This window comes from Pleurodeles waltl, chromosome 12, assembly GCF_031143425.1.
Source record: "Pleurodeles waltl isolate 20211129_DDA chromosome 12, aPleWal1.hap1.20221129, whole genome shotgun sequence".
Taxonomy (NCBI): domain Eukaryota; kingdom Metazoa; phylum Chordata; class Amphibia; order Caudata; family Salamandridae; genus Pleurodeles; species Pleurodeles waltl.
In genome coordinates, this window is record NC_090451.1 from 66,874,040 (window position 1) to 67,016,937 (window position 142,898).

Consider the following 142,898-nt stretch of genomic DNA (forward strand, 5'->3'; position numbering starts at 1 on the left):
GGAGGGGGTGGAGGGGAGGCCGATTACTGTTCGAAAAGCTGTGTCTTGAGGAGTTTTCTGAAGAGCAGGAGGTTCTGGGTCTTGCGGAGGTTGGTGGGTAGAGAATTCCAGGTTTTGGGGGCGAGGTAGGAGAAGGATCTGCCTCCGGTGGTGGCACGTTGGATGTAGGGGACTGTGGCAAGTGCGAGGTCGGCGGAGCGGAGGTGGCGAGTGGCAGTATGGAAGTTCACTCTTTCGTTAAGGTAGGTTGGTCCAGTGTTGTGGAGGGATTTGTGTGCGTGGATAAGGATTTTGAAGGTGATCCTTTTGTTGATCGGGAGCCAGTGAAGGGATCTGAGGTGTGAGGAGATGTGTTCATGGCGTGCGAGGTCCAGGATGAGGCGGGCAGCTACATTCTGGATCCTCTGGAGTTTTCACTTGAGCTTGACTGTGGTGCCGGCGTAGAGGGCGTTTCCGTAGTCTAGCCTGCTGATGATGAGTGCATGAGTGATGGTCTTTCTGGTCTCTATGGGAATCCATTTGAAGGTTTTTCCCTGCATGCGGAGGGTGTTGAAACAGGAGGAGGGGATGACGTTGATTTGCTGGGTCATGGAGAGGGAAGAATCCAAGATGATGCTGAGGTTGCGTGCGTGGGTTGCGGAGTTGGTGGGGATCCTAGGGTGGTGGGCCACCAGGAGTCGTCCTATATAGTTTTGTTGGGGCCGAAGATCATGATTTCGGTTTTGTTGGAGTTTAGCTTGAGGTGGTTTGCTGTCATCCATTTGGCGGTGTCAAGTAGTCCGCCGTGGAGGTTGGTTTTGGCGGTGGGAGGGTTTCGGGTGAGGGAGATGACGAGCTGGGTGTCGCCTGTGTAGGATATGATGGTGATTCCGTGTGGCCGGAGGATGTTGGCGAGCGGGGCCATGTAAATGTTGAAAAGGGTGGGGCTGAGGGAAGACCCTTGGGGGACTCCGCAGATGATCTTGGTGGCTGGAGAGTGGAAGGGAGGGAGGCGGACTTTCTGGGTTCTTTCGGTGAGGAAGGAGGCAAGCCAGTCTAGGGCCTTGTGTTGAATACCTGCGTTGTGGAGGCGTGTGCGGAGTATTTGGTGGCAGACAGAATCGAAGGCAGCGGAGAGGTCCAGGAGGATGAGTGCGACTGTCTCGCCCTGGTCGACTCTGGTTCTGATGTCGTCAATACATGCGATGAGGGTGGTCTCAGTGCTGTGGATCTTGCGGAATCCAGACTGGGAGGAGTCGAGTGCGTTGCTTTCCTCTAGGAAGTGAGACAGGCGGGTGTTCACTAGTTTCTCAGTGACCTTGGCGGGGAAGGGAAGAAGCGAAATTGGGCGGTAGTTGGTGAGGTGATCAGGGTCTGCTTTGGGCTTTTTCAGTAGTGCGGTGACTTTTGCGTGCTTCCAGGAGTCTGGGAAGGTGGCGTTGTCGAAAGAGCTGTTGATTACGGCGCGAAGCTTGGGAGCAATGGTTGGGCTGGCTTTGTTGAAAATGCGGTGGGGGCAAGGGTCCGAGGGGGAGCCTGAGTGGATGGAATTCATTGTTTTTTCAGTTTCTTTGTTGTTGGTAGGGGGCCCAGGTGTGTAGTAGGTTGGGGGGGTGAGTCGTTGCTGATCGTGTCGGTGGTGGAGATGGCGAGTGCCTGTGGTGTGAAGCTGTTGTGTATGTCTAAGATTTTGAGGTTGAAGTGGTTGGAGAGGGAGTCGCAGAGGTGTAGTGTGTGAGTGGGGTCGATGTTGCTGGCTTTGGGTTTGGAGAGCTCTTTGATGATGGTAAAGAGTTCCTTGCTGTTGTGTGAGTTACTGTCTATGCATTCCTTGTAGTATGCCCTTTTGGTGGTGCATATGAGTTGGTGATGTTTGCGTATGGTGGTTTTGAGGGTGGAGAAGTTGGTGGTTGAGGGTTCCTGTCGCCAAGCTTTCTCTGTTTTGCGGCATTCACGCTAGGAGGCTTGGAGTTCAGTGGTGAACCAGGGGGCGTTCTTGATGTTGCGGGTGGTGATGTTTCTTCTAAGAGGGGCAAGTGAGTCTGCGCAGGTTGTAATCCATTGTGTGAGGTTATGGGCAGCAATGTTGGGGTCGTTGGTGTTGGTGGGGCTTCTGAGCGAGTTGACCGCTCAGGTGTTCTGTGGGGATCTTGTCCCACATGCGGTAGGGTGTGGTGTGTTGGTGGTGGTGTGTGGGGAGGTTGGAGAAGGAGAAATGGACGCAGTGGTGGTCTGTCCAATGAAGTTCTGTGGTGTGAGTGCAGGTTATGTGGTTGCTCGAGGTGAAGATTGCGTCTAGTGTGTGTCCTGCTGAGTGGGTGGGTGATGTGACCAGTTGTTTGAGTCCTAGGTTCGTGAGGTTGTCTATAAGGGATGTGGAGTTGTGGTCGTGGGGGTTCTCCAGGTGAAAGTTAAAGTCACCAAGGAGGATGTAGACTGTGGAAGTGAGGGCGTGAGGGCTGATGGAGTCAGCGATGGCATCAGAGAAGGGGGGGCGAGGACCTGGTGGTCTGTAGATGAGGGTTCCTCTGACGGTGGTGTTGTCGTTTATGTGAATTAGGAAGTGCATGTGCCCTGCGCTGTCTAGGGTGTTGTGTGTTGGTGGTGACCTTAATGGTGTTTTTGTGTATAATGGCGATGCCACCTCCTGGTTTGTTTAGACGGTCTCTGCGATGGATTTTGTAGCCATCTCGGGTGGCTGTGGCTATGTCGGGCTCAGATGAGGGATTCATCCAAGTTTCCCTGAGGAAGGCAATGTCTGGTGAGTGTGATGTGATAAGGTCCCAGAGTTTGGTGGCATGCTTGTGTACGGAGCGGGTGTTTAGGAGTATGCAGTTTAGGTGGTTGATTGGGCTGTTGTTGTGGTGCGTGATGGTGTTGGTGTGGGGGGTGTTAGTGGCGTTGTGGGGTGTGTTGGTGTGTCGGGGTGTTGGTGTTGTTGTGGGTTGTGGTGTTGTTGTGGAGTGTGTTAGGGTTGTGGGGCTTGTTGGTGTTGGAGTAGGGTCTGTTGGGGTGGGTGAGGACTGTGTGGGAATTTTTGGTGTTGATGTGGTGGTATCTGGTGGTGTTGTTGTGGGGAGCATTGGGGTTGGTGTGGAGCATGTGGGTGTTTCTGGTGTTTTTGGGGGAGCAGGAGAACCGGCAAGCATAGCAGTTGAAGGGTTCCTGCGTGTGTTTGGGGTTGGCTTGGGCCCAGGTGGGAGTAGTCCTGGGTTGAGGGAGTGGAGTGTGGTTGTTGAGTAGTGTTGTCGGGGGGGGTCAGGGTTGGGGGGGACCAGGGGGACTGCCGCTGGGCGAGGTCCAGGTGCAGGTGGGCACAGACGGGCTTGCCTCTGGCGTGCCAGCAGCGCGGCCGCCATTAAGAAGGTGGGGTGGGAGGGTGGAGCAGCTGGGGGGAGGGAGGGAGGGCCAATGGCTGTGCGAGGGGGGCGGGCCGCAGGGGATGCAGCGGCAGGGGGAAAGTGACCGGCCGGGGCCGGCAGAGAAACGGCCGGTGAAAACAGGCAACAAAAGATACACAGGGGGGAACGGGGGCAGAAACACACTATGCGAACAGCGCAGAAAATCACAAAGGGTCAGAAAAAAGATGGCTATAAGAAAATAGACGCAAAAAAACGGCAATACAAAAACACGAAAGTATTACTTATGCGACAACCAGGAAATGCCTACCACTAGGCACCAGGGATGAGGCGCAGGCGGGTGCCTGTGGGTGGTGGAGGGCCTCGAACTGCTGTCCAGGCGGCAGTCAGCAGTATGAGGGACACGGGCCAGGCTGGTGGAGGCAAGTGGACTCCTGGTCAGAACCCAGTCAGGAAGTCACACCGTCATTATATGTCTGATGATGGCCTTGCACCCTCTTAGTACCTCCACTAAGCATAGTGTTTAACTTACTATAGGAAGTTGTCTCTGTACATACTATTTAAAAGTGAGAAATAGTGTGCACAGAGTCCAAGGGTTCCCCTTAGAGGTAAGATAGTGGCAAATTAGATAATTCTAATGCTCTGTTTTGTGGTAGTGTGGTCAAGCAGCAGGCTTATCAGAGGGTAGTGTTAAACATTTGTTGTACACACACAGGCAATAAATGAGGAACACACACTCAAATACTCAAAGACTTACTCCAGGCCAATAGGCTTTCATATAAAAAATATATTTTCTTAGTTTATTTTAAGAACCACAGGTTCAAGATTTACAAGTAATACTTCAAATGAAAGGTATTTCACTCAGGTATTCTAGGAACTTTGAATAATCACAATAGCATGTACAGTTTTGACAAAAATGGCAATAAGCTACTTTAAAAGTGGACACTGCAAAAATCAACAGTTCCTGGGGGAGGTAAGTAATTGTTAAGTTCACAGGTAAGTAAAACACTTACAGGGTTCAAAGTTGGGTCCAAGGTAGCCCACCGTTGGGGGTTCAAGGCAACCCCAAAGTTACCACACCAGCAGCTCAGGGCCGGTCAGTTGCAGAGGTCAAAGAGGTGCCCAAAACACATAGGCTTCAATGGAGAACAGGGGTGCCCCGGTTCCAGTCTGCCAGCAGGTAAGTACCCGCGTCCTCAGAGGGCAGATCAGGGGGGGGTTTGTAGGGCACCGGGGTGGACACAAGCCGGCACAGAAAGTAAACCCTCAACGGCACAGGGGCAGCCGGGTGCAGAGTACAAACAGGCGTCCGGTTTTGTATTGAAAGCAATGAGGAGACCTGGGGGTCTCTTCAACGATGCAGGCAGGCACGGGGGGGTCCTCGGGGTAGCCACCACCTGGGCAAGACAGAGGGTCGCCTGGGGGTCGCTCCTGCACTGGACTTTGGTTCCTTCCAGTCCTGAGGGCTGCGGGTGCAGTGTTGGTTCCAGGCATCGGGTCCCTTGTGGCAGGCAGTCGCGGTCAGGGGGAGCCTCTGGATTTCCTCTGCAGGCGTCGCTGTGGGGGCTCAGGGGGGGTCAACTCTGGCTAATCACGGGCTCGCAGTCGCCGGGGAGTCCTCCCTGTAGTGTTGGTTTTCCGCAGGTCAAGCCGGGTGCGTCAGGTGCAGAGTAGAAAGTCTCGCGCTTCCGGAGGGAAACGTGAAGTCCTTGAAGTTGTTTCTTTGTTGCAAGAAAGTTGCAGATGGTTGAACATAGCCGCTGTTCATGGGAGTTTCTTGGTCCTTGGGTGCAGGGCAGTCCTCTGAGGCTTCAGAGGTCGCTGGTCCCTGTTGGATGCGTCGCTGGTGCAGTTTTCTTCGAATTTGGGAGACAGGCCGGTAGGGCTGGGGCCAAAACAGTTGTCGCCTCCGTCTTCACTGCAGGGCTTCAGGTCAGCAGTCCTTCTTCTTCTTTAGGTTGCAGGAATCTAGTTTCCTAGGTTCTGGGGGCCCCTAAATACTGAATTTAGGGGGGTGTTTTGGTCTGGGAGGTCTTGAGGGTGGCTACACCCTCTTTGTGCCTCCTCCCTGTGGGGAGGGGGGCACATCCCTAATCCTATTGGGGGGGATCCTCCATCCACAAGATGGAGGATTTCTAAAAGTAAGAGTCACCTCAGCTCAGGACACCTTAGGGGCTGTCCTGACTGGTGGGTGACTCCTCCTTGTTTTTCTCATTATCTCCTCCAGGCTTGCTGCCAAAAGTGGGGGCAGTGGCTGGAGGGGCGGGCATCTCCACTAGCTGGGATGCCCTGGGGCACTGTAACAAAAGGGGTGAGCCTTTGAGGCTCACCGCCAGGTGTTACAGATCCTGCAGGGGGAGGTGAGAAGAACCTCCACCCAGTACAGGCTTTGTTCCTGGCCACAGAGTGACAAAGGCACTCTCCCCATGTGGCCCAACAACATGTCTGGGTGTATTTTACAATAAATTGCACACTGGCATCAGTGTGCATTTATTGTGCTGAGAAGTTTGATACCAAACTTCCCAGTTTTCATTGTAGCCATTATGGAACTGTGGAGTTCGTGTTTGACAAACTCCCAGACCATATACTCTTGTGGCTACCCTGCACTTACAATGTCTAAGGTTTTGCTTAGACACTGTAGGGGCATAGTGCTCATGCACATATGCCCTCATCTGTGGTATAGTGCACCCTGCCTTAGGGCTGTAAGGCCTGCTAGAGGGGTGACTTACCTATGCCACAGGCAGTGTGAGGTTGGCATGGCACTCTGAGGGGAGTGCCATGTCGACTTAGTCATTTTCTCCCCACCAGCACACACACACTGTGAAGCAGTGTGCATGTGCTGAGTGAGGGGTCCCTAGGGTGGCATAAGACATGCTGCAGCCCTTAGCAACCTTCCCTGGCATCAGGGCCCTTGGTACCAGAGGTACCAGTTACAAGGGACTTACCTGAGTGCCAGGGTTGTGCCAATTGTGGAGACAAAGGTACAGTTCAGGGAAAGAACACTGGTGTTGGGGCCTGGTTAGCAGGGTCCCAGCACACTTTCAAATCATAACTTAGCATCAGCAAAGTCAAAAAGTCAGGGGGTAACCATGCCAAGGAGGCATTTTCTTACACTTACCTTTATCATTTGGGTGATGTGTCTCCAATATTGGAAGAAATGCACGAGCTTACTCCATGACAATGGTTTAAAAAGCTGTAACATAATAATTAGACCACTTCTATGTGTCGTCATCACTTCCCTGGTTTGATCCTCTTCCTTGGCAGAACATTTCAAAACTGTGAAGTCAATGAAAAGGCTTCTTTGCCTAATATTACAGATTCAAACCCCTCTCTAACATCTTTCACTGCTCCCCAAGATTTCCCTGCTTCAAATGTATGACTCTGTACTTGGTTTTACTGAATTCTAATTGGCAGTCCCTGAACACGATTCACATTTTCTTAAGCCATACTCATTTCTTCCATTCCTTTTGTGGCATGAATTGTGTTGCAGATGTAGCTGTCATCTGTAAGTTGGGAAGCAGTTTTGGGGGAATTTTTCTTCCCCCTTGTAGGCGAGTAACTCTTGAGATTGAGAGACACTGTGTTGTGAGGAGTGTGAGGCATCAGACAGGTAGAGAGTGAACAAGGATGAGGGCTGCAAAATTCCATGGGGGCATGACTGAGTTGTGAAGATATGGCAAAGTTTACAAAAACACACTGAACAGTTTGGGATAATATCAGGTTAGGCCAGAAGTAGCATTATAGAAGACAATAGACCCCCCTGCTCCACTCCTTCTCCCGAGGAGCCTCTTTCGGGTGAAATTATACATTTATGCGTATGCTGGCTGGCAGCTGAAGAAGGGAGAGCTCAGGAAGCTGCTTTTTCCCAGGGTGCTTTCATGGCCTAGACTGCTTCATAAGTGGGGTCCTGATCTTGCTCTAGTTTACCTACCAGGCCGCTGATTTCACCCTGACGGCAGCACCACTGAAATTAGCCTGGCAGCAGCTAAGGTCTTGCATCGGCTGGAGCTTGTGTTTGGGATATATTTGGATTGTGTAAGGTGTGTAGGTTGCAGATCCCCGTTTCAGTTGCGTCAGTATTTCTGTGCAAATGGCAAGAAGACCACGTTGCAGATGCTGAGCCCCTTGGTCAACTAGTATTCTACCAGTGTAGTAGAGGAAGAACCTTCATTTACAGGACTGACTATTGACTCTCCACCAGTTGCCCTATCCAAAACTGTGCAAGTGCCAACTTTTGGAATAGCAGAAAATGTGTACGGGGTTGGCAGGAAGGGGCAAGGGTTGCTGTAGCTACGGGCATTCTTTTTGTGTCTTGGTGAACTGAAATGCATGACTAAATGCATCCAGGTATATCACCATCTGTATTACATGTGCCCAAAACGTGAATCCCACCAGAAGAAGAGGAAGTTGTTCTTTTTCCATTTTCACATATGGCGACTCATTGGATTTAAGGACACAACTGTGGCCCCCAAGGGTACGATACCTGAAGTGGTGCACTTCAACCTGCATTGGGACTAGATTCTGACTCCTATGTGGAAGTCAAATTGGAGTCCGAAACTGTAGCTGTCAGGTGGACTTGTTTGTTTGAAACTGGATGAAGTGATATCAGGGAGTCAATTTTTATATCCACTTTTGTGCAGGATAAACATTCTACACTTCATCATAGTCAGCACAGCAATCAAGCAAGGCCTTGTGAGGGAATAATACACTTGATACATGTCATATTAGGTGTTGATATGCACAAGCGCTTGTCTCGTGCCCAAGGGCACTCGTGTTCTCAACATTATTGTGAACGGCGTTTGAATGTGGGAGCGGTTGGAGCGGCTTGCAAACGCGACACCGCTCAAGTAGGTCGATGAAAAGGATCTTCATACGAAACAACAAAGTGTGTTTGCAGTCGTTTTGTACTACATTATTTTGGAGACGAGCGTTTATGAAACGTATCGACCTACTGAGCGGAGTTGAACTCAGTGGTGATCACCTGCCCGACGGTACTAAGAGAGCGGCAAGCCTGACGAGAAATTTGGCAGAATCGGCGACGTGTTGCTGTACATACCTGTTGCTGAGTAGAGTTCAGGTACTGTGAGAGCGTGTTGGAGCAGGCGGCCCGTTTCAAGGGTATTTCCAAGTCAGGAACAGCACGTTGGAGCAGACATCCAGTTTCAAGAGGTTGTGCACAGTGCGCCCTTGCGTTTTGGATTTAAAGGGGCGGCGTCATATTTTTTTGGGTGTGGTTTTACTGCTCCTGGACTTAAAGGGGCGGTGTATATTTAAAGCGACACCGCTTTATGCTCCTGGACTTAAAGGGGAAGTGAATATTTAAAGCGACAACGCTTTAAATCTTGAAGCACTTCTAATGTTATTTTAGAAGTATAAAGGGACAACACTTTATTTCCCTTGTGTTTCCAGCACAGTGACACACACACCTCACTTTCTACGACCAGCAGTGTGTGCACTTTGTTTTATACACGGTGATGTGCACACCTTCACTGTACTACTGTCAAGAAACTTGAGTTTACTATAAAGGTTATGTGGAGTTTCTAGCATGGCGACACGCACACCTCACCTTCTAGGACCAGCAGAGCGTGCACTTCATTTGCATATACGGTGATGTGCACACCTTTATCACTACCATCAAGGAACTTGAGTTTTGACGTTTCTGCAAAGTGTCATTACGTTGAGAAGTTTTTAATTTATACTGTAGTTAGCATTATCGTTCAATTAGGACACGGGTCTCGAGGGTAGGTTAATCAGCCTACTTCCAAGGAATGAGAAAATATTAGTTCCTTTTCCTGACCTTGATCCTTTTAACACTATCCTGAAATTGGGGATGGGTGATCTTTTCGTACGAGTAGAACTAAGTAAGTGACTACTTATTCCTAGATATTGTTGAATATTAACTCTGGCATTTTGGAGTAGATTTCCTTTTGGTCCTGAAGAAGCGTCATAGGATCCGGCTGGACCACTTGGACGCGAAACATGTAGACCTGCTATAGAGTGATACCGTATAGTGTCTATCCTCGTTTTTTTGAGAGTGGGTGACCATTATTCATCACCCTGGACTCTCTGCCTTGTTTTTAATCTTGGTCTTCATCGCATAAAACTGATTAAATTATGAGTGATATTTGTTGATTATGAACCAATTTTAATTTGTTCTATTTCACTCCATTTACATTTGGGTTCTTCAAAGTGGGCACCCAGCCTAAACAAATGTTTTTGGATGTGCGACTATTTGAGCACCCTGGTTAAGAGCTCCCCCATGGGGGGAGCCCATTAGGCATTGCAGTACCAGCCTAACGAGGAGCCGTCCCAATGATGAAGCCAGTCATCCATTGCGATGCATGAGGGTTCTTGCTCCTGGAGATTTCTGTTCACTCTAATAAACTATCTGGATAGGAACAGTGTACTCTTAGATTAATAACGTTTACATTGGGAGGCTGTACACTGGACCTGTAATCTCCCGGTCCCTCTTCTATTTATTCGTTAGCATTATGGAACACGTTTCAATTTCTGCACCACCATGTTTCCTTCCACATCAAGGAGTACCATTGATCCAGTGGGAAGACTGGACAGATATGTTTGATAATTATTTGTTGGCATTAGATAGCAAGGATTTTAGTTCTGCCCGGAAAAAAGCAATTTTATTGAATTGCTTGGGTTTGGAGGCGCAGAGACTATTCAAATTTATGCCTGTGGCTACAGATAATGGAGCTTGTATTACTGGTGAGTACAGACAAGCTAGACTGAGATTAAGCAATAGGTTTGCAAAGGAGACTAATGTAGTGTTGGCAAGGTATAAGTTTTATACCCAACCACAAAGGGTGGGTGAGTTGATTGATGAGTTTGAATCCAGATTGAGAGAGTTATCTGCAAAATGCCATTTTGGTGACATGTGTGAAGAAACTATTAGAGATCAGTTAATGGTCCAGTGTAAAAGTAGGAAAATTCAGGAAAGATTGTGGGCTGCAAAGAATCCTAGTCTGAAAGATGCTATTGGCATGGCCAAAGTGGTAGAAGAATCAGAATTATGCATGAAAGAAATGGGGAGGAATAGCAATGGAGGTAGAGAACAACAAGTAACACAGGAAATTGGTGGTGTGGAAAGCAATGGTGGTAGTGTGTATGTTGTGGAAAAAAGAACACAAGATACAAAAAAGGTACAGAAATCTATTTTTAATAAGAAGAAATGTAACAGGTGTGGTAGTAGTTTACACAGCAGTGAATCTAAAGGATGTTTTGCCATCGGGAAAAGAATGCAGGAGGTGTGGACGCAAAGGTCACTTTGCACGGATGTGCACTGAATGGCCTAAGTAGAAGGGTGTGGCAGCGTATGAAGCCAGATGCGAGCCGTCTGATCACATACTTAGCCTGGGTGAGGATAACAAAATGGTTAGTGACAGAAGAGAAAGTAGGCACAAAGCTTTGTTCACCGTCGAAAATATAAATGTAGAATTGATGTTAGATACTGGATCAAAATATACTATTATTCCGAAAGATGTTTTTATGAGGAATTGGCCGCAACTTGAGTTGACAGCTAAGATATTAGTCCAGGTGGTTACCAAGGGGAGGAAATTGAAATGTTGGAGGTTTCTCGGCTGTGATTCGCTTTAAAACAAGAGAAACATTTGGGAAAGTATATGTGGCTGAGAGCAGACTATCAATATTAGGTTGGATGCACCAATACGACCTGAATATAATTGTGAATCCAAGAGGTTCTGAACAAATAATAATTGTTGAAGATGGTGATGTCAGCGTTATTCTTGAAGAAGTGAAAGAAGTATTTCGAGAAGAGTTGGGGGAGCTAAAGTTTACGTGCATAAAATTTGCATGAAGCCGGGAGCAGTTGCAGTGAAACATAAAGTTAGGAAGGTACCCATTGTAGTCAGGGAAGAGGTTAGCAAATTGTTAAAAGATATGTTGAAGGAGGGGGTGATTGAACCTGTAGAAGCTTCTGATTGGGTTTCTACCGTTGTAATCACAAAAAAAATCTAGTGGCCAGTTAAGATTTTGTGTGGACCTCAGCAGTGTCAATCAGAACATTGTGCCGGATAATTTTCCTTTACCCAATATTAATGAACTCATTATGTTGCTCAACGGGGGAAGTTCTTTACTAAATTGGACCTTAAGAGTGCTTACCATCAAATCCGGTTTGCAGGACATTACTGAATTCATTACCATGGATGGCACCTTCCGTTTCATCAGAATGCCCTTTGGTCTATCATCTGCTGCAAGTGTCTTTCAGCGTATGACGTCACATGTGTTTGAGGGTTTCAACAATGTTATATGTTTTCAAGATGAAATTTTAGTATTTGCATCAATTGTTTTGGAACACAATCAAATTTTGAGAAGGGTGCTCAAAAAACTTCAGGAGGTGGGGCTTACTCTAAGGAAAGAGAAATGCGTCTGTCTTCTTGACTAAGGTGATTGAGTATTTGGGTCACACTATTTCAGGTGAAGGAGTGAAGCCGAAAAGAGATCTGTTAGAAGCTATAAAGCTCTCTCCGTGTCCGAGGAACAAGGATGAATTAATATTTTTTATAGGCCTCAAAAAGTATTATTCAAAAATGTGTTGAAAATGTTGCTGACAAAACAGAAGGGTTGAGAGCATTGTTGCGCAAAGATTGCAATTTCATATGGTCAGACGAACAACAAGAATGTTTTGACAATATAAAATGCGAAGTGTGTGCTGCATGAATTCTGGTACCCTTCAATACATTATTTCCTACTATTCTCACTGTGGATGCAAGTGTGTCCGGTGTAGGTGCGGTATTATCTCAATTGCCCCAAGGTGTGGAGAGGACTGTGGCTTTTGCCTCGCGCTCACTCACTGAAAGTGAAAGAAATTACTCTGTCATAGAGCGAGAAGCCTTAGCAGCTGCCTGGTCAGTGGAATACTTTAGGACATTTTTGTGGGACATCAGTTTCAAGTTGAGAACAGATTACAAGCCTCTAATTAAGGTGTTGTCAGCAGGAGGTGCGGGTAAGGGTTCTGCAAGATTGGCCAGGTTGGCGGCTCGTTTCCAGGAGTATGTATATAATGTTAAGTACATTCAAGGGTGGCGAAATGTTCAGGCTGACACACTTTCACGGCTCGCGGTGGATTGGAAGTTAGTCAATGGTGAGGCAGTTTTGACAAAGGGAGAAGAGGGAGCGGTAGCATGGATGGAGGATATAGTGCAACATGGTTTGGGAGTTTTTTCTAAAACAGAATGGTTACAAGAAATGATGAATGATTTGGTGCTACAGTGTGTGAGTAAGATGATTGTTGATGGGGGTAAGAGAGAAAGTGCTGTTGCAGTATCAGTGAGACCTTATATTAAAGTTTTGGATGAACTGTCGTTGAGCGAAGGTGGGGTAGTGATGAGAGGTAATAAATGTGTGCCCCCGGAGAATGTAAGAAGGAGAATTATACAATTGGCACATAAAGGAAATTAAGGCCTAATGCTGACTCAAAGGAGGGTTAAAGAAAAATTTTGGTGGCCTGATGTTGATATGCAAACCGCCCACTGGGTGCAAGAGTGTGTACATTGTAGGGAGAGCGAAAAAAGATTAAAACTTGGAAAGAAGTCTTTGATGGGTCATATTGAAGATTCTGGTGAAGTGTGGCACACAGTCTGCCTGGATTTTATAGGGCCACTGCCTGATTTAGACCACAATCTGAGATTTGCTTTAGCCTTGGTGGATGTGTTTTCTAAATGGATTGAGGTGGTGTTTATGAGAGAGGTGTCGACAAGGAACACCATTGCCATTCTAGAGGATATTGTTTGGAAGGAAGGTTGTCCCTGTAACATTATTACTGACAATGGTACACCATCGACATCTTTTGAGATTAAGGAGTTTTTGTTGGCTTATGGCATCACGCACAATCGTACTGCACTTTATAATCCCCAAGCCAAAGGCATTGTTGAGCATATGACCTGTATGATCAAAGATACAATTCAATTGGTGGTGCAGAATAATCAAAACATTGATATAGCAGTGCATGAGGCAGTTTGGGCTCATCGCACCACGCAGCTAAGAGACAAGGGAAAGACACCTTTTGAGTTCATGAGGGGACATAAGGCCAGAACAAAGTTGGTCCCTAGTTGGTTGGAGGGTGGTGTAGCAAAGATGGACGGCCATGTAGAAATTTCACAGTCGAGTAGACATTCAGGTATACAAGCTGGAGTTTGGGTGAAAGTAAAAGACGGACGTAGGGGTGCTAGTTGGTTTAAGTTCCGTGGTCCTTTCGAGGTTAAGCAAGTGAGTAATTTTTACATTGTTTTAGCCAATGGAAATAAATGGAATAAACACAGCGTGGCTTTGTATCAGAAGGGAAGGGTAAGTGAGGAGTCAAAAACAAACATTACTGATGCTGCAGAAGGTTGTAGTGGTTTTACGTTTTCTAAGGGAGAAGTTAAGAAACCAATTTGTGATGTCTCGCCAGGTTTTTCTTTGAGTGATGATGAGAGAAATGGAGTGAGTGAGCAAATAGGTGCGAAAGAGGATGGTAATAGGAAGGAAAACAGAGCAGTGAGAGAGAGGAGACCATCTGCATATTTCGATGATTATGTAAGAGAATCAAACGTCAAACGTAAACTCTATATAAAAATATATATACATGCATTACGAAGGTGTGTTTAATTAATATAAGAATTTGTGAACTGTAGGTTCCTTAGTAGAAAGAATCTTATTTAAAAAAAAAAAAAAAAAAAAAAAACTTGAATTTGACAGTGTATATTCCTGTAATTGTTTATTTTTATTGCGTTTTTTCTTTTCCTTGTTTTTGTTTACTTGGAGATCATTCTTTCCTTAGTTGTGTAATACACAAAAAATTGTGACTCTAATGTGCTACGTTTTGTTTATCGTTGGTTATGCAAAATTAACGAAAGAGAGGGATGTGTCATATCAGGTGTTGATATGCACGAGCGCTTGTTTTGCGCCCAAGGGCGCTCGTATTCTCAACATTATTGTGAATGGCGTTTGAATGTGGGAGCGGTTGGAGCGGCTTGCAAACGCGACACCGCTCAAGTAGGTTGATTAAAAGGATCTTCGTACGAAACAACCAAGTGTGTTCGCAGTCGTTTTGTACTACAATACGCAATGAAATAATTTAAGAGATCCTTCTAAATATCTAAGAAGACTACTGAAACCAACCCTCAAGTACAGAGATGAGGAGAGAATCACACAAAGATGCACTGCACTAGCTCGTTCTCAAAAGTAATTGTTGGATTTAGAGGTTTTTTTGTGGTATTTTAAGATAGTGACATTCAGGAAGCACAGATTCTGTCACTGTAGGACCTATTAATGCTTTCTGTAGTGCATGTGATTTTCTGACATGGTTCAGAGAATTTCATTACAGACTGGAGGCTGATCTTGGTTATCAGTATTATTCTGAAGTCTGTCTCACAATCAAGAGGTTGGGTCTAATCACTGAGCTGTGGGGTGTGTGATTTTGGTGTCTGAAGGCTGAAACCAGAGAGTTTATGCTTATTGTTTTTTGGGGGTGAGTGGCATGTACTACTAGCATATCTAACCATGTGAAGTATCTGGGAAAGCATTGTTGATTTTGCATTAGGAACTCCAATGTGTTCTGTTGCTTGTTAGTGCATGTGCTGTTATGGTACGATGTATTGATATCAAGTACAGTGATACCAATCTACATGGCACATATGTGATTTGTTTTATATGATGTGTCTGTCAGATGTTTTTGGTGTACTGTATATTAGTGAACGGTGTTGGTAGGTGCCTTGTGTTAGCTAGCTGGCTATATTGACTATCTGGGCTGCAGTGGGTGCATGAAAGGTGGTCTGTGTGTGTGTTGTTTCTTAGTTGTTAGTTCTAATGGAAAGTACGTGGGCTAAATATATATGCGTGTAATGGGAAAATGTATGCTCTAAACTGAAAGTAACATTTTTTTCAACTGCAAATGACTATTTTAATCAAGTCACATTTTCAACACAATTGTGTAAAATATACAGGGATGACAATGGAAACAGCTTTTCCCTAATACGAATGTTTTTTAATATATCACAATGTATTCTAATAATAATGTATTGAACTTGAGAACATATTTTTCTGTGCATCATGAGAACTGACAGCGTGCAACGCAGAAGCATACAAGTCACTCATTTACAGTGCCGTCGTAAAACAGACCCACTACAACATTCCTGATCACCTGAAATGGCAGTTCTTTCAATAGTGTGCCACATATCACAGCAGGTCTCCGTATGACAGTTTCCCACCTCTTAACCCCAGGACACTAAGTAGCTGTGCACTCTACAAATCCATCCTATTCATTCAGCAAACTGACTAAATCATAAGTTTAAAGGGTTACAACCTGTACAACATAGCAGATCATTCGCTACTTATTGCATCAAATTTGTTGACTTTGGCACTTTGATTAATTCTGATCTGCGGTCTTTTCTCACTATGTTTATTCTTTACAGCGTATGTTGACTGTAAAATGTATTCTCCTACTTTGTTGTAAAAGTTTGGTGCAAAAGTTTGTGTTAAGGGCAATAAATGTAGTGTTGTACGCCAAATGCACTCAAGTCTTTAGAAATGTCTGAATTCAATAAAGAGGGATCAATAAGTCGTAAGACAAGGTTTGACATTTCTCTTTTAGTTGGACGAAGGTAAACAGAGTTTGTTGGTGAAAAGAAGGTACTTGTTCCAGAAATCATAGGTGTTATTTATTTAAATTAATCAGGAGAAACATCCTTGTGTACAGGACCCATACATCAGATAATTTTTCACTGGCCACTTGGGACAGTCCATCTTCATCATTTTACATTCATAAGGGAACTGTGTAAACATAAAGATACCTGGAGCATAACAGTTGGGAAGGCCATTTGCAACAGTATCATAATCCAGAAGATCAGATGAATTCGTTTTGTGGAAAATATATCTGTAACTAGCAACAAAATAGGTGAAAGTGCTGAAACTGCTTTCATTTGAAATGTCAAATATAATGAACCTGTCACCTTAACCCTTCCATTATGCCACTTACAGTACTAAAAATCTCTTTAAAGTATCCATCTTTTTCCCCTTCCCTTTGCTCTTCTGTCCAAAGATCTTGGTATTCCCTTATGAGAACAGACAAAGTTGTACCCAGCTGTTCGTCAGTTTTAAAAGAGTCTTCGCAGGTGGAAAGCAGCAGCTTTATGATTTTTAGAACTTTTTCTCGATGGTCATGGTCCGGCACACCAAGGAGGCCAGGAATGAGAGTACACCAGCCTTGGTCCACTACCGCCCCGATGAGGTCAACCTGGCTGTATTGTTGACTTTTTTCCTTTTCAATTTCACTGCCATTTGCAGCCTCTAAAGCAATCTTCTTTTCCACTATCAGGTCATACAGCAGTGTCACCACGCGAACAGAGAGGTTTTGTGTCTCCTTATCCCTGTAGAGACCTTTGAGCACATCAAGACCTCCCAATCTGAGGAACTGTTGCTGGGCATAGGGAAACTGTCTCAGCAAGCATGACAATGCGAAGAGAGCCTTCTTCTTTACAGGCAGTGGTTGACCAGTTGCCAGAATGACCAGCAACTTCTGTAAGGCACCACCTTCCACAGCTTTGATCTGAACCTTAGGGTTACTAGACAGAGCCGCTCCAAGAACAAATGCTGAGCGCTCTTTTAGCACGGGCTCCGTACTGTTAAGACCATTAATGACCAACTGGAGACCCCCAAGAGGAAGCAAGTCCTGGGCATTGTCCACCTGGTGGACATAGTACTCCAGGTCATACAGGGCTGCAGATTTTTCATCTAAGGTGGACTTGGAACTGTTCAGGACCTGTAGCAGCCTTGTCATTATCTGAAAATCACTCTCGATGTTCATTTGAAGGCGTTCAAACTCTTGCTTGAGCTCTTCTATGGGGCGAAACTTCTGCTTGACCTCCTCCTTACGTGTCTTCTCCTCTGGGCTCTCGGCTGCTGCATCTTCCTTGATTTTAGCCAGCGCCTCCTTGAGCTCCTGTGGGGTGTAGAGTCTGGGGTCCAGATGTAGCTTTGTCTCCTTCTTTGTACCTTTCTTTGCAGCGGCCTCTGTGCCTTGCAGCTTGGCCTCGTTGACTCCTGTCTGCAGGTTGAGCCGCATGTGCAGCCCAGGTGGCACAGCTTGGCCAGGTCTCACCACCTGCCATTCGTGGGTGGGATGAAAGACCTGCTGGTCTTCAGGGTCCAGGTCATCCTCTACTACTGCCTCCTCGGCGGTGTCCTCTTTAGCACTGCTACCTCCTGTCGTGATCAGGGCAAATGCCTTGTCTGAAGTGTCCTGACTAGACGCAGTGCAGAGGAACAGCGTGCACACGAGCAGCAACACAAGCCCCATGTTTGTCACAGACCTGTGATGATCCACTACTAACTTCCGTGTCATGGAAATAAAAAACAGACAACACCTCGGTACCAACAAGGTAAATATATTCGGACGTACGGGGCAAAGTGTGGAAGTCTAAGCCTCTGTGCTGGACTAGAAATAACTCGTTATACATATTATGATATGACTGGACTTAGTAGCATCGAATGACACAAATGATACATCTGTAATATATTTAAAGTAAACCGCTAAAAGCACGAATTATTCTAAAAATACACATATTTGTAAACATTATGGGGCGTTCTCATATAATGAATGCAAATTTAATTTATACATTGTAAATTCGTGCTCTGACGGACTTTAGCGAAAGGTCTGGATTTATTCAACTTCTTTTAAACACGGTGTGCGTGCATATATTTCAAACGCTCTCATTATGAGATGGCGACCATCGAGAACGGGGCGGGGTCTGGCTAAGCAGTGTTCCTAACCTACAAGCTAATGACACGTGGTTACGACGTTGTTACTTCAGCGTTGTCGTGCCAGGGGGACATTTGCTAATCAAATCGGGCGCCATCTTTGAACAGTGCTACCATAGCCCCCAATTAGGTAAATGAATTCAAGTGAAGACATTCGGAGAAAAGTGACTACATCCTTCTGATCACATATTTAAAATATTAGACTAGGTGTTTTCAATCTTTCTATGGTCCCAGAGGTCACGATTCCAGACTACATAAATCAAAGCGTAGAGTTATACTACAATAGTTACCGCTATAAAAGCACCATCCCAAAATGGCTGCACCTCTTGCACCCTCGACACGAAACAGCTGAAGTTATGAACATAGAAAGAGGACGTAGGCTATCAACAATGTACGCGTAAACGCACACAACGGTATTTATTGTAAATGTCGCAGTACAGAGAAGGTTGGCTTCATAGTAACCGTGCACACAAACAACGGTCTGGTTTAATTCCAACAAATGCGTTTTGCTCCATTTTGTCTATGTTACTGTAAACACAATATAGGAAGATACAAGAAAAAGACCGAATAAGGAAGTAGTCGTCTAGCCACTGCTCGCGGAGGCGGTCACTAATTTCATTGACAAGACCTTGCACCAATCGTTGGGCGGCATTTTACTTTTTTTCAACGCCCTACATGTGTCAGTGGGCTGCCCCAAGTGAGTGATAGTAAATATAACCAATTAAAAAAGACCTCTCCGAAGCACTAATGTAGCCAATCCTGAAGCTCTGAGGTGCAGAGTGACGTATGCGGGAGTAGCCAGCTGAGGGCGAGATGGGTCTCTGGTTGTGGCATCTGGCGGAGGCTGATGGAGAGGGCGAGAAGGAGATGATCGGTTTATCTCCGGTGAGTGGAGGTGGGAGAACACTTGGGCTCTTCACGGCGGTGGGGATTGTGTGAAAGTGATCCTTGTTAAGAACCAAGAGAAAAAAAATTGTTGAAATGAGCTATGTAGCGCTTATTACCCCTGAGGAGGCATTAAAGCGCTGCACGCTGGACAGCAAGTTGCTCTGAACCCCAAAGGGCAGTGGCTAGTCCAGCGTTATTAATTATTTTCAATTACTTGGTTTAGTCTTGTGCGCTTAAACTGGCCATTCCGTGCACTGGCTTCAGTTTCTTTGTGTAGGTTACATACTAGGTGCTGGAGTGATGTTCATCCGTGGGAAGCAATGAGACGAAGGTATGGGGCGGGGTGACGAGCTGCATTAAGCGGAAGCTAATGAGAGACACCACGCTTTATCAATATATCAGGATCAGGGTTCTGTGCAGTGAACAGTAATACTATGATGAAGTGGATACTGTTATCCCCGAAGAGAAGCTAACGTTATTACTATATATAGAGAAATGAAAGGCAACAGCATAGTTTAAGAAAGGGGGACCATCGTTGCAACAAATAATAGACCTGCATTTTTGGGAATTAATAAGGGGGCAGAGATAATGGAAGGCCGTAATCAGTGGAGAAGAATGCGGAAAGTGTTACTGTCTCTCGATCCACCCTGTTGAAAATGTGTCCAGTATACTTCTACAGTGCAACTTTCCGCATTCACAATAACTCTTTTGTAGGCGAGAGCTGTTGACATTATCAGTGCTTGTTATTTTTCTTGTTGTGGGTGCCATTTATTTATTTATTTTATATATTTTCCTTTCCTAAAGCACAGTTGCTATTTAGAAAACTGTCCTTGCTCTAAGGGCCATATGTACGAACACTTTTTCCCATAGACACAGAATGGGTAAAAACCTTTGCTACATCTGGCCCTAAGTAACTGCTGAGTGCCATACTGATTCGATTCTATGCTTGCATCATTGAGTACAAAGCTGGGTTTTCAGTAATTTCCTAAAATGTAACAGTTTTGTGATTGAGCGAAGAAAGGAGGGAAGGTTGGTTTAAAGACGAGACATTTGAGCAGAAAAAAGATCTATCTTAGAATGTAAGCGCTTGATTTTAGGTAGGACAAAAAGATTAGTATTGTAAGACCGCAGCCTGCGTGTGGATGCTCCCAGAGGATTTTTTTTTTTTTTTTTTTTTTTTTTTACACAGGTGTGAGGGCCCTACCTGATGGATGGTCTTATGCACCAGACACAGGGATTTGAGCATAGCAAGCCAGTGACATTTGTCCAAGGGTTTATTAGCTGTGGAGTGACTGGGAAGGGTTAATGCCAGCTGTGCTGCTGTAGTCTGAATCCTCTACATCTGTTTGGGCAAGTATTTAGGGAAGAATAGGAATAAGGAGTTATCATAATCTAATCTACTTAGAATTGCCACCTGGCTCTCCAGTGGCCGCAAATGTGCCAGAAGTAAAGGTAGAGGCTTCTAAAGTAGTGGTTTCCAAACTATTTAATGCTGCACCCCCTCAGGTGGAAAAAAATAATCGTTCCCCTCAGAATTTTTTCACATTTATTCAATTAAGTTGGCAATGTTTAAATAGACTTATTTAAACATTTCAGTTACTTTCTGTTACAATTTTAGAAATGCAATACATTCTTTTCTACTTAAAACAAAGCACTGTTATCTGCATAATAAATCATTGGGGCAGAGCCTGGGGCCCACTGGGATCATGTGAGGCCCCCCTAGGGAAGCCCACCCTCAAGTTTGAAGATCCCTGTCCTAAAGTGCTTCTAAGAGGGCAAAACATGTAGTGGAAAATTTATTGAATGGAGATGTTAACGGAAGGTCCATGTCAAATTGAAACCCCAGGATTCTCATGGCTGAAGAGGTGGTAGGAGGAGCTTCCCCTGACCAGAAGCAGAAATCAGAGGGCAGTTGCTGTGGTTTCTTTCCTTTGGAGTAACGACATACCCGAGTCTCATCTCCATTGAACTTATGGGTATTCTGTGTGACACAAGTGGAGATATTCCCGATAAAGCTATGAAATATTTCAAAAGAGGTTAGAGAAGATTGATCCACAGCAAGGATAATTGGGGTGTTATCAGCGTAATTGTAAATAGGACACCATGATGGTGGATCATCCTGGCCAGTAGTCTAAGGTAAATGCTAAACAAGGTGGGACTCAACGAGGAGTCCTGTGGTACTCCTTGACCAATGCCCTGAAATGAGAGCAGAAAGGTGGAAGGTGAATTGACTAGTGTCTATTACTAAGAAATGAGTGTAATCAATTCAAGGCAATCCTCCTAACCCCTATCTCTGCTTATCTGTGAATCAGGATATCATGATTCACTGTGTTGAAGGCAGCAGAAAGTTCTGATAAAACCAGGGCAACAAAGTTGCCTCTATCGGCCACCATTCAGAATTCAGAACAGAGGCCGATAGTAGGTAGCAGATCCTTTATAACCAATGTTTGTTGCCAGATTCTTGGTTGAAGGGGGTCTAGTGGTGATGCAGAGTAGATGGAACCTGCAAGTTTAAAAAACAGTCAGAGTAAATCTTTTCGAACTCAGAAATGAGGAGTTAGCTCCACGTTCTCCGAGGAGGAGACAATTGTGTCTGTTGAATAAAGGAATGAGGTCCCCCCCATCCAGAAGACTGTCTGATACTGACTGCTCCAGATTATTCATGATGTTTCGTGTTTTGAAACTATTGCAGAGCATTTGTGACATGCAGCTCGGATTAGCCAAGTTGTGTGTAATAGGAAAAAACCCTTTCTGCAGGATTTTCTGTGCGTGGAAATCCCCTTCGGTTGTTATGAATTTTTTATTTTATTTTTTAAAATAGAGTTTTAGTGGCACTTTAAGCTCAGTTTTAATGTTCTAGTTATATTTTAATGTCTAATGTTTGTGTTTTTGCACTTAAGTTTAGGATTTGTTAATGAATTGTTATACCAAGTTTTTGATGGGCATGGCCGGGGTCTAACTTATTTTTTTGGAAGGACAGTATCTAGGTCTGACCCTACCCATTGGTTGTATGCTGCTGTTTGGCCCTCAACTGAAAGGCCCAAAAAAGAATGTTTTTTTTGTGTGAGAGAGCCATAGCTGCCTAAATTCATAGGGCTACGTAACATTCTATCCTGTGAAGATCTACACAGCAAAAACATTTTTGTGGGATGAGGAGGGTGTAGATCTCAAAGATACCAAGTTGGAAGGGGCAAAAATTAAATAGTGTGGCCATCAAAACGTAAATATTTCTGGGAAGAAACAAAAAAATATGCTGAGATATTTCCGGCTGGGCATGAACTCCCCTTCCTGATGTCCGAGGAGACGAGTGGTGGCTGGAGGCAAATATTTAGGAAATGTTCGGAAAGCTGAGTCAAGCTGGAGCGTGATTGGGCATGGACTGCAGTATGAGCGTGCCTTCTCAGTGTGTCTGGCACGGTACAAACTCTTGAGTGCTTCTCTCCCGTCAAGTCCAGTCCACCGTTTATATGGCACCTACCACCACTGCTAAAATGCGAAATGCGAATAAGCCTTCATAGTTATGTGAAACTGGGAGACATGTGACAGAGACTTTTTTTTTTTTTCTTCTATTTTTGGTCCTGGGTGTTAACGTTTAGCCTTATATAACGCTAGGTTCTGCAGAGCAGAACATGTGCGGCTTGCACGGGTTTTCACATATTGACAAATGTGGATTAAAACATAGGTAAACCCTAAGAAAACATGCTCAGAGGAGGTACTTCAGAGGAACGCCTTCCAGACTGAGGAGTTGAATCTGACTTCGCTCCCCTGCCTCGCCCTCATCACCCACCCCATATGCTCTCCCCATTCATCAGCTTGCCCTGCTGATACTAAGAGCAGCAGCCAGTAGGGATGCATGAACAACCATTGTCACTGCGTTCTGGTGCTGCGGACAAATCAAACTGTTAAACATGTTCTGCAAATCATTAACCGAGCCAAATGCATAATATATTTGGCTTTGTTAATGTGCTTTTTAAACTAGCTTAAACAAATTAAAAACAAAGAGCCGTGGCACGGCCATTGCTGACCGCGACATAATAGCATTTTAATTTTTATGTGCAAGGTCTCAAAACAGCGAGGGGGGTGTGGAACAATGAATGTGCAGCTGGAGGAGGGCTCTAGGGTGGGTAAAGAGCGTTTGTGGGGGGTTTAAAACAAATGGATGAAGGGAGATGGTCGAATTTGAAAAGATTGTAGGGCAGTGGCTGGCATGACTGGCGGGGGTGGATATTGATACTGCGGAGAACAGGAGGAGGGCAGGGGTGAAGGGGCTGAAAAGTAAACAAGCATGCTTTACATGCGCGCAGCCACGATGTGCAGGCCTAACCTAATAAAAAAAGTTCCAACCGCCAAAACGGATGAAAATGAGTACGTGGGCCACAGGACACTGATAAGAGAACAGACAAGGAACAATAGGAAATAGAACCCTACAACTAATAGAAACGGAGGAAAATAAAGTGGCAAGCACACAAACAAGAAATAGGGGCGGGATGTAAGCCCATTTTAAGATGTATTAAATACAAAAGATTTCACAAACACAGTGAAAGCGCTTTGTAGGCGAATCCTAAAACCAAAGGAGAAAATAGAAGCAGAGTAATAAAATAAAAAAAAATTTTAAGCAAATTTGTGATCATGACGGAAGAAATTATAACAGTCAATGCCAGCTAATGAATGGGAGTCTATTACCTGTAGGGAAAAACTCACAAGTTATGTGGCAGGGCATTACTGCAGCTGGAGAATTTTCAGATTCCAATGTGCTTTCCTGCAAGAAAGGATTTTTTTCCATTACATTTACTCCCAACATTTTAGGATTGAAAGTATTTAAATTCCCATAAGAATTCCTTTTAAAGGTTTGGACGTAAAGTTTTACAAATTACTCTCCAAAAAGTTAACTGAAGATCTAGATGAGAAGCACTTACCTGAGGTAAGAACTCAAAATCTCTATCCAGTTATATGGCAGGGAAGCGGTAAATGAGCCATTCACTGTCATCCAGCCTCTGTCAAAGGTATCTTCTTTTTTAAAACCTAAATGTCCTCTTTCTTTTCTCTGTAAAAAGTTACATCAGCTATTCATTTTCCAAGGAAAGTAAAATAACTGGCAAAGTGGTAACGCACAGATGTTGTATAATGGGATCACATCTCCTTTTTTTAAAAATTGTTTTTTAAGGATAACTCTATGTAAATTTTAAACAAAATAAGGAGGTATATTTTAATAAGCATATTTTTAATAGATCTTCTTAAAACAATATAGTTTCATAGTTGTAGTACTGAAGCTGGTTACCTTGACAGTCACATTTAACTATTTTCCATAATTTGATAGATACTTGATGAGGTGGTGTAGTTGGAAAGAACTAGCTATTGACTCGTATTTCACAGTAGTTTTAGCAAAATAAAGTATTTCGTAATATTTCTGTTCCCTCTGAAACCTTTCTTCAAAATCTGAGAGTTTTTCGGGGTTTATGTTCTTCATATACTATTCACTCTCCCCACAAGCCTGGACTTATTCTAGTATTACGGCAGTTTGCTAGACAAGGATTTATACACGTTCCTGAATCCCTGGGAAAAGTCCAATTTGCATGATTATTCATTTCTGTTTCCATATCCATGGGAGCACATAAAACTGGCTGGATTGTGAATGTGTGCTAAGAAGTTATCCAGAAGTTTAAATGCCCTAGTTATCTCCTTAAGTTAATGATGAGTTTAAATAAGGGTATCACGGACTGACTCTGATTTTTAGTTCATAGCTGGAAAAAGTGCTTTGTGTTGTTTATATATGAGATCTGTTTAGCACAAATGTAGCTTCAAAGCAAGAGATCACTAACTTTTGTCAAACTAATACACATGCCCTGAGAAACCTAATTCACAGCATGTGTGTAGATGTTTCTGTTAAAAGGGCTTTCAGAAAAGCCATGTCAGACACTGCTGTTGACCTAGGGACTATGGGAGGAATAGTGTTCATTCTCTATTCTTCAGTAATTCATTTCATCCTTTGATACTGCAAAGCACCTGCTGAAGTTGATCTGTACACCCTCTCATCTATGAGAGTCACGGTTTGAGGAGCAGAGTGTAAGCTTCTTTTAAGATCATCCTCTGATCTACTATAGCAATGACAGAATTTGACTTTACTTTACATTTGACTTTACTTTACCATTTCAGTGGACTACAGACTGTATGTAAACATACACTTTAGCCATCATTGTTTATCAAAAAAATAATTGCAGAGTCTAGTTTTTTGCAGTAGTTTGTGTAGTTTCCTTTAATTTATGGTGAATCTGAAGGTTCTTATAAGTACAGCGTGTAAATCGATTTGGTCTGACCACTTTTTGCTTCCTTTTAAGATTGTTACCATCAGGACAACAACTCTTCAGACTCCACTTCGGAAATCTTACAGATCTTGGTGCCAAATATTGGAACTTTTTTTTTTTTTTCTGAGGCTCTTCAATTGACTTTTCTAGTATTCTCAGGTCTTGATCTGGATTTAGAGCAGGTGGACAATTGGCTTTCTTAGCCTTAGATCTTATTGCCTGGTGAGATTGATAGATCAAAACCGATCCAGGCCATTGGCTCCTTGGTTTTTGGATGCCTTAAGAGAGGAGAGGACTTATTGTAAACAGCTTGAACGTAGATGGCGGAAGTCCTATGATAAGTCAGCAAAATTGGTGTACAAAAAAGGCCTTATGAGTTTTCATAGCTCCTCTAATCTTGATCAGGATGCAGTGGGGATGGTAGTACTCTTGGATTTGTCGTCCGCATTTGATACAATTTCTCACCCTATCTTACTGAAAAGGTTGAAAAATATTGGAGTCCGGGGACATGCGTGGGCCTGGATTAAATCTTATCTTGAAGACTGGCCTTGAGTAGTATTTCTTGGCCCTTTTACTTCTGCTGCAAAGCCTCTTGATTTTGGGGTACTCCAGGGGCCAGGGGTCTGCCTTGAGTCGTACCCTTTTTCATGATTATTTGGAACCCTTGGCAAACATTGTTTAATTCTGGGGTCTGAAGGTGATTTCGTTTGCTGATGACACCCAGCTCCTCCTGACTTTCAGGGCAAGGTGACAGACGCTTTCAATTCTTTTAAGCTGCATTTGACACTGTCTGCCACCACACCCTACGCTCACGCCTCAGCAGTGCTGGAATCTGCGACAGAGCCCTGGACTGGGTCACCTCCTTTCTCACCGGCAGAACCCAGAGAGTCCGCCACCCACCATTCCGCTCGGAGGCCACTGAAATCATCTGCGGCGTACCCCAGGGTTCGTCCCTCAGCCCGACCCTCTTCAATGTCTACATGGTCCCGCTCGCTAACATGGCCCGATCCCACAATCTCAACATCATCTCGTAAGCCGGCGACACCTAGCTGATCCTCTCCCTCACCAAGGACTCTGCCAAGACCTACCTCCATGAAGGATTGAAGGCCATTGCCGAATGGATGGAGAGCAGCTGCTTCAAACTCAATTCCGACAAGACAGAAGTCCTCATCTTCGGCTCAACCCCCTCTGCATGGGATGACTCCTGGTGGCCTGCCACTCAGAACCACTCCGACTCCCACCGACCACGCATGCAACCTAGGATTCATCTTGGACCCCTCACTATCCATGACCCAGCAAGTCAACGCCATCTACTCCTCCTGCTTTAACACCCTCTGAAAGATCTACAAATGGATACCCACTGAAACCAGAACAGTCACCCAAGCCCTCGTAAGCAGCAAGCTGGACTATGGCAGTCCCCTCTGCGCAGTAACCACGGCCAAACTACAGAAGAGGCTGCAACGCATCCAGAACGCCTCCGCACGCCTCATCCTGGACATCCCCCACCACTGCCACTGCCACATCACAGACCACCTGAAAAACCTGCACTGTCTCCCAGTCAACAAGAGAATCGCCTTCACACTCCTCACCCACGCTCACAAAGCACTGCACTATACCGTACCAGAATACCTCAACAGACGACTCTCCTTCTACAACCCGACACGGCATCGCCGCTCCGCCAAACTCACCCTCGCAACCGTCCCAAGCGTCTGCACACTACAACCGGCGGTAGATCATTCTTGCACCTCGCCGCCAGAACGTGGAATACCTTTCCCACCCACCTGTGCCAGACCAAAGACCTCCTTACCTTCAGGAAACTTCTCAAGACCTGGCTGTTCGAGCAGTAGCAGCACCTTCCCCACTTAAACCCCCACCCCCCTGTTTCCTCAGTGGCTTGAGACCCTCACGAGTGAGTAGTGCGCTTTACAAATTCCTGATTGATTTGATTGAAGATGGACCTGAGGTCATTGTCGATTGGATGAGTGATAGCTGCCTTAAATTGAGTCAGTCAGTACCCTGATTCGCACAACTGGTGGCCTTTGGATCTTGGAGCGCATCCTGTTCCATCCTCCTGTGTGAGAAACCTAGGCTTCAAATTTGATACTGCCCTGTCTTTAGAGCCACAATTTAAAGTGGTTTCTGCTAGCTGCTCTGCAACCATGAAGTCCCTCAGGAGGATGCTGCACCTGGTTCCGGTAGCTGCCTGGAAGACCGTTATCCATTCCTTGGTCACCTCAAAATTAGAGCCAGCCTACCTATTGCATCGCCTGCAGAATTTTCAAAATGCAGCTGCGCGACTTTAAAATTCCAGTGTGCCTGCCAGCATTGTTCCATTTACACCAGCTGCACTGGTTGCCTACTGCTAGCTGCATCATATTCACGTCACTCATTTTCACCTATAGAGACTTTGAGCAGAAATGCCCTTTGTATTTAAGGAGAATGCTTAGGGCCTAATGCCAGGGCAGATTCTTGAGGTCTAACACCTCAAAACTCCTGTACACCCCTGTGGTTCGCAAGGCTAGAAGAGGTGGTAGATACTTTATGTTTTTAATGGCGAAACCTTGGAACTTGCTTAGAACTGCACTTAGTTTTGCCACATCTGAATCTGCTTCCAGGAAAAGTCTGAAGACTTATTGTTTTAATGGCTTGGCCTTCTGTCCATGGGACTGGTTGTGTGCTGTCTGCCGTCCATTCGGAAGCAGCCCCACGCTTTATACATTTTATTGTATTCGTCAGAAACTTCCTTATGTATCAACCAGGTCGTCAATTAAGATTTGACACATATATAGATCTAAGGTTTCAAACCACTGGCTCATCCTGGGTCAGCACGAAATAAGAGAGATTGCACTAATCATGGAAAGAAAACATCTGGAAATACATTGTTCCAACTTTTAGAAGATCACTGGTGACAAGAAAAACGGAATTATCCATTTTAAGAAGTAAAACATAAGCATTTTAGTTCTGAAATCTATAGTGTCATTAAATATTATGTAAATTAGATTTGGGTTGACCTAGTTCCACATACGTGCTTTCTACTATAGACATTTTTGAAATATTTACATGTAAATGTTCAAATTTACATTTGAACTGTAAATAACAAACACAGATAATTCATGAATGTATTTGTAACTAGATTTAATATTAGGAATAGGTGACATATAGTGTACATGATTCACACAGCAATAGTCAATGTCATGTCAATAGCATGTAAGTTAAAACTAGCTAAAAACGTTGTCAAAGTTTATCAGAGCAGCCAGCCTGCTTCTAGCTGATCAACACAGGATCTGTCTTTTGTTTGGAGTTAAAAACTGCAAATGACAAAAGAGCAAGTATTTCCAGTGTGGCTGTCACCTTAATACAGCACTTTGGAAGCAGTTCATAGATGTCATCTGTGCCTTTATTTTTGACACACAGTGCTTTTCGGTCCTATTGGAAGTTTTTGTTCTCATTTTGCTCCCACCGTGTATGTATTTGTACAGCACAAATCCAGACCAAATAGCAGCAGAGCACTATACAGGTTCAAAAACAAGCATACAGTGTAAGGAAATGCCTCCGTGGCATGGTTCCCCCTAACTTTTTGCCTTTGCTGGTGCTAAGTTTTGATTGAAAGTGTGTTGGGGCCCTGCTAACCAGGCCCCAGCACCAGTGTTCTTTCCCTAAACTGTATCTTTGCTTCCACAATTGGCACGGCCCTGGCACTCAGATAAGTCCTGTGAAACTGGTACCCCTGGTATCAAGGGTCCTGATGCTAGGGAAAGTCTCTAAGGGCTGCAGCGTGTATTATGCCACCCTGGGGACCCCTCACTCAGCACGTGCACACTGCTTCACAGTGTGTGTGTGCTGGTGGGGAGAAAATGACTAAGTCGACATTGCACTCCCCTCAGAGTTCCATGCCAACCTCACACTGCCTATGGCATAGGTAAGTCACCCCACTAGCAGGCCTCACATCCCTAAGGCAGGGTGCACTATACCACAGGTGAGGGCATATGTGCATGAGCACTATCCCTTACAGTGTCTAAGCAAAACCTTGGACATTGTAAGTGCACGGTAGCCATAAGAGTATATGGTCTGGGAGTTTGTCAAACACAAACTCCACTTTTTCATAATGGCTACACTGAAATCTGGGACGTTTGGTATCAAACTTCTCAGCACAATAAATCCACACTGATGTCAGTGTGCAATTTATTGTAACATGCACCCAGAGGGCCTCTTAGAGATGCCCCCTAAATACCAATCCGACTTCTAGTGTAGGCTGACCAGGTCCTGCCAGCCTGTCACAAACTAGACAAGTTGCTGGCCACATGGGGAGAGTGCCCTTGTCACTCTGTGGCCAGGGACAAAGCCTGTACTGGGTAGAGGTGCTTCACTTCTCCCCCTGCAGGAACGGTAACACCTGGCAGTGAGCCTCAAAGGGTCGCCCCTTTTGTTACAGTGCCCCAGGGCATCCCAGCTTGTGGAGATGCCCGCCCCTCCGGCCACTGCCCCCACTTTTGGCAGCAAGGCTGGAGGAGATAATTAGAAAATCAAGGAGGAGTCACCCACCAGTCAGGACAGCCCCTAAGGTGTCCTGAGCCGAGGTGACCCCTGCCTTTAGAAATTCTCCATCTTGAGTTTGGAGGATTTCCCCAATAGTATTAGGGATGTGCTCCCCTCTCCTCAGGGAGGAGGCACAAAGAAGGTGTAGCCACCCTCCAGGACAGTAGCCATTGGCTACTGCCCTCCCAGACCTAAACACACCCCTACATTTAGTATTTAGGGGCACCCCAGAACCAAGGAAATCAGATACCTGAAGAAACTAGGACTGCTGACCTACAAGTCCTGCAGAGAAGACGGAAGACAACAAATGCTTTGGCCCCAGCCCTACTGGCCTGTCTCCTGACTCGAAACCTGCAACCAGCGACGCATCCGACAGGGACCAGCGTCCTCTGAAGCCTGAGAGGACTGCCCTGGACTAAAAGACCAAGAAACTCCAGTGAGCAGCGGCTCTGCTCAATAACTGCAACTTCTTTGCAACAAAGAAGCAACTTTTAAAGGACTCCCTCTTCCCGCCGGAAGCTTGAGACTCCGCACGCGACACCCCCGGCTCGAGATCCAGAGAACAAACACCACAGGGAGGATTCCCCGGCGACTGCGACACCATAAGTAGCCTGAGACGACCCCCCTGTGCCCCCACAGCGACGCCTGCAGAGAGAATCCAGAGGCTTTCCCTGACCGCGACTGCCTGTTACAAGAGACCCGACACCTGGAACCAGCACTGCACCTGCAACCCCCAGGACCTGAAGGAACGGAACCTCAGTGCAGGAGTGACCCCCAGGCGACCCTCTGCCTAGCCCAGGTGGTGGCTGTTCCGAGAAGCACCCCCTGTGCCTGCCTGCTCCGCTAGAGTGACCCCCGGGTCCCTCCATTGTTTCCTATCTGAAACCCAACGCCAGCTTTGCACACTGCACCGGCCACCCCTGTGCTGCTGAGGGTGTGTTTTGTGTTTCTACTTGTGTCACCCCCTCCCCACTCCCCACCTCCCAGTGTTCTACAAAAAACCCCTGATCTGCCCCCTAGGACGCAGGTACTTACCTGCTGGCAGCCTGGAACCAGAGCACCCCTGTTCTTCAAAGGTGCCTATGTGTTTTGGGCACCTCTTTGACCTCTGCACCTGACCGGCCCTGAGCTGCTGGGGTGGTAATTTTGGGGTTGCCTTGAACCTCCAACGGGGGGCTGCCAATGCCCAGGAACTGAGACTTGTAAGTGTCTTACTTACCTCACAATCTAACCTTTACTTACCTCCCCCAGGAACTGTTGATTTTTGCACTGTCCACTTTTAAAATAGCTTATTGCCATTTTATCAAAGACTGTATGTGATATTGCTTAAATTCAAAGTTACTAACTTACCTGTGTGGAGTACCTTGCATTTTATGTATTTACTTCAAATAGTGAACCTGTGCTTCTTAAAATAAACTAAGAAAATATATTTTTCTGTATAAAAACCCATTGGCCTGGAGGAAGTCTTTGAGTGTGTGTTTCTCATTTATTGCCTGTGTGTGTACAACAAATGCTAAACACAAACCTCTGATAAGCCTACTGCCCGACCACACTACCACAAAATAGAGCATTAGAATTATCTAATTTTGCCCCTATCTTACCACTAAGGAGAACCCTTGAACTCTGTGCACACTATTTCTTAGTTTGAAATAGTATATACAGAGCCAACTTCCTACATACAGTCAGTAAGTGATAGGAGAGGAGGCTGTTTATAGGGCGGTTACTATACTGCGGAGAGGACAAGGGCAGCTGTCTGTTTGGGCCTGTTCAGGACAGGTAGGGACTAGGGCCAGAAATGCTGCCCAATTCCCATTCCACCAGGAATGGTTTCTGCCCCAACACATCCCTCAACATGCAAACACATTATCTGCAAAGATATCCAACTCATGCATCACAAACTGACCATAGACATATTGCATTGCCCCACCACCCAACACAATACCCTACATACAACACATATACACATACACCCCATAACTACTACAGTCAAACACCTTCATACTCACAGCAAACACTACTCTGTCCCCTCCCACTAACACTACCTGCCACCGCCCACACAATACAAAACTACAACATACAATTCTCTCAGTTTCAGTCTCCCAGATACACACTCTCTACACATACTAACCAAAAACACTATCCGCTGTTTGCTTCACACAGGCCGCCTGAACTCATAACTATGCCAAAACCCTGCCTTCAAACACTTCATCTACACACACTCTTCCCCTCTGCTCACCAATTACACACAACCATACAATCCCCACATTTCACTCCACCACACAGATTACCTCTTCCAGTCATCTCAACTAATACTTATCTCCCTGACACACATCCATCACCTCATATACACCTCACACATTCATCTCCAAAACACATCAACACCCCATCTAACACTCAAATTCCACTTAACAGCACTAACTCACATACAAGTCCCTCACCAAAAACAACTACACCAATAGCCCCTCTCATTATTCCACAAAAACAATACCAACCACAAACATCAGCACATCAAAGCAACACAAACTTACATTACACTCATCATCATACCCACTCTCACCCCCAAGACTACACAAAGGATACAAATTCCACCCTATCTCCACCCCTACCCCCCCACTCTTCACAAACACCTACCACAAGCACCCCATCCCAGCAACCTTCTTTCAGTTGCCTCTCCTCCATTGCACAATTTAGAGCCTTACATCATGATCCACATGCTCCTCCTCCACCCCTAACCCATACTCCATCCACACTAAACAAACGCAAACAAAATAAAAAACATGCCACTCATAGAAACCTCGCATCCCCTTGTTTGTTTCATAATAAAACTACCCTACAAAAAACACTACACTCCTCATGGCTCTCTCAGCCACCAAGTTCACCACCCACACACACAGACCCAACAAAATGCCTCCTTAACCTGCTGGAAGAGGAACACTATGTTGAAAAGCAAGACTATTGTGAGCCTCAAACAGTTAACACAACTAGCAACACTCCTGTTTCAAGCTCACATTATACTACTTACCCTTCTACTAAACAAAACAACACTACCACTAACACACCCTATCTAAACTGCCAGCTCATAAATGCTCGATCACTCTAAAAAAACAAGCACCACATCTACGACCTTCTCACAGACACACAACCTGACTTACTATTCATTACGGAAACCTGGTTGGGAGATGACATGGCACCAGTATTGCACGAAGCCCTTCCTCCAGGCTATCAAACCATCACACAAAACCGTATAGGCAAGAGAGGAGGTGGACTAGCTATTATATTCAAACAGGCAATAAACCTCAGTAAAACAGACAACATCTCCATACAAGGTTGTGAAGCCCTCCTTACCAGATGCCACCCTACTCCAACTTCCACCTGTAACTTTCTCCTCCTTTACAGACCTCCACCTAACAACTCCACTTTCCCAGATGCCTTTCTTGACATAGTCTCAAACCTTATTACACTATACTCCAATCTATGCATTCTTGGGGACCTAAACATTTGGTTTGACAAACCCAATATGCCCCAGCCAAAAGCTATCACCACTGGCCTACTCGCATTGAATCTACATCAGATTGTACACAATCCCACACACATCGCTGGTCACATCCTAGATGTAATTTTTGCTAAGCCTGAACTTGTTACTATTCATAGCATCACACCAACCATCTGGTCAGACCACCATCTGATAACTTTCCGACAGACAACTCCACAAATCAACACACCCCACAACCACTTACATACATACACCTATCGACCATGGAGAAAACTCAATTTGGATCACTTAGAAACACAACTAACAGCAAACACAGATCTAGATACAATCAATTCTGTACCTAAACTTTGAGTGGCTACAGGAAGCTTTTGATGTCCTAATACCACTCAGAAAAACTAAACATGACAAAAGAAAACCAACACCTTGGAGAAACACAGAACTTAAAACGATAAAGAAACAAATCAGAAAGTTGCAGTGGACCTGGCTCAAAACAAACAGTCAAGACAAACTGCAGCTACACAAACTTAACAGGATATACAAATCATCAATCAAAAAAGCTAAAAAAAAATACTACTGAGACAGAATTCTAAATACTCAATCTACAACCAAGGAATTTTACAAAATTCTCAATGAATTTCGAAAACCCACATGCATGGAAGGAAGTCATCCCACCACTCAAGATTTCACAAACAAATTGGCAACTCACTACACAACCAAGGCAGACACATTGGACTCCTATTTAAAACAGAAGAAAACCATCAGCACCAACCCCTTTACTAAAATACCTTTTAAGAATAAACCATCCCAACCTCTACAGTCCTTCAAACAAATATCCCAGGATGAATTTATGGATTTGGTCAAAGCAAGCAGACCTTCTGGTTGCCCTTCTGACCCTTGCCCACCACAGATCTTCAAGAACATCCTGCTATCTACTTCCGCTGCCACACTTGTAAGAAGAATCATCAACAACTCTTTAACTTCAGGAACTTTTCCTACAGACCTGAAAAAGGCATATATACGACCATTATTAAAGAAAACAAATCTAGACCCGCAAGACCCCAACAACTACAGACCTATCACAAATGGACCTTTCCTGGGCAAATTGATAGAAAGAGCAGCATTCGCCCAGATGTCACAATTCATTGAAGACAATTCTATACTTTCAGACTTCCAAACTGGATTCCGCCCAGGAAGAAGCACTGAATCGGCACTCATGGCAATCTGGGACGATCTTAAAAACACAGTTGACCGAAATGGAGTTGCTGCACTACTTCTCTTGGACCTCTCAGCTGCCTTTGATACGGTTGACCATGATACCCTAACTCAAAGACTCCACGAAGCCGGCATACAAGGGATTGCACTCGACTGGGTTACTTCCTATCTCCAAAAAAGAGCAAATATCATCCACTCACCCCCCTTCTCATCCGAACCCTACCTCACAAAAACAGGGGTCCCCCAAGGGTCAATCATCTCACCTTTGCTTTTTAACATCTACATGATATCTTTACCAGAACTGATCAATGATTTCCATCTCACATGCTACAACTATGCAGATGACACACAAATACTACTTCAATTAGAAGACCCCAAAAACATTGAAAACTCTCAAATCTTCAGTTGCCTCAGAGCCGTTGATCAGTGGATGACCTGGAGCCATCTCAAACTAAATACCTCCAAAACTGAAATACTCCTATGTGGTGACTGGAAACTTTATGACCCTCTGTGCGTCTGGCCTGACGATCTCGGACCATCTCCTCAATTATCCAAGGAAGTGAAAAACCTAGGAATCACCATGGATTCCAAACTAACTATGAATGCCCAAGTAGACAAATTAGCACACACAAGCTTCATCACCTTAAAGACTTTATGACGCATTTTCCCTCACCTCGGATTTCCACATAAGGTGCAAGCTACTATCTCACTTGTATTATCCAAACTGGATTATGCCAATAGCCTCTACCATGGATCATCATCATCTATCTGTTATGAAAAAACTACAACGTATCCAGAATTCCGCAGCCAGGCTACTACATATAAAGCCGCAAGCCCACATCTCCCCTGCCTTGAGAGCACTACACTGGTTACCCGTTGCCAGAAGATGCACTTTCAAGCTGCTTTGTATCACCCACAAAGCTATACATGGAACAGGAAAATTACCAAATACATCCAACAAAGAACCCTCCGCTCAAGACTGGCACCCCGCCTTAGAACACCACCATACAAGAAAAAGACTGTAGGTGGTACATCCTTCTCCGTCCAAGCAGCCAAACTATGGAATTCATTACCCCCAACTATAAGAGCCACAGATAACTTTCTTGTTTTCAGGAAACTACTCAAGAGTTGGCTCTTTCCTTCATAACCACCTTTTTCAAACAACTATAAACTGCATATGCCTATGTGGATAATTATTTTTTTTCAGATTATATGTATATTTCTATTTATTTATAGTTTCTTTGGAAACTAAAGCAAGGCTGTGCGCTCAGAGATCCCATAGCAGAAAAAGATCTAGAATCCATCCTGGAGGTGAACTGATGATGTACTGGAGCGTAATCTGTATCTGACTGAGACGCGCGGGTTCTATCTTCCTCTGCTGGAGACACAGAGTAGAAGGTTCTCCCTTTATAAAGCACCTGTAAGCTCCGTCCGCTGAGCCACGCCCCGTCCACCCTCGAAGTAGGTAAAGGAATTCCCGCCTTTTACCAGGATGATGGACAGCTTTCCAAAACGACCCCAATGCGTTTTACCGCCGATTCCGGTGGTGCGTTGTTGATGCTCAGAAGCACGAGGACATCTCCACAAAGACGCACTAGTAACAATCATATTGCCAAAGGAACACAAGGTTACTGGAGACGTTTACCCCGTGGCCCATCACGTACCCTTAGTGTACAATATAAACGGGGCGTATAAAACATGCTAGGTTACGCTTACTGACATACTCGTAGAAAATACTCCGGTTGGGTAGGCCACGATGCTCATTTTACAGAAACTAAACCTCAAAGGAAGCACTTACAAATATAATCGTAGCAGGTGCCGCAGTTGAAGCTCAGCCTCTGGAAAGGACAAGCCACCCTAACTCCTGGGCTTGGCAAAGATAAAGCAAGGCTGTGCGCTCAGAGATCCCATAGCAGAAAAAGATCTAGAATCCATCTTGGAGGTGAACTGATGATGTACTGGAGTGTAATCTGTATCTGACGGTGACGCGCGGGTTCTATCTTCCTCTGCTGGAGACACAGAGTAGAAGGTTTCTCCCTTTATAAAGCACCTGTAAGCTCCGCCCGCTGAGCCACGCCCCGTCCACCCTCGAAGTAGGTAAAGGAATTCCCGCCTCTTACCAGGATGATGGACAGCTTTCCAAAACGACCCCACTGCGTTTACCGCCGATTCCGGTGGTGCGTTGTTGATGCTCAGAAGCACGAGGACATCTCCACAAAGACGCACTAGTAACAATCACATTGCCAAAGGCACACAAGGTTGCTGGAGACGTTTACCCCGTGGCCCATCACGTACCCTTAGTGTACAATATAAACGGGGCGTATAAAACATGCTAGGTCACGCTTACTGACATACTCGTAGAAAATACTCCGGTTGGGTAGGCCACGATGCTCATTTTACAGAAACTAAACCTCAAAGGAAGCACTTACAAAATATAATCGTAGCAGGTGCTGCAGTTAAAGCTCCGCTTCTGGAAAGGACAAGCCACCCTAACTCTTGGGCTTGGCAAAGATAAAGCAAGGCTGTGCGCTCAGAGATCCCATAGCAGGAAAAGATCTAGAATCCATCCTGGAGGTGAACTGATGATGTACTGGAGCGTAATCTGTATCTGACTGAGACGCGCGGTTTCTATCTTCCTCTGCTGGAGACACAGAGTAGAAGGTTCTCCCTTTATAAAGCACCTGTAAGCTCCGCCCGCTGAGCCACGCCCCGTCCACCCTCGAAGTAGGTAAAGGAATTCCCGCCTCTTACCAGGATGATGGACAGCTTTCCAAAACGACCCCACTGCGTTTACCGCCGATTCCGGTGGTGCGTTGTTGATGCTCAGAAGCACGAGGACATCTCCACAAAGACGCACTAGTAACAATCACATTGCCAAAGGCACACAAGGTTGCTGGAGACGTTTACCCCGTGGCCCATCACGTACCCTTAGTGTACAATATAAACGGGGCGTATAAAACATGCTAGGTCACGCTTACTGACATACTCGTAGAAAATACTCCGGTTGGGTAGGCCACGATGCTCATTTTACTGAAACTAAACCTCAAAGGAAGCACTTACAAAATATAATCGTAGCAGGTGCTGCAGTTAAAGCTCAGCTTCTGGAAAGGACAAGCCACCCTAACTCTTGGGCTTGGCAAAGATAAAGCAAGGCTGTGCGCTCAGAGATCCCATAGCAGGAAAAGATCTAGAATCCATCCTGGAGGTGAACTGATGATGTACTGGAGCGTAATCTGTATCTGACTGAGACGCGCGGTTTCTATCTTCCTCTGCTGGAGACACAGAGTAGAAGGTTCTCCCTTTATAAAGCACCTGTAAGCTCCGCCTGCTGAGCCACGCCCCGTCCACCTCGAAGTAGGTAAAGGAATTCCCGCTTTTTACCAGGATGATGGACAGCTTTCCAAAACGACCCCACTGCGTTTACCGCCGATTCCGGTGGTGCGTTGTTGATGCTCAGAAGCACGAGGACATCTCCACAAAGACGCACTAGTAACAATCACATTGCCAAAGGCACACAAGGTTGCTGGAGACGTTTACCCCGTGGCCCATCACGTACCCTTAGTGTACAATATAAACGGGGCGTATAAAACATGCTAGGTCACGCTTACTGACATACTCGTAGAAAATACTCCGGTTGGGTAGGCCACGATGCTCATTTTACTGAAACTAAACCTCAAAGGAAGCACTTACAAAATATAATCGTAGCAGGTGCTGCAGTTAAAGCTCAGCTTCTGGAAAGGACAAGCCACCCTAACTCTTGGGCTTGGCAAAGATAAAGCAAGGCTGTGCGCTCAGAGATCCCATAGCAGGAAAAGATCTAGAATCCATCCTGGAGGTGAACTGATGATGTACTGGAGCGTAATCTGTATCTGACTGAGACGCGCGGTTTCTATCTTCCTCTGCTGGAGACACAGAGTAGAAGGTTCTCCCTTTATAAAGCACCTGTAAGCTCCGCCTGCTGAGCCACGCCCCGTCCACCTCGAAGTAGGTAAAGGAATTCCCGCTTTTTACCAGGATGATGGACAGCTTTCCAAAACGACCCCAATGCGTTTTACCGCCGATTCCGGTGGTGCGTTGTTGATGCTCAGAAGCACAATGACATCTCCACAAAGACGCACTAGTAACAATCACATTGCCAAAGGCACACAAGGTTGCTGGAGACGTTTACCCCGTGGCCCATCACGTACCCTTAGTGTACAATATAAACGGGGTGTATAAAACATGCTAGGTTACGCTTACTGACATACTCGTAGAAAATACTCCGGTTGGGTAGGCCACGGTGCTCATTTTACAGAAACTAAACCTCAAAGGAAGCACTTACAAAATATAATCGTAGCAGGTGCCGCAGTTAAAGCTCAGCTTCTGGAAAGGACAAGCCACCCTAACTCTTGGGCTTGGCAAAGATAAAGTAAGGCTGTGCGCTCAGAGATCCCATAGCAGAAAAAGATCTAGAATCCATCCTGGAGGTGAACTGATGATGTACTGGAGCGTAATCTGTATCTGACTGAGACCCGCGGGTTCTATCTTCCTCTGCTGGAGACACAGAGTAGAAGGTTCTCCCTTTATAAAGCACCTGTAAGCTCCGCCTGCTGAGCCACGCCCCCGTCCACCTCGAAGTAGGTTAAGGAATTCCCGCTTTTACCAGGATGATGGACAGCTTTCCAAAACGACCCCAATGCGTTTTACCGCCGATTCCGGTGGTGCGTTGTTGATGCTCAGAAGCACAATGACATCTCCACAAAGACGCACTAGTAACAATCACATTGCCAAAGGCACACAAGGTTGCTGGAGACGTTTACCCCGTGGCCCATCACGTACCCTTAGTGTACAATATATACGGGGCGTATAAAACATGCTAGGTAACGCTTACTGACATACTCGTAGAAAATACTCCGGTTGGGTAGGCTACGATGCTCATTTTACAGAAACTAAACCAATAACAATAAAATACACACACACTTTTAAACCTGTCTGACTAAGTATTTTTTACCCATGATTCTAATTATGTATTCTATGTGCATATGTGTGTGTATTCATGTGTGTGTGTGTGTGTGTGTGTGTGTGTGTGTACAAATATATATATATATATGTGTATGTATGTGTATATGTTGTTTCTGTGCCTGGCATGTTTGTGGATCATTGCATGGCTCCTGGTTTTTTTGGGTTGTTATACTAGATATCTACGAATTTCTGCTCTCTTTTTATCACACTTATCTTCTCATCACTCTTATGTCATGTCTCTATCAAACTATCCTCCTTTCTCACTCGGACTCATCCCAAATCCCTTCGACCACTTTCATCTCCTAAATATCTCTGCCTAAGCTCTTCCCTCCACCTCCACATCTAACTCACCAAACCTCACTCTACCTCTGTGACCTCCCACACAACCCTACTAAATTCTCCTGCATTCATCTCACCCTGCTACTATGCTCTCCCTAACCCTTCCACATCCTCTTTCCCCTCCGCTCCCCTTTTATCCATCTCAAGCCTTTGGATTGAGTAAATGAAGGATAAACTCCCAATTAACACTTCTGGATTTCTTTCCTCCTCCACCCCTCCATTACTCCAGTCAATCTAACTAACAAACTCTCATATCCGCAACTCAAATTAATTCATAATAATACTAAAACTGTACTCCTTATTAAATTATACTAATCCATCACTAATTCTTGTTGGGTACCGAAGTAGCGTGCTACTCATCGAAAATCGCTTTGACGCCTCGTCAGGGGTAGTAAGCGCTATATAAATACGATTACAATACAATACAATACAATGTAGTGTTCTTTAAAGAGGTGTGTGTTCATTGCTTCCTAAATTGAGCAGGGTTGTGCTAATCCTTATGGCTATTGGGATGTTATTCCAAATCATGGGTGTGTAAAATGAAAAGGCCTCCTGCTTTTGTTTTTCCTTTATTACACTAAGGGCCAGATGTAGCAAGCAGTTTTGCCCATTCTGTGTCTATGGGGAAAATGTGTTCGTACATATGGCCCTTAGTCTCCAGTCTGATAATGGCCTGGATGCGGGTGTGCTGAGGGCCACCAAAGATGGTGAGCTTGTTTGCACAGTAGACGGAGGGGTTTCATGATGGCTTTGTCTGTTGTTTGCATTGAGGTAGGATGTTTGTGGGCGAATGATTCTAGAGTATAGCAATGTAATGTTCTCATACTGGGTGACACATTTGGTTTGTTCTGGATAGAAGGAGGTTTGTGTCATTTTGGATGGTGATAGGGATGTTGTCTCCTGGAAGTGTGTAGAAGGCCTGTCCTCTGTGTTTTCCTGAAGGTTTTGGTTTTTAGTTTTGTGAGGTTTTGGCTGCTGGTGTGATGGGGTCTGCCTGTGGTGGTTTGCTTAAATGCCAGGTATGCAGGGATGGTGTTTCTGGTTGTGTTGTTGGTGATGCATGCAGTATTAAAGAAGATGTGGGCCTGGATCAGAAGCCAGTGTAGTTTCTTGAGCTGGGTTTGATGTGATTGAAGCATTTCAGTTCTTTGATGAAATGTGCTTCTCATTGCTTATCAGAGTGGCTAGTGTGCTGTTTGGGATGCTCTGAGGGAAGTGCCACCTCCTTTCAGATGGGAGAAGATCCTGGCTCTCACCACTGCTCTGAAGTCATTTTGATGTGCTGTGAAAAGTAAAGGGTAGTGGGAGGGATTGAGCGATGGACAGCTGCTCTGTGTGAGGAGGATAAAAGGTCAGTAATCTTTGGGGATGTGAAGAGAGAGACTTATCTTTGTTTTGGTAGATTCAGGAGCCCCATTTCAAAACGAATGTTGACAGTCGATAGGTTTAACTTGCATTTTGTGTTCTGAGTAAAACGCCTTCCACAGCGAAGAAAAATAAAACATAATTTATTTTTGTATACATTGCATCTACGAGATAAAGAACTGAAGGCGTGGATTCAGTGTACTCCTTGGGTGTAAAATAGTCCCTCATGTCCGACAGTGAATGAGGAGGCAAATTTATATACCAATCGTTCGAGGTGAAAAAGAAATACTTCTCTGTGTGAAGGCAAAGCCTATCCTGTGCATATTGCAAAGCAGTGTTTCCAAAACTGTGGGTAGTGATCCACTGGTGGGCCTCCAGCTAATTTTTGATTGAGTCGTGAAAGTCCATGCAATAAATAAAGATGCCTTTAAATTCTGTATTTATCTTGTCACATTTGTTGCACTTTAAAGACAAAGGTCAAATGGCCTAGTATATATTTTTTTTAACATGGGGGATTGGTGTTTATAAAATCTCCTCACTGCAGTCAGAGAAAGAACAGTAAAGTGAAATATATGACAATCTTGCTGAGGTACAGGGAAAGCTGTAGGAGGTCACTTTATGTAACACACAATATATCAATATCTGTAAGTGAACAGTTTGCATTTAGGAAAGCAGAAATGAAGCACATTTTTTGTAATGCGGAAGTGTGATTGGAAACAAAGATCTAAATAGGGTCTGAACAAATCAAGACACTTTTCTTGGTGACGCACAAATGATAAATATTCACTGAAACCCAATTTCAATACATTCTCGTTTGAATGCAATATGGTTTTTATCAGTAAAATTGAATGTTTGTGCAACTAAAGTGGCCATTTCCATTCAAAATATGCTGTCTGTAAATGACATTATGGTACCACATGATGCTTTAAGAACATTAAACATATTGCCAGCCTCATGTCCATTAAAGCTAGATGGGTCACAGACATTTGCCCTTCTGAAAAGTGGTTCTACAATGTTTGGGAAGTACTATTGTAAGGTATTGTTAACACTATTCCTTGCAGAAAGCTGCTGTTGTCAGGCTTACCTCAGACAGGTAAAGGTGTGCGAATAGGACTTAAAAACGAATGACAATCATTTGGGAGGAGAAATGCTAGCTAATTTGTGACCGGAAGAATAAGGGTGTGTGTAGGGAGCTGGGTTCTGGTTGCAGTACCCTCCCTCCTACTTTTTGCCTGTTTTTTAAATGCAACTTTGACTGAAGTGCACTGGGTTCCTGCTAATCAGTTTCTCCAATGCCAGTGTTCCTTCCCTAAAACAAGACACCTGGTCACTTCATCACAAAGTAACCAGGCACTTAAGCCCCCTGTAAGTCCCTAGTAAATAGTACCCCTGGTACCTGAGCATGGATACTGAAGAGGGCTCCTCAGAGCTGCAGCACAACTTGTGTCACTTTGAGGGACCAGCACCAACCTTATGCAGACTGCCATTACATGCTGCATGACAAGGTGCTGCCCAAATTGAAAACGCGACATGGCACACAGCCTGTGTGCCATGCCCCCTAACACTGCATGCAATATATGTAAGTCACCCCTCCAGCAGGCCTTATAGCCCTTAGACAGGGTGCATTATATCACATGTCAGGGCCTATCTGCTCGAGCAGATATGCCCCTGCTATATCTTTGTCGACTCTCAGACATAATAATTGACCAGGGAAGCTATTTTAAATACCTGTGCTGAACACTTGTCAATACGGGTTCCCTAGCCACATGATGGCTTCGCTGAAAATATTGGTAAGCCCACACTGATGCCAGTGTTGGATTCGCCAATACCTGCACCCAGAGGGCACCTTAGAAGTGTTCCCTGAAAACCTACCAGCTACTGGTGTGTTCACTGACTCGTTCTGACCAGTTTAGCTACCCTAGCCACATTTCTGACACCTAACAAGAGAGCCAGCGCTCATGAGGGCCAGAGACAAACGCCTGCACTGGGGAGCGGTGTTAACACTTCACCCAGGCAGGATGGACATTCTAGGGCGGGAAGCTTCAAAGGCCTAGCTGCCTTAGTAATGCGACCCAGGTCTCTCCAGATGGCAGAGATGACCAACTCCCCCACTCCTCTTGCCTGACCCAAGTTTTGGCAGCAGAACAGGCGGGAAAAATTAGGCAGGTTAGGAGGTGTGCCCACTTCATGTCAACCCCACCCCTAGGGTGGACAAGCTGAAGTGAGCACCACTTTTCAAATTCCACAATCTTAGCCCCCTCCCTTACCCCCCCCCCCCCCCAAAGTTGCTTGCAGCCTCTGTGCGCAAGCCCCCTCTCTCGCAAGCTTGTAGTGAGAGAAAACCTGACACCTCCAGCAACCACTGCACCCATCGCCCATGAACCAATCTGAGGTGGGTCACTGGTGCCAGTGACGTCTCCCTGCTCCACTGAGAGAGAGCCCACCCTTGGCCCCCTCCTGCTGGACTCCCCAATGACACCTGCAGCCTCAGTACACAGGACCCCCTGACCGCGAGTTCTCCCGGACAGAGAAACTTTATGTCTAAGGACACCCCTACATCTGTCGCCTCTGGGAAAGGACCAAAGGTGCACCTACGTCCTGAGCATCCCAATTCCACAACCTACCTATTTGTTGTCCCCGACTGGCTTCCTATCCAAAGCCTACAGCCTGTCTTCACAAGGACCAATTCCCATTATAACATTTTTACAAAAAATAGGCACTTGACGCCTTGCTGCACCCCGGCACCCGGCCTCCCCACTGATGCCTGGAGTGACCTGCTGGTGTAGTTCTGATCCGTGCCCAGTACATACCGTAACGACTTACAAGGCCAGTATCAGAGAGTTGTTAAGCCTGCGTTTGCTGAACATTGTTTTCCTCCATAGGTTAAAGTGTCATGTTTTTTTATTTTTTTTCAAACCAAAAATCATTCATGCTTGAAACTTACCTTGTGATGAATTTCTTGGGTTTAAAGTATATATAAACAAAAGTAGTATTTTTCTAAATTGGTCTCAGGTTTATTCTTTGGGTGTGTGACTCATTTATTGCCTCTGTGAGTACATCAAATGCTTAGCACTACCCTCATGATAAGGTTACTTGCTCGCCCACATTACCACAAAATAGAGCATTTGTCCTATCTACTTTTGCCTCTGCAAACCAATTGGGGATCAACTTAACACTCTGCAAGGTGTACTTCCTTTTAGTGCACCATAGAGCCAGCTTCCTACAGGGCGCTAATGTGTGCAAGGAGGATTGCGGAACACTAGTCTGTAATACAGAATGTGGATTTTTTATTTATGTGAACAGGAATGATTGGCTTTGACCAGTCTCACTGGATTGTCTGGCATGGGCATTTGTGAAGGCATGAAGGGAACCAGTTTTGAGGAGGTCGGTCTGGAATTGCCAATCTTTGGGAAATTAAAACAGGGGACACTGGTCTTTGGGGAGGTAGAATGAGAAGCAGTAACCTTTGAGGAGACCTTATCTTTGTGGAGGTGGTATGAGGAGCAAAAAACTGTGGGGAGGTAGAATGACGAGCACTACTCTTTGGAGAAACTTGAATGAGGATCAGTGACCTTAGGTGTACTAATCTTTTGGGGGTAGAGGTGAAATAAGGAGCACTAATCTTCACAGAGGAGGTTTAGGAGAACTAATCTTTGACAAGGCAAAATTAAGATGACTAATCTTTGAGGAGCTGCGACGAGGAGCACGAATCTTTGAGGAGCTGCGACGAGGAGCACGAATCTTTGAGGAGCGGTGACGAGGAGCACGAATCTTTGAGGAGCACAAATCTTTGAGGAGGCGTGATGAGGAGCATGAATCTTTGAGGTAGCGTGATGAGGATCACTAATCTTTGAGGAAGTGTGACGAGGAGCACTAATCTTTGGGAAGGTGTGACGAGAAGCAGTAATCTTTGGAGAGGTGTGACGAGGAGCACTAATTTTGGGGGAGGCGAATAGAAGCAGCATTTGAGTTGGCACACTAATCTTTCTAATGTGGAATGAGTAGCAATACACTTCTGGGTGGTGCATTAAAGGTAATATCTGTTAGGGTGATGGAATAAGAGCCAGTCATTCTTGGCTGGGAGGAATAAGGATTAGTTCTCCCTTTTAGGGGGTGGAATGAGGAGCTGCAGTGTTCATGGAGTGGGGTTAAGGGACAGTAACGTTTGAGGCCCTGGAATGATGGGCACTAGCCTTTGGAAGCTGGAATGAAACACTAATCTCTGGCTCTGTGGGATGGTGGAATGAGGGGTACTATTTTCTGAGGGTATAGAATCGGGGGTACTCATCTGTGAGGCAGAGGAATGATCAGCAGATACTTTTGAGCGGTGAAATAAAAGGTACTACTCTTTTAGAAAACTAGAAGAAGAGGCAAAAGTCCTTCTGGAGTTAGGGTGAGCTTCATTCATCTTTTGGGATTTGGAAGGAGGAGAAGTAACCTTTTGGGAAGTGAAATAATCTCTGAAGTGTTGGAGTGAAGAGTACTATGCTTTGTCGGTGGATTGTGGGGTAGTATTCTTTGATAAGTTGGAATGAAGTGAAGTCATCTTTGGGGAACTGGATTTAGAGGTGTTACTGCTTGTGGAGAAGGAATGTGGTGCACTTTTCAGGCACATGGCATTAAGTGCACTACTGTAGGATGAGGGTTAAATGGCATTACTTTGGGAGATGTAATGAAGGACCCTAGTCTGTTAGAGGAGTAATGAGGGGGCGTCGATCTCGGAGGGAGACTGAAGGGCACTGATCTATGCTAAAAGGTATGGTAAACGCTAATCTGTGAGGAAGAACACGGGGCACTTATGTGGCAGAGGGTGGAGAAGTGCTCATCTTTGAGAAGGGATGAGTGCCACCAAACAGCTGGCAGGACGGGGCGGCAGAGATTGGCATTGATCTGCTGGAGATCATAAGGAGAAATAAGGGCACAGATTTTTGAGGAGCAAGAATCACGGACAGTAATGTATGAGGAGGATAAATGAGGCACAAGGCTCTGGATCAAGGTTGAGAAATTGGGGAACCAATCATTAGGAGCTGGAATGAGGGTTTTTTCTTTGCAAGGAGGAGGAAGAATTGGGAACACTGTTCTGGTGGTATTGAAGGGGCATCAGAGTGGGAGGAGGAGAAACGAGGGGCCCGCATTTGAGGGAATGAGTGATGTGGTGGTGAAATGCGATGCACCACTACCTCAAGTGACTGGACGAGGTGCCTCAACCATCACCTGTTAGGAGCTCCATTCATTAAGTGGTGAAATGAGATCTATCGGTCTGCTAAGTAATAAAATGAGGTGAACCAATCCGTCAGATGATGGCATAGGGTGCACCAGTAGGTGGTGCGCCAGTCCCTCAGGTAACATACTGAGGTGCACCAGTCCCTCGGGTGACAGAACTTGCTCTACCAATCATTCAAGTGACAGAATGAGGTTCTCCAATCATCACTTCACAGAAGGAGGTGCTACAGTTGCCAAGTGAGTGAATGAGGTGCACCAGTTGCCAAGAGACGGTATGAGATGCACCTGTCGCACGTGAGGGAATGATGCACCTGTCGCACGTGAGGGAATGATGCACCTGTCGCACGTGAGGGAATGATGCACCTGTCGCACGTGAGGGAATGATGCACCTGTCGCACGTGAGGGAATGATGCACCTGTCGCACGTGAGGGAATGATGCACCTGTCGCACGTGAGGGAATGATGCACCTGTCGCACGTGAGGGAATGATGCACCTGTCGCACGTGAGGGAATGATGCACCTGTCGCACGTGAGGGAATGATGCACCTGTCGCACGTGAGGGAATGATGCACCTGTCGCACGTGAGGGAATGATGCACCTGTCGCACGTGAGGGAATGATGCACCTGTCGCACGTGAGGGAATGATGCACCTGTCGCACGTGAGGGAGTGATGCACCTGTCGCACGTGAGGGAGTGATGCACCTGTCGCACGTGAGGGAGTGATGCACCTGTCGCACGTGAGGGAGTGATGCACCTGTCGCACGTGAGGGAGTGATGCACCTGTCGCACGTGAGGGAATGATGCACCTGTCGCACGTGAGGGAATGATGCACCTGTCGCACCTGAGGGAATGATGCACCTGTCGCACCTGAGGGAATGATGCACCTGTCGCACCTGAGGGAATGATGCACCTTTCGCACCTGAGGGAATGATGCACCTTTCGCACCTGAGGGAATGATGCACCTTTCGCACCTGAGGGAATGATGCACCTTTCGCACCTGAGGGAATGATGCACCTTTCGCACCTGAGGGAATGATGCACCTTTCGCACCTGAGGGAATGATGCACCTTTCGCACCTGAGGGAATGAGGTGCACCTTTCGCACCTGAGGGAATGAGGTGCACCAGTCGGCGAGTGAGGGGAATGAGGTGCACCAGTCGGCGAGTGAGGGGAATGAGGTGCACCAGTCGGCGAGTGAGGGGAATGAGGTGCACCAGTCGGCGAGTGAGGGGAATGAGGTGCACCAGTCGGCGAGTGAGGGGAATGAGGTGCACCAGTCGGCGAGTGAGGGGAATGAGGTGCACCAGTCGGCGAGTGAGGGGAATGAGGTGCACCAGTCGGCGAGTGAGGGGAATGAGGTGCACCAGTCGGCGAGTGAGGGGAATGAGGTGCACCAGTCGCCAAGAGAGAGAATGAGGTGCACCAGTCGCCGAGTGAGGGGAATGAGGTGCACCAGTCGCCGAGTGAGGGGAATGAGGTGCACCAGTCGCCGAGAGAGAGAATGAGGTGCACCAGTCGCCGAGTGGGGGAATGAGGTGCACCTATCTGCCTCTCCTCTGTGCTGGAGCTTTATTCTGAGGTGTCTAATTTTTTTATTTTTTTTTACATTCTTTGTCTTTTCAGGGTGATATTTGACAGTTAGCGGAACCCAGAAGCCAGTGCCCACCTCTTGTGGTGCCGGTTGACACTATGACGACCTTCAAGCAGGATAACGTGGAGGCGCACTATGACATGGGGGAGGAGCTGGGCAGGTGAGTGCGAGGCTGTCGCATGGCATACTGGGATATTCGGCTATGGGCATCCTCAGGCATCCGATTTGGTCGAAGCTTTTTACAGAGTCCAAGCTTTCCAGTGTCACGCATGAGCAGCTCATCCAGTCTGCCATTTAGCTTTGCATCCTGGTACTTGTAGTCCTGTTTATCCCATTTTAAAATCATGACTACAAATCCCTTAATGCAAAGAAAAAACCTGGGCTGGTTGCAGCAGGCACACAGAGGATCCCCACCTCACTACTGGTGATCACTGACACTGTGTGCAGTCTTTAACCTCAAATCACTGATGTCAGGTGTGCTAGCTAATTAGTTGAGTGAAAACAAACGAAAACCACAATGCCCAGAATGCATTATGGTATCACTTAAAAGTCCAGGACTGGAAACCGCTTTCATAGTGACCTGGAGGGAGGTGGTGACCCTGCTTACGAATGGATTGGAAATTTTGAAACCTGTCTCATTAATTACTTTGTCCTTCTGACATCGCATGGGACCATATTAGCCCAGGTGGTATTGTGGTGTGATCGGCAGGGGCAGGTTGAGTGGAAGAAAGTGCAGTCCTAGGCTGGTACTGTGGTATGACCGGCAGGTTGAGTGGAAGAAAGTGCAGTCCTAGGCTGGTACTGTGGTATGACCTGGCAGCAACAGGTTGAGTGGAAGGAAGTGCAGTCCTAGGCTGGTACTGTGGTATGACCGGGCAGAGGCAGGTTGAGTGGAAGAAAGTGCAGTCCTAGGCTGGTACTGTGGTGTGATCGGCAGGGGTGGATTGAGTGGAAGAAAGTGCAGTCCTAGGCTGGTACTGTGGTATGACCGGGCAGCGGTGGGTTGAGTGGAAGAAAGTACAGTTCTAGCCTGGCACAGTGGTATGACCCAGCAGGGGCGGGTTGAGTAGAAGAAAGTGCAGTCCTAAGCTGGTACTGTAGTATGAACGGGCAGCAACGGGTTGAGTGGAAGAAAGTGCAGTCCTAGGCTGATACTGTTGTATGATCGGCAGCGGCGGTTTGAGTGTAGGAAAGTGCATTCCTAGGCTGGTACTGTGCTATGACCGGGCAGGGGCGGGTTGAGTGGAAGAACGTGCAGTTCTAGGCTTGTATTGTGGTATGACCGGGAAGCGGAGGGTTGAGTGGGAGAGAGTGCAGTCCTAGGTTGGTACTGTGGTATGACGGGGCAAAGGAGGGTTGAATGGGAGAGAGTGCAGTCCTAGGCTGGTACTTTGCTATGACCGGGCAGCAGAGGGCTGAGTGGGAATGAGTGCAGTCCTAGGCTGATATTCTGCTATGACCGGGCATGAGAGGGCTGAATGGGAGAGAGTGCAGTCCTAGGCTGGTACTGTGGTATGACCGGGCAGGCGAGGGCTGAGTGGGAGAGAGCGCTGTCCTAGGCTAGTATTGTGCTATGACCGGGCAGGGGAGGGTTGAGTGGGAGAGAGCGCAGTCCTAGGCTGGTACTGTGCTATGACCGGGCAGGGGCAGGTTGAATGGGTGAGAGTGCAGTCGTAGGCTGGTACAGTGGTTTGACCGTGCAGCGGAGGGCTGAGTGGGAAAGAGTGCAGTCCTAGGCTGGTGCTGTGGTATGACCGGGCAACGGAGAGTAGAGTGGGAGAGAGTGCAGTCCTAGGCGGGTACTGTGCTATGACCAGGCAGCGAAGGGTTGAGTGGAAGAACATGGAGTCCTAAGCTGGTACTGTGGTATGGCAGGGGAGGGTTGAGTGTGAGAGAGTGCAGTCCTAGGCTGGTACTGTGGTATGACCGGGCAGAGAGTGCAGTCCTAGGCTGATACTGTGGTATGACTGGGCAGCAGAGTGTTGAATGGGAGTGTGCAGTCCTAGGCTGGTACCGTGCTATGACCGGGCAGCGGAGTGTTGAATGGGGGAGAGTGCAGTCCTAGGCTGGTACAGGGTATGACCGGGCAACGGAGGCCTGAATGGGAGAGAGTGCAGTCCTAGGCTGTGTTCCGGGTATGACCGGGCAGCCCAGGGTTGAATGGGAGAGAGTGCAGTCCTAGGCTGGTTCTGTGGTATGACCGGGCAGCAGAGGGTTGAGTGGGAGAGAGCGCAGTCCTAGGCTGGTACTGTGCTATGACCGGGCAGGTTGAGTGGGAAAGAGTGCAGTGCTAGGCTGGTACCGTGCTATGACTGGGCAGAGAGTGCAGTCCTAGGCTGGTACTGTGGTATGACTGGGCAGCAGAGTGTTGAATGGGAGAGAGTGCAGTCCTAGGCTGGTACTGTGGTATGGCCCAGCAGCGGAGGGTTGAGTGGGAGAGAGTGCAGTCCCAGGCTGGTACCGTGCTATGACCGGGCAGCAGAGGGTTGAGTGGGAGAGAGTGCAGTCCTAGGCTGGTACTGTGGTATGACCTGGCTGCGGAGGGTTGAGTGGGAGAGAGTGCAGACCTAGGCTGGTACCGAGCAGTGGAGGGTTGAATGGGAGAGAGTGCAGTCCTAGGCTGGTACTGTGGTATGACGGGGCAGCGGAGGGTTGAGTGGGAGAGAGTGCAGTCCTAGGCTGGTACCTGGCAGTGAAGGGTTGAGTGGGAGAGAGTGCAGTCCTAGGCTGGTACCGGGCAGTGGAGGGTTGAGTGGGAGAGAGTGCAGTCCTATGCTGGTACTGTGCTGTCACCGGGCAGCGGAGGGTTAAATGGGAGAGAGTGCAGTCCTAGGCTGGTACCGTGCTATGACCGGCCAGCAGAGGGTTCAGTGGGAGAGAGTGGAGTCCTAGGCTGGTAACATGCTATGATCGGGTAGGGGAGGGTTGAATGGGGGAGAGTGCAGTCCTAGGCTGGTACTGTGGTATGACCAGGCAGCCGCAGGTTGAGTGGAAGAACGTGCAGTCCTACGCTGGTTCTGTGGTATGACCGGGCAGGGGCAGGTTGAGTGGGGGAGAGTGAAGTCCTAGGCTGGTACTGTGGTAGGACCCGGCAGCCGAGGGTTGAGTGGGGGAGAGTGCAGTCCTAGGCTGGTACCGTGGTATGACCAGGCAGCAGAGGGTTGAGTGGGAGAGAGTGCAGTCCTAGGCTGGTACCGAGCTATGATCGGGCAGCGGAGGGTTGACTGGGAGAGAGTGCAATCGTAGGCTGGTACAGGGTAGGACTGGGCAGCCGCAGGTTGAGTGGGAGAGCACGCAGTCCTAGGCTGGTACTGTGCTATGACCGGGCAGGTTGAGTGGGAGAGAGTGCAGTCCTAGGCTGGTACTGTGGTAGGACCGGCCAGAGGAGGGTTGAATGGGAAAGAGTGCAGTCCTAGGCTGGTACTGTGGTATGACTGGGCAGTGCAGGGTTGAGTGGGAGAGAGTGCAGTCCTAGGCTGGTACCGTGCTATGATCGGGCAGCGGAGGGTTCAGTGGGAGAGAGTGCAGTCCTAGGCTGGTTCAGGGTAGGACTGGGCAGCTGCAGGTTGAGTGGGAGAGCACGCAGTCCTAGGCTGGTACTGTGCTATGACCGGGCAGGTTGAGTGGGAGAGAGTGCAGTCCTAGGCTGGTACTGTGGTAGGACCGGCCAGAGGAGGGTTGAATGGGAAAGAGTGCAGTCCTAGGCTGGTACTGTGGTATGACTGGGCAGCAGAGGGTTGAATGGGAGAGGGTGCAGTTCTAGGCTGGTAGTGTCATACGACAGGGCAGTGAAGGGTTGAGTGGGAGAGAGTGCAGTCCTAGGCTGGTACCGTGGTATGACCGGGCAGCGGAGGGTTGAGTGGGAGAGAGTGCAGTCCTAGGCTGGTACTGTGCTGTGACTGGGCGGGTTGAGTGGGAGAAAGTGCAGTCCTAGGCTGGTACAGGGTATGACCGGGCAGCGTAGGGTTGAGCGGGAGAAAGTGCAGTCCTAGGGTGGTACTGTGCTATGACCAGGCAGGGGCGGGTTGAGTGGGAGAGAGTGCAGTCCTAGGGTGGTACTGTGCTGTGACCGGGCAGGGGCGGGTTGAGTGGGAGAGTGCAGTCCTAGTCTGGTATTGTGCCATGACCGGGCAGGGGCGAGTTGAATGGGAGAGAGTGCAGTCCTAGGCTGGTACTGTGCCATGACCGGGCAGGGGCGGGTTGAGTGGGAGAAAGTGCAGTCCTAGGCTGGTACAGGGTATGACTGGGCAGCGGAGGGTTGAGTGGAAGAACGTGCAGTCCTAGGGTGGTAATGTGGTATGATTGGCAGGGGAGGGCTGAATGGGAGAGTGTGTAGTCCTAGGCTGGTACTATGGTGTGACCGGGGAGGGGCGGGTTAAGTGGGAGAAAGTGCAGTCCTAGGCTGGTACAGGGTATGACTGGGCAGCGGAGGGTTGATTAGAAGAACGTGCAGTCCTAGGCTGGTACCGTGCTATGACCGGGCAGTGGAGGGTTGAGTGGGAGAGTGCAGTCCTAGGCTGGTCCTATGGTGTGACCGGGCAGGGGCGGGTTGAGGGGGAGTGTGCAGTCCTAGGCTGGTACAGGGTATGACTGGGCAGCGGAGGGTTGAGTGGGAGAGAGTGCAGTCCTAGGCTGGTACTGTCCCATGACCGGGCAGGGGCGGGTTGAGTGGGTGAGAGTGCAGTCCTAGGCTGGTAATGTGGTTTGACCGGGCAGGGGCGGGCTGAATGGGAGAAAGTGCAGTCCTAGGCTGGTACCGTTCCATGACCGGGCAGGGGCGGGTTGAGTGGGAGAGTGCAGTCCTAGGCTGGTACTGTACTATGCCCGGGCAGTGGAGGGTTGAGTGGGAGAGTGCAGTCCTAGGCTGGTACTGTGCCATGACCGAGCAGTGGAGGGTTGAGTGGGAGAGAATGCAGTCCTAGGCTGGTCCTATGGTGTGACCGGGCAGGGGCGGGTTGAGGGGGACAGTGCAGTCCTAGGCTGGTTCTATGCCTTGACCGGGCAGGGGCGGGTTGATTGGGAGAGTGCAGTCCTAGGCTGGTACAGGGTATGACCGGGCAGGGGATGGCTGAGTGGGAGTGTGCAGTCCTAGGCTGGTACTATGGTGTGACCGGGCAGGGCCGGGTTGAGGGGGAGAGTGTGCAGTCCTAGGCTGGTACTATGGTGTGACCGGGCAGGGGCGGGTTGAGTGGGAGAGTGCAGTCCTAGGCTGGTTCTATGCCATGACCGGGCAGGGGCGGGTTGAGTGGGAGAGTGCAGTCCTAGGCTGGTACTATGGTATGACCGGGCAGGGGCAGGTTGAGTGGGAGAGTGCAGTCCTAGGCTGGTACTGTACTATTTTGGGGCAGTGGGGGGTTGAGTGGGAGAGTGCAGTCCTAGGCTGGTACTGTACTAGGCCCGGGCAGTGGAGGGTTGAGTGGGAGAGTGCAGTCCTAGGCTGGTACTATGGTGTGACTGGGCAGGGCCGGGTTGAGGGGGAGAGTGTGCAGTCCTAGGCTGGTACTGTGCCATGACCGGGCAGGGGCGGGTTGATTGGGAGAGTGCAGTCCTAGGCTGGTCCTGTGGTGTGACCGAGCAGGGGCGGGTTGAGTGGGAGAGTGCAGTCCTAGGCTGGTCCTATGGTGTGACCGGGCAGGGGCGGGTTGAGTGGGAGAGTGCAGTCCTAGGCTGGTACTATGGTGTGACCGGGCAGGGGCGGGTTGATTGGGAGAGTGCAGTCCTAGGCTGGTCCTGTGGTGTGACCGAGCAGGGGCGGGTTGAGTGGGAGAGTGCAGTCCTAGGCTGGTACTATGGTGTGACCGGGCAGGGGCGGGTTGAGTGGGAGAGTGCAGTCCTAGTCTGGTAATGTGCCATGACCGGGCAGGGGCGGGTTGAATGGGAGAGAGTGCAGTCCTAGGCTGGTACTGTGCCATGACCGGGCAGGGGCGGGTTGAGTGGGAGAGTGCAGTCTTAGTCTGGTACTGTGCCATGACCGGGCAGGGGCGGGTTGAATGGGAGAAAGTGCAGTCCTAGGCTGGTACAGGGTATGACTGGGCATCGGAGGGTTGAGTGGAAGAACGTGCAGTCCTATGGTGGTAATGTGGTATGATTGGCAGGGGAGGGCTGAATGGGAGAGTGTGTAGTCCTAGGCTGGTACTATGGTGTGACCGGGCAGGGGCGGGTTGAGTGGGAGAATGCAGTCCTAGGCTGGTACAGGGTATGACCGGGCAGGGGCGGGTTGAATGGGAGAGAGTGCAGTCCTAGGCTGGTAATGTGGTATGACCGGGCAGGGGCGGGTTGAATGGGAGAGAGTGCAGTCCTAGGCTGGTACCGTGCTATGACCGGGCAGGGGCGGGTTGAGTGGGAGAGTGCAGTCCTAGGCTGGTCCTGTGGTGTGACCGGGCAGGGGCGGGTTGAGTGGGAGAAAGTGCAGTCCTAGGCTGGTGCAGGGTATGACTGGGCAGCGGAGGGTTGATTAGAAGAACGTGCAGTCCTAGGCTGGTACCGTGCTATGACCGGGCAGTGGAGGGTTGAGTGGGAGAGTGCAGTCCTAGGCTGGTCCTATGGTGTGACCGGGCAGTGGAGGGTTGAGTGGGAGAGTGCAGTCCTAGGCTGGTCCTATGGTGTGACCGGGCAGGGGCGGGTTGAGGGGGACTGTGCAGTCCTAGGCTGGTACAGGGTATGACTGGGCAGCGGAGGGTTGAGTGGGAGAGAGTGCAGTCCTAGGCTGGTACTGTACTATGACTGGGCAGGGGAGGGTTGAGTGGGAGAGAGTGCAGTCCTAGGCTGGTAATGTGGTTTGACCGGGCAGGGGAGGGCTGAATGGGAGAGAGTGCAGTCCTAGGCTGGTACTGTGCCATGACCGGGCAGGGGCGGGTTGAGTGGGAGAGTGCAGTCTTAGTCTGGTACTGTGCCATGACCGGGCAGGGGCGGGTTGAATGGGAGAAAGTGCAGTCCTAGGCTGGTACAGGGTATGACTGGGCATCGGAGGGTTGAGTGGAAGAACGTGCAGTCCTATGGTGGTAATGTGGTATGATTGGCAGGGGAGGGCTGAATGGGAGAGTGTGTAGTCCTAGGCTGGTACTATGGTGTGACCGGGCAGGGGCGGGTTGAGTGGGAGAATGCAGTCCTAGGCTGGTACAGGGTATGACCGGGCAGGGGCGGGTTGAATGGGAGAGAGTGCAGTCCTAGGCTGGTAATGTGGTATGACCGGGCAGGGGCGGGTTGAATGGGAGAGAGTGCAGTCCTAGGCTGGTACCGTGCTATGACCGGGCAGGGGCGGGTTGAGTGGGAGAGTGCAGTCCTAGGCTGGTCCTGTGGTGTGACCGGGCAGGGGCGGGTTGAGTGGGAGAAAGTGCAGTCCTAGGCTGGTACAGGGTATGACTGGGCAGCGGAGGGTTGATTAGAAGAACGTGCAGTCCTAGGCTGGTACCGTGCTATGACCGGGCAGTGGAGGGTTGAGTGGGAGAGTGCAGTCCTAGGCTGGTCCTATGGTGTGACCGGGCAGTGGAGGGTTGAGTGGGAGAGTGCAGTCCTAGGCTGGTACAGGGTATGACTGGGCAGCGGAGGGTTGAGTGGGAGAGAGTGCAGTCCTAGGCTGGTACTGTACTATGACTGGGCAGGGGAGGGTTGAGTGGGAGAGAGTGCAGTCCTAGGCTGGTAATGTGGTTTGACCGGGCAGGGGAGGGCTGAATGGGAGAGAGTGCAGTCCTAGGCTGGTACCGTGCTATGACCGGGCAGGGGCGGGTTGAGTGGGAGAGTGTGCAGTCCTAGGCTGGTACTATGGTGTGACCGGGCAGGGGTGGGTTGAGTGGGAGAGTGCAGTCCTAGGCTGGTACCGTGCCATGACCGGGCAGGGGCGGGTTGAGTGGGAGAGTGCAGTCCTAGTCTGGTATTGTGCCATGACCGGGCAGGGGCGAGTTGAATGGGAGAGAGTGCAGTCCTAGGCTGGTACTGTGCCATGACCTGGCAGGGGTGGGTTGAGTGGGAGAAAGTGCAGTCCTAGGCTGGTACAGGGTATGACTGGGCAGCGGAGGGTTGAGTGGAAGAACGTGCAGTCCTAGGGTGGTAATGTGGTATGATTGGTAGGGGAGGGCTGAATGGGAGAGTGTGTAGTCCTAGGCTGGTACTATGGTGTGACCGGGGAGGGGCGGGTTAAGTGGGAGAAAGTGCAGTCCTAGGCTGGTACAGGGTATGACTGGGCAGCGGAGGGTTGATTAGAAGAACGTGCAGTCCTAGGCTGGTACCGTGCTATGACCGGGCAGTGGAGGGTTGAGTGGGAGAGTGCAGTCCTAGGCTGGTCCTATGGTGTGACCGGGCAGGGGCGGGTTGAGGGGGAGTGTGCAGTCCTAGGCTGGTACAGGGTATGACTGGGCAGCGGAGGGTTGAGTGGGAGAGAGTGCAGTCCTAGGCTGGTACTGTCCCATGACCGGGCAGGGGCGGGTTGAGTGGGAGAGAGTGCAGTCCTAGGCTGGTAATGTGGTTTGACCGGGCAGGGGCTGGCTGAATGGGAGAGAGTGCAGTCCTAGGCTGGTACCGTTCCATGACCGGGCAGGGGCGGGTTGAGTGGGAGAGTGCAGTCCTAGGCTGGTACTGTACTATGCCCGGGCAGTGGAGGGTTGAGTGGGAGAGTGCAGTCCTAGGCTGGTACTGTGCCATGACCGAGCAGTGGAGGGTTGAGTGGGAGAGAGTGCAGTCCTAGGCTGGTCCTATGGTGTGACCGGGCAGGGGCGGGTTGAGGGGGAGAGTGCAGTCCTAGGCTGGTTCTATGCCTTGACCGGGCAGGGGCGGGTTGATTGGGAGAGTGCAGTCCTAGGCTGGTACAGGGTATGACCGGGCAGGGGATAGCTGAGTGGGAGTGTGCAGTCCTAGGCTGGTACTATGGTGTGACCGGGCAGGGCCGGGTTGAGGGGGAGAGTGTGCAGTCCTAGGCTGGTACTGTGCCATGACCGGGCAGGGGCGGGTTGATTGGGAGAGTGCAGTCCTAGGCTGGTACTGTGGTGTGACCGAGCAGGGGCGGGTTGAGTGGGAGAGTGCAGTCCTAGGCTGGTACTATGGTGTGACCGGGCAGGGGCGGGTTGAGTGGGAGAGTGCAGTCCTAGGCTGGTTCTATGCCATGACCGGGCAGGGGCGGGTTGAGTGGGAGAGTGCAGTCCTAGGCTGGTACTATGGTATGACCGGGCAGGGGCAGGTTGAGTGGGAGAGTGCAGTCCTAGGCTGGTACTGTACTATTTCGGGGCAGTGGAGGGTTGAGTGGGAGAGTGCAGTCCTAGGCTGGTACTGTACTAGGCCCGGGCAGTGGAGGGTTGAGTGGGAGAGTGCAGTCCTAGGCTGGTACTATGGTGTGACCGGGCAGGGCCGGGTTGAGGGGGAGAGTGTGCAGTCCTAGGCTGGTACTGTGCCATGACCGGGCAGGGGCGGGTTGATTGGGAGAGTGCAGTCCTAGGCTGGTCCTGTGGTGTGACCGAGCAGGGGCGGGTTGAGTGGGAGAGTGCAGTCCTAGGCTGGTCCTATGGTGTGACCGGGCAGGGGCGGGTTGAGTGGGAGAGTGCAGTCCTAGGCTGGTACTATGGTGTGACCGGGCAGGGGCGGGTTGATTGGGAGAGTGCAGTCCTAGGCTGGTCCTGTGGTGTGACCGAGCAGGGGCGGGTTGAGTGGGAGAGTGCAGTCCTAGGCTGGTACTATGGTGTGACCGGGCAGGGGCGGGTTGAGTGGGAGAGTGCAGTCCTAGTCTGGTAATGTGCCATGACCGGGCAGGGGCGGGTTGAATGGGAGAGAGTGCAGTCCTAGGCTGGTACTGTGCCATGACCGGGCAGGGGCGGGTTGAGTGGGAGAGTGCAGTCTTAGTCTGGTACTGTGCCATGACCGGGCAGGGGCGGGTTGAATGGGAGAAAGTGCAGTCCTAGGCTGGTACAGGGTATGACTGGGCATCGGAGGGTTGAGTGGAAGAACGTGCAGTCCTATGGTGGTAATGTGGTATGATTGGCAGGGGAGGGCTGAATGGGAGAGTGTGTAGTCCTAGGCTGGTACTATGGTGTGACCGGGCAGGGGCGGGTTGAGTGGGAGAATGCATTCCTAGGCTGGTACAGGGTATGACCGGGCAGGGGCGGGTTGAATGGGAGAGAGTGCAGTCCTAGGCTGGTAATGTGGTATGACCGGGCAGGGGCGGGTTGAATGGGAGAGAGTGCAGTCCTAGGCTGGTACCGTGCTATGACCGGGCAGGGGCGGGTTGAGTTGGAGAGTGTGCAGTCCTAGGCTGGTACTATGGTGTGACCGGGCAGGGGCGGGTTAAGTGGGAGAAAGTGCAGTCCTAGGCTGGTACAGGGTATGACTGGGCAGCGGAGGGTTGATTAGAAGAACGTGCAGTCCTAGGCTGGTACCGTGCTATGACCGGGCAGTGGAGGGTTGAGTGGGAGAGTGCAGTCCTAGGCTGGTCCTATGGTGTGACCGGGCAGTGGAGGGTTGAGTGGGAGAGTGCAGTCCTAGGCTGGTCCTATGGTGTGACCGGGCAGGGGCGGGTTGAGGGGGGACTGTGCAGTCCTAGGCTGGTACAGGGTATGACTGGGCAGCGGAGGGTTGAGTGGGAGAGAGTGCAGTCCTAGGCTGGTACTGTACTATGACTGGGCAGGGGAGGGTTGAGTGGGAGAGAGTGCAGTCCTAGGCTGGTAATGTGGTTTGACCGGGCAGGGGAGGGCTGAATGGGAGAGAGTGCAGTCCTAGGCTGGTACCGTGCTATGACCGGGCAGGGGCGGGTTGAGTGGGAGAGTGTGCAGTCCTAGGCTGGTACTATGGTGTGACCGGGCAGGGGTGGGTTGAGTGGGAGAGTGCAGTCCTAGGCTGGTACCGTGCCATGACCGGGCAGGGGCGGGTTGAGTGGGAGAGTGCAGTCCTAGGCTGGTACTGTACTATGCCCGGGCAGTGGAGGGTTGAGTGGGAGAGTGCAGTCCTAGGCTGGTACTGTGCCATGACCGAGCAGTGGAGGGTTGAGTGGGAGAGAGTGCAGTCCTAGGCTGGTCCTATGGTGTGACCGGGCAGGGGCGGGTTGAGGGGGAGAGTGCAGTCCTAGGCTGGTTCTATGCCTTGACCGGGCAGGGGTGGGTTGATTGGGAGAGTGCAGTCCTAGGCTGGTACAGGGTATGACCGGGCAGGGGATGGCTGAGTGGGAGCGTGCAGTCCTAGGCTGGTACTGTGCCATGACCGGGCAGGGGCGGGTTGATTGGGAGAGTGCAGTCCTAGGCTGGTCCTGTGGTGTGACCGAGCAGGGGCGGGTTGAGTGGGAGAGAGTGCAGTCCTAGGCTGGTAATGTGGTATGACCGGGCAGGGGCGGGTTGAATGGGAGAGAGTGCAGTCCTAGGCTGGTACCGTGCTATGACCGGGCAGGGGCGGGTTGAGTTGGAGAGTGTGCAGTCCTAGGCTGGTACTATGGTTTGACCGGGCAGGGGCGGGTTAAGTGGGAGAAAGTGCAGTCCTAGGCTGGTACAGGGTATGACTGGGCAGCGGAGGGTTGATTAGAAGAACGTGCAGTCCTAGGCTGGTACCGTGCTATGACCGGGCAGTGGAGGGTTGAGTGGGAGAGTGCAGTCCTAGGCTGGTCCTATGGTGTGACCGGGCAGTGGAGGGTTGAGTGGGAGAGTGCAGTCCTAGGCTGGTCCTATGGTGTGACCGGGCAGGGGCGGGTTGAGGGGGACTGTGCAGTCCTAGGCTGGTACAGGGTATGACTGGGCAGCGGAGGGTTGAGTGGGAGAGAGTGCAGTCCTAGGCTGGTACTGTACTATGACTGGGCAGGGGAGGGTTGATTGGGAGAGAGTGCAGTCCTAGGCTGGTAATGTGGTTTGACCGGGCAGGGGAGGGCTGAATGGGAGAGAGTGCAGTCCTAGGCTGGTACCGTGCTATGACCGGGCAGGGGCGGGTTGAGTGGGAGAGTGTGCAGTCCTAGGCTGGTACTATGGTGTGACCGGGCAGGGGTGGGTTGAGTGGGAGAGTGCAATCCTAGGCTGGTACCGTGCCATGACCGGGCAGGGGCGGGTTGAGTGGGAGAGTGCAGTCCTAGGCTGGTACTGTACTATGCCCGGGCAGTGGAGGGTTGAGTGGGAGAGTGCAGTCCTAGGCTGGTACTGTGCCATGACCGAGCAGTGGAGGGTTGAGTGGGAGAGAGTGCAGTCCTAGGCTGGTCCTATGGTGTGACCGGGCAGGGGCGGGTTGAGGGGGAGAGTGCAGTCCTAGGCTGGTTCTATGCCTTGACCGGGCAGGGGTGGGTTGATTGGGAGAGTGCAGTCCTAGGCTGGTACAGGGTATGACCGGGCAGGGGATGGCTGAGTGGGAGCGTGCAGTCCTAGGCTGGTACTGTGCCATGACCGGGCAGGGGCGGGTTGATTGGGAGAGTGCAGTCCTAGGCTGGTCCTGTGGTGTGACCGAGCAGGGGCGGGTTGAGTGGGAGAGTGCAGTCCTAGGCTGGTACTATGATGTGACCGGGCAGGGGCGGGTTGAGTGGGAGAGTGCAGTCCTAGGCTGGTTCTATGCCATGACCGGGCAGGGGCGGGTTGAGTGGGAGAGTGCAGTCCTAGGCTGGTACTATGGTATGACCGGGCAGGGGCGGGTTGAGTGGGAGAGTGCAGTCCTAGGCTGGTACTGTACTATGCCCTGGCAGTGGAGGGTTGAGTGGGAGAGTGCAGTCCTAGGCTGGTACTATGGTGTGACCGGGCAGGGCTGGGTTGAGGGGGAGAGTGTGCAGTCCTAGGCTGGTACTGTGCCATGACCGGGCAGGGGCGGGTTGATTGGGAGAGTGCAGTCCTAGGCTGGTCCTGTGGTGTGACCGAGCAGGGGCGGGTTGAGTGGGAGAGTGCAGTCCTAGGCTGGTCCTATGGTGTGACCGGGCAGGGGCGGGTTGAGTGGGAGAGTGCAGTCCTAGGCTGGTCCTATGGTGTGACCGGGCAGGGGCGGGTTGAGTGGGAGAGTGCAGTCCTAGGCTGGTACTGTACTATGCCCGGGCAGTGGAGGGTTGAGTGGGAGAGTGCAGTCCTAGGCTGGTACTATGGTGTGCAGGGGCAAGTTGAGTGGGAGAGTGCAGTCCTAGGCTGGTACTGTACTATGCCGGGGCAGTGGAGGGTGGAGTGGGAGAGTGCAGTCCTAGGCTGGTACTGTACTATGCCGGGGCAGTGGAGGGTTGAGTGGGAGAGTGCAGTCCTAGGCTGGTCCTATGGTGTGACCGAGCAGGGGCGGGTTGAGTGTGAGAGTGCAGTCCTATGCTGGTCCTATGGTGTGACCGGGCAGGGGCGGGTTGAGTGGGAGAGTGCAGTCCTAGGCTGGTACTGTACTATGCCCGGGCAGTGGAGGGTTGAGTGGGAGAGTGCAGTCCTAGGCTGGTCCTGTGGTGTGACCGGGCAGGGGCGGGTTGAGTGGGAGAAAGTGCAGTCCTAGGCTGGTACAGGGTATGACTGGGCAGCGGAGGGTTGATTAGAAGAACGTGCAGTCCTAGGCTGGTACCGTGCTATGACCGGGCAGTGGAGGGTTGAGTGGGAGAGTGCAGTCCTAGGCTGGTCCTATGGTGTGACCGGGCAGTGGAGGGTTGAGTGGGAGAGTGCAGTCCTAGGCTGGTCCTATGGTGTGACCGGGCAGGGGCGGGTTGAGGGGGACTGTGCAGTCCTAGGCTGGTACAGGGTATGACTGGGCAGCGGAGGGTTGAGTGGGAGAGAGTGCAGTCCTAGGCTGGTACTGTACTATGACTGGGCAGGGGAGGGTTGAGTGGGAGAGAGTGCAGTCCTAGGCTGGTAATGTGGTTTGACCGGGCAGGGGAGGGCTGAATGGGAGAGAGTGCAGTCCTAGGCTGGTACCGTGCTATGACGGGGCGGGTTGAGTGGGAGAGTGTGCAGTCCTAGGCTGGTACTATGGTGTGACCGGGCAGGGGTGGGTTGAGTGGGAGAGTGCAGTCCTAGGCTGGTACCGTGCCATGACCGGGCAGGGGCGGGTTGAGTGGGAGAGTGCAGTCCTAGGCTGGTACTGTACTATGCCCGGGCAGGGGCAGCTTGAATGGGTGAGAGTGCAGTCGTAGGCTGGTACAGTGGTTTGACCGTGCAGCGGAGGGCTGAGTGGGAAAGAGTGCAGTCCTAGGCTGGTGCTGTGGTATGACCGGGCAACGGAGAGTAGAGTGGGAGAGAGTGCAGTCCTAGGCGGGTACTGTGCTATGACCAGGCAGCGAAGGGTTGAGTGGAAGAACATGGAGTCCTAAGCTGGTACTGTGGTATGGCAGGGGAGGGTTGAGTGTGAGAGAGTGCAGTCCTAGGCTGGTACTGTGGTATGACCGGGCAGAGAGTGCAGTCCTAGGCTGATACTGTGGTATGACTGGGCAGCAGAGTGTTGAATGGGAGTGTGCAGTCCTAGGCTGGTACCGTGCTATGACCGGGCAGCGGAGTGTTGAATGGGGGAGAGTGCAGTCCTAGGCTGGTACAGGGTATGACCGGGCAACGGAGGCCTGAATGGGAGAGAGTGCAGTCCTAGGCTGTGTTCCGGGTATGACCGGGCAGCCCAGGGTTGAATGGGAGAGAGTGCAGTCCTAGGCTGGTTCTGTGGTATGACCGGGCAGCAGAGGGTTGAGTGGGAGAGAGCGCAGTCCTAGGCTGGTACTGTGCTATGACCGGGCAGGTTGAGTGGGAAAGAGTGCAGTGCTAGGCTGGTACCGTGCTATGACTGGGCAGAGAGTGCAGTCCTAGGCTGGTACTGTGGTATGACTGGGCAGCAGAGTGTTGAATGGGAGAGAGTGCAGTCCTAGGCTGGTACTGTGGTATGGCCCAGCAGCGGAGGGTTGAGTGGGAGAGAGTGCAGTCCCAGGCTGGTACCGTGCTATGACCGGGCAGCAGAGGGTTGAGTGGGAGAGAGTGCAGTCCTAGGCTGGTACTGTGGTATGACCTGGCTGCGGAGGGTTGAGTGGGAGAGAGTGCAGACCTAGGCTGGTACCGAGCAGTGGAGGGTTGAATGGGAGAGAGTGCAGTCCTAGGCTGGTACTGTGGTATGACGGGGCAGCGGAGGGTTGAGTGGGAGAGAGTGCAGTCCTAGGCTGGTACCTGGCAGTGAAGGGTTGAGTGGGAGAGAGTGCAGTCCTAGGCTGGTACCGGGCAGTGGAGGGTTGAGTGGGAGAGAGTGCAGTCCTATGCTGGTACTGTGCTGTCACCGGGCAGCGGAGGGTTAAATGGGAGAGAGTGCAGTCCTAGGCTGGTACCGTGCTATGACCGGCCAGCAGAGGGTTCAGTGGGAGAGAGTGGAGTCCTAGGCTGGTAACATGCTATGATCGGGTAGGGGAGGGTTGAATGGGGGAGAGTGCAGTCCTAGGCTGGTACTGTGGTATGACCAGGCAGCCGCAGGTTGAGTGGAAGAACGTGCAGTCCTACGCTGGTTCTGTGGGATGACCGGGCAGGGGCAGGTTGAGTGGGGGAGAGTGAAGTCCTAGGCTGGTACTGTGGTAGGACCCGGCAGCCGAGGGTTGAGTGGGGGAGAGTGCAGTCCTAGGCTGGTACCGTGGTATGACCAGGCAGCAGAGGGTTGAGTGGGAGAGAGTGCAGTCCTAGGCTGGTACCGAGCTATGATCGGGCAGCGGAGGGTTGACTGGGAGAGAGTGCAATCGTAGGCTGGTACAGGGTAGGACTGGGCAGCCGCAGGTTGAGTGGGAGAGCACGCAGTCCTAGGCTGGTACTGTGCTATGACCGGGCAGGTTGAGTGGGAGAGAGTGCAGTCCTAGGCTGGTACTGTGGTAGGACCGGCCAGAGGAGGGTTGAATGGGAAAGAGTGCAGTCCTAGGCTGGTACTGTGGTATGACTGGGCAGTGCAGGGTTGAGTGGGAGAGAGTGCAGTCCTAGGCTGGTACCGTGCTATGATCGGGCAGCGGAGGGTTCAGTGGGAGAGAGTGCAGTCCTAGGCTGGTTCAGGGTAGGACTGGGCAGCTGCAGGTTGAGTGGGAGAGCACGCAGTCCTAGGCTGGTACTGTGCTATGACCGGGCAGGTTGAGTGGGAGAGAGTGCAGTCCTAGGCTGGTACTGTGGTAGGACCGGCCAGAGGAGGGTTGAATGGGAAAGAGTGCAGTCCTAGGCTGGTACTGTGGTATGACTGGGCAGCAGAGGGTTGAATGGGAGAGGGTGCAGTTCTAGGCTGGTAGTGTCATACGACAGGGCAGTGAAGGGTTGAGTGGGAGAGAGTGCAGTCCTAGGCTGGTACCGTGGTATGACCGGGCAGCGGAGGGTTGAGTGGGAGAGAGTGCAGTCCTAGGCTGGTACTGTGCTGTGACTGGGCGGGTTGAGTGGGAGAAAGTGCAGTCCTAGGCTGGTACAGGGTATGACCGGGCAGCGTAGGGTTGAGCGGGAGAAAGTGCAGTCCTAGGGTGGTACTGTGCTATGACCAGGCAGGGGCGGGTTGAGTGGGAGAGAGTGCAGTCCTAGGGTGGTACTGTGCTGTGACCGGGCAGGGGCGGGTTGAGTGGGAGAGTGCAGTCCTAGTCTGGTATTGTGCCATGACCGGGCAGGGGCGAGTTGAATGGGAGAGAGTGCAGTCCTAGGCTGGTACTGTGCCATGACCGGGCAGGGGCGGGTTGAGTGGGAGAAAGTGCAGTCCTAGGCTGGTACAGGGTATGACTGGGCAGCGGAGGGTTGAGTGGAAGAACGTGCAGTCCTAGGGTGGTAATGTGGTATGATTGGCAGGGGAGGGCTGAATGGGAGAGTGTGTAGTCCTAGGCTGGTACTATGGTGTGACCGGGGAGGGGCGGGTTAAGTGGGAGAAAGTGCAGTCCTAGGCTGGTACAGGGTATGACTGGGCAGCGGAGGGTTGATTAGAAGAACGTGCAGTCCTAGGCTGGTACCGTGCTATGACCGGGCAGTGGAGGGTTGAGTGGGAGAGTGCAGTCCTAGGCTGGTCCTATGGTGTGACCGGGCAGGGGCGGGTTGAGGGGGAGTGTGCAGTCCTAGGCTGGTACAGGGTATGACTGGGCAGCGGAGGGTTGAGTGGGAGAGAGTGCAGTCCTAGGCTGGTACTGTCCCATGACCGGGCAGGGGCGGGTTGAGTGGGTGAGAGTGCAGTCCTAGGCTGGTAATGTGGTTTGACCGGGCAGGGGCGGGCTGAATGGGAGAAAGTGCAGTCCTAGGCTGGTACCGTTCCATGACCGGGCAGGGGCGGGTTGAGTGGGAGAGTGCAGTCCTAGGCTGGTACTGTACTATGCCCGGGCAGTGGAGGGTTGAGTGGGAGAGTGCAGTCCTAGGCTGGTACTGTGCCATGACCGAGCAGTGGAGGGTTGAGTGGGAGAGAATGCAGTCCTAGGCTGGTCCTATGGTGTGACCGGGCAGGGGCGGGTTGAGGGGGACAGTGCAGTCCTAGGCTGGTTCTATGCCTTGACCGGGCAGGGGCGGGTTGATTGGGAGAGTGCAGTCCTAGGCTGGTACAGGGTATGACCGGGCAGGGGATGGCTGAGTGGGAGTGTGCAGTCCTAGGCTGGTACTATGGTGTGACCGGGCAGGGCCGGGTTGAGGGGGAGAGTGTGCAGTCCTAGGCTGGTACTATGGTGTGACCGGGCAGGGGCGGGTTGAGTGGGAGAGTGCAGTCCTAGGCTGGTTCTATGCCATGACCGGGCAGGGGCGGGTTGAGTGGGAGAGTGCAGTCCTAGGCTGGTACTATGGTATGACCGGGCAGGGGCAGGTTGAGTGGGAGAGTGCAGTCCTAGGCTGGTACTGTACTATTTTGGGGCAGTGGGGGGTTGAGTGGGAGAGTGCAGTCCTAGGCTGGTACTGTACTAGGCCCGGGCAGTGGAGGGTTGAGTGGGAGAGTGCAGTCCTAGGCTGGTACTATGGTGTGACTGGGCAGGGCCGGGTTGAGGGGGAGAGTGTGCAGTCCTAGGCTGGTACTGTGCCATGACCGGGCAGGGGCGGGTTGATTGGGAGAGTGCAGTCCTAGGCTGGTCCTGTGGTGTGACCGAGCAGGGGCGGGTTGAGTGGGAGAGTGCAGTCCTAGGCTGGTCCTATGGTGTGACCGGGCAGGGGCGGGTTGAGTGGGAGAGTGCAGTCCTAGGCTGGTACTATGGTGTGACCGGGCAGGGGCGGGTTGATTGGGAGAGTGCAGTCCTAGGCTGGTCCTGTGGTGTGACCGAGCAGGGGCGGGTTGAGTGGGAGAGTGCAGTCCTAGGCTGGTACTATGGTGTGACCGGGCAGGGGCGGGTTGAGTGGGAGAGTGCAGTCCTAGTCTGGTAATGTGCCATGACCGGGCAGGGGCGGGTTGAATGGGAGAGAGTGCAGTCCTAGGCTGGTACTGTGCCATGACCGGGCAGGGGCGGGTTGAGTGGGAGAGTGCAGTCTTAGTCTGGTACTGTGCCATGACCGGGCAGGGGCGGGTTGAATGGGAGAAAGTGCAGTCCTAGGCTGGTACAGGGTATGACTGGGCATCGGAGGGTTGAGTGGAAGAACGTGCAGTCCTATGGTGGTAATGTGGTATGATTGGCAGGGGAGGGCTGAATGGGAGAGTGTGTAGTCCTAGGCTGGTACTATGGTGTGACCGGGCAGGGGCGGGTTGAGTGGGAGAATGCAGTCCTAGGCTGGTACAGGGTATGACCGGGCAGGGGCGGGTTGAATGGGAGAGAGTGCAGTCCTAGGCTGGTAATGTGGTATGACCGGGCAGGGGCGGGTTGAATGGGAGAGAGTGCAGTCCTAGGCTGGTACCGTGCTATGACCGGGCAGGGGCGGGTTGAGTGGGAGAGTGCAGTCCTAGGCTGGTCCTGTGGTGTGACCGGGCAGGGGCGGGTTGAGTGGGAGAAAGTGCAGTCCTAGGCTGGTACAGGGTATGACTGGGCAGCGGAGGGTTGATTAGAAGAACGTGCAGTCCTAGGCTGGTACCGTGCTATGACCGGGCAGTGGAGGGTTGAGTGGGAGAGTGCAGTCCTAGGCTGGTCCTATGGTGTGACCGGGCAGTGGAGGGTTGAGTGGGAGAGTGCAGTCCTAGGCTGGTCCATTGGTGTGACCGGGCAGGGGCGGGTTGAGGGGGACTGTGCAGTCCTAGGCTGGTACAGGGTATGACTGGGCAGCGGAGGGTTGAGTGGGAGAGAGTGCAGTCCTAGGCTGGTACTGTACTATGACTGGGCAGGGGAGGGTTGAGTGGGAGAGAGTGCAGTCCTAGGCTGGTAATGTGGTTTGACCGGGCAGGGGAGGGCTGAATGGGAGAGAGTGCAGTCCTAGGCTGGTACTGTGCCATGACCGGGCAGGGGCGGGTTGAGTGGGAGAGTGCAGTCTTAGTCTGGTACTGTGCCATGACCGGGCAGGGGCGGGTTGAATGGGAGAAAGTGCAGTCCTAGGCTGGTACAGGGTATGACTGGGCATCGGAGGGTTGAGTGGAAGAACGTGCAGTCCTATGGTGGTAATGTGGTATGATTGGCAGGGGAGGGCTGAATGGGAGAGTGTGTAGTCCTAGGCTGGTACTATGGTGTGACCGGGCAGGGGCGGGTTGAGTGGGAGAATGCAGTCCTAGGCTGGTACAGGGTATGACCGGGCAGGGGCGGGTTGAATGGGAGAGAGTGCAGTCCTAGGCTGGTAATGTGGTATGACCGGGCAGGGGCGGGTTGAATGGGAGAGAGTGCAGTCCTAGGCTGGTACCGTGCTATGACCGGGCAGGGGCGGGTTGAGTGGGAGAGTGCAGTCCTAGGCTGGTCCTGTGGTGTGACCGGGCAGGGGCGGGTTGAGTGGGAGAAAGTGCAGTCCTAGGCTGGTACAGGGTATGACTGGGCAGCGGAGGGTTGATTAGAAGAACGTGCAGTCCTAGGCTGGTACCGTGCTATGACCGGGCAGTGGAGGGTTGAGTGGGAGAGTGCAGTCCTAGGCTGGTCCTATGGTGTGACCGGGCAGTGGAGGGTTGAGTGGGAGAGTGCAGTCCTAGGCTGGTCCTATGGTGTGACCGGGCAGGGGCGGGTTGAGGGGGACTGTGCAGTCCTAGGCTGGTACAGGGTATGACTGGGCAGCGGAGGGTTGAGTGGGAGAGAGTGCAGTCCTAGGCTGGTACTGTACTATGACTGGGCAGGGGAGGGTTGAGTGGGAGAGAGTGCAGTCCTAGGCTGGTAATGTGGTTTGACCGGGCAGGGGAGGGCTGAATGGGAGAGAGTGCAGTCCTAGGCTGGTACCGTGCTATGACCGGGCAGGGGCGGGTTGAGTGGGAGAGTGTGCAGTCCTAGGCTGGTACTATGGTGTGACCGGGCAGGGGTGGGTTGAGTGGGAGAGTGCAGTCCTAGGCTGGTACCGTGCCATGACCGGGCAGGGGCGGGTTGAGTGGGAGAGTGCAGTCCTAGTCTGGTATTGTGCCATGACCGGGCAGGGGCGAGTTGAATGGGAGAGAGTGCAGTCCTAGGCTGGTACTGTGCCATGACCGGGCAGGGGTGGGTTGAGTGGGAGAAAGTGCAGTCCTAGGCTGGTACAGGGTATGACTGGGCAGCGGAGGGTTGAGTGGAAGAACGTGCAGTCCTAGGGTGGTAATGTGGTATGATTGGTAGGGGAGGGCTGAATGGGAGAGTGTGTAGTCCTAGGCTGGTACTATGGTGTGACCGGGGAGGGGCGGGTTAAGTGGGAGAAAGTGCAGTCCTAGGCTGGTACAGGGTATGACTGGGCAGCGGAGGGTTGATTAGAAGAACGTGCAGTCCTAGGCTGGTACCGTGCTATGACCGGGCAGTGGAGGGTTGAGTGGGAGAGTGCAGTCCTAGGCTGGTCCTATGGTGTGACCGGGCAGGGGCGGGTTGAGGGGGAGTGTGCAGTCCTAGGCTGGTACAGGGTATGACTGGGCAGCGGAGGGTTGAGTGGGAGAGAGTGCAGTCCTAGGCTGGTACTGTCCCATGACCGGGCAGGGGCGGGTTGAGTGGGAGAGAGTGCAGTCCTAGGCTGGTAATGTGGTTTGACCGGGCAGGGGCGGGCTGAATGGGAGAGAGTGCAGTCCTAGGCTGGTACCGTTCCATGACCGGGCAGGGGCGGGTTGAGTGGGAGAGTGCAGTCCTAGGCTGGTACTGTACTATGCCCGGGCAGTGGAGGGTTGAGTGGGAGAGTGCAGTCCTAGGCTGGTACTGTGCCATGACCGAGCAGTGGAGGGTTGAGTGGGAGAGAGTGCAGTCCTAGGCTGGTCCTATGGTGTGACCGGGCAGGGGCGGGTTGAGGGGGAGAGTGCAGTCCTAGGCTGGTTCTATGCCTTGACCGGGCAGGGGCGGGTTGATTGGGAGAGTGCAGTCCTAGGCTGGTACAGGGTATGACCGGGCAGGGGATAGCTGAGTGGGAGTGTGCAGTCCTAGGCTGGTACTATGGTGTGACCGGGCAGGGCCGGGTTGAGGGGGAGAGTGTGCAGTCCTAGGCTGGTACTGTGCCATGACCGGGCAGGGGCGGGTTGATTGGGAGAGTGCAGTCCTAGGCTGGTACTGTGGTGTGACCGAGCAGGGGCGGGTTGAGTGGGAGAGTGCAGTCCTAGGCTGGTACTATGGTGTGACCGGGCAGGGGCGGGTTGAGTGGGAGAGTGCAGTCCTAGGCTGGTTCTATGCCATGACCGGGCAGGGGCGGGTTGAGTGGGAGAGTGCAGTCCTAGGCTGGTACTATGGTATGACCGGGCAGGGGCAGGTTGAGTGGGAGAGTGCAGTCCTAGGCTGGTACTGTACTATTTCGGGGCAGTGGAGGGTTGAGTGGGAGAGTGCAGTCCTAGGCTGGTACTGTACTAGGCCCGGGCAGTGGAGGGTTGAGTGGGAGAGTGCAGTCCTAGGCTGGTACTATGGTGTGACCGGGCAGGGCCGGGTTGAGGGGGAGAGTGTGCAGTCCTAGGCTGGTACTGTGCCATGACCGGGCAGGGGCGGGTTGATTGGGAGAGTGCAGTCCTAGGCTGGTCCTGTGGTGTGACCGAGCAGGGGCGGGTTGAGTGGGAGAGTGCAGTTCTAGGCTGGTCCTATGGTGTGACCGGGCAGGGGCGGGTTGAGTGGGAGAGTGCAGTCCTAGGCTGGTACTATGGTGTGACCGGGCAGGGGCGGGTTGATTGGGAGAGTGCAGTCCTAGGCTGGTCCTGTGGTGTGACCGAGCAGGGGCGGGTTGAGTGGGAGAGTGCAGTCCTAGGCTGGTACTATGGTGTGACCGGGCAGGGGCGGGTTGAGTGGGAGAGTGCAGTCCTAGTCTGGTAATGTGCCATGACCGGGCAGGGGCGGGTTGAATGGGAGAGAGTGCAGTCCTAGGCTGGTACTGTGCCATGACCGGGCAGGGGCGGGTTGAGTGGGAGAGTGCAGTCTTAGTCTGGTACTGTGCCATGACCGGGCAGGGGCGGGTTGAATGGGAGAAAGTGCAGTCCTAGGCTGGTACAGGGTATGACTGGGCATCGGAGGGTTGAGTGGAAGAACGTGCAGTCCTATGGTGGTAATGTGGTATGATTGGCAGGGGAGGGCTGAATGGGAGAGTGTGTAGTCCTAGGCTGGTACTATGGTGTGACCGGGCAGGGGCGGGTTGAGTGGGAGAATGCATTCCTAGGCTGGTACAGGGTATGACCGGGCAGGGGCGGGTTGAATGGGAGAGAGTGCAGTCCTAGGCTGGTAATGTGGTATGACCGGGCAGGGGCGGGTTGAATGGGAGAGAGTGCAGTCCTAGGCTGGTACCGTGCTATGACCGGGCAGGGGCGGGTTGAGTTGGAGAGTGTGCAGTCCTAGGCTGGTACTATGGTGTGACCGGGCAGGGGCGGGTTAAGTGGGAGAAAGTGCAGTCCTAGGCTGGTACAGGGTATGACTGGGCAGCGGAGGGTTGATTAGAAGAACGTGCAGTCCTAGGCTGGTACCGTGCTATGACCGGGCAGTGGAGGGTTGAGTGGGAGAGTGCAGTCCTAGGCTGGTCCTATGGTGTGACCGGGCAGTGGAGGGTTGAGTGGGAGAGTGCAGTCCTAGGCTGGTCCTATGGTGTGACCGGGCAGGGGCGGGTTGAGGGGGGACTGTGCAGTCCTAGGCTGGTACAGGGTATGACTGGGCAGCGGAGGGTTGAGTGGGAGAGAGTGCAGTCCTAGGCTGGTACTGTACTATGACTGGGCAGGGGAGGGTTGAGTGGGAGAGAGTGCAGTCCTAGGCTGGTAATGTGGTTTGACCGGGCAGGGGAGGGCTGAATGGGAGAGAGTGCAGTCCTAGGCTGGTACCGTGCTATGACCGGGCAGGGGCGGGTTGAGTGGGAGAGTGTGCAGTCCTAGGCTGGTACTATGGTGTGACCGGGCAGGGGTGGGTTGAGTGGGAGAGTGCAGTCCTAGGCTGGTACCGTGCCATGACCGGGCAGGGGCGGGTTGAGTGGGAGAGTGCAGTCCTAGGCTGGTACTGTACTATGCCCGGGCAGTGGAGGGTTGAGTGGGAGAGTGCAGTCCTAGGCTGGTACTGTGCCATGACCGAGCAGTGGAGGGTTGAGTGGGAGAGAGTGCAGTCCTAGGCTGGTCCTATGGTGTGACCGGGCAGGGGCGGGTTGAGGGGGAGAGTGCAGTCCTAGGCTGGTTCTATGCCTTGACCGGGCAGGGGTGGGTTGATTGGGAGAGTGCAGTCCTAGGCTGGTACAGGGTATGACCGGGCAGGGGATGGCTGAGTGGGAGCGTGCAGTCCTAGGCTGGTACTGTGCCATGACCGGGCAGGGGCGGGTTGATTGGGAGAGTGCAGTCCTAGGCTGGTCCTGTGGTGTGACCGAGCAGGGGCGGGTTGAGTGGGAGAGAGTGCAGTCCTAGGCTGGTAATGTGGTATGACCGGGCAGGGGCGGGTTGAATGGGAGAGAGTGCAGTCCTAGGCTGGTACCGTGCTATGACCGGGCAGGGGCGGGTTGAGTTGGAGAGTGTGCAGTCCTAGGCTGGTACTATGGTTTGACCGGGCAGGGGCGGGTTAAGTGGGAGAAAGTGCAGTCCTAGGCTGGTACAGGGTATGACTGGGCAGCGGAGGGTTGATTAGAAGAACGTGCAGTCCTAGGCTGGTACCGTGCTATGACCGGGCAGTGGAGGGTTGAGTGGGAGAGTGCAGTCCTAGGCTGGTCCTATGGTGTGACCGGGCAGTGGAGGGTTGAGTGGGAGAGTGCAGTCCTAGGCTGGTCCTATGGTGTGACCGGGCAGGGGCGGGTTGAGGGGGACTGTGCAGTCCTAGGCTGGTACAGGGTATGACTGGGCAGCGGAGGGTTGAGTGGGAGAGAGTGCAGTCCTAGGCTGGTACTGTACTATGACTGGGCAGGGGAGGGTTGAGTGGGAGAGAGTGCAGTCCTAGGCTGGTAATGTGGTTTGACCGGGCAGGGGAGGGCTGAATGGGAGAGAGTGCAGTCCTAGGCTGGTACCGTGCTATGACCGGGCAGGGGCGGGTTGAGTGGGAGAGTGTGCAGTCCTAGGCTGGTACTATGGTGTGACCGGGCAGGGGTGGGTTGAGTGGGAGAGTGCAATCCTAGGCTGGTACCGTGCCATGACCGGGCAGGGGCGGGTTGAGTGGGAGAGTGCAGTCCTAGGCTGGTACTGTACTATGCCCGGGCAGTGGAGGGTTGAGTGGGAGAGTGCAGTCCTAGGCTGGTACTGTGCCATGACCGAGCAGTGGAGGGTTGAGTGGGAGAGAGTGCAGTCCTAGGCTGGTCCTATGGTGTGACCGGGCAGGGGCGGGTTGAGGGGGAGAGTGCAGTCCTAGGCTGGTTCTATGCCTTGACCGGGCAGGGGTGGGTTGATTGGGAGAGTGCAGTCCTAGGCTGGTACAGGGTATGACCGGGCAGGGGATGGCTGAGTGGGAGCGTGCAGTCCTAGGCTGGTACTGTGCCATGACCGGGCAGGGGCGGGTTGATTGGGAGAGTGCAGTCCTAGGCTGGTCCTGTGGTGTGACCGAGCAGGGGCGGGTTGAGTGGGAGAGTGCAGTCCTAGGCTGGTACTATGATGTGACCGGGCAGGGGCGGGTTGAGTGGGAGAGTGCAGTCCTAGGCTGGTTCTATGCCATGACCGGGCAGGGGCGGGTTGAGTGGGAGAGTGCAGTCCTAGGCTGGTACTATGGTATGACCGGGCAGGGGCGGGTTGAGTGGGAGAGTGCAGTCCTAGGCTGGTACTGTACTATGCCCTGGCAGTGGAGGGTTGAGTGGGAGAGTGCAGTCCTAGGCTGGTACTATGGTGTGACCGGGCAGGGCTGGGTTGAGGGGGAGAGTGTGCAGTCCTAGGCTGGTACTGTGCCATGACCGGGCAGGGGCGGGTTGATTGGGAGAGTGCAGTCCTAGGCTGGTCCTGTGGTGTGACCGAGCAGGGGCGGGTTGAGTGGGAGAGTGCAGTCCTAGGCTGGTCCTATGGTGTGACTGGGCAGGGGCGGGTTGAGTGGGAGAGTGCAGTCCTAGGCTGGTCCTATGGTGTGACCGGGCAGGGGCGGGTTGAGTGGGAGAGTGCAGTCCTAGGCTGGTACTGTACTATGCCCGGGCAGTGGAGGGTTGAGTGGGAGAGTGCAGTCCTAGGCTGGTACTATGGTGTGCAGGGGCAAGTTGAGTGGGAGAGTGCAGTCCTAGGCTGGTACTGTACTATGCCGGGGCAGTGGAGGGTGGAGTGGGAGAGTGCAGTCCTAGGCTGGTACTGTACTATGCCGGGGCAGTGGAGGGTTGAGTGGGAGAGTGCAGTCCTAGGCTGGTCCTATGGTGTGACCGAGCAGGGGCGGGTTGAGTGTGAGAGTGCAGTCCTATGCTGGTCCTATGGTGTGACCGGGCAGGGGCGGGTTGAGTGGGAGAGTGCAGTCCTAGGCTGGTACTGTACTATGCCCGGGCAGTGGAGGGTTGAGTGGGAGAGTGCAGTCCTAGGCTGGTCCTGTGGTGTGACCGGGCAGGGGCGGGTTGAGTGGGAGAAAGTGCAGTCCTAGGCTGGTACAGGGTATGACTGGGCAGCGGAGGGTTGATTAGAAGAACGTGCAGTCCTAGGCTGGTACCGTGCTATGACCGGGCAGTGGAGGGTTGAGTGGGAGAGTGCAGTCCTAGGCTGGTCCTATGGTGTGACCGGGCAGTGGAGGGTTGAGTGGGAGAGTGCAGTCCTAGGCTGGTCCTATGGTGTGACCGGGCAGGGGCGGGTTGAGGGGGACTGTGCAGTCCTAGGCTGGTACAGGGTATGACTGGGCAGCGGAGGGTTGAGTGGGAGAGAGTGCAGTCCTAGGCTGGTACTGTACTATGACTGGGCAGGGGAGGGTTGAGTGGGAGAGAGTGCAGTCCTAGGCTGGTAATGTGGTTTGACCGGGCAGGGGAGGGCTGAATGGGAGAGAGTGCAGTCCTAGGCTGGTACCGTGCTATGACGGGGCGGGTTGAGTGGGAGAGTGTGCAGTCCTAGGCTGGTACTATGGTGTGACCGGGCAGGGGTGGGTTGAGTGGGAGAGTGCAGTCCTAGGCTGGTACCGTGCCATGACCGGGCAGGGGCGGGTTGAGTGGGAGAGTGCAGTCCTAGGCTGGTACTGTACTATGCCCGGGCAGTGGAGGGTTGAGTGGGAGAGTGCAGTCCTAGGCTGGTACTGTGCCATGACCGAGCAGTGGAGGGTTGAGTGGGAGAGAGTGCAGTCCTAGGCTGGTGCTATGGTGTGACCGGGCAGGGGCGGGTTGAGGGGGAGAGTGCAGTCCTAGGCTGGTTCTATGCCTTGACCGGGCAGGGGCGGGTTGATTGGGAGAGTGCAGTCCTAGGCTGGTACAGGGTATGACCGGGCAGGGGATGGCTGAGTGGGAGCGTGCAGTCATAGGCTGGTACTGTGCCATGACCGGGCAGGGGCGGGTTGATTGGGAGAGTGCAGTCCTAGGCTGGTCCTGTGGTGTGACCGAGCAGGGGCGGGTTGAGTGGGAGAGTGCAGTCCTAGGCTGGTACTATGATGTGACCGGGCAGGGGCGGGTTGAGTGGGAGAGTGCAGTCCTAGGCTGGTTCTATGCCATGACCGGGCAGGGGCGGGTTGAGTGGGAGAGTGCAGTCCTAGGCTGGTACTATGGTATGACCGGGCAGGGGCAGGTTGAGTGGGAGAGTGCAGTCCTAGGCTGGTACTGTACTATGCCGGGGCAGTGGAGGGTTGAGTGGGAGAGTGCAGTCCTAGGCTGGTACTGTACTATGCCCGGGCAGTGGAGGGTTGAGTGGGAGAGTGCAGTCCTAGGCTGGTACTATGGTGTGACCTGGCAGGGCCGGGTTGAGGGGGAGTGTGTGCAGTCCTAGGCTGGTACTGTGCCATGACCGGGCAGGGGCGGGTTGATTGGGAGAGTGCAGTCCTAGGCTGGTCCTGTGGTGTGACCGAGCAGGGGCGGGTTGAGTGGGAGAGTGCAGTCCTAGGCTGGTCCTATGGTGTGAACGGGCAGGGGCGGGTTGAGTGGGAGAGTGCAGTCCTAGGCTGGTACTGTACTATGCCCGGGCAGTGGAGGGTTGAGTGGGAGAGTGCAGTCCTAGGCTGGTACTGTACTATGCCCGGGCAGTGGAGGGTTGAGTGGGAGAGTGCAGTCCTAGGCTGGTTCTATGCCTTGACCGAGCAGGGGTGGGTTGAGTGGGAGAGTGCAGTCCTAGCTGGTACTGTACTATGCCGGGGCAGTGGAGGGTTGAGTGGGAGAGTGCAGTCCTAGGCTGGTCCTATGGTGTGACCGGGCAGGGGCAGGTTGAGTGGGAGAGTGCAGTCCTAGCTGGTACTGTACTATGCCCGGGCAGTGGAGGGTTGAGTGGGAGAGTGCAGTCCTGTGGTGTGACCGAGCAGGGGCGGGTTGAGTGGGAGAGTGCAGTCCTAGGCTGGTTCTATGCCTTGACCGGGCAGGGGTGGGTTGAGTGGGAGAGTGCAGTCCTAGCTGGTACTGTTCTATGCCGGGGCAGTGGAGGGTTGAGTGGGAGAGTGCAGTCCTAGGCTGGTACTGTACTATGCCCTGGCAGTGGAGGGTTGAGTGGGAGAGTGCAGTCCTAGGCTGGTACTATGGTGTGACCGGGCAGGGCCGGGTTGAGGGGGAGAGTGTGCAGTCCTAGGCTGGTACTGTGCCATGACCGGGCAGGGGCGGGTTGATTGGGAGAGTGCAGTCCTAGGCTGGTCCTGTGGTGTGACCAAGCAGGGGCGGGTTGAGTGGGAGAGTGCAGTCCTAGGCTGGTCCTATGGTGTGACCGGGCAGGGGCGGGTTGAGTGGGAGAGTGCAGTCCTAGGCTGGTCCTATGGTGTGACCGGGCAGGGGCGGGTTGAGTGGGAGAGTGCAGTCCTAGGCTGGTACTGTACTATGCCCGGGCAGTGGAGGGTTGAGTGGGAGAGTGCAGTCCTAGGCTGGTACTATGGTGTGCAGGGGCAAGTTGAGTGGGAGAGTGCAGTCCTAGGCTGGTACTGTACTATGCCGGGGCAGTGGAGGGTGGAGTGGGAGAGTGCAGTCCTAGGCTGGTACTGTACTATGCCGGGGCAGTGGAGGGTTGAGTGGGAGAGTGCAGTCCTAGGCTGGTCCTATGGTGTGACCGAGCAGGGGCGGGTTGAGTGGGAGAGTGCAGTCCTAGGCTGGTCCTATGGTGTGACCGGGCAGGGGCAGGTTGAGTGGGAGAGTGCAGTCCTAGCTGGTACTGTGCTATGCCCGGGCAGTGGAGGGTTGAGTGGGAGAGTGCAGTCCTGTGGTGTGACCGAGCAGGGGCGGGTTGAGTGGGAGAGTGCAGTCCTAGGCTGGTTCTATGCCTTGACCGGGCAGGGGTGGGTTGAGTGGGAGAGTGCAGTCCTAGCTGGTACTGTACTATGCCGGGGCAGTGGAGGGTTGAGTGGGAGAGTGCAGTCCTAGGCTGGTACTGTACTATGCCGGGCAGTGGAGGGTTGAGTGGGAGAGTGCAGTCCTATGCTGGTCCTGTGGTGTGACCGAGCAGGGGCGGGTTGAGTGGGAGAGTGCAGTCCTAGGCTGGTTCTATGCCTTGACCGGGCCGGGGCGGGTTGATTGGGAGAGTGCAGTCCTAGGCTGGTACAGGGTATGACCGGGCAGGGGATGGCTGAGTGGGAGAGTGCAGTCCTATGCTGGTCCTATGGTGTGACCGGGCAGGGGCGGGTTGAGTGGGAGAGTGCAGTCCTAGGCTGGTACTGTACTATGCCCGGGCAGTGGAGGGTTGAGTGGGAGAGTGCAGTCCTAGGCTGGTCCTGTGGTGTGACCGGGCAGGGGCGGGTTGAGTGGGAGAAAGTGCAGTCCTAGGCTGGTACAGGGTATGACTGGGCAGCGGAGGGTTGATTAGAAGAACGTGCAGTCCTAGGCTGGTACCGTGCTATGACCGGGCAGTGGAGGGTTGAGTGGGAGAGTGCAGTCCTAGGCTGGTCCTATGGTGTGACCGGGCAGTGGAGGGTTGAGTGGGAGAGTGCAGTCCTAGGCTGGTCCTATGGTGTGACCGGGCAGGGGCGGGTTGAGGGGGACTGTGCAATCCTAGGCTGGTACAGGGTATGACTGGGCAGCGGAGGGTTGAGTGGGAGAGAGTGCAGTCCTAGGCTGGTACTGTACTATGACTGGGCAGGGGAGGGTTGAGTGGGAGAGAGTGCAGTCCTAGGCTGGTAATGTGGTTTGACCGGGCAGGGGAGGGCTGAATGGGAGAGAGTGCAGTCCTAGGCTGGTACCGTGCTATGACGGGGCGGGTTGAGTGGGAGAGTGTGCAGTCCTAGGCTGGTACTATGGTGTGACCGGGCAGGGGTGGGTTGAGTGGGAGAGTGCAGTCCTAGGCTGGTACCGTGCCATGACCGGGCAGGGGTGGGTTGAGTGGGAGAGTGCAGTCCTAGGCTGGTACTGTACTATGCCCGGGCAGTGGAGGGTTGAGTGGGAGAGTGCAGTCCTAGGCTGGTCCTATGGTGTGACCGGGCAGGGGCGGGTTGAGGGGGAGAGTGCAGTCCTAGGCTGGTTCTATGCCTTGACCGGGCAGGGGCGGGTTGATTGGGAGAGTGCAGTCCTAGGCTGGTACAGGGTATGACCGGGCAGGGGATGGCTGAGTGGGATCGTGCAGTCCTAGGCTGGTACTGTGCCATGACCGGGCAGGGGCGGGTTGATTGGGAGAGTGCAGTCCTAGGCTGGTCCTGTGGTGTGACCGAGCAGGGGCGGGTTGAGTGGGAGAGTGCAGTCCTAGGCTGGTACTATGATGTGACCGGGCAGGGGCGGGTTGAGTGGGAGAGTGCAGTCCTAGGCTGGTTCTATGCCATGACCGGGCAGGGGCGGGTTGAGTGGGAGAGTGCAGTCCTAGGCTGGTACTATGGTATGACCGGGCAGGGGCAGGTTGAGTGGGAGAGTGCAGTCCTAGGCTGGTACTGTACTATGCCGGGGCAGTGGAGGGTTGAGTGGGAGAGTGCAGTCCTAGGCTGGTTCTATGCCTTGACCGAGCAGGGGTGGGTTGAGTGGGAGAGTGCAGTCCTAGCTGGTACTGTACTATGCCGGGGCAGTGGAGGGTTGAGTGGGAGAGTGCAGTCCTAGGCTGGTCCTATGGTGTGACCGGGCAGGGGCAGGTTGAGTGGGAGAGTGCAGTCCTAGCTGGTACTGTACTATGCCCGGGCAGTGGAGGGTTGAGTGGGAGAGTGCAGTCCTGTGGTGTGACCGAGCAGGGGCGGGTTGAGTGGGAGAGTGCAGTCCTAGGCTGGTTCTATGCCTTGACCGGGCAGGGGTGGGTTGAGTGGGAGAGTGCAGTCCTAGCTGGTACTGTTCTATGCCGGGGCAGTGGAGGGTTGAGTGGGAGAGTGCAGTCCTAGGCTAGTACTGTACTATGCCCTGGCAGTGGAGGGTTGAGTGGGAGAGTGCAGTCCTAGGCTGGTACTATGGTGTGACCGGGCAGGGCCGGGTTGAGGGGGAGAGTGTGCAGTCCTAGGCTGGTACTGTGCCATGACCGGGCAGGGGCGGGTTGATTGGGAGAGTGCAGTCCTAGGCTGGTCCTGTGGTGTGACCAAGCAGGGGCGGGTTGAGTGGGAGAGTGCAGTCCTAGGCTGGTCCTATGGTGTGACCGGGCAGGGGCGGGTTGAGTGGGAGAGTGCAGTCCTAGGCTGGTCCTATGGTGTGACCGGGCAGGGGCGGGTTGAGTGGGAGAGTGCAGTCCTAGGCTGGTACTGTACTATGCCCGGGCAGTGGAGGGTTGAGTGGGAGAGTGCAGTCCTAGGCTGGTACTATGGTGTGCAGGGGCAAGTTGAGTGGGAGAGTGCAGTCCTAGGCTGGTACTGTACTATGCCGGGGCAGTGGAGGGTGGAGTGGGAGAGTGCAGTCCTAGGCTGGTACTGTACTATGCCGGGGCAGTGGAGGGTTGAGTGGGAGAGTGCAGTCCTAGGCTGGTCCTATGGTGTGACCGAGCAGGGGCGGGTTGAGTGGGAGAGTGCAGTCCTAGGCTGGTCCTATGGTGTGACCGGGCAGGGGCAGGTTGAGTGGGAGAGTGCAGTCCTAGCTGGTACTGTGCTATGCCCGGGCAGTGGAGGGTTGAGTGGGAGAGTGCAGTCCTGTGGTGTGACCGAGCAGGGGCGGGTTGAGTGGGAGAGTGCAGTCCTAGGCTGGTTCTATGCCTTGACCGGGCAGGGGTGGGTTGAGTGGGAGAGTGCAGTCCTAGCTGGTACTGTACTATGCCGGGGCAGTGGAGGGTTGAGTGGGAGAGTGCAGTCCTAGGCTGGTACTGTACTATGCCGGGCAGTGGAGGGTTGAGTGGGAGAGTGCAGTCCTATGCTGGTCCTGTGGTGTGACCGAGCAGGGGCGGGTTGAGTGGGAGAGTGCAGTCCTAGGCTGGTTCTATGCCTTGACCGGGCCGGGGCGGGTTGATTGGGAGAGTGCAGTCCTAGGCTGGTACAGGGTATGACCGGGCAGGGGATGGCTGAGTGGGAGAGTGCAGTCCTATGCTGGTCCTATGGTGTGACCGGGCAGGGGCGGGTTGAGTGGGAGAGTGCAGTCCTAGGCTGGTACTGTACTATGCCCGGGCAGTGGAGGGTTGAGTGGGAGAGTGCAGTCCTAGGCTGGTCCTGTGGTGTGACCGGGCAGGGGCGGGTTGAGTGGGAGAAAGTGCAGTCCTAGGCTGGTACAGGGTATGACTGGGCAGCGGAGGGTTGATTAGAAGAACGTGCAGTCCTAGGCTGGTACCGTGCTATGACCGGGCAGTGGAGGGTTGAGTGGGAGAGTGCAGTCCTAGGCTGGTCCTATGGTGTGACCGGGCAGTGGAGGGTTGAGTGGGAGAGTGCAGTCCTAGGCTGGTCCTATGGTGTGACCGGGCAGGGGCGGGTTGAGGGGGACTGTGCAATCCTAGGCTGGTACAGGGTATGACTGGGCAGCGGAGGGTTGAGTGGGAGAGAGTGCAGTCCTAGGCTGGTACTGTACTATGACTGGGCAGGGGAGGGTTGAGTGGGAGAGAGTGCAGTCCTAGGCTGGTAATGTGGTTTGACCGGGCAGGGGAGGGCTGAATGGGAGAGAGTGCAGTCCTAGGCTGGTACCGTGCTATGACGGGGCGGGTTGAGTGGGAGAGTGTGCAGTCCTAGGCTGGTACTATGGTGTGACCGGGCAGGGGTGGGTTGAGTGGGAGAGTGCAGTCCTAGGCTGGTACCGTGCCATGACCGGGCAGGGGTGGGTTGAGTGGGAGAGTGCAGTCCTAGGCTGGTACTGTACTATGCCCGGGCAGTGGAGGGTTGAGTGGGAGAGTGCAGTCCTAGGCTGGTCCTATGGTGTGACCGGGCAGGGGCGGGTTGAGGGGGAGAGTGCAGTCCTAGGCTGGTTCTATGCCTTGACCGGGCAGGGGCGGGTTGATTGGGAGAGTGCAGTCCTAGGCTGGTACAGGGTATGACCGGGCAGGGGATGGCTGAGTGGGATCGTGCAGTCCTAGGCTGGTACTGTGCCATGACCGGGCAGGGGCGGGTTGATTGGGAGAGTGCAGTCCTAGGCTGGTCCTGTGGTGTGACCGAGCAGGGGCGGGTTGAGTGGGAGAGTGCAGTCCTAGGCTGGTACTATGATGTGACCGGGCAGGGGCGGGTTGAGTGGGAGAGTGCAGTCCTAGGCTGGTTCTATGCCATGACCGGGCAGGGGCGGGTTGAGTGGGAGAGTGCAGTCCTAGGCTGGTACTATGGTATGACCGGGCAGGGGCAGGTTGAGTGGGAGAGTGCAGTCCTAGGCTGGTACTGTACTATGCCGGGGCAGTGGAGGGTTGAGTGGGAGAGTGCAGTCCTAGGCTGGTACTGTACTATGCCCGGGCAGTGGAGGGTTGAGTGGGAGAGTGCAGTCCTAGGCTGGTACTATGGTGTGACCTGGCAGGGCCGGGTTGAGGGGGAGTGTGTGCAGTCCTAGGCTGGTACTGTGCCATGACCGGGCAGGGGCGGGTTGATTGGGAGAGTGCAGTCCTAGGCTGGTCCTGTGGTGTGACCGAGCAGGGGCGGGTTGAGTGGGAGAGTGCAGTCCTAGGCTGGTCCTATGGTGTGACCGGGCAGGGGCGGGTTGAGTGGGAGAGTGCAGTCCTAGGCTGGTACTGTACTATGCCCGGGCAGTGGAGGGTTGAGTGGGAGAGTGCAGTCCTAGGCTGGTACTGTACTATGCCCGGGCAGTGGAGGGTTGAGTGGGAGAGTGCAGTCCTAGGCTGGTTCTATGCCTTGACCGGGCAGGGGTGGGTTGAGTGGGAGAGTGCAGTCCTAGCTGGTACTGTACTATGCCGGGGCAGTGGAGGGTTGAGTGGGAGAGTGCAGTCCTAGGCTGGTACTGTACTATGCCGGGGCAGTGGAGGGTTGAGTGGGAGAGTGCAGTCCTATGCTGGTCCTGTGGTGTGACCGAGCAGGGGCGGGTTGAGTGGGAGAGTGCAGTCCTAGGCTGGTTCTATGCCTTGACCGGGCAGGGGTGGGTTGATTGGGAGAGTGCAGTCCTAGGCTGGTACAGGGTATGACCGGGCAGGGGATGGCTGAGTGGGAGAGTGCAGTCCTATGCTGGTACTGTACTATGCCCGGGCAGTGGAGGGTTGATTAGAAGAACGTGCAGTCCTAGGCTGGTACCGTGCTATGACCGGGCAGTGGAGGGTTGAGTGGGAGAGTGCAGTCCTAGGCTGGTCCTGTGGTGTGACCGTGCAGGGGCGGGTTGAGTGGGAGAGTGCAGTCCTAGGCTGGTCCTATGGTGTGACCGGGCAGGGGCGGGTTGATTGGGAGAGTGCAGTCCTAGGCTGGTCCTGTGGTGTGACCGGGCAGGGGCGGGTTGAGTGGGAGAGTGCAGTCCTAGGCTGGTCCTATGGTGTGACCGGGCAGGGGCGGGTTGAGTGGGAGAGTGCAGTCCTAGGCTGGTCCTATGGTTTGACCGAGCAGGGGCGGGTTGAGTGGGAGAGTGCAGTCCTAGGCTGGTACTGTACTATGCCCGGGCAGTGGAGGGTTGAGTGGGAGAGTGCAGTCCTAGGCTGGTCCTATGGTGTGACCGGGCAGGGGCGGGTTGAGTGGGAGAGTGCAGTCCTAGGCTGGTACTGTACTATGCCCGGGCAGTGGAGGGTTGAGTGGGAGAGTGCAGTCCTAGGCTGGTCCTATGGTGTGACCGGGCAGGGGCGGGTTGCGTGGGAGAGTGCAGTCCTAGGCTGGTCCTATGGTGTGACCGGGCAGGGGCGGGTTGAGTGGGAGAGTGCAGTCCTAGGCTCGTACTGTACAATGCCCGGGCAGTGGAGGGTTGAGTGGGAGAGTGCAGTCCTAGGCTGGTCCTATGGTGTGACCGGGCAGGGGCGGGTTGAGTGGGAGAGTGCAGTCCTAGGCTGGTACTGTACTATGCCCGGGCAGTGGAGGGTTGAGTGGGAGAGTGCAGTCCTAGGCTGGTCCTTTGGTGTGACCGGGCAGGGGCGGGTTGAGTGGGAGAGTGCAGTCCTAGGCTGGTACTGTACTATGCCCGGGCAGTGGAGGGTTGAGTGGGAGAGTGCAGTCCTAGGCTGGTCCTATGGTGTGACCGGGCAGGGGCGGGTTGCGTGGGAGAGTGCAGTCCTAGGCACTGAAGCGACAGCCCGGCAGCGCCGTTCCTTGGCGGCGGGTCTGGGGCTGGAGGGAGGCCTGCCGGCTGGCTCCGAGGCGCGCCCCTTCCAGTCGGCCAGCCTCGTGTGGTGACCCAGACCCGCGCACTTCCTGCCTCGGAGCCCGGCGCGGTGATGTCAGCCCAGAAGAATGTAAACTCGGCCCCGCCAGACGGGCGAGGGCAGCCCTGGCTGCTCGGCAGTGCTGCGAGGCTCTTCCTTCCTGGCCTCGAAACACCCCCCCTTTAGAATCTTCTGCCAGAAACCCCGAATTCCTACCCCACGTATTCTTCTTCCACCCCTTCTGTGTGACAGAAAGAGCCATCGGAGCCCCGATGCGTGAGCAGCCCCCTCCATCCGTGGTACAAGACTGGACACGACGCGCCTCCCTCGCCCAACCGGCTCGGGCACCCTCCTGAGCCCATCAGCCCTGGTCTCTGGGTTATTCTGCCTCTTGATGCGTGCTTTTTACTTTCTATTCCTTTATTATTTATTTATGCATAATTTACGTAGGCGCTAGAGCGCTTTACAGCAGAAATATTGCGTTACATGGAAGTTACAGATTATTTAAGACTGACAATACAGCTGTAAGCAATTACAAAGGTTGAGACTACAAAAAGGTAGATCAGTGGTTATTAACATTTCGACTTTTGTGGACACCCACTCAATCCAGGGACCCCCACTCTATCATGATTAGAATCCCCGATGATTCATTAGTGGAAACTGGGGACCCCGCCCTAAGCAGTTTCAATGATGAACCACAAAACAGTACACACAAATACTGACACTAGCATTCTTTAAAGAAACATACAAAAGCATAAATATTTTATTTAATTAGTAAACAAATATAAAAAAAATCTTCATTTTAATGGGAATGTTGGGGCGTTTCTAAATTCAGCTGAAGCCACCAGTTATATTATATGGTGTTGGATGTACCAGTGCGGACTGCTCCCATGAGTGAATATGAGGATACCAATTTAAATGTACCCTCCAGTTTCAAATCCCTTCACATTTACAGAACATTTTAAAATGTTTATTTTTATATTTTGATTCTTTATATACTCCTAATGTGTAAATATTATTTCTCTTTCTAAGCAGTTGCAGACCCCCTAAATAGGCCTTGGGTACCCCGGGTGTCCCCGGAGGACAGGTTAAGAACCACTGAGGTGAATCGTTACATAAAACAGAACGTACAAAAGCCATAAAAAGGTTGAGGTAGTTTACAGAGTGTACATAGGTATATATGGTCATAAAAAGGTTGAGGTGGTTTACAAAGTGTACATAGGTATATATGGTCATAAAAAGGTTGAGGTGGTTTACAGAGTGTACATGGGTATATATGCTCATAAAAAGGTTGAGGTAGTTTATAGAGTGTACATGGGTATATATGGTCATAAAAAGGTTGAGGTGGTTTACAGAGTGTACATAGGTATATATGGTCATAAAAAGGTTGAGGTAGTTTACAGAGTGTACATAGGTATACAGGGAGTGCAGAATTATTAGGCAAGTTGTATTTTTGAGGATTAATTTTATTATTGAACAACAACCATGTTCTCAATGAACCCAAAAAACTCATTAATATCAAAGCTGAATATTTTTAGAAGTCGTTTTTAGTTTGTTTTTAGTTTTAGCTATGTTAGGGGGATATCTGTGTGTGCAGGTGACTATTACTGTGCATAATTATTAGGCAACTTAACAAAAAAAAATATATACCCATTTCAATTATTTATTATTACCAGTGAAACCAATATAACATCTCAACATTCACAAATATACATTTCTGACATTCAAAAACAAAACAAAAACAAATCAGTGACCAATATAGCCACCTTTCTTTGCAAGGACACTCAAAAGCCTGCCATCCATGGATTCTGTCAGTGTTTTGATCTGTTCACCATCAACATTGCGTGCAGCAGCAACCACAGCCTCCCAGACACTGTTCAGAGAGGTGTACTGTTTTCCCTCCTTGTAAATCTCACATTTGATGATGGACCACAGGTTCTCAATGGGGTTCAGATCAGGTGAACAAGGAGGCCATGTCATTAGATTTCCTTCTTTTGTACCCTTTCTTGCCAGCCACGCTGTGGAGTACTTGGACGCGTGTGATGGAGCATTGTCCTGCATGAAAACCATGTTTTTCTTGAAGGATGCAGACTTCTTCCTGTACCACTGCTTGAAGAAGGTGTCTTCCAGGAACTGGCAGTAGGACTGGGAGTTGAGCTTGACTCCATCCTCAACCCGAAAAGGCCCCACAAGCTCATCTTTGATGATACCAGCCCAAACCAGTACTCCACCTCCACCTTGCTGGCGTCTGAGTCGGACTGGAGCTCTCTGCCCTTTACCAATCCAGCCACGGGCCCATCCATCTGGCCCATCAAGACTCACTCTCATTTCATCAGTCCATAAAACCTTAGAAAAATCAGTCTTGAGATATTTCTTGGCCCAGTCTTGACGTTTCAGCTTGTGTGTCTTGTTCAGTGGTGGTCGTCTTTCAGCCTTTCTTACCTTGGCCATGTCTCTGAGTATTGCACACCTTGTGCTTTTGGGCACTCCAGTGATGTTGCAGCTCTGAAATATGGCCAAACTGGTGGCAAGTGGCATCGTGGCAGCTGCACGCTTGACTTTTCTCAGTTCATGGGCAGTTATTTTGCGCCTTGGTTTTTCCACACGCTTCTTGCGACCCTGTTGACTATTTTGAATGAAACGCTTGATTGTTCGATGATCACGCTTCAGAAGCTTTGCAATTTTAAGAGTGCTGCATCCCTCTGCAAGATATCTCACTATTTTTGACTTTTCTGAGCCTGTCAAGTCCTTCTTTTGACCCATTTTGCCAAAGGAAAGGAAGTTGCCTAATAATTATGCACACCTGATATAGGGTGTTGAAGTCATTAGACCACACCCCTTCTCATTACAGAGATGCACATCACCTAATATGCTTAATTGGTAGTAGGCTTTCGAGCCTATACAGCTTGGAGTAAGACAACATGCATAAAGAGGATGATGTGGTCAAAATACTCATTTGCCTAATAATTCTGCACTCCCTGTATATGGTCGTAAAAAGGTTGAGGTATGCAACAGAGTGTATATAGGTATAAAAGGCCATACAAAGTCGAGGCACTCTACAGAGTGTACATGGGACTATAGGGTCGTAAAAAGGTTGAGGTAGTATACAGCCGTAATAAGGTTGAGGTAGTATTGAGATCTGTGCCAAGAGTTGGGTGTTTTAGCTAAAATACCATTGGAAGAGAAGGGCTTTCAGGTCCATTTTGAAAGTTGTCGGCGAGGTACCTGCGCACGGATTAGGAATTAGTGAATTCCAGATTCTGGTTGCGCTTCCCAAGAAGGATTGTGCCATCGGTCGTTTCCTTTTAATGGACAAGGGTTCAAGGAGCATTGCTTTGGCATTTTGAGCTGCCTGATCGCTTGAGTTTGTCTGCCGGGGAGCGGATGATGATGCAGGCGGTAGCCGACGTAACGGCTACCCTCGCTTGCCCTCACATCTTCCCAATAGCTGCCTCTGAGCTCCCGGGTCTTGAGGCGGGAGCAGCGCAGTGCAAGGGGGTCAGCCCCGTGATGTCATCAAGGGTTAGCGGGCATGTATGTTTACTTCTGCTACTGTCGGCGTCCACGGGGGAGCAGGACATGCAGGGAGGGGTGAGCAAGAGAAGGCAGCGGAACAAAGATGGAAAGAGGTAGTCATTCGTAGGTGACCGTGAGTTGAGTGTACGCAGTGGCATAGCAGGGGTGTCATAGGCCCTGGTGCAAGGAAGGAAGTGGGCCCCTGGCTGCCGTTTGAATTATAAAATGCAGCATTAATCAGGGTTCAGTGTGCCTCAGTGCCACTGCACCTGCTGCACCAACGGAGGCTACGTCCTGGAACGTAAGCATGGCGAGGAGTAAGTAAACCATGGTACGCTGGGTAATACAGTGCAAAGAGGAGGATGTTCCTATTAGACGATATTACTAAAGGATTCCCTGTATTACCTCCTCAGAAGCCGCCCCCCGGTGCAGCCTGGGTCTCAAGCTCTTTTTGTGGTTTTAAAGGAGCAGTCCAAGCTTTTTATTCAGAAGTGTTCTCCCCAACCCTGCTCCCACTCTCCTGGCACTTTGTGGGGTGGTGGTATTGGCCTCATATAAGAAGCTACTGTTTCATTAGATGTTGTCAATGTAATTTCCAAAAGGATTGTTGTCCTGGTAGTTAACTTTAGCTACTTTTAACTTTTAAGCCAACAGTGCTTTGTCTGCCTACCACTGTATGGCAATATCTATAAAATAAAAAAAGGAAAAATATAAGTTCCACAATCCAAAGTGTTGTAGCCCAGTGCTGCTTAAGGTAGGTCATGCTGATGATGCGGTGTGTAGGCATCTGTGGGTACAGCTTTAAAGTGAAATGAACGTGTGTTCTTTAGTTGAGAGACATTGTGTAGGGCTGTGGAATTGTTTAAAAAAAAAAAATGCAAGATTTTCTTTTTGTTGTTGTTGTTTTTTTTTCGTGCCAAATTATGGTATTATGCTTACTTGCTTAGAATGACAAGTTTTGCATTTGTGCTGTTACATTTTTCCAATAGCGGCCAATTTGCCATTGTGCGGAAATGCTACGAGAAAAGGACCAAACGCGAGTTTGCAGCCAAGTTCATAAAGAAACGCCGCCTGTCTTCCAGCCGGCGCGGTGTGAGTCGCGAGGAGATTGAGCGTGAAGTGAGCATCCTAAAGGAGATCCAGCATCCAAACATCATCACCCTCCATGACATCTTTGAGAACAAGACCGACGTGATCCTCATCCTGGAGCTGGTGTCTGGTGGGGAGCTCTTTGACTTCCTGGCAGAGAAGGAGTCGCTGACGGAGGAGGAGGCAACACAGTTTCTGAAACAGATCTTGGATGGTGTTCAGTATCTGCACTCGAAGCGTATCGCCCACTTTGACCTGAAGGTGATCTAGTGTGTTTCAGGAAGTCATGATAAAAATATGAAACTATCTTCTCTGAAGCTTTGAGCTTTTAGGCTTGAATATATCCAAGTATTTCTGACAGAAAGAATATACTCACTCATCTAATCACACCATTCCAAAATGTCTGTGATATCCTTTACGAAGGTGTTCTGACCGTACCATGGATACCGAAAACATCTTTTCAATCTATGCTTAGCAACCCTGTGTCCCAGTTCCAGATGTATCCACCTTGCTATGCACACCACATCCCTGTCAGATAAAATATAAAGTATTTGTTCCTACATACTACCCCCCCCCCCCCCCACCCCAACTTCCACCACCGCCTTGATGGGTGGGATGCAGGTTCAAGCATATCATTGAATGCTACAGTGCCCGTTTCCGTTACCTAGCAACACATATCTCATGGTGGACATTTGATACCTGTAAACAGGTCCTTTACATTTTCCCAATATCCACCATTGGCCTTTCCTCCTGCACTGGTTATGGACATTTTCCATTGTAAACATTTCGCCCTCATCACAGATGGGAGAAATGGAGTAAAATTCGTTTTTGTGTACCTTTATTTTCCAAGCTCTTAATAGTAGAAATTAGGAGCACCATAACCAACTCCAGGACATCCCTGGCTCCTGGACTCCCTGATGGTGGTTGACTGAAGCATGCATTATAGCCCCAGAATCGCATATAAAATGCCTCTATACTATGCTTCATTGTTATTTTATGCTTTGTTTTTGGGGAATAATGACATGCTTTTTAATCAGGTGTTCCATGTGTAGATAGCATAAATCTTTAACATCAAGAGGCGCAGGATTTTATTAAAATAATCACAGTATTTCGCTCAATTATCCATTCAACCAAGCCATTTTATTGAATTAATCAACAAATGACATAAATACTATTTCGTTTTGATGATCACCTACGGACAAACCAACCCAATGGTCAAATCATCAACTTTGCCAAACCAAGTAGACTAAAGATCTTTTGACCAATGAATAATCACAGCGTAAGAAATAACCAAAAGGCTGATTTCTCTTTTGTTAAAAAAAAAAAATACACCTCCTCACTTGTCTGTCTCAATTGCTATGTGTGCTCATACACTATACACTTCACAGCATAGCAATCCAAAGCACTGTTTATATTCTCTGATTGTAGAATACAAAAAAATAAAAGGGCACTATTTTGAATATCTGTATTTTGTTGATTGTGGGTAATACAAATACTGTGATTGTTTCAATACAAACAAACCTTTCTGGATACTAAGGAATAAGACCATTCCAGACGAGCCATTGTTTTGTTAATATGTACATACCTGGATTCACCTCTTACAAACTTTGGAGGCCCCTTTTTCTTGCATTGTAATAAAAAAAAGGTTGAATTTCATTTTTTTTATTTTTATATATATATACCATCCTGCATAGCAAGTCTAGGTGTAAATGACACTGTTTCCCAATTTGCTGATCATGTAAGAATATTCAGCTGTGCACTCCTTGGAAAATTTAAAGTGTAAAATTTTAAGGTTTGATAAGATGTGACGAGAGGAACGCGGACTTGTTTTTTTTCTCAATTAGTCATAATAGTGGAGGCTAAGACATTATGTACATGCTTCCAAACATGATTCCACCTTAATTTTCAAAAGGCGTTTTTGCATGGAGTATAGAGGAGAAGAATTGTCTATGATGAACTGAAGTATATTGACTAACGAGAATAACTTTCATACTAATTTCTGTCACCCAAAGCCCGAGAACATCATGCTTCTGGATAAGAACGTGCCCAGCCCGCGTATTAAACTCATAGATTTTGGCATCGCCCACAGGATAGAAGCAGGCAACGAGTTCAAAAATATCTTTGGGACCCCGGAGTTTGTGGGTGAGCAGTTTTATTGACTAGAGTTTCTTAATATTGGGAAGCAGGTTTTGAAATGTGTCTGTCCGAAACTGACTCATTGTTCTTTTCTTTTTGTCTCAAAGCTCCTGAAATTGTGAACTATGAGCCACTTGGGCTAGAGGCAGACATGTGGTGAGTTCAAAATTGGCACCAAACACTTTGGGACATTACTACAGGGTCTAGGAGCTGATTTCATATTAGAATAGCACTCGGTTGAACCAGTGACACTCATTGAGTATGTCCCTATGAGGTGTCTCTGGTTGGCAGGGCCTGGTGAGGGCTGAAGAAGTAGTAGGGGAGCGTGGACAACCTGTGTCAGATGCTTTGTTTCATGACCTGCCAATGTATTATACACTAGTTATTTCTGTGTGCTGATATTGCTCTGTGAGCAGCAAATTGTAGTTCAAGGACTGTACCAATAATTGTAATCAAAGAACTCAGATTATGTGGCATGTTTGGGTTTTCTTGGTAAGAGATGAACTCGAGAGGGAAAGACCATGTTCACAGCTGCTCCATCCGTCTTGCCCTGTTTCTACAAGGGTCCACTCCACAGACCTAGCAAGTCAGTCCTTACTTCTTCTGATGTTCCACTTTGTGCCCTCTCTTCACAGCATTCCATTTCTCATTGTCTTGTCTTTGTTGAAACTGCTCCACCCTCTAGGGACCAGATTTCTGGAGTTCTTATCTCCCTTGGATATTCCCTCTTGTCCTCCCTGCTACTCTGTGCTCAACACCAGCCATCTTTATGGTCAAGGCTTTTAGTCCTTGTACCTCACTACTCAGAACCCTGACTCCCCTCTTGTGCCCACCCCTCTATAGCTCCTACATTTCTGCTTTCTCTGTTGGGACGCATAGTCCTGGTGTGCCCTCTTAGAGTCTGTTACTGTGCCATAATAAAGAGTCTTGTTTATGGCGTTCTGTACACATAGAGCCATATCTTAGAGTTTATATGATCTCGGCTACAATGATAATGTGTGGAGTCTATAGAAATGACTAACACACCCTTTCTTTCCTTATAGGAGCATTGGTGTTATCACATACATTCTGTAAGTATCCTTTATTTATTCGTGTGTGTTTTTGGGATGTGACCTTCAATATACGACCCGCTTATTTCCACGTGTGCACCTTTCTGTGTTGCATAGATAGCGGGTATGTGTTCTGCGGAGAGGCCGACTCTTTGAATCCCCTCGCGGCTGGTACATCAGGCAGAGGTTGACATGCAATTTCTTGAAGTGATCACAGTCAACCAGCACAGCAAGAAAGTGATTGTTTGAAACTCTTGCCCCAAGCCTCCTTTAAGTGGGAAGTTAGCTGGATAGCATTCCATGTAATCATTGTATCCGATCGGTATCATTATCGAAGTTGACCAGTCCTATGCTAATCCTATTGACCCCCACTGTAAAGGAGCAGTGCATCAGAATTGTTAATCCGCGTGCCCTCTGCTGTGGAACATAGGCAACGCCTGGAGTTGATTCGTGCCACGTCTAGGTCTAGTTGATTCCCCTTGTTTGAACTTTTATCGTCTGAGGTGAGGTGAAATAAATTGGTTTTTTTCTTAAATCTTGTCCAGGTGGCGAGTGTTGCCACCGTCCAAATCCCCATCCAGCAGAAACACAGTGTAATGGCAATCTAGGCTGGATACCATCATCACACTGAAAAGGTATTCCCAGAGAGGTCCAAGCCTGGCAGTGCATGACTCTGATGTTTCATCTAACCTGAGTTTGGATCACTTCTAAGAAAGTTTGCTGATGCAGTGGATAGAAACTAAACATTTTGCACCGACAGATGCTACTGTATTGGCATGAGAGGAACCAGTAGAAGCATGCAAGAGAGGTGTTTTAGTAAAGGTCAAAAAGTGTAAAAACTGGGTGGCAAATGCATGTTTGTGGCTTAAAAGTTGCAGAACTGTGGAACATTACAGAAAACTTTAACAATGTGACGTGCACATTTAATAAGAATGTATGAAGATGAAAAGATGTAAAAAGCAAGTGATGGAAGGAAGACCATGGCAAAAGAATTGTTTCCATTTAGAGACTCGTCTTGCTCTTTCCTTGGATCCTTTCCTTTTTCTCTGATTATCTTCAACTCTATTCCTCTACCCCAGACACACAAGCTTCTCTCTTGCTTTTTTGTTTTTTGTCTCTCCATCCTTCTTATTTGTGACGTGCTTTATTTTAGCTTTTCAGTCTTTCAGATTGTTTTTCTTCCACTCCCCCATCCCCCCAATGTTTGTCAGTGACCCCCATGTGCTGTTCTAGCCGGGGCTGCACATAGTCTCAGCCTGTATGCACAGGAGCATCTCTATCTGGAGTGACTAAGCAGTGTCCTGTCCTGTTCTGTTCCACAGATTGAGTGGCGCTTCTCCGTTTCTGGGTGAAACAAAGCAGGAAACTCTGACCAACATCTCAGGAGTTAATTATGACTTTGACGAGGAGTATTTCAGCAACACGAGTGAGCTTGCCAAAGACTTCATCCGTCGGCTGCTGGTGAAAGACCCCAAGTGTGTATTATATTGTAGTTAAATGGGGTGTGTGTGACTGACCAATTGCCTCTGGCATCAGTTCAATCCCAGCCCAAACACTGTTCTCTATTGAGGATATGTGCCTGCCCTGACATACCCATTGAAATTCCCCTGGAATCTGATCCCCATAAAACTCAGGATGGGCGATTGATTAGTCAGCCTCGTTTAAAATCCCTTGTAGACCAAGGGTGGGATTAATGCAAGAGGGCAAAGAACCAGATGGCGGAAGGAATTTAATGCTTTCAAATGAGTGCGGAAGCTCTTGTTCTGGGTCTGGCTTTATTATTTCGTCATGAGACCTCAAGATAATTATCGCTAATTTCTCCTCTTAGGAAAAGGATGACCATAGACCAAAGCCTTGAGCACCCATGGATCAAGGTACAGTTGATTGTGCTAGTGTCTGTCTTCCATTATATTGAGAGTTATTTAGCATGCATTTTCCTTTCTTGGTTTACCCTCAGTCTGAGATGAATTTGTTTCCATTTCAGGTTATAAAGAGGAGGAATGTCCGAAACGAGGATAACGGCAAGCGGCCAGAGCGACGGCGCCTGAAAACCACCCGTCTGAAGGAGTATACGATCAAGTCCCACTCCAGCATGCCACCGAACAACACCTACATTAATTTCGAGCGGTTTTCGAAGGTGATGGAAGAGATTGGGGCGGCTGAGGAGAGCCTGAAGGAGCTGGAGAAGAACAAGCTTTCCTTCCGTGAGGATGTCGAGGCTTTGCTGTCGATCTACGAGGAAAAGGAGGCCTGGTACAAGGAGGAGAATGACAGCGTCAGCCAGGACCTCTGCCAGATCCGCCAAGAACTGCAGAAAACTGAGTCGCTGAAGAAGCAAACGCAAGAGGAGGTGAAGACCACGCTGTTAGCAGCCAACGGGCTCAAGCGACGCTTTGGGAGGTTAGAAAACCGCTATGAAGCTCTTGCCAAGCAAGTGGCCTCCGAGATGAAGTTTGTGGAGGAACTGGTGCGAACCATTGAACAGGAAAAACTACTGGCTCTGGAAGGGAGTTCAGGCATGCGCTAAGGTTTTGTGTCAGGGGAACACTTGTATGGTGCCTCAGCTTGAAAGGGGGGTGCGGTGATGGGTGCTAGTGCATCAGTATGATAGAAAGTCGTGGGTTGTAGGTGCTCAGTCATTTCTCCATTGCTGACTTCATTCTGAGAAACCCACATTATCTGACTGATGCTGTTGAACTGAAGTCTTATGCTGGAATATTGAGGAAAGTCATGCCATACATAAACTTAAAATGTTATATCATTTACTTATATGTATTATTCCTTGGTGGCTTGATCTGAAGAAGTATTCTCCCTGGAGCCTTTGGGCCCTTCCCTTCTGGTTCAGTGTATGGTTGGTCGCGGGGGAGAGTAGCAGATTCTAGTATTCAGCTTTTCTTTCATTAAAAGGATTATTTCAGGTGACTTCACATGGTCCATAGTATAGCCTGGCTTTGTGAGCTTTCACATCTTTTGAGGCCTATGTTTGCTCTTCAGGAAAGTAAAGTTGCCCGTATATTCAGTTTAAGCCGCCTTAGTGAAATCGATTTATCTAGAATTTCTGTATGTGTTACCTCTGCAAATATGGTGCACTACGTAACAAGGGGGTGCTTATGGAGTGTTGTATTAACAGGTATTTGGTGGGTAGAAGAGTGAAATGAAGAAGGCAGCTGTACTAAGAGAGAAAATGTGGCTTACTGTGGACAGACGCTCCAAGGTCAAAGGGTTTATATAGAAAATAGACACAGGCCAGCTAAGGCTGGACTATGCAGCAGGAGGAGGAGGTGTTGGCTATGATGTGGGCAGGTCCGCAAACACCAAAAACGGGATTTTGAAAAGAACATGCAAAGAGTTAATGCTGTTTTTTTTTTTTTCTTCTGAAACAACCGGGTGAGGTTGGTTGTTTAGTTAGCTGTATGGTAGATAGGCCCAGTGCTCCATCTCTACCAGTCTCCGTGCAGGACGAGCTGTTGTTTTCTGGTGCCTGGACTAGCCTTGCCTTTTTCAGTGAGTGGCTGATAGAGAGCTAAGCTGTGGGTATGTCCTGGTCTGAGGAAGATGACTCTTGGGGATGATCTGGCAAGGCTGCTGCCCATAACCAGGGTTACAGGCCAAGTTCCATCTCGACGCTGCCTTGTAATTTTATCATGGAAACAGAGGACAGCTACTTGTTAGGTTGCTGATAATTATCTGCCGAGAGTTGTATGACTGTATAATTTTGTATGGTACATATAGGGGTTTAGACTTCTCTGACAATCTCTCCTTTACTCTTTTTTGGCTGGAATTGTAATTCTGGTTTCTAGATGATGGGGTTTTCATTTCCTGCAGTGCTCACAGGAGGGTGCCTTCCTAACCAGTCACCTACTTTCAGAATTAGATAGATGCATCGGAATGCTTCCTTACCCCATGCAGAACATATCGACAAGTTATCATCTGTTTCTATTACCTTAATTCCATGTCATTCTGTTTTTTAGAAAACCCTGACCTTTCACCCTGCTCCGCTTTCCGGGAGTTTACAGGGCAAACTGTGGAGTCAGTTCCACTTCAGTATTTCATACAATCAGCATTCCACTACATATCTTCACTCGCTTCTATGTGCAACATTCCATTCCACTGTCTTTATCTATGGTACATGGAACATTCCATTCCCACGTCTCGGTCCCCCACCTATGTCGAACATTCCAAGTAGGGGGATCTTTTTCTCCCATTTTGATACATCCATGTTTGAAGGTCCACTTCCAGGGGTGTGGTACCTTTTTTGCGCAGATACCCTCCCTACCTAGAGCACATTACCTTTCTGAAAGCACTCCTTTTTTTTTTTTTTGAGCTGTAAAAAATTCAGTCTCAGGTTTCTGTGCAAATACGGAAAGCGTCCCTAGGGTGTCTGTTCAGCTACTTAGATGATTGTTACTTTGAGAGTTCGTTCAGCCGGGAACCCTAGCTTTCCTGAGAAGAGGCTTTTGCATGAACTGGCAATGGTCTCTTCTGATGAGTATCTAACCTTCTGACGGCCACATCCCTAACTATGCAGAACTGAATCCACAAATGCCATCTGCGGGCTCAGTCCCTTGGCGCACCTTACATTCCGGTCCGTGGCCTCTTTTCACTCTGCAGCTAATTTCTAATGCTGGGTGAAATCCTTTTGTTTTCCATTCTGAGATTTCGCCTCCGCTGTTGGAAAGCGTTCTTCACAAAGATGGTTGTCTGCAGCGGTGTAGGTGATCTGACACGGCGGACAGCAGGCTGAAGGACATTAGACTGGTGTGAGTGACAAGTGACATGCACTTTCACATCTAGATTTACATCTGTGGTCCTCCAGGTTTGTCTTGCTCATTTGCTGGTAACTGTAGCCCTTTCATCTAACCTCTTGTTAATGCTGGAGGATGGAAATTGTCAAATACTCTGAAGATCTTTCAAGTTCATCTGTAACTGCGTTTTGAGGACAATGATGTGTCTTCCCGACTTTGGTCACTTCTTGGTATAATATGAATCTACAACTGAGGTGTGAACTTTCCTTTATGTTGGTCTGGTTCTAGTTTAATCGGTGTGTCTCTGCTTGCTGATCTTGTTCTAGATCACAGTAGAACATTGGAATGTTGAGAGCTCAATTGAAGAGAATGGATTAGCCCCGGGCGTGCTTCTAATGGCCAGTAGAAGCCTGGAGCTTCACCATCTCTGTGTTTGTCGTTCACAGCAACAGGTGTGAACAAAGGTCCCGCGGGGGGGGGCGCTCATGGCCTGAGGGCATTTCAACCCCCTTGGGCTCCATGAGGCCTGTGTTTTACTCATTAAAACATTCTGCCCTAATATACCGGCAATTAAAGGCCTGCACTCTCTTTAAAGTCTCTCGTCTTTTGGCTCGGGCCTTTAACGCTGGAACGGGCCTTTAATGGCTGGTATAGCCTTCTAGGCGGGCTATAAAACTATAATATGGTCTACTGTGCCAAGCTCCTTGATCACTCCGGGCTGATGGAGTGCTGTGTACTAGTCATTCAAATGGTTCCTTAGTGTAACGTTGCTCTCCCGGGGTTGCTGGCTTTGTACCAATGTTATCAGCCACTTGCGTCTGCTCCGCACAAGCGTTGACACTCTTATTATTATTCTTTGGCAAGAAGACTTCTCTAGTCTGACCCATGATCCTTCCAAAAAGTCAGTTTGAGTAACTCCTTGTACTCACTCATTGGTAGCAAAGCATCTTGTGTTTGTATTACACAACTCCCATTTGTAAAATTGGGACCCACTACTGTTTTTGTCCTCTTCCTTTGTGTGCCAGTGTCAAGGCTCGGTCTCTGGTGTGAAGTCACCATGTTCTGTGTGTGTGATCACAATTGGGCAAAGCTACCAATACTAGTGTTTACTTTATTTTCTGTGTAAAGCTAACACTTGCCAGTGCGCCTACTCACGCCATTGGAAACTGTTCTTTTAATGTAGTGATCTTTCTCACTGTTGGCCATGTATGACCGCTAATTATTTATTGTTGTCACTGAGATGTTTTGTGTCCATCAAGTGTGGATTGGAAAACCCAGTGGAACATACCAATTACAGTATAAAAACTGATAGAAAAACAAAAGAGAACTCAACTAATTGAAAATCCATTTGGTGGAAAAACTAATTATTAGCATTCCAGGCTGGTTTAAAATACTATAACAACCCCTCCCAAGAACAGTTTCAAAAGATTAACGTATTAAAAAAATCCATGTTTTTTGAAAAACAGAAACGAATTGGAACTCATTGAGAATCCCCATTGGAGAACAAAGTTTAAATATTGGCAAGGAGAGTAAACGTACAGCAAGAAAGAGTGGAGAGGAGGTTAAAAAAAGGTGAGTGTACAGTAAGGGAGCAAAAAAGTGGAAAAAAGAAAGTGCCTGGCGATTGGAGGGGGGAGGATGTAGATATTTTGAAAATTGTTGACAAGGGCTATTGGTGCGGTCTCTCGCCCAAAAGAAAGGAGGTGGCGGAAAGGGTTTTAAAAAAGGGGAAAGAGGGAATCTAGGATTTTGGAGATGTGGTGAAAGGGAACATGATCAGTGTAAACCATGTAGAAAAAAAACAAAAAAAACATTCAGCCCCATTGTCAAGATGATTTGCATTTACACCATAAAAAAAAAGCAGCATGTAAAAGGCGAGAACAAAAATGTCCACGGATTTCTACCACATGGTAAATGTCATTCATCTGAAAAAGTTTCGATTAAATGGATTCTCAGAGTTGGTGTTCAATCAATTTGCTTTCCTATCATATGACCTGCTGCCATGAGCCAATTTAAGGCTTCCACCTAGGGCATCACAGGCTAACGACTACCATAAAACCGCTATGATCAGATGTGTTGCGGTAAGAGTATTAAAATATGTCCCTTTACCTAGGACTCCAAAAACCCTTGCAGTGACACTTTCTTGGTGAGAGGTCTGTACGTGTACAGGGCTTGGGCCAAATCTCCCCATATCAGTGTTAACCCTCCCTCAATTGGAGTCAAGCCATGGGGGTGTCTACTCTCACCCACTGATGCGAAGATGTTGTATGCTACTGTATACAGTCTTTCCTTGATGTGAAGTCATGTCGTCTTAGTGTTTACGACCCCTTGCCTGTTGCTTTTTTCCTGTTGCAATGCCACATTATCTCATTGTTGACATGCATGCCTTGGTGGGAAATCACCATTCACTTTTGTTAACATTCATACTCTGGATGGAAAATCACACAGTGCTAGTGTTGAGTGGGCCTTGATGGAAAGTCACCATTTGCTGATGGTGATACGCTGGTAGTAACCTGGTACTCGCTGCCACCTGCCAACGTTTGCGGCAAGGCCTCGGTGTAATGACAGCATTTGCCAATGTTGAGTATGTCTCGATGGGAGGGTGGGAAAGCTTACTCTTTCCGCTTCTGCTGTGTAAGATCACCAGATGCGGTGCACACACTAGTATATCGCGTGAAGTCCCCTTGTGTCACTGCACTTAATTATGCTGTGGTGTAAAGCCACTGTGCCAGTATTCTTACATTTGCTGTGGTCAAGTCGCTAAGTGCCAGAGCTTACACTAATTCCTAGGTGTAAAGTCGTTTTCTACAGGAGTTTAGGACCCTTCCTGTCCCTCTGAGTGTTCCAGTGTTGCTGTCCACTTCATGAAGTCAGGACATGCCTGCGTTTGTGATCATTCCATGGTATAAAGCTACCATGTGCCAATGTGTATACCCATTCCCTGGTGTAAAATCACTGCTGGTCAATGTGTGTACTCACTCCATTGTAAGAATCTTGTTTGTGCTAATTTTCTTTTTATATTTTTATAATGATTTAACTATTGTCTTAAGTCTCTACATTCTCTGGCTACTTATTTTTGTGTTACATAAAAGGAAAATGGCAAAATCAGGGGCAGCTTCTAGGAGCTTTTTTTTGTTTGCAGACTTCTTAGCCTAAGTTCAGTTATGGCTGATTACCTTAAGTAAACGATAGAACCCCGGCACTCAGGTATGTTCATCATGGCTATTTATTAGCCATCTATCTGTGTTATGGTTTATGTTTCCAGATTTCTGTTTTCTTATGTAGCAGGGCTAGGTATATAGGTGAAAGTGGTGGAGGACATACTGTCTGGAGTATTAACGGGCTGACTGCGTGCGTCACACAATCCACCCTCATGATTACCTCTTCTCATAGGCTCATTGCCCTCGTAAGTTGGTAAAAATGCAAGAAGCTTCTTAGCCTTCCAGGGAGATGGCCAGGCGAGGAACCAGCAGCCACAGTGGCCCTGTTGCAGGTCTGGAGTAGCCCTGCATTGACTTAGTAGCAGCTCGTGCCGTAACCGGGGGCTCACACTATTGGCCGGTCTGAGGTGCACACTTCTGCACGCGAGAGGTGCTGGTGCTGCATGCTTTGACGCTGGACGGCCAACGTGGCTTGGCATGTGAGGTAGGCTGGTGCTCCACGTGTTTCCGCTGGACCGCAGCCAAGCCTATGCATGCAAAGGAGGCGCCTACTGCGCGTGTCTGTTGGACAGCCACCATGCTTTTGCATGTCAGATATGCTAGAGGTCCACTCTTGGGCACTGCCATGAGAGCTATTTTAAGTTGTACTTGGGTTTGACCCATTAAAGCAGTTTTAAGCAGTTTTTTTTACTTGTATTTATGGGATATTGTATTTTCTGTACCGTTATAAAATCTAAAAATAAAACGAAGTCACATTTATTCCTTGCAGCATGTTTTTGGGGAAGGGTGGTTGGGAGGTAGAGGGAGGGATTGATTAATGAATGTCTGTCTGCTCTGTTTAATTTCTTCATCAATGCTACCAAGCCCTAATTATTTTTACATAGATTTTTTTTTTATCACGTGCTTGAATCAGAAACCTAAAGAAAAATATCTATAGCATGGCTAAAACAGCAGGCCGTTGAAACATTCAGTACTTTCAAAACTGAGACCCGCTACACACTCCCGACAGTCCAATTTCTGAACTGGTGGTAACTAACTTTACTGAAACCATGACCATCTCTGCCCTCTCTATTCCAAAATGATCACCCCTCAAAGTATATTTCTGTGAACAAAGTTTATAAAAGTGGCTTCCACGGTGCACCTGAGCATCTTACAGAGAGGTGAACTGCTCAAAACATCTGGAACCATGAGAGCTATAGCAGTGTCAATGCAAAAGCAGCAGAACAGCACTGGGCACAAAGGGAGCGCGTCAGCTCGGCAGCATCCTGGGGTCCCTCGACAAAAGGGAATCAGTATGTGCACCCCAGGAGCTGCCTTTCTAAGAGGAACAGCCAGTGGTTTTCACTGTTTTTCTCCCACTTTTTTCCTTTTCTAGCAGAAAGGTCTCGTTTCAATAAGACTACTTATTTATTTTAATATAATTTTCTTAATTTTAATACACTGGATTAAGGTTTGCTTCAGGGTATCTTTAGCCATACGTAATCGTCCCAATGTAATGTATGTGATGTATTACAATTTTAATGACATGAATTTAATTTTGGGGATCAAGATTAGCATTAGGGTTAAATTAAAGTTACTTAGCATTAAATTTACTTTCTTCAGTATTGTTTAGTGTAATATATTTTAAATCAGGGTTACAGTTGTGGTTAGGTCAAGGTTCCTTTTTAATCAAAGTAATTGTATGGAAAATAAGCGTAACTAGGTCAGCTTAAGGCTTGGGTTTCTTGTTTGGGTGGATGTAGTGGTGAGTTAGATTGTAGGCTTTCCTTGCAGAAGTAGTCTGAGTCGGTGTCTTTGCTTTGAGGCAGTATTTATTCTATGTTAAAGAGGTCTCGAGTAGACGACAAGACATGCAAGTCCGCCGGGGACTCCCCAACACCACGACTCCCTGCCTTTCCCTTCCCGGTAGTAGAGGGCCAGCCTTTCTCTTTGGTAACAGTAGCGAGTACCGTTCCTGCTTCAGGTTCGCTCTTTGTTGTGCGCGTTTCTTGGGCAGGGAAGGAAGGTCTTCCTAGTTTTGATGGATATTCCATGACCGTCTGGCCACTGAGCGGGATTCCTCCTAGTTACCTTTGCTGTTTGCTGTGTCCCTCTCTTGGATGGAGATGATGGAAGTAAACACAGCCTTGTTGACACTTTATCTTCTTTGCCAGCATCTGCCTGCTTGAATTCACACATATTAGCCATGCTAATTTTTAGGTATTAAAGATGGATCGTGCATTGTTTTGCTTCTCCCATACTTTTAGTTCTTCTTCATGGACCTGGCATACCAATAGCTTTCTCGGGCACCTGTTTAATACTCATCTCGGATCACTGACAGAATATCGAGGACAGATGTATTGTGTGGACAGAATATCATGTCAAAAATATCGAGGATCAAACTATCGAGAAGCTAAGGGCACACAGGTAAGTGTAGATGTTCTTAACTCCACATCTACTTACCTTGGAGATATTTATATATCATCACTGTACATATATGTGGAGTTAACTGTAGCAAAACTTTGCTTTCTCATAGAATCTTACCTTCATGATATTCTTCGATATTCTTGTCACAATGACAAGGTCTTCTTGGAAGCGTCAAACAGCAACAAAGATTAACGTGCACGCATGCACGTTTTTAGAGATTCTCTTGCACATTGTACCATGAAAGTGCAGGAAAACTTATAATATCAAAGGAAGGAGGGACTGTGTTTCCGGAAAGACAAGGAGGAGGAACTACTTCATCTCAAATGAGGGTTTAGGACACACTGTTGCCGTAGGAGTATTTCTTAATGCAGTTGCAATATAAAATCACAAAAGTTAAATCTTCAAACAGAAGATAGTCTTGTTTTTTCATCCTGATTTTTTTTCTTTTTTTTCTGTCCTTGTTTTCAGGACGACCAAGGATTATTCACTTCCTAGTGTTTGTATTACACGAAACCAACAAAACTCAGAGAGGCCCTGCGTAATTAAGCAACCTGGAGTTACTGGAAGAGTTGTAGAGCTTAGAGAGATATATATATATATATATATATATATATATATATATATATATATATATATATGATTGTTTAAGCCGCTGGGTGTTTGTTTCCTTTATGCTCTTGGACCGTTCCCAGACCCCTGCCACGATCCACGCATTCTTGTGCGGTGTTGCAGGAATGACGCATACGTAGGGTGCATCACAAAGACCGTCTAGGGCAGCGTAACACGCGTCAGTTGTCTGGAAGTGACTCATTCCTTCCACTCCTAAGGCTTGCTCAGCCAGCTCTTCAGTCGCTGGAGGGATCCAGGCACCCAGAAGAAGAGCTTTAATTCCAGAATCATTCCAGGTTCCAGGCACCCAGAAGAAGAGCTTTACCTCCAGAATCATTCCAGGATCCAGGCACCCAGAAGAAGAGCTTTACCTCCAGAATCATTCCAGGATCCAGGCACCCAGAAGAAGAGCTTTACCTCCAGAATCATTCCAGGATCCAGGCACCCAGAAGAAGAGCTTTACCTCCAGAATCATTCCAGGATCCAGGCACCCAGAAGAAGAGCTTTACCTCCAGAATCATTCCAGGATCCAGGCACCCAGAAGAAGAGCTTTACCTCCAGAATCATTCCAGGATCCAGGCACCCAGAAGAAGAGCTTTACCTCCAGAATCATTCCAGGATCCAGGCACCCAGAAGAAGAGCTTTACCTCCAGAATCATTCCAGGATCCAGGCACCCAGAAAAAGAGCTTTACCTCCAGAATCATTCCAGGATCCAGGCACCCAGAAGAAGAGCTTTACCTCCAGAATCATTCTGTGTGTAGACTAATGACATTTATAATGTGACTTTATTAACAGTTGATTTTTTTAAAAAAAAGTACGCTGTACAAATTTTAAAAACTGAAATGCGCTCATTTTTTGCCATTATATAATGCATTTACATCCACAACCTCATATGCTTTTTGAATACGAGACAAAGCCTCCAGTGGTAGCGTGGGCCCTTATGTATGTACATAAGCTAGAGCCACCAGGTATTAACACCACCGTCCCACTAGTGACAAGGTAAAACTAGAGTATTTCGCATTAATGGCCCTGTAACATTAACTCCTAGGCGAAGTTAAGAGTAGTTATTAAATACCCAATTGACATGGACTTTAAAAGTCCACCTTGCATATAGATGAAACCTGGACACGGAGAGAATGCTCGAGGGTCTCTTGTCCAATCCGAGAGAGCGGATGGCTATTAACTCTCTGACACAAAAAATCAATCCGAGCTGGAGTCTGAGGCGGGAATGTAAAACTTGTGTTATGAGTCATGACAGCAACTAAACACCTTTGAGGAAATAGGCTAACAATGGTAGGGGATAATCTAGATACTGTTTTGGTCCTCCACAGTCACATGAAGACTTTATTCAAATTATGGATATCAATTATGTGCTTTACTGTAAGTTTAAATTCATGTACAGATGTGTTCTCGGTGGAGTGCAGTGGTTTTGTAATAAAGGAGTAGCTTTGGAGAAAAAAAAAAAAAGAAATGTACCTTCTGTGTTTGTCAAATCTCTTCATCAATGCCACTTCTTCTACCCCACAACAAATGCCTATTTAATGCTGAGGAGCAGGGTGAGGGCAGTGGGTGGAAAGTGCAGAAAGGGAACAAAGATTCCCAGCTTTCTCCCCCGAGATTCCCACCAGAGGCCGGGAGTAGCAACGGAGGTCCCGCGGCTCCGAGAGGTAGCAGCTGCTACTCAGGCCTCCTAAGCTTGTTCTGTTTGTGAATGCCTGTCGGTCCGGGAGTAGCCTGCCACTCACCATATAGCGCTCCAATGCCTCTCCGGAGGTAGTAAGCGCTATATAAATGCAATACACTACAATACTGATGAAAACGCCGGCACTGGGCTACTGGTAGGGAGAGGGTTTTGCACACTGGGCTGGTGGTATGGAGAGGGTTTTGCACACAGATCGGATAACTTTTGATTTCACATAGCTTGTTGTTCTCATACGTACATTAGGATACTGCCAACTGCACAAAACTCTCCCCGAGGCGCATCGTCGTGAGCAATGTGTAATGTGTGAAACAAAAATGATCAAAGGTGCCATGTGTAGCATTCGCCACTAGAGGGCAGCATTATCCCAGGCTAGTAGTCCTGCCTGTTTAGCTTACTTTTTCACTTTGTGGCTATGAAGACTTGTTGACGCAAGTGCCCCCGGCTAGATTCGCATCTTAATCTGCGTAAATGGAGAATGATTATTTATTTTTAATGTGGAGCGATGCTGAGGTGCGTCAGTAAGAGCAACGAAGAAGCAGGTAGGAAGGAATCCAGCTGGAAAAAGTGGATCCATAGACTCATAATACCAATTAATAACACATAATGTGCCGCGAGGCTCATGTCCACTGTAGGCATTTGTCTGGTGAATTAATTTTAAGAGCGGTTCCTGGTGACTCCGTGTAACTGTGGGTGCAGCCCTTCCCTCCTGGGATTTAGTGTAACAACATAATTGTTTCTTGGCGTTGTAGGCTGGTGCACGCTAGCCAGCTAATGCACTCAAAAACAGTGCCTGCCAAAGAAAAGCCCGGACTGGAGTGTTGCATCCTGGGGACTTGGACACACGTGGTAGTTTTGTGTTGGTGCATGATGGCGATGTGTTACTGGAGCGTTTGTGTGTTTGATCTTAGGCCCAATTCTGCAATATTTTCACTTCCTATGAAACATGAGACCTGACTCCCAGCCAGTGCTGCATGTATGTTCAATTCACACACGTAGACCGCATAATTTTCAAGTCCACACAATTCACAAAAGGTGAATGTGCACTCAGTGTTACTTTTTGTGCAATGTCTTGCAGAGGTAAATCTCAAAACTGGGGCGTGGAGTGGACTTTCAGGGTGTTGGCACCCAGGATAGTGTGGAAACTCCCACAAATTCAAGAGTTTAGATTTATTCCCAAACTTTTCCACAAACATTTGAGTCCCAGAAAGAAGTCAGAATTGTACTCCTGTCAAGGCAGGAGTAGGTTATTACACGGATGGGAAAAGGTAATGGGCACTCCGGAAACCTTTGAAAGTGCGAAGAAGTGGTTTCTTCACAGGGGAAGCTATTTTCCCCAGGGAGATAAAAATGAGTTCAAGTCCACTGATCTGAAGGCATCCTCTCATAAACAATGACATACCACGTACACAGGTGGAACCGAAGCGGCATAAATGTAATTATGAGGTAAGACGGAATCTCCGTCATTACTCCTTGAAAGCAGATCAGGCCTATGGCACGGAGCAGATCTTCCGAATCCAGCCAGTCCTACGGACTATCATTGTCTTGTCTTCATAACCAACTCAGGCCCGCTACATACTGCATAAGGGTTCCCACAAGGCGACCGTCACAAACTCCATCCTAAAACTACAAACACATTGCGTTTGGCAAATCAAAACATTACCTTTCTTAAGAGGGCCTAACAAGGGCTACCGCAGTCCAGTCTTCTGTCCGCACTGTTTGCCAGAGGTGGTGACCAAAGTCCATGCCTACTACTGTAATCTGTTAGATTCCATGAAACTAAATAGATCTCTGCATGCAAAATAGAGGGTTATAACAATCCACCCGTAAATGCCTATTGACTTTAACAGATGCTTTTCACAATGAACACATCCGTGGAGTGCCTTTGTCAGAAACTTTCATAATAAACAGATCAGGCCTAAAGCCTTAACCATTGTCCTTCCACCAACAGCAAACCCAGTCCGGCTGTACTGACCATAAACCATCCCACAATGTTAAAAGTGCAATACATATACTTTTTTTTATTTTTGGAGGAAGAGCACAACCTCTCCCCAATCAAATCCTGTCCTTAAGAAAACCAACGTATGGGCATGGGCAGAGCCAAAGCCCCTCTATCAGTAGTAGTTCGGGAACTTATTTTTCTGTTGCTGTCTCCCGAGTAGAGTACAACTGCCAAATTGTGTGTGTTTTCCATCTTCAAATTAGTGCGCCTTTTTCCTCACTTGATTGTAATTATAGAATTATATAGTGCTTACCACCCCTTGAAGTGCTTTGTAGATGTGTCTGTCTACTCCCATGAGTTAATTTCTTGTGCCAGTTGTAAATGTGTCGCTTAGTCGTACATGCACCATGTTATTAGACCTGGTGTACCAATTAGTTGCGCGTAGTTGACGTCATGCAGATGTTTTCTTAGTGTCCATTGATGGTCCAATCACCAGCAAGGATATTCTTTGTGAATCAGAGACTTAACCTTCTAGGGTCATGGGCCCCATGCCGGGTGAAAAAGTCACCGCCCTGCAGAAAGTTGGGAGATTTCCTGAATGGCCAGTGCATGGCAGGCTCGAACCAATGAACTGGCGGTGGGTTGAGAAGAATTCTACTGTAAACCAGGCTGTGCCTGTCTCGGTACCCCTATATAGTCCTGGTCTTTGCTTCTGTCTCACGTCTCCCTCTCTGTGCTTGCCCTCCAGGCGGACGTGTAGGCGAGGATGTCTTACCCTGCTCTTTTTCTGACATCTTCCTGACAGCCAGACTTAAACAAACTTGCGTTTGAATAAACTCAATGGAGATTTGGAAACCGCTTTCGGCCTAACTCCCCTCGCAGCAAGATGTGCAAACAAGGCTACTGTCTTCTGAGCAAGACACGCCGCCTGGAAACACCAGGGGCCTTGTCCTGTGGACCCAGAAGCAACAAACAGTGTCTGGACCCAAACTAAACATCCAGCAAGAGACGGGAGAAAGTTGTGGTCTGCGCCCTCCCCTAGTTCCTAAATCCGAAGTCGACGTATCGCAGGTCGGATCAGGAGCACAGGAAGTGGACCTGGCTCTGAGCTGGGAGGCAGAAACAAAATGGCCGCCACTCTTGTCTTCCATAGCCTCGAGGATCTTTTCTGGAAACAGAATTAGCTGAATAAATTACACTCTTAATGATGATGACGTAGCTCCCTGTGTTTTCTAAACTTCTGCCAAGATCTTAAGTTCAAAGGTTTTAATCTGTGAGTGCTAACACAGCCTCGTTTTCTTTTCAAGGCCCAGAAAAAAGCATGCTTTTGCGGTGGTGTGTAACCTGGCGAAGAAGCAGGCTTGCCTACTATATCAGCCTAGATGAAACTGGTTAACAGGCCAGGTAACACTAAGGCCCTCACTTTGAGCCAGGAACAGCAGAATTAATGTGTGGAATTTCGCTGTGCTCAATTCTGAGGGGCCTGAGTCCCTACATCAGGTTTTCCCAGGTGTTGAAAGACTGGACCCAATTTTTCTGGGCATTAATTCTGTCTGGAAACATCACATGAGGCTTTTTTTTTTTTTACCAGTGTGGGCAGGCCAGGGCATAGCTTTCCTCCCCACCCATTCCCCAAATCCCCGTTCACCAACATCACCACACTGAGCACCTTGAGACCCTCACGGGTGAGTATCCGCTTTTTACATATACTGATTGATTGATTGATTGACAGAGACCACAGCATATATCACCTATTCAGAACAGGTGGTAAATGCATTCATTAAACTGACAGAATTAAGGATGCTGTGTGGTTTTACAACCAGTAAATCTGGTACCCACAAGGTAATTCCACATCCCATGGGGTTTAGCTCATGATTGCATGGTACTCCTGTGGCGTTACCGTAATGTTCAGTATCCCGCCGGTACCGTGTAACTTGTAATCAGGCCCTAAGTAGTGAGTTCACGACGCCTGAACACAGGAATCATTTATTTTTGTGTGACAAATGCAGATACGCAATGCAAGTTGCAACATTTAATAACTGCAGTGTACAATCTGCGGAGCCCTGCAGATCACACCTGTAGGGTTGATTCAGACCATCACCTTTCCCAAGACTATTAAAAGTGTAGTATTGAGTTAGGTAAATATAAAATCTATTATTTGAGTGCCTCGCAGCAGTGTAGTTTGGGTTGTATTCTGTTCAAGCAGTGAACAGCTGCTGCTTGCAAACATCAGTTCTCTGTGTGCTGTCACTCAAAAGCAGAAGATACCTGCCCCCACCTCCCCTTCCTAGTCTGTGATATACCGTTTATTGCCCTTATTTTTTATTCCTACATCCACATACAGGCAGTGTTGAGTCTCCCACCTGTTTATCCACCCCATCTCCCCCTCTTTGTGCTACCTCTGCTTTTTAGTGTCCCTCAAATGTTTGTGTCCCCTCCTTTGCACATTCAAAACACCTTCTCGCATGTGTGGGGCACTCTTTCCACTCTTCAACTGTTTCGAAGTGCCTTTAGGTGCCTAATTTGGACTGTGGACTGGTAAACTGGAACACATGATGGTGAACTTGATAGCACCTTGAAGTGGCTTGATGGCAAAAGCTAGCAATAACACATTTATTATTGTAATCGAAGCCTGTTGTAGGTTATTTCATACTCCATATCGTTTACTGTTGTTTTTGATGCTATAATTTAGTGCCGTTGAGATATACACGTATATGATTTTAAAAAGTCTTATATGTTTTGTTCCAACCTTTCTGTCGTCCTATGTTTTAATCAGGGCTCTAAGTGTGATTTTTTTTTTTATTTTATTTTTTTAGCTAGGCCACGTGGATATCCTGAATTCTTAAATCCAGTGGGAGAGCGTGGTTTTATCTAGAAATTCTCAAAGAAGTCCATTCAAGCCAAAAAATTATAATTATTGCTCAACTGGGTAGCGCCCTGCAAACCAAATTGTCTCTTGGTGCATTACAACTAGTGCCCTTCTGACCCAGCTCCGTGGGACTACTTTAATGACGTCACGTGGATGACATTCTCAGCCTGTCCTGCCATCATTTGAATCTGTGACGTACAAATCACTACAGTTATCCTATGAGGGACTGTGAATACTGTGATGATGTGATAAAGGAGACCTGCACGTTGTTTTTTTCCCAGAACTATGCTGCGTACTTTGCGTACTATTGTGGGTTTTTCGTACACAAGTGTTTCAGAGTCCTTCCCTTGCACCCCTACCTCGCCTCAGCCAGCCGTCCAGTACCCTCTCTCCAGTTCAGAGGTCATAGGGGTGACATGGCTGGCAGTGAGGTACAAAATGGCAGCCGCCATGTTTACCCTCCACCTCCTGTCTAAGGAGGAGACGCACATACTGAAGGATATAGAACTGCCGTGCTAGTCTGGACCCAGATGGAGGATCCTGGGGGGGGGGAGGGGGTGCATGTGATTTCTAGGTGACTTTTTGAATGGCGCCCCTTAGGACTAGCATCTCACACAGTGCTGGGATGTTGCCTTGTGTTTGCCTCTCACCCAGGTGCAGAATTTTCGCAGAGTTTACTCAGAGCCAAAGTCCTTGACATGTGGTGCCTCCCACTCTCCGAGGGCCTGAGCTGAAAGGACATAGTCTTGCAGAGAGCACAAGACCATCTAGAATACACTCTAAAAACTGACCGCAGATGGTCCCGTCCAGACAGGCCGGTGCCTCTGCAGGTCTGGTAGAGTTGGAACCTGTTGCATGTCAGACACCGACTTGCTGGTTCATCGCCTTCTTTCTTTATAGGTCAATTCACTTCCAAACATACCATGAAGGACAAAATGTCAGGACCATTATAGATAGGCCCTGATAGGGCAATGCAAAATGTGCCACAAGGCTATATGGCCTCTGTGGGACTTTAGTCCTTCACAGCTGTTTTCAATGTCATAAGACCCCATTAACACATAAAAGTAACAGGCAGCGAGCTTATCATAGCACCCCTACCCTGTCCCTACAGATTTCAAGACAACAACCCACAATCTGCAAACACCATATCCACCCGGTGCCCGAAGGTGTTATATATTAACTTTCAAAAAAACAAAATGGTGAAGAACCATTCAGATATCAACAAAATCACCTAAGAATGTCCAATTATAAAGTTCATCTTTTTATTCATTTCTTTTTCTGTGATCCTTGGTTTCAACCTTTGCAGCATTGAAACGCAGCCTGCCAATGCATTTCTTCTACAGCCGTAGACTTCTTCAGGGCCTGAGTAGTTCCAAAATATTGAGAACACAAAAACAATCCAGTAGGCGTATCCACATTAATGTTTTGGAGTGGTGGCGTGGGCGGTGGCCTGTGCGTGAGATATTGCACGTATCAAGGTGCAATGGGATTGATTCGCTAGTCCTGATTTCAAGGACCTGGTGCTAATGATGGCTCATAGTCAATGCAAGGAACTATGAATTCATTAATGTGGATATGTTGCAACCAAGGATCACAGAAGAAGATTTAAATAAAAGGATGAACTTTATAATTGGGCATTCTTAGTTGTTTTTGTTGATATTGGGTGGTGCTTCACCATTTTTTTTTTTTTTGTGGAAAATATAAAAACTTTTAAATCCAAAGTGAAGGACTCCGCAAAATGACGCACGTCTGGTGACACAAGCCGGGAATGTAGAATTTTGGAAGAACAATGTTTGTGAAAACTAATTTATCTTGTGGATAGATTAAAGGTAGACAGTGTAACAGAGGACTTTACGCCTGCCTTTAGTTTGTCCGCCGGCCCAAAGATTTGTTTTATTTTTCACACACAAAGCCACAAAGCAGTAGTTGCTTTTCAAAAATAAAATACTAATGACACCAGTAGGAAAATGGCTGCCTGTTTCAGTTACCCCCTACTTTTTTGCCTGATATTGATGCTGACGTGACTGAGAAGTGTGCTGGGATCCTGCTAACCAGGCCCCAGCACCAGTGTTCTTTCACTAAAAATGTACCATTGTTTCCACAATTGGCACAGCCCTGGCACGCAGATAAGTCCCTTGTAAAAGGTACCCGTGGTGCCAAGGTCCCTGTGACCAGGGAAGGTCCCTAAGGGCTGCAGCATGTGTTGTGCTACCCCAAGGGACCCCTCACCTAACACATGTACACTGCCATTGCAGATTGTGTGTGTTGGTGGGGAGAAAAATGTAAAGTCGACATGGCATCCCCCTCAGGATGCCATGCTCACAAAATACTGCCTGTGGCATAGTTAAGTCACCCCTCTAGCAGGCCTTACAGCCCTAATGCAGGGTGCACTATACCACAGGTGAGGGCATAGCTTCATGAGCAATATGCCCCTACAGTGTCTAAGTCCATTCTTAGACATTGTAAGTACAGCATGGCCATATTAAATATATGGTCTGGGAGTTTGTCAAAATCGAACTCCACACCCCCATAATGGCTACACTGAATACTGGGAAGTTTGGTATCAAACTTCTCAGAATTATAAACACACACTGATGCCAGTGTTGGATTTATTACAAAATGCACACAGAGGGCATCTTAGAAGATGCCCCCTGTATTTTACCCAATCCTTCAGTGCAGGACTGACTGGTCTGTGCCAGCCTGCCACTGAGACAAGTTTCTGCCCCCCTGGGGTGAGAACCTTTGTGCTTTCTGAGGATAGAAACAAAAGCCTGTAATGGGTGGAGGTGCTTCTCACCTCTCCCTGCAGGAACTGTAACACCTGGCGGTGAGCCTCAAAGGCTCATGCCTTTTGTTACAGCACCCCAGGGCATCCCAGCTAGTGGAGATGCCCGCCCCTCCGGCCACTGCCCCCACTTTTGGTGGCAAAGCAGGTGAGGATAATGAGGAAAAACAAGGAGAAGTCACCCACCAGTCAAGACAGCCCCTAAGGTGTCCTGAGCTGAGGTGACCCATGCCTTTAGAAATCCTCCATCTTGATATTGGAGGATTTCCCCAATAGGATTAGGGATGTGCCCCCCTCCCCTGAGAGAGGAGGCACAAAGAGGGTGTAGCCACCCTCCAGGATAGTAGCCATTGGCTGCTGCCCTCCTGACCTAAACACACCCCTAAATCTAGTATTTAGGGGCACCCCAGAACCCAGGAAATCAGATTCCTGCAGCCTGAAACAAGAAGGACTGCTGACCTGAAAGCCCTGCAGAGACGACGGAGACAACTGCTGTGGCCCCAGCCCTACCAGCCTGTCTCCTGACTCAAAGAAAACTGCAACAGCGATGCATCCAACAGGGACCAGTGACCTCTGAAGCCTCAGAGGACTGCCCTGAACCAAAGGACCAAGAAACTCCTGTGAACAGTGACTGTTCGAATCCGGCAACAACTTTGCAACTTTCTTACAACTATTAAAGACCTCACTCTTCCTGCTGGAAGCGTGAGACTTCACCCTCTGCAACCGACGCCCCCGGCTCGAGCTCCAGAGAAACAACACTACAGGGAGGACTCCCAGGTGACTGCAACCTCGTGAGTAGCCCGAGACGACCCCCCTGGGTCCCCACAGCAACACTTGCAGAGAGAATCCAGAGGCTCCCCCTGACCGCGACTGCCTGTAACAAGGAACCCAACGCCTGGATCAAGCACTGCACCTGCAGCCCCCAGAACCAGAAGGAACCGAACTTCAGTGCAGGAGTGACCACCAGGCAACCCTCTGCCTAGCCCAGTCGGTGGCTGGCCCAAGAAGCCCCCGTGCTGTGCCTGCACCGCTAGAATGACCTCCGGGTCCCTCCATTGATTTCTATTACCAACCCGACGCCTGCTTTGCACACTGCACCTGGCTGCCCCTGTGCCGCTGAGGGTGTGTTTTGTGTGCCTACTTGTGTATCCTCCCAGTGCTCTACAAAACCCCCCTGGTCTGCCCTCCGAGGACGCGAGTACTAACCTGCTGGCAGACAGGAACCGGCGCACCCCTGTTCTTCATAGGTGCCTATGTGTTTTGGGCTCCTCTTTGACCTCTGCACCTGACTGGCCCTGTGCTGCTGGTGTGGTAACTTGGGGTTGCCTTGAACCCCCAACGGTGGGCTGCCTATGCCCGGGAACTTGAACTTGTAAGTGCCTTACTTACCTGAAAAACTAACCATTACTTACCTCCCCCAGGAACTGTTGATTTTTGCACTGTGTCCACTTTTAAAATAGCTTATTGTAATTTTAACTAAAACTGTGTATGTTACTGCTCTAATTCAAAGTTCCTAATTTACCTGTGTGGAGTACCTTGCATTTTATGTATTTACTTCACATCTTGAACTTGTGGTTCTAAAAATAAATTAAGAAAATATATTTTTCTATATAAAAACTATTGGCCTGGCGTTGTCTTTGAGTGTGTGTTCTTCATTTATTGTCTGTATGTGTACAAGAAATGCTTAACACTACCCTCTGATAAGCCTACTGCTTGACCACACTACCACAAAATAGAGCATTAGAATTACCTAATTTTGCCACTATCTTACCTCTAAGGGGAGCCCTTGGACTTTGTGCACGCTATCTCTTACTTACTTTGAGATAGTATATACAGATCCAACTTCCTACAACACCAACACCATGAAACCCTTCTCCCATGGTGTAGAGGGTCATTTTTTTTATACTGTTCCTCTCTGCCAGAATATACTTAGCATTGACGCACAGACTCCGAATAGGGCGGATGATCGGATGGCTTACCTCTGATGGACCCTACTCCCTTGGGCCTTCAGTGGAAGGTCTATGTTAACAGAGTAAATCTTACTCTCTTACCGTAAACCTGGCGGACTGCCCACCTCTAAATCGGGCAGGAGGACTAAGGGTTTGGTAGCGCGGTTACTCTGTCGCCATTGCGAGTACCTTCTCCGCCAAACTCTGAATCAGCCCATAGTCAATATAATTTTATGTAGCAAACATTTTAACCTGGTACAGCCAACTATCTGTAGCCCACCCTTAGAAACAATTTAGGGCAACTCATGTGGACCTTTGTTGGCAAAAAATGTGGACCACAATGGAGACAGAAAACACGACTGCCTCCATCAGTAAAAATCTGAATACTTTTTACAAAATCCGAGAGTCTGTCAGGGGATGTGTGCTAGATCAGAGCTCTTCAAAGCGGGGTTAGAATCCATTGGGGAAGAGAAACGGAATTGATCTTTGGGGGTACGGGGGCAGGCACTGGCCAAGAGGAGCATCATGCTGAAAACAGTGTTTTGTTGTTAGTAAAAAACACACAGAGGCTGGGAGTACCTGGCTGGAAGCAGGCGACCAAGGAGGGAGGGACTCCAAAGAAACCTCAGAGTCTTCCCTGCCTCCCAGTTCTGATTAAGGAAACACTGCGGATACTTATACACTTTAGGAAGACCGGTGTACCCGTAACATATTAGCAATCATACATTTGATTGCAGCGTTTTTAAGGGGGATAAGTGAAGAGAACTGCTATGTTTGAATTCTTTAATATCTTTAGAGCTGTCAATTTTGTAAAATAATTGTAAAAAAATATGTTTTCATTCTGGGGAGGCCCTGATGAACATTAATATTATTTTATAAAGGTAGTGGGCGCAACATAAAAAAGTCTGAAGACCACTGCTCTTGGTAAAGAGTTCCTGGACCCCAGGGAACAGATGTCTCAGGCAGAGACCCTGAACTAGCACATTGGGACCGCAAACCTCCAGTCCCATTTAGAGCACCTACTATGTGATATGGCATTCAACAACCTCCATCGGTCAATGGGTTGATGCCTGATGTTGGCTTGTGGTACACCATAAATCTATTCCTCACCCTGAATCTTTTATCCTTATCTCTATCACTGTGCGGGAGGATGGATGGAAAAAAGTGAGAAAATAAACAAAGGAGCATCATTTACACTAAACACCTAAATCCTTGCACTAGCGTCATTTCCTGTGCCAACCGCACACTTGCATTGAGCTGCATTGGACACTGACCTCCTCTCGTTCGTCTGCTTATGCAATGGAGCATGTTCATTCCGATGACTTCGCGGTCGTAAGTCCTCGACCTGCTGTGGTGTGTCCACTCCAGCACCATCTCTGGTGCCACCACTCACACTATGTGCCACACCTCTCCATCCAGTCTCTGAATCTCTACCCTCCTCAAAACTATCCCTGCAGCCCTCGATGGACCAGATGTTTCTGTAGAAACCATATATGACTTTCACCACCTCTTAATACAGTGTCTGACATCACATGCCAAAGCCAGGTCCTAGGGGTCACTCTTGACTCTGCCTTGCTACCGAAAACTTGGATCCGATCAGGAGTTGGCACAACACGACTGCCTCTTTCTTTCCCAACTGTGCAAAGACCCTTGCCTTGGCCTACCAATAAACCGTGAAATTATCCGAGCACTGCGGCCAAACTGGTTGTAACATGGTATATTCTTGGAGATGTGTGGGAACAAATGACACAGAGCCAAGTATTTATACAATACTAAACTTTATTAATTTGGATATTTCTCTTACATCTGTTCTATTTTTGAGATAGAGGTGGGAGGACTTGGAAGGACTCTGTCCCTCACCATGTAACTTCTGCCCTGCATTAGTCTGCTTTCCCTCTTCCTTCACTTCCTGTCCAATCCTCGGACAGGAAGTAGTGTCCAGTTTCCTTCCTGTGGACCTGCAGGAGCGTCTACTTGCTGGGTCTGTTGGGATCTTCACAATACAGTGGTGCTACTGGTGCAAAACTCTAAAACACTCCAGCGCCCAACATGAGGAGACCTGTAGGGTTTCCTCTGAAGGGCTCGTTGACCTTCCGAGCATCTGCTTCAACCTCAGATGCATCCACCGGATCACCTCCAAACAACTCAGCATGAAAATTAAACTCTGCTCTCCAGGTCAGTACCTACCCTCACCAAATCAAGTGTAGCCCAAAAGTACACATTTGTGGGAAATGTGGTTTCTGCTTGACATTTTCAGGGACAAAGAGTTAGTTCCTGTTGGCATTAGCTGGATGACACTGTGCTGGGAAGAGCTGTACAAGTCTTTGGGTTCATCTACTTTACATTTGTGGTGTCCAAATCAACATACATGAAATCCAATTGGGAATTTGTTTGCATAGTCACTGGCTATCCAGAAAATGTGAGAAGCTTCTCTCGCTTCTGCATCAACTTGGGACATCTCTCGTTAACACCAGGACAATGGAAACGGGTGGAGAAAAACTGAGCAACAACAATCAACATAGTACTTTCAGCAACAAATTGATTCAGAAAAGTTAAAAAAACTGTGTTCACGTGGTTTCTAATTTTTTTGAGATTATACAGAAACTGTGTGAACCAACAAGTTCCTCCTGCTCACCGCTCACTATTCTTTTGCAATGGTGGACACACAATTTAGAAAAATACAAGTATTTTGAGTTTGCGTAAAAAAATAGAAAAATGATGAAAAGAATGCTAAATTGAAAAAGTCACAAGGGACAACCTGTTGTCCTCACAATATCCACATCTCATTTGAACGGAATCGCAGAGTTGTCCAGATTGTCCATGTGGTCACTGTGTGAAGTCCTCAATAGCTGCAGGAGAAGAAAAAAGTATGTCATTGAGATATAGGGCGGTCGTTCTTTCATACATGATTATGTGATCATGTGCAATACAGATGTCCAAACCTGACTTTCCGACACACTGGGGCCTCTATCGTAGAAATTGTACAGCATGTGATGCTATAACGACCGAGAGCTGCATCTTATATGGCCTCTTGTGGTAGGGGTTAGTCTGGAGTGACGTGGATAGTGTTGAATTTCCACCGATGGACCAACATTGGGTATATAATAGTAATGGAAGTGTGGTATCCCATTAATAGGGTAAATTCTGGACAAGTGTTGTATGGTTGCTGGCCCACTGGAAGATGGCGCTGATTGTGTAAACGGCTAGGTAGTGGAGTTAGGTGGGCAAAAGGAGCGTATGCCAATTTTTGGAGGACGCCACATCACCCCATCTCTATATGAGCCTTGGAGATATGCTACTTTGTTGGAATAATAATTAGGATTATTTTCCTTTCCCTTATTTAAATCAAATTTGCATTTACTTCCCATACAAAGTAAAATGCAAATTACTGCTCCCTCCCAATGGAAGATCTAGGTCCGCGATATTATAAAAACTAGAGAAACTGACCTTTTACTCTTTAAATATTTCAACCAAAAATATGATTTAGATGAATACATTTATATTCTCTGAGAAACTACTATTTTGTAAATTTATTTTCCGTACTTGGGGGAGTCTGGAAGCGTAACACTCGCGTAGGTGGAAATGTCGCAAGTCGTGAGACTGCGATGAGAGTGGAGGTCACTGAACAAGTGATAAAGCCAGACGTTCCCCTTTGTCAGAGATGGCTTGTGTCACATATTTAGGTGGATGAAGGGAGATGGTTAGCCACCAACTTTGGTTAGAGTTAGATTGAGAGGTCAGTGACCACCAGATCAGCAAGAGCTAGAAGTAAATAACTGGGTAGATAAGTAGAACATTGCACTGGGTTTAAAAAAGTGTCACTGGAAGAGTTCATCCCATGATGCTTTACAGAACTAATAGGCCAGCTGTACTGTCACAGGCCCCCACAAGAAACAGGGCGGCCTGTGAACAGCAGTGCTACGCGGTGTAAAACAGATCTAGATGTGCCTATCCTCTGAACATTGTTACCCGGTTTAGTCATTTGCCGACATCAGTTGTTAAAACGGTATTTGTACCTGAAGGACCAGTACAATAAAATATGATTTTATTTTGCAGAAATAAATCCGACCATTTAATTCAATCTGCAAACAAGTCTATATTTCTTTGTTTAAAAAAAATGCATTATTTTGCTTGAAAAGATAATCACCCATAAAGGCCTCCAGGTTGCAGACTTGTTAAAAGTTGTTTTGTAAAGTATGTGCTGCTTTCATGGATACTGCGTTTTAGATACACCCACCTCTCAATGTAGTATGGGGTGTGTGAGACTTGTCATTAGGAAAATAAGATATGCGGGTAACCAGGTTCCCAGAGTCTAAGTGAGATGGGTGAACAAAGGGCATCCTTGAGTCTTAAGCTGAAGGGCCGTTTTACAAATGATTGGATCCCTTAAGCGTATTAACACGTCTGTGGCAGGAGGATAGATACCAATAGTGCAGCAGGTGCAGTTGCACTGGGGCCAGGGCCTGAGGGTTTCATTGCAACTATACTTTGTTATGAGTTGCTGAGCTGTATGCAATGAAATAAAATTAGATGAAACAGTAAAATAACCGAGGATAGACCGCCCTCCGCTCTAGGTGAGCAATGCGCACGTGATATTCTGAGCTCCATATCACACGTAACCGTACCTGGTCACTCTACAGTTTCGCGTGCTGACGTAGCTCCCACTGTACGTGAGTTCACAGCGCACCACGTTATTCGTGAAATCCGACTCTGGTACCTGGAAGTTCGGGTTCACGGTCACCTGTCAAAACAGAGAGCAAGAAAAGAGGTCCAAGTTATACATTCGTTATATTTCATGTTTGTTTTTTTTGCACAAAATGCAGTTGTAGAAAACCCATATTCAATAGAACCTTGTAAAATAGGGGGATATATTTAATACCACTTGTGAAATATGACTTTCATCATCATCGTGACAGCCCCAACCCACAGAAAACGCTCTGCAGAGCCTTACCATTGTCATGGCCACTGGAATTATGTGGCAGTGGGACACCATACCATGTGGCAGGGTTGGCTAAACTATGCGGTAAGAAATGCAAATTATGCTGCATTATGAGACGCATTCTCTGGCCGTATTATTTATATCCATTTGAGCTTGAAAAACATTTTCTCTGAAACCTGCAAAATATGTGACAAATTATGAAGCAAGTGGCGTAAATTCTTAATTATCCAGTAAATGCTACAGCCTTAGAGCCTTATAGTTCCTTCAGCCTTGACCATTGCCCATTCTTTGATCACCAATCCATTCATGAAAGGTAAATAAAACCGAGACGATCCTTCGGGAGGGGACGGGAGTCATGGGGGCAGCTGCGCCGACACCACACCGCCAACAGAACACCGCCACGGCGAATCACAGGACGTGATTCGCTGGGCGGTGTTCTGTTGGCGTGGCGGTGGAGGTGGAGCAACCTCCACTTCCCCACCTCCTGCCAGTATGGCTGTTGGCGGCTCTCCGTCCGTAAAAGGACGGAGAGCTGCCAACGGTCATAATAGGCCGAGCGGCAAACCGCCACCACTGGCGATCTTCCGCACGGTGGTCCCTCAGCGGTCTTTAAAAAAGACCGCCGAGGTCAAAATGACCCCCTATGTGTCCTAAATACATGTATATTCCAATACATGTATATATTCCTATAAATTACATTTCACATTTACAAATTGTCTGAAATATGTAATTAACTGTAATGATGTCACTCCTGTGTTTTACAGATTTTGCTCCATCTAGAGATTTAAAAATTATACAAATATTAAGGGTGTGTAGCACCAGGAAAACACCCTGAAATTAATTCCAGATAATGAGTCCCTCAGTTCATTAAACAGAGGTTTCCAAAGCACATATTGGAGCAGGGCACGGTACACAATACCTGGCTTTAACAAGCATTTACAATGTGACGGGTCTCGCGTTTGCTCATGTTAGAGCTGATCGCGTTGTAAACTCTTAACCCAACTTTTCACCTATCGGGCAAAAGTGTATTTATGTACACAACCCGAAAAAGTGAATTCAAGGTTGTAAAGCGCTCGACTTCTGCCAAGCGAGATCGCGCTCTAAATTAGAGAAAAAAAAAGTCCACGAGCCCGATGGAAAACAGCGAGCCTCGCATGTTTTCTGTACTTGGTCGCTGCGCTCGAGGAGGGCTTGCCACCGGAAAAGGCATGCCATATGCGTGCCTTCGACTAATGAAAGCAAGCGGATTTTATTAGGGAAGCCCACGAACCAATAAAAAGCACTGACGTGAAGTTGACAGGGCTCGGAGCCCTTTTCTAAATACTAAAGAGTCTCCCTGCTAAACGCATGCGCGAGCGCATGCAACGCAGGCTCAACCCTAAAAAGGCAGAAATGTCACCCGCCCTTAGAGAAGATTTCTGATTTTTTTCTTTTTCCTTCCAAAATAACCAACATCCACAAGACTTGTCCTGGGAATTGATGACACTCCCTACAGGCCTATATAAACAGTGAAAAACTGTTCTATCACACCTTCACGAGATTAGGAGGTGCTTCCAACCCATCTACATTGTTAAAACACAGACTTTAGGAGCACCTTCACCAGTGTCTCCAGTATTTGCAAGATCATGCATTTTGTATACTAACAACCCTGACACTCTACCTTTTCTGCCTGTAACCTTAAATTAATGTTGATGAAAAATCTACCACATTGGTTGATTTACCATCATTATAAATTCACTTTTAAAGCATCTGCTCCAGTTCTACCCATGAACACCAGGTAAGTCATGATTGAGGGATGGGCCCTGATTACCTTAAGAATGTAATTTCCAGGCTGGACGTCTGTGATATCAATCCATTGGCAGTCAATGTTGGCGTTGTAGGTGTCATAACAGCCGGGACCCAGGCCCTGCAGGGAGAGGAAGACACATATCATCTTCTATCTAACATATCATGAACTTATTGCTAACTCCTAGCTTTGTGCAGTTACTTCTCACTAACACTGAGCTCTGTGCTGTGGACTCTTGCTACCTCCCAGCAGTGTGCCGTATCTTCTTGCTGCCCTCCACCTGTGACTTCTTGCCTCCTCGCGCCATGCTCCAGGCCCTCCCAGTTGTGTACAATGACCTCCTGCTACCTTAAAGTAGCACACGGTGACTTCTCACCATCTCCCAAATGGCTCCTGTGGTTTCTTGCTTTCTCCTAGCTGTGGCTTCTTGCTGCCTCCCAGTTGAGGTCTGTGTCCTTCCAGCTGTGTATGGTGACTTCATGCTGCCTTGCAGCAGGACAGTGTGACTTCTCACTGTCTCCCAGACGTGCCTGTGATTTCTTTCTTTCTTCCAGCTGCAGGTTCTTCCTACCTCTAGCTACAGATATGTTAGTAATCCCAAGCTGTGCTCTGTGATTCCTTCCAACCTCCCATCTGGATTCTATGTCCCACCAGCTGTGTACTGGGACTTCTTGTTACCTTACAGCAGGACAGTGTGACTTGTCAGTCCTAGCCTGCATGTTGTGACTTCTCGCTTTCTCCCAGCCACGTAACCTGTTGCGTTCACTTACCTGGGTGTGTGCGGTGCAGGCGTACCTCCGCCTGAATCCTGGGTCACACATTGTGTCCTCCAGACAGAAGCTGGCCTTGTGCCCTTCTGCCACTTTCCTTTGGGATGTTGCATCCAAGAGGTCATAGTTGCTGAACGCATCCATACTGTGGTAGTGCCTGCAGGGAGAATAAATATATTTTTTGCACGATGAGGATAGTGTGCGACAGAGGGTGCTGAGCCACGCAGACAGGTTTTCATTTGGAGGAGGACACAGAAACCTTCCAGTGGTCACACACCTAAGATTGCCAGATGATTCCACATCATCGGGATCACCACATTCAAACCCTCAGCTTTCAGCAGACAACCCAATGTCTTATATATGGCATTGGTGAGAGCTATACGGCAGCCTGCTAACATTGCAAATCCAGGGGCACAGGGTTTTAGTGCAGAGACTGTTTCGGCTGCACCTTCTGGCCCATCGACAGGTGCAAGGGAGGCAACCAGGCCAAGAGGTGGTAGGCAATTTGACAGTGGGCCCGTGGAGAATGGGAGGGAGTCTCAACATAATGGCAGAATCCAAAATCGGCCTTTGATGAAGAAAAGCTCCCCACTGGTTTGTTTGGAGCTCCCTCCGGCCTGTGCCCCTTATGTGGTGGTGTTGACAGACGTCCCTGCTCTTGCTCCAGGATCTAGTGAATCTACGGACCAATTGAAATATAAGACTGGCCATTGGCTGAGTAAAAACTGTGATTTTGCTTGTAAGGACCTTAGGGATATCTTGTTTGTCAGAAGAATTGATTGGGTTGGGCCCCAAGTAAAAGAGAGGAATGGGGACTGTATTAATACAAACTGTAGATATCCTGGACTGGCCCAACGGCTCCTCTCCTCACAAAGTATGGTTTCCCAGAGAGAGGGAAAGATTGTCATAGTCCCTTTGGGTTACATTTATAATCATATGCAGCAGGGCGTTGAGTCTCTATTGAGGAATTATAGGAACTCCCATTTTGCCCAGAATGTTCCACAGCTTGCCAGTTGGAGAAATTATATTATTAGCTCTCCTGACTTGAAGGAGGTGGATTGGCACTATGCAAGGAGACAGACAGAGAGTTTGGCAGTATCCCCCAATGCGTCTATGACTAGGGAGGTCCAGGGTGGATAAACCACAAAGTTCTGCCTTATTTCATGGAACATTGCAGGGTGTGATACTAAGCTATTAGACCAGGCATGGATAAAGTGCGTGGCACACTATGATTTTATCATGCTTCAAGAGACATGGTCGGATCGGCATGCAGCCTGGGATGGTTATTATAGATTTGCAGTCCCGGCAGTTCGGTCCTACGGAGGCCGCCCTAAAGGTGGCTTGGTCACGCTTATCCGATTCACTAAAACAGCTAAAGCATTCCAAATCAACTGTAATCATCAGGGTATCCTGATGGTCTGGGTAGTTTTCCCTAATAAATTCAATGTTCTTTTGGTTAATTTTTATAACGCTGTTTGGGATGTGGGGTGCCAAATCAGGGTCCTTTTCTCAGTTCTCCAGATACTGAAGTGTAGAATGGAGGAGGTGAGTTTGGAATTCTGTGCTATTGTGGCAGGTGATTTTAATGCTAAGATAGGGCGACACAGCACTGTGGTGAACCCCTTTCAGTTTGATGGCGAGGTTTGTTCAGTTGAGGGTGGTCAGTATCCCAGGGGCAGGGTTCTGATTAAGGGCCTACGTAATATAGGTCTCTTTAATATTTGTGACAGTGAAGTGGTGGGCACTCATCGGTTTCCAACCTTTGTAGGCAGAGGGGCTGGTACAACTATTGATTATATTTTTGTGTCCCCACCTCTAAAAGATTTGGTCATAGGTGGAGAGGTGGTGGAGAAGCACTTAAGTGATCATAATCCCCTTACCGTCCTCTTCAACTTTCCAAAGGCCCTATATAAATCTGGTCGGGGAGGGCCAGCTTTGGCAAGGAAAAAAGACCAGGGCAGGAGAGTTGGTTTGAAACAGGTTAATATCCAACAAGTAGTAGTTAGGGTTTTGGGTGACAACCTAAATTTGATTACAGGTATACTTCTGGCAGAGACTTCTAGTCCAGGGGAAGTTATGGCTGCGATGCTCAGAGTGAACAAAGCCTTTAAAGGCTGCTTGATCCTAGCTGCTCAGTCCCCCGTGAGGATATCAATCAATCAATCAATCAATGAATTTGTAGAGCGCTCTTCGTACCCGTGAGGGTTTCAAGGCGCTGGGAGAGTGGGGGGGTGAGCTGATGTTACTGATCGAAGAGCCAGGTCTTGAGGAGTCTTCTGAAGGTGAGAAGGTCTTGGGTCTGTTGCAGGTTGGTAGGGAGCATGTTCCAGGTCTTGGCGGCGAGGTATGAGAAGGATCTGCCGCTGGAGGTTTTTTGTTGGATGCGGGGGACGATGATAAGGGTGGATGGTTCAGTAAGTCCTGCTATGACGCTAAGAAACTCTGAGGAAGGCTTTAAAGGAGTACCCAAGAGACATGGATCATGTTAGAGTTCTGAGGGCTAAGTACAAAAGTGTTCAGAGGGCAAGAAAGCTGAAGCTCAAGGAGCTAGCCTGGGAGAAATTGGAATGTGCAGTGGAGCTAAAAAATCCTGGCCTGTTTTGGAAGGTTGTAAATAAGGGTTTCTTTGAATCAGAAACATCTGAGGGCCTGGGCTGTAATATTGCCCCTCAGGTCTGGGTGAATCATTTTTGCAGCATTTTTCAGGGGAGTCCTTTAGGAAACAATCGGGGCATTCAGCCTGATGTTTTTCCCAACTTAGCTATCAGGTTTACACTCCGTGAGGTAAGGAAGGCGCCTCATGGCAGTGCTAGCAATAAAGCTCCAGGCACGGATTCAGTTCCTATGGATCTCTATAAATCTTGTCCTCAGTTATGGGCGCCCACCTTGTTAAATGTTCTTAACGCAGTAGTCTGTGTGGGAATTCCTGCTTCATGGAGATCAGCTTGTATTATTCCCGTGTTCAAAAAGGGAGATCGTAATGACCCTAAGTCATATCGCCCTATTTCCCTTCTTGATTCATCGGCCAAAATTCTGGGGCAGATTATTTTAAGGCGTATTGAGGTTTGGATGGCTGAAAATGAAATTTTGAGCCGGGTACAGTACGGCTTTAGGGAAGGGCTTGGTACCTAGGAACAGTGTTTAAACCTGTTGATGGTGAATGGGAAATATACACAAGCCAGGAAAGGCACCCTATATCTTGCATTTATGGATCTTAGCTGTGCCTTTAATAAGGTAAATCGGAGTAAGCTGTGGGAGAGGTTAATCCAGTTAGGTATGGATCCCCAAATTGTGGAGTTGCTTCGGTACCTCCACTTAGGACCTAATGCAAATGTGAGGGTAGGGACCAATGGAGAATGTTCGGATGCTTTTGAGCTAAACAGGGGTGTGCACCAGGGATGTGTCCTGGCCCCTACACTCTTTCTTTTGTATACTAATGGACTGGTTTATTTTTTTAGAGGAACATTGCAGGGATGCTCCCAAAATTAACGGTAAGAGTGAAGATTAAAGATCAAGTAATTAGCAAGGTTCAGGATTTCCCCTATTTAGGGGTAAATTTTGAAGACAAAGGCTCTTGGAAACTTTGTGTTTCTAGGAGAGGGGTGCTTTTTAATGCTACAGTTGGTGCCACATTTGACTTTGCTGCAAGGGTGGGAAGTAAACCTATTAAGCCCCTGCTTGAAGTCTATAGGCGTAAATGTCTCCCAGTCCTACTGTACGGGGCTCCACTCAGGGGGTATATGGATAACAGGGCCCCTGTAGTAGAGGAAAATCGATTTTGCAGAAGGTTGATAGGAGTTGGTCAAAATACTTCTGGCTTCTGTCTGCATATTGAATTAGATCTTGAGTTTGTACAAGATACCATCCAGCTTGCACCCTTTTTGCTATTGATTTTTATCTGGACAAATGAATGTGCCTCTTTTAGCAGAGATCCTGCGGGACTGTTTGGCCTGTGATCATGTGAAGGATATCCCCTGGCTGAGGCATATAAGAAAAGTAGCCTACATACTGCGGCGGCCGGATATGTTTTAGGCTCCTCAGGGTCTGACCAGCTGTGACAAACGTTGGGCTAAGGAAAATTTCCTGAACATTTTGGGGGCTAAAAGGGAGGAGGAGGAGTTAAGGAAAACATCAGTAAGGGATTTTATTATGTTGAAGATGGGGGTGGGTCCTTTGCCCTATCTACTGGAGATTAGAAATGTGAGGGAAAGGACTCTTATCTCGCGATTCCGTCTAGGGGTTATCAGAAGTCACTTAGTCCTTTATAGGTCAGTATGATGAAAAATCTGTAAAACTTTGCCCCTGTGATGGAGTGTCTCTGCAGACTCTGATTCACTTTACCTTGTTCTGCGTTTTTTATGCGCCCTTTAGGCGGCGTTTCTTATTTCCCCTGTGGAGGCCTAGGGTTTTTGTGCAAAATCGCCCAGCTTTTTTGTGGCTGCGCATAGCTTCTGATGCCCTGGTGTGGCAGGGGCTGGGGTCTTTTCTCAAGGGAGCTATAACCTGGCAGAATAATTTAGAGTATTTTTAAATGATTCTATATTTTTAACTTGATTGATTTATTTATTTTTTCTTTTTAATGAATTCTGGACTATATTCTTTCATTTGTGTATATTTGTCTAGTAGACAATGAGGGGATATACATATTGGTTGAATGTATTTTGTTTTTATATGATGAGTTTTTTTGTTGTTTATATGGTTGATGATTTACATACCGAATAAAGCGTTTTGGTTTGATTTGATTTGTCTTATACATGTTTCCATTTGTCAATTGAGCAAAGGATTCAGAGCGCAGTGATTTGTAGAAGAAAGTTAAATACAGGCCTGAGTGAAATTTTAAGTCACGAATGTTGCATAATACGAAATTATAGAAAGTTCCCAAAATCATGCTTTACACGATCTTGTGAACTATGTTTCTTTACCTGAGTGTGTATCTTGCACAAAAAGTCTTGTGAAATACCCGCTTGAGATCCGTTCTCAGAGAAAATGTCGTGCCCTTGCGTTTTGTTCTCGAACCAGTGTCTAGGTGGTATCTTCTGAGACTTCTATTTAACACGGGTGGTGCGCGCTTTCACGGGACTGCATGACATTTTGCAAGAAAAAAACGCGATTTCGCACAAATCCTACTAAGAACTGGGGTGTAATGCGGTATGCACAATTACATGAATACAGCATGTAACCGTATTATTCTATGCACAGTCACAAGTGTGAGATCTCACCCAGGGTTCTGCCATGACAGCTTTTGTTACATCTATCTATCTATCTATCTATCTATCTATCTATCTATCTATCTATCTATCTATCTATCTATCTATCTATCTATCTATCTATCTATCTATCTATCTATCTATCTATCTATCTATCTAGCTGTCTGTCTATCTATCTATCTATCTATCTATCTATCTATCTATCTATCTATCTATCTATCTATCTATCTATCTGTTTATCTATCTATCTATCTATCTATCTGTTTATCTATCTGTCTGTCTATCTATCTATCTATCTATCCGCCTCTGTCCATCCATCCACCCGTACATCTATCTATCTATCTATCTATCTATCTATCTATCTATCTATCTATCTATCTATCTATCTATCTATCTGTTTATCTGTCTATCTATCTATCTATCTGTCTATCTATCACTCTCCCTGACTGCCAGTCACTCTCTCTCTCTCTGAATCTCTCTCTCTCACTCTCCCTCACTCTCTCACACTCTGGCTCTCTGTTTTACTCTCACCCTCTATCACACTCTAACTCTCACTCTCTGTCTCACCCCTCTCTCACTCTTACTCTTTATCACTCTCACTCTCTCTCTCACTCTCTCTCTCTCTCTCTCTCTCTCTCACTCTTTCATTCTCCCTCACTCTATCGCACACTCTCTCTCTTTTACTCTCATTCTCTGTCTCACTCTGTCTCACCCTCTCTCTCACTCTTACTCTCTTACTCTCTATCACTCTCTCACTCTCACTCTCACTCTTTCTTTCACTCTCTCTCTCTCTAAAATCGTTTTTCTTTCTTTTCCTAAAGTCAGCAAAAACACCAGACTCACTTGAACAATGTTTAACAACATGGTCTTTGAAATGCTTCTAAATTCTTTACTCCGACCAAACACCTGCCAGCTTCCCCAGATCTCCACTTGGCCTCCTAAAGTGAATGAGTCTCCTCACGGGCTCCCTCCCGCCAGGTCACAAAGGCCAAGATTTCGTTGTAATGACCCCGGCCGAGCTCCGTGTACTTACTGGTGGCAGCTGTGCCACTCCCAGGCGTGACGTGGCTTCACGGGCAGGAAGTCTGCCGTGCCCTGGTTCTTGACCCTCTGGGGGAACCGTAGCAGCACCCTGAAGCTGAGGTCACTGACTCCCGGGCGGTAGGCAGACCTAAAAACCAAACAAACATTATGATGCAAAGTGGGGTTCAAGTCACAACACAACCCTGGAGAACCTTTCTTCGGTGTGAAATGGCCCCATCCACCCAGGGCTGAGGCTTTCTCTGTTGCCACCAAAGTTTTACCACTAACTGTTCCACGACAGGGATCTTCATGCGCAAAGATAGGCAATTGATAATTCTTGCAATTCCATAGAAGAGAAATAGCAACAAAGAGCTCTCAATAAAGGGCAAGTAATGCCCCTGTTATTGCCCATTACGTGCCCTTTGTGGATATACATTTTTATAACATGGTTATTAAAAGACTAGTATTGAGGAGTTGAATTGTAAGTAAAATTCATAATGTATTAAAACAAACATGAAATGATACTTTACACTATTCATATCATGTGCAATCATTATAACATGCTAGAAATTGATATGCTGTCTATTCAACTATAATAGAAGAAAGACTCTCTGGCATATTGATGAAACTAACTTAAAAATATTGGTGGAAATTTCCACCTCCAGCTGAAAATAATTTTTAGGTTTATTCCCTATTGAGCAGTATTTCTAGTACTATAACTGTGAAAGCTGTGCAGATGCAAATATGTAAGCATACTACTGAGAAGGTGAAGTGACTTTTCCCTATGTCCACAGCAAAGATGTTTGCACAGGGGCTATGGAGTTGCTTATGTAAATACACAATTTTTTCTCCACAGGGGGTATATTTCTCCCTGTACAGAAGCCCTTTCCCTCCCCCCCCTCAACAAATATGGGTCTGATCCATTCTCCTTTAAACCAGTGAAGACCGGCTACTCCGCCTTGCAATGGAGCTCATCTCCAACCATTGCCCAGATGGGAAGAGGTTAGAGAACAGTTTGGAAATTCTTACTAAGTATGTTTGCGGCCACTCACAAACTTCTATGGCAAACCATTTTTGGAATGACCTCTTCACATCCCTTTAGTTGGATTTACAAGTGAGGATATCTCAGGAATTCTGGTGGAGTTCTCTGCTCATAAAACCATTTACAAATACCAGGAAACACTTTGTAAATTCCTGACCAGGGTAAAAAAGGACATTCCATTGTAAGCTTATTTTTTTAGACTAAATTTACCTTTGTGAATAGGGCTCGGGCAAATAATTTGTATTTTTGAACTTACTTCCATTATCTTGAGCAGGGCTCCAAGTGATGGGAGTACCAGCCCATGACATACCCAGAAATCAGGCAAATATATCAACATGAAATTTAAAACTATAAAGGTCCCCCCCAAAAAATCTGGATCTACATGATGTTGTAAGGTACAAAGGAAATCTTAATTATAACTCTTCGCATTTTTTTAATGGATTATATTTTACACACCTTAAAATAATTACTTTGAGAATAAGCATTACCTTTACGTACTCACTAAAATAATTTTAATCCCAATTTCAAAACGTAGCAAGTACAACATCCCCACATTAAGATCTTATCTTGAGCCCTTACGCTGAGGGCTTCCAAACTGAATGTTATCCAAGCCCAACATCATAACTTCTTTAAATGTTGCAGAAAAACTCCAATAGTTTTAATCTCTTCTGTTACCTGGAAAGACAGTTCTCTTCTGCAGCGCACCGGAGGGAGTAGAGTTGGGCTCGCTGGACATAGGTGGAGGCTTGGATGTAGTAAGGATCTGGCACCAGGTCAGGGAGGCCTAGCCGATCACAGAAATACAGAATAAGAGTTGGAAGCGGATTAATTGGTGGGCAATTATGAAACAGCATCTACAATCCACGGGCCTAAGCCTCACAATCCTATCTCTACCATAGCTTAGTATCTTATGTCACTCAGGCAGAGCGCAATCCACCCAAATAAGTCTCCAATCAAAGAGCTGTGCCTTCAATGTAACCTGCCCCTAAAGAGCCCTGCACCCAGTTGAACTTGCATGCCAAGAGCTCTGCAGACACACAACTTCAATGAGAGCACTCAATCCCAGTGTAACCCACACCACAAGTAATCTTTCAAAGAGCATCCAGCATCACACAAGCTCTGCTACCCTTGTAATCTACCAATTATACCACACTTCTGTCGAGCCCATCCTTAAATCCACCAATGGCGTTATAATCCCACAGATCTGCACAAAAGTAATCTGCCAATATAATCACCCGTCCGTAGAGGTGCACAGTTGCAACCTCCCAGCGTAATAAAGTAATCCCAGAGATTTGCATTGTCTTCAAATGTAATCACCATCCCAGAGCTCTGCCCCACTATAATCTTCCAATGTAATCATCTTCCCAGAGAAGTAATGATGGATTTGTAAAGTGCCAGCATCAAAGCTTTGATGCTTGAGCTGCTCACTCATAGACGCCTGTGTGCTTGTATATTGTCTACCCGTATACAAGCTGATTTGCCTCTGGTGCAAGCAGTTGCCTGGAGCTTTGCACTAATCTTGTCCTTATAATTTTTTGTACATGATTTGCCAACACGAAGGCCACTCTGTGCCACACATAGGTTTGCATCGTTATGCAATATATACACAATGCAACTATACAGATTCCTTTAAAATGTAACTATGACAACTACAGACCAATACAACTGTACAAATTACTCAGCAATAGAGCTACATTTACAAATGTGCTCATACAATCTATGTAACTATGTGAGCTACGTAACTGTGCAAACTATGTTACAATACCACCATACTAACTGTACATCGTATGTAACACTGTGGCTATATCAAGTACATAAAATGTAATTATACTTACACTAAACATTTAACAAAACAAATGTGCAAACCACGTAACAATACTGCTATAAAAGTGCATATAATAGTGTGAATATCCTACGTTACAACGTACCTATATTTATTGTAAAGCAAGTTACCCATAAGAGCTTTTGAACAATGAAACTTCCATAACTATGTAACTCTGCCACTGTCCAAATTATGTAACAATGCAACTATTACACATTAAGTGTCATTGACTCTGTAAGAAGAATGTTGCAGTGCCACCATACCAACTATACAAATATGGAAAAAATGTATTTAAGTACACAATATACTTCTAGAAACTATTTAACAATACATGTAAAGAATGTAATAATACAATTTAAGACTTTAACCACAAACAATGTAAGAATGTAGCTGTGTAAACTAATCAACTATAATAACTCCATAGCAATGTAAATATAATATCTATGGAGCAAAACTGCTATCTGAACAAGTTATCCATGTAGTTCTACAAGCTATATAACCACTTAACTATATCACCTACAAATAGTGTAATTTTGCAACTGCATAAAAATGTAACCATTTGAACAATGTAAATCTTACCAAGATAATCCTATAATATATAACTATATTAACTATGTAATGATATGACAAAATCAACTTTTTGTCAATGTAGTTATACAAACAGTGTAACAATACAGATTACGATTGTATCTATATGAACGAAACAACTATAGACACACAATGACATTTTTATTTTACTGTGCCACAGTTTAACTATATTATCTCATTAATAAAGTAGTATATGAACTATGCAGCAATCAGTGTACATGGTGTAATACTGTACCCAAATAATGCATGTAATTCTGTCACAATGTATCTATACAGACTGCAATTTACATAATTACAAGTTAACTATACAAGCTGTTTAACAATGTAACTATATGAACCATGTCAGAATGAAACACTACAAACTATGTACATTCTGATTATAAACTGCAGAACAGTGTAACTGTACAAAATATTTAACAATGTAACTGCCTTAATTAAACACCAATGTGCATATACACAATATTTCCCAGTGTATTTATATAATACAATATTAAGACCAATTTAATTAGATTGTAAGGTAACTATACAAAGTATATAACAATGTAACTGTATGAACTATGTTGCTATATAAATATGTAAATTATAGACTATTTTCAATGTACCAACTATGTAACAGTGCCCATATATGTACTATGTAACAATATCCTTGCTGATGTAAGTTACATAGCAATGTAACTATAATAGCTATGATGCAGTGTAACTATATGAACCAATTTATGATGTAACTATGAACCTTGTAATACTACATCCACGTTGACTAGCAAAAGTTCAATCATAGAGAAATCAAGCCTTTGTAACTGACCCTCCCATCGCAGGAGGTAAAGGTGAGAGGGATATTGAATATCCATTCAAAGGTTTTATGGCATCATAACTGATGGTGATGTTTAGGGGAGAATACAGGTAACTAAGAAGTAGACCTTGGAGGGTGAGGAGAAGTGGTACGAAAAGCAGAAAGTGCTTAAAACAAGCAAAACAGAAAATGGACAGAAAGATACATAAACTGTGATAATGGTGGAACACCCGCTCAGTATGTAGGATGAGGTGAGATAGGTGATCTCAAGGGCTAGAGCACATGGAGCAATGCCAAAAATGACTTTGCACATTTTGGCCGAATTCTCCATGAGGGTAGTTAGATACAGCAAGAAAACAAGGCGTCCTAAGGTTAACAAGCATTGGCATCAGCCAATATGGCTCGAGTTAGCCTCATGCATTTTGGATTTGTCAGTACTTGGTTTATTTTGTCGTAATTTTTGTAAACCAGTATTGTTGGGGGGTGGGAGCACTCACCAATATAAAGAAAAATTGGCCAAAAATTAAACTGTTGTTGGTCTCAAAAACAATCCTTAGCCCACGCCCACAAAGCGCAGCACTGAATCCGAGAGGCAGTCAAGAGCTCTCCTCCAAATGTATTAAGCCTCCAATGTCAGCACCCTATGCAATAAGTTCTGCTTTCAACCTATCAAGCCCACAAAGCACAGTAACCAGGGCGACAAGCCACCAAGAATTCTCTCGGTCTAACAAGCGTCAGAGATCAGCGCCCAATGCAACAAGCCGCCAAGAGTTCCTTCTCCAAACTTTCAAGCTCCCAGAGTGCCACACGAAATATAACAGCCATCCATAATCCTGTGCCCAATTTAAGAAGCCTTCTGAACTCTTCACACAATATAAAAAGTTCCCAGGAATCTGCAGTCAACGTGACTAAGATCCCAGGTCTAGTCTTCCAATGTAGCGCGCCATCAGAACCCTTTACTCAATATATCAAACTCGCAAGACCTCTGCATCTGGTGTGAGAAAGCATTGAGATCTACACACAATGTAACTTTCCTTCAGAGCTATGCACCTAAGGCTACAAACCCTTCAGAACTTGGCAGAAACCATGCAAGCATAGTACGCCCTCTATTCCACTCTGCCAGATGCCTTCAAGACATTTGCTGACATTGTTACAAACCTTCTAGAGCTCTTCATCCAGAGTAACATGCCTTCAGAGCTCTGCGGCGTGTCTAACAAACCCTCTAGAGCTCTTCATCCACAGTAACATGCCTTCAGAGCTCTGCGGCGTGTCTAACAAACCTTCTAGAGCTCTTCATTCACAGTAACATGCCTTCAGAGCTCTGCGGCGTGTCTAACAAACCCTCTAGAGCTCTTCATCCACAGTAACATGCCTTCAGAGCTCTGCGGCGTGTCTAACAAACCCTCTAGAGCTCTTCATCCACAGTAACATGCCTTCAGAGCTCTGCGGCGTGTCCAACAAACCCTCTAGAGCTCTTCATCCACAGTAACATGCCTTCAGAGCTCTGCGGCGTGTCCAACAAACCCTCTAGAGCTCTTCATCCACAGTAACATGCCTTCAGAGCTCTGCGGCGTGTCCAACAAACCCTCTAGAGCTCTTCATTCACAGTAACATGCCTTCAGAGCTCTGCGGCGTGTCCAACAAACCCTCTAGAGCTCTTCATTCACAGTAACATGCCTTCAGAGCTCTGCGGCGTGTCCAACAAACCCTCTAGAGCTCTTCATCCACAGTAACATGCCTTCAGAGCTCTGCGGCGTGTCCAACAAACCCTCTAGAGCTCTTCATTCACAGTAACATGCCTTCAGAGCTCTGCGGCGTGTCCAACAAACCCTCTAGAGCTCTTCATCCACAGTAACATGCCTTCAGAGCTCTGCGGCGTGTCTAACAAACCCTCTAGAGCTCTTCATCCACAGTAACATGCCTCCAGAGCACAAACCCTCTAGAGCAGTGGTTCCCAACCTTTTGATTTCCGTGGACCCCCTGTTTAACATTAATGGAACCCAGGGACCCCCACTGAATCATAATTGGAATCCGAGGACCCCCGCCTGAGTCATTATTGGAAGCTGGGGACCTAATTTGTCAATATTTTTTAATATTGTTTAATTTTCTTAGCAGTCGCGGACCCCCTGAGAAGGCTTTGCGGACCCCCAGGGGTCCCCGGACCACAGGTTGGGAACCACTGCTCTAGAGCTCTTCATCCACAGTAACATGCCTTCAGAGCTCTGCAGCGTGTCGAACAAACCCTCTAAAGCTCTTCATCCAGAGTAACATGCCTTCAGAGCTCTGCGGCGTGTCTAACAAACCTTCTAGAACAGTCCACTGAATGGAAATTACCCCCCAGAACTATGCAGCTTGTATAACAACCCCTCTAGAACTCTCCCATTACTTTAACACACCCTTCAGAGCTCTGAAGCATTAGTGCCAAACCCTTTAGAGTGCTCCGCCATATCTAACCTACCATTTCTACCACGTAACTCATACATTTGCAAAAAAACCACCAGAACACTTGATTCAATGTAAATAACTCTCAGAACTCTGCAGCCGGTAAGTCAAACTCTCTACAGCTCTCCAGCCAATGTTACAGTCTTCAGAGCTCTGCAGCGTGTGTAACAAATCCTCTGGAGCTCTGCACCTAATGTAGTATACCCTTTAGAACACGGTAGCATGTGCAACCAACCCTTTAGAGCGCTCCATTAATGTAACATACTCTTCAGGACTCTGCGACAGGTGCAACAAACTCTTTAGAGCGCTCCATTAATGTAACATACTCTTCAGAACTCTGCGACCGGTGTAGCAAACCCTTTAGAGCGCTCCATTAATGTAACTTACTCTTCAGAACTCTGCGACCGGTGCAACCAACCCTTTAGAGCGCTCCATTAATGTAACATACTCTTCAGGACTCTGCGACCGGTGCAACCAACCCTTTAGAGCGCTCCATTAATGTAACATACTCTTCAGGACTCTGCGACCGGTGCAACAAACCCTTTAGAGCGCTCCATTAATGTAACATACTCTTCAGGACTCTGCGACCGGTGTAACAAACCCTTTAGAGCGCTCCATTAATGTAACATACTCTTCAGAACTCTGCGACCGGTGTAACATACTCTTCAGGACTCTGCGACCGGTGTAACAAACCCTTTAGAGCGCTCCATTAATGTAACATACTCTTCAGAACTCTGCGACCGGTGTAACAAACCCTTTAGAGCGCTCCATTAATGTAACATACTCTTCAGGACTCTGCGACCGGTGTAACAAACCCTTTAGGGCGCTCCATTAATGTAACTTACTCTTCAGAACTCTGCGACCGGTGTATCAAACCCTTTAGAGCGCTCCATTAATGTAACATACTCTTCAGAACTCTGCGACCGGTGTAACAAACCCTTTAGAGCGCTCCATTAATGTAACATACTCTTCAGAACTCTGCGACCGGTGTAACAAACCCTTTAGAGCGCTCCATTAATGTAACATACTCTTCAGGACTCTGCGACAGGTGCAACCAACCATTTAGAGCGCTCCATTAATGTAACATACTCTTCAGAACTCTGCGACAGGTGTAACAAACCCTTTAGAGCTCCCCACTACATGTAACCTACCAATTAGAACTCTTAACCATGTGTAACAAACCCTATAGAACACCCCACTCCATGTAAAATAGTCTCCAGAACTCTGCAGCCTGTGGGTCAGTCTCTACAGAGCTCTCCCCCAGTGCACCCTCTAGAGCTCTGCAGCCAGGGTAACAAGCCAGCTAGAGATCTGAATTCAATGTGACTTTCTGCCAGAACTATACATCAGCGCCCACTTCTATGTAGCTCTCATGAAAGATTCCCCAAAGTCCTACATCCACACTTTTCTGCACTGCATAGTCTGTAAGACTCCACCCCTCCTGGACTTTACCCCTTTGGCCCTGGTGCCACTCACCATGCTGGAAGTAACGGGTTCCGTAGCCAGGCCTCCTGCCCCCAGGGGGGCCACCGCGAGGCCTCAATGCGGGGTAGATATTGTATTGAACTGTGTTGTGGTTCTTGTAGGGATTCCTTGGGTCGTCTCCAACCATCTCTGCAGTGCTAGGGCGCCTCTGCTCCACCGTAGGGGTCACCGTGCCCACCGTTGTGGGTACCCGCACCGCTGAAGAAGGGCCTATGTCCAAAGGGCCACCTCGACTCTGCCACCTGAGATTCACGTGCCCTGGCATGACATTGAGTTCATCACTGGTGCGGCCATCTTTATTGTGTGTGATGTAACTGGGGTCTGGATTCTGCTGTCTGATTTCAGCTGGGCCTGTGTTTCCAGATATGATGTTTATGGGGTTTGAACTCTGTCCTATTGCCTCAGCAGCATATGTGTGTCCTGGGATGATATCGTTGGAGCTCAAATCCCTCTCGACTTCAGAGGGGCTTGTGCTTTCTGGTATGATGTCATAGTGACTTGAGTCAGATTGCCTCATATGGTTGGGGTTGACACTCTTCTGGTTACCATCAGTGTCTGTGAGGTTACCCTGGTGGATGTTGGTGGTAGGACTCACCCCTCTGGCACGAGGTGCCTGGACCTCCCCTTGGTCTTGAACACTCTGCGGTCCTGAGTGCCTAGGAGGCATCCCAGAGACAAGGTGCAGCTTACGGACTCCATTGGTGATAAGGACAGATCTGGTAACTGGAGGGCCCCTAGCAACTGTAACTGAAGGGCCCATGGAAACAGTATGTGTTGTACCCCTGGCGCCAGTGATGGAGGGGTCTCTGGAACCAGTCACCAGAGGGCTGATGAAATTAGTCACTGCAGGGACACTGGAGTAGGTGAATGCAGGACCACGAGAGCCAATGGCCATGTAGGCTCTCAGGCCAGTGAAGGCAGTGTTCCCAAAACCAGTGACCACTGGCCCACTGGAGTTGGTGACCATGGGGCTCCTAGAACCAGTGATGGTGTGAGTCCTGGTGCCAGTGACAAAGGGTCCCCTGGAACCAGTAACTGTAGGAGCCTTCGAAGCAGTGACCTCTGGGATTGGTGCTATAGAGGCAGTGATACCTGAAGTCTTGGGCCTGGGGCCTGCATCCTGGCCCCGCTCCCTTGCAGACAGGTAGATGCTGTGCCGGTTGTTCTTGCCCCTCAAGTACTCTGACCCTGTGCTAAGCAGGCTGTACACCCTCCCACGGTTCTCCCAGCGAATCCGCTGTCTCCAGAGCCCAGGATGAGAGGTTTGCTGGCTCCAGATCTCCCCTGGGAGCTGAAGAAGAAGGAGCAGATGGATATACAAGAATAGAAGGTGCTGAGGCATTGTAGACATTTCTGGGCTACCACTACTAGAAGGGAGGAGATCCCTGAGACCAGGCAGCTACTTTTCTACAAACGTCCAGGATATAGTGATTGGAGCTGTATTGGGCTTGTACTTCAGAGGATTGTTACTATTGAATGTTTGCAGGTGTCCTTCTCATCTCAAATTCACTGACGTTGGTTCAAAGGTTCCTTTCTGGTGTGATGCTCCTGAGTTTCTGTGGCTGGTGCTCGCTGGTATTGGAGGTTCCTGGGATTTTGGCGGGTGACCTTTCCTGGGAGGCCGGGAGGCTCAAGCTTCTCTGTAGAAGGCACCCTGGCTTCTTGGAGTCTGAAGATTCCTTAGATTGGGTGGCCAGTGCCACCTGTGGTGTGGTGTTCCTGTTTGCCTACTGGTGAACTCTTTGGTGTGAAAATGTGTGAACTGCACTGTTGGTGCTTCCTTTGGCGTGGTCTGGGCTGCTGGTGCCCTCTTCAGTTTGAGGATCTTGAAGCTTCTGTTGTTGGTGCTCTCTTAGATCCAAGGTTCCCTGTGTTGGCTTGTTTGTGCTCTTTTTAGTCTGATATCTCTGGATTGGACTGATTCTGCTCTTTGTGGACCTGTGGTGCTCTTTTTCGCCTGACACTCACAAAAAGCTTTTGGTGTTATTTTCGGTCTGTGGTTCACTGGATGGAGGTGCTGCTGCCCTTTTTTGCTGAGGTTCACTGTATTGGGCGGCTGATACTCTGCTTGGTCAGCAGTTCCCTGGATTGGACTGTTAGTGCTTTGTTTGGTCAGCAGCTCCCTGGATTTGCCTGCTGATTTCTTTGATTAGTGCCGCCTGGATTGGGCTGCCAGTGCCAACTCTGGGTGGTGGTTTGATGGAATTGACTGCTGGCTGTCTCTTTGATTGGTGGATCCCCGGATTAGGCTGCTAGTGCTCTCTGATTAATGGCTCCTTGGATTGGGCTGCTGGTCCTTTCTTTGATTAGCGGTTCCAAGGATTGGGCTGCTGGTGGTTTCTGTCGTCAGTGGCTCTCTTATTTGGCTGGTGGTGCTCTCTCAGGTCCAATGGTGGTTCGCTTCAGCCACTGTGCTCTCTTTCATTGGGGGTTCTCAGCTCCTCTGCTGCTGGTGCTGACTTTAGTTTGAGGCTGTCAATGATCAGATGTCAGTGCTGATCTCAAGCTACTTTTGGTTGTCCTTGAGTTGTGAGGATGGGAAGGTGCTGAGCTACGCTTCCGTTGAGGTTCCTGAGGTCTCACTGCTCAGTTTCTGGGTGCGCTGAGGGCTGGAGCCCTTCTTGGTCTGTGCTGCAGGTGAGTGCCCTATGCCTGGAAGAGAGAGGTGGGAGAAACTGGTCTAGGTCCTCATTTTATGGGATCCACTCCTTAGGGCTGGGTGTGCAACACTGACAGTCTTATTGGAAGTACTGAGTGCTGTTTAGTCCCCACAAGGTACCCAAGTGAGGACAAAAAGTGAAGGATGCCCAAGTGCAATAGGTAATGAGCGTCCCAGTGCAACAGGTAAGTGATGCTCTGGTACGGGAGCTCCTAGGTGCAAGAGTGCAGATACCCCAGTGTCGAAGGTGTGGGGTTCCCTAGTAGGGTTGGAATTGTGTGCTTCACCAGGGGTTGCACTTTTCTGCATACAACAGGTTTTGTATTCCTGTTGGGTGTGTCCTAGTGCAGGCGGCGTTGTCTCTTCCAGTGCAGAAGGTTTTGTTTGCCACAGCGCAGTTGTCTCTGGATGCTGGCGCACAGCCAGTGGTTGGTAGCCCAGGACACGAGGTGTTGGGTGACCCAGTGCGGTAGATCCTGAATTGCACAGCACAGATGGTGTTGTCTGTTGCAGTGCAGGTGGGTTTGAGCGCTCTTGTGCAGTAGGTATTAGGTCTCAGCATACAGAAGATGCTGAGTAGACCAGTGTAGCTGGTATTGGGTGCACCAGAGCAGGATGTTTTAAACACCCCGGTGTAGATGTTGTTGGGTGTCCTAATGCAACAGGTGTTCAGCACCTGGTGCTTAGGGGCTGGTGTGGCACCGGTGCCACTGATTGGCGTTCATTTGATGGTGATGCTGAGTGTTCTCTTGCAGGTGATTGATCGCCTGCTGACTCCTTGGACTCTTTGATGGTGGTAGGCCTGGTACTGGTGGGTGCTGCCTCTATCCAGGAGGCACCTTACACCCCGCTGCTGGATATGCAGAAATTCCCTCTTTTAGGGTGGCTGGTGTTATATTGTAGACTGCTCAATGCAGAGCATCCTTAGTTCCCTCAGCCCCGCGGAATGTCTCCGTACCTTATTTTCTAGGCGCCCTTAATGGAGGAGGTGCTTGTGGTTCTGTGGTTGTACCTTTGCCGGCTCCTCTGATACAGGTGGTTCTGGATGCAACCCAGTGTTGTAACTGATGAATATCCCAGTGCCTGGGTTAGTGAATTCAGGTTCTGGAAGGGGTGAATGTCCCAGGGCTCAGGTTGTCCAATGTCCCAGGGCTCAGGCTGCCCAAATTATCAGGGCCCAGACCGTCCACTGTCCCAGGGCTCAGAATGCCAAATGTGCCAGGGCTCAGACTGCCCAATGTGCCAGGGCTCAGACTACCCAATGTGTCAGGGCTCAGATCGCCCAATGTCCCAGGGCTCAGACTGTCCTATGTCCCAGGGCTCAGATCGTCCAATGTCCCAGGGCTCAGATTGTCCTATGTCCCAGGGCTCATATCGTCCAATGTCCAAGGGCTCAGACTGTCCTATGTCCCAGGGCTCAGATCGCCCAATGTCCCAGGGCTCAGATCGTCCAATGTCCCAGGGCTCAGATTGTCCTATGTCCCAGGGCTCAGACTGTCCTATGTCCCAGGGCTCAGATCGTCCAGTGTCCCAGGGCTCAGACTGTCCTATGTCCCAGGGCTCAGATCGTCCAATGTCCCAGGGCTCAGACTGTCCTATGTCCCAGGGCTCAGATCGTCCAATGTCCCAGGGCTCAGATCGCCCAATGTCCCAGGGCTCAGACTGTCCTATGTCCCAGGGCTCAGATCGTCCAGTTTGCCTGGGCTCAGACTGACCAGTGTCCCCTGTCCAATGTCCCAGGGCTCAGACCGTCCAATGTCCCAGGGCTCAGACCGTCCAATGTCCCAGAGCTCGGACCGCCCAATGTCCCAGGGCTCAGATTGTCCTATGTCCCAGGGCTCAGATCGTCCAGTTTGCCAGGGCTCAGACTGACCAGTGTCCCCTGTCCAATGTCCCAGGGCTCAGATTGTCCAATGTCCCAGAGCTCGGACCGCCCAATGTCCCAGGGCTCAGACCGTCCAATGTCCCAGGGCTCAGATTGCCAAGTGTGCCAGGGCTCACACTGTCCAATGTCTCAGGGCCGTGGACGCCCAGTGTCCCAGTGCACAAGTTGCTCAGTGGGCTAGTGCAAGCGTTGCAGAGGGCCCATGGCTGGGTCTCCCGGTGCTGGGGGGCCCTGTGGGTGGCTCCGGCTGCCTCTTGGGAGATGCTCTTGGTTTCCGATGCAGGGTCTGTCTGTGCAGCTCTCTCGCTCGCTCTCTGTGCCTGTCTCTCCCCTCGGGGGGTTGAATGCTTTGCTTGCACAGCCGTCCCGCACTCCCCTCGGCCCGTCCACCCCTCCCACACCAGGCCCACCCCACCGGAGGAGCTGGACACCCCGGAATGTTTATTTATCACCAAAGCTAGAAAAGCCAGAGCCTTGTTGAAAGTTCCTGCTAAAGGTTTATTTCAAATAAAATCTCCGCATTCTCCTCGCATGGCTGAATATACATCTAACTTTGAATCCAATAAATTGACGAGGCAGAATGGAAACTTCTGTGCTGTTTTGTGGGGGTTTCTGGGAATAGCTGTAGCGACAGCACCTTAAAAAGTTTGGAGAAATTTTAGACATTTACAGCTTTCTTACTGTGATCAAGGGGCGTGTAATCCTTAAAATTAGGCCTAGGGTAAATTTCTGTTACGCAAGCGTATCCTCAAGTAATTTTTCAAAGTTTGAGTTATTCTTGTTATTTAAAATTCCCGAAATGACATCATGCCATGTGCCAAAATTTAAGCGCTGGGGAACAATTCAGCTGCCCAGAATGTGAGAGCCTGTTTTTCGGGGCACTTGTGTTTATTTGCCCAAAATGAACACGAGGATGCTTTTTGAGTTAAGATACAGCGTTAAAGGCCAGAATTTTTACCGAATTTTGCAACAGCAAATTATGTGAATTGACCACTTCCTAACTTCATTTGTGGTTTTCTGGAACATCCCAGTGCTGTCTTAAAACAGTGCATTGTGTAGTTAAGAGAGAGAATGAGACACACACAAAAAGAAAGCAGAAAGGTTCTCATTTTGGTAGAGAAACAAATATATACAAAATACTGCAACCAGGAACTGTGGGGCTGTTAGGAAATTATTTAATTTCTAATAGTTGGCAGAAGAGTAAGAAAGAAAACAGGTATGGGACAACCTAAGTGCGTATTTGTGCATTGTAACAGACATCCCACAGGCTTTACGGCTCGCCTGATGGTAGATATGTGCCTGGTATATTCACCCTATATCTCATGCGTTGTATCACATGACAACAATATTGCATGCGTTATACCACATAACGACAAGATCGCATGCGTGTATCACATGATGACAATATCGCATGCGTTATACCACATGACGACACTATTGCATGCGTTATACCACATTACGGCAATTTTGCATACGTTATATCACATGATGACAACATTGCATGCGTTATACCACATGATGGCAATATTGCATGCGTTATATCACATGACAACAATATCACATGCGTTACACCATATGACGACAACATTGCATGTGTTATACCACATGACAACATTGCATGTGTTATACCTCATGCGTTATATCACATGACAACAAGATCACATGCGTTATATCACATGACAACAATATTGCATGCATTATATCGCATGACAACAATATTGCATGCGTTATATCGCATAACGACAATCTTGCATGCGTTATACCACATGACAACAATATTGCATGCGTTATACTACATGACGGCAATTTTGCATGCGTTATATCACATGAAAACAATATCGCATGCGTTATACCACATGACAACAATATTGCATGCACTCCAGCTACCTAAACCTTACTTTACAGTGCCATAGTGTCAGGCCGCTTCTAGGCATTTGGATCTATTCATTTGTGTTATACAGGGTGAACATTGGGTGGCAGAGCGTTGTACATAGCAGCAGATTCGTGCACATAATATGGGTAGTTAAATTATTTTTAACCAGGGAAGAAGGGTGCTCACTATGTCTTTGCATTCAGCTTAGACTCTGCTGCAGTCGCTTGTCTGTGGTTTTCTAGGCTGTGAACTAACCCGTGAGGGGCAGGACCTACTCTAACATGCCATTGCCGTTTATTTTACTCGGGTCCGGACGAAGAAGGCCATTTGCACCTGTAGGTTCAACTTACACGTGCAAAAAGGTTGATTTGTGAGTTCAAATTCACCTTTTTCATTCAGAAAACAGGAGCATACACTCTTACATCAATTTACTCACACGCAACTCACCAGCAGGGGAAGTATTAATTGGGAGTTAAAATGCTCCCGTGGGTGGAAAGTGGCTCTTCCTGGGCAGGGATGCCATGAATCCACAAGTTTTCACCAACATTTTTCCACTACCAGGAAAGGATGCGATATTTATTTGTGTCAAGGGCAAGAGTCCATCTGATTTCAGAGTGGTTATAGGTAAGGAAAGCTAAATGGACTGGTGGGGGTGGGTGACAGCAGAAAGAGTGTGCTCAGAGTGGAAGTATTACCCTCTTGGAGTGAAAAGGAGAAACTAGTTACATGTGCAGTTGTACGTCGCGAAAGAATGTGCACAGCTTTGCACATGTAGAGTAAGGGTTTACAACTGGGAATACTCCTGGAACTCTGAGGTATACTCCTGGAACTCTGAGGTGTACTCCTGAAACGCTGAGGTGTACTCCTGGAACTCTGACGTATACTCCTGGAACTCTGAGGTGTACTCCTGGAACTCTGTGGTATACTACAGAAACTCTGAGGTGTACTCCTGGAACTCTGAGGTGTACTCCTGGAACTCTGAGGTATACTCCTGGAACTCTGAGGTGTACTCCTGGAACTCTGTGGTATACTACAGAAACTCTGAGGTGTACTCCTGGAACTCTGAGGTGTACTCCTGGAACTCTGTGGTATACTCCTGGAACTCTGAGGTGTACTCCTGGAACTCTGTGGTATACTACAGAAACTCTGAGGTGTACTCCTGGAACTCTGAGGTGTACTCCTGGAACTCTGTGGTATACTCCTGGAACTCTGATGTGTACTCCTGGAACTCTGAGGTGTACTGAACTCTGAGGTGTACTCCTGGAACTCTGAGGTGTACTGAACTCTGAGGTGTACTCCTGGAACTCTGAGGTGTACTCCTGGAACTCTGAGGTGTACTGAACTCTGAGGTATACTCCTGGAACTCTGAGGTGTACTGAACTCTGAGGTGTACTCCTGGAACTCTGAGGTGTACTGAACTCTGAGGTGTACTCCTGGAACTCTGAGGTGTACTGAACTCTGAGGTGTACTCCTGGAACTCTGAGGTTTACTGAACTCCGAGGTGTACTCCTGGAACTCTGTGGTATACTCCTGGAACTCTGATGTGTACTCCTGGAACTCTGAGGTGTACTCCTGGAACTCTGAGGTGTACTGAACTCTGAGGTGTACTCCTGGAACTCTGAGGTGTACTCCTGGAACTCTGAGGTGTACTGAACTCTGAGGTGTACTCCTGGAACTC

At 48.9% G+C, this 142,898-nt stretch overlaps 3 protein-coding genes across 3 annotated transcripts; 1 reads left to right on the forward strand and 2 right to left on the reverse strand.

The window, feature by feature from the left end:
* Positions 1-15,230: 15,230 nt before the first annotated feature.
* Positions 15,231-17,700, reverse strand: SIL1 (SIL1 nucleotide exchange factor). The gene has a single exon (XM_069217118.1). It carries the CDS (start codon positions 17,692-17,694, stop codon positions 16,300-16,302), a length of 1,395 nt encoding a protein of 464 aa, XP_069073219.1. The 5' UTR covers positions 17,695-17,700; the 3' UTR covers positions 15,231-16,299.
* A 1,167-nt stretch (positions 17,701-18,867) lies between these two features.
* DAPK3 (death associated protein kinase 3) lies at positions 18,868-99,408 on the forward strand. Its single transcript, XM_069217931.1, has 9 exons — positions 18,868-18,995; positions 48,090-48,217; positions 87,459-87,819; positions 89,571-89,700; positions 89,802-89,850; positions 90,738-90,764; positions 92,066-92,218; positions 92,572-92,617; positions 92,728-99,408. Exons 2-9 carry the CDS (start codon positions 48,156-48,158, stop codon positions 93,268-93,270), a joined length of 1,371 nt encoding a protein of 456 aa, XP_069074032.1. The 5' UTR covers positions 18,868-18,995; positions 48,090-48,155; the 3' UTR covers positions 93,271-99,408.
* A 15,262-nt stretch (positions 99,409-114,670) lies between these two features.
* Positions 114,671-139,726, reverse strand: LOC138268078 (lysyl oxidase homolog 1-like). Its single transcript, XM_069217442.1, has 7 exons — positions 134,795-139,726; positions 128,352-128,460; positions 126,645-126,782; positions 120,405-120,561; positions 119,659-119,754; positions 117,535-117,650; positions 114,671-115,758 (listed from the first exon to the last, which is right to left on the reverse strand). Exons 1-7 carry the CDS (start codon positions 136,152-136,154, stop codon positions 115,752-115,754), a joined length of 1,983 nt encoding a protein of 660 aa, XP_069073543.1. The 5' UTR covers positions 136,155-139,726; the 3' UTR covers positions 114,671-115,751.
* Positions 139,727-142,898: the final 3,172 nt, after the last annotated feature.

Bases quoted from the DNA above. Each gene is read 5' to 3' on its own strand.
- DAPK3 (XM_069217931.1), top strand. From the start codon at position 48,156: ATGACGACCTTCAAGCAGGATAACGTGGAGGCGCACTATGACATGGGG. The intron at 90,765-92,065 runs GTAAGTATCCTT...TCTGTTCCACAG, and splicing joins GGTGTTATCACATACATTCT to ATTGAGTGGCGCTTCTCCGT. The intron at 92,618-92,727 runs GTACAGTTGATT...TTTCCATTTCAG, and splicing joins TTGAGCACCCATGGATCAAG to GTTATAAAGAGGAGGAATGT.
- LOC138268078 (XM_069217442.1), bottom strand. From the start codon at position 136,154: ATGTCTACAATGCCTCAGCACCTTCTATTCTTGTATATCCATCTGCTC. The intron at 128,461-134,794 runs GTGAGTGGCACC...GTGATCGGCTAG, and splicing joins AACCCGTTACTTCCAGCATG to GCCTCCCTGACCTGGTGCCA. The intron at 126,783-128,351 runs GTAACAGAAGAG...TTTGGTTTTTAG, and splicing joins GAAGAGAACTGTCTTTCCAG to GTCTGCCTACCGCCCGGGAG.
- SIL1 (XM_069217118.1), bottom strand. From the start codon at position 17,694: ATGACACGGAAGTTAGTAGTGGATCATCACAGGTCTGTGACAAACATG.